The 121,896-nt window shown below is 41.3% G+C and overlaps 1 protein-coding gene across 1 annotated transcript; it reads left to right on the forward strand.

Annotated features, from left to right (window-relative positions):
* The first annotated feature begins 24,143 nt into the window (after window positions 1-24,143).
* On the forward strand, window positions 24,144-121,688 carry PAK5 (p21 (RAC1) activated kinase 5). The gene is made up of 8 exons (XM_022556452.2): window positions 24,144-24,724; window positions 76,267-77,052; window positions 97,342-97,833; window positions 99,038-99,171; window positions 103,670-103,796; window positions 115,951-116,076; window positions 118,609-118,743; window positions 120,839-121,688. Exons 1-8 carry the CDS (start codon window positions 24,455-24,457, stop codon window positions 120,992-120,994), a joined length of 2,226 nt encoding a protein of 741 aa, XP_022412160.2. The 5' UTR covers window positions 24,144-24,454; the 3' UTR covers window positions 120,995-121,688.
* The last annotated feature ends 208 nt before the right edge of the window (window positions 121,689-121,896 follow it).

The following is a 121,896-nucleotide window of genomic DNA, read 5'->3' on the forward strand; positions in this document are numbered from 1 at the left end:
AAACTATCCCCAAACTTAGTGATTAGAAAAAAAAAGACAGCTTTATATCTCATGATTTTGTGAGGCATGAATTTAGTCCACACTTGGCTAGGTGATACTTTTATCTCACATGGTATTGATGAAGATTTCTCAGTAGTATGCAACCAGCGGATGGACTAATCTGGAGAATCCAATACAGCTTCACCTCCATGTCTGGACCTTGGTAGGGCTGGCTGGAGGTTGGGCTCAGCTGGGGCTGTTGACTGGAGTACCTGCACATGGTCAACCCAGTATGATGGTCTCAGGGTAGTTGGACTTGGTACTCTAAGAGCAAGCCTTCCAGGAAAGAGTAGCATTTCAGGAAACAGGAAATGGAAGCTGCCAGACTCCTAAGGCCTGAGCCCAGAACTCCTGGTATAGCATAACTTGTGCAACAGTCCCTGTAAGCAGCCCAGATTTAAGGGGAGGGAAGTTATCCTCTACATCCCAATGGGAGGAGTGACACCAAATTTGCAGCCATGTTTAATCTGTCACACTCTGTGCCCTGGCTAACAGGGAGAGATACAGTATTGTGGTTAAGAATGTGGAAGAGTAGTTCTATAACTGATTAGATGTGAAGCTTTCACTTTCTCATGTTCTCATCTAAAAAAAAAGAATAGTGATAATACCTATCCATATCTCATGGTGTTGTACTATAAGTCTATGTGATAAGCAACATAGCCTACACAGATACACAGATACAAATATACATGCAAAATACTCAAGTTCTTGCTGTTATTTGTAGTTTTTTGTAGTTCATCTGAACTATAAAGGGGGTGGGGGAAGAGGACATTGTAGCGGAGTAAGCAGGCCTCTTGGAAAACAAGAAAAGGAAGGTATCACCAGTCAGGCAACATAATGCTGTAACTCAAAATTTACTATTTCCCACTTGGTTTTGCTTTTATTGAAGATGTTTTCTCAGAATGCCTGTCATATTGAAGAATGAAGCATGCCCTCTCATTCCTTCCTGTTACTCCTACTGGACTTCTGTTTGCCATTAGTTGCTTCCTGTGGACAGTAAGGATGTTGTATCATACTTGTTTCAATATAGTGGATGTCAAATTTCAGTGATGTAACTCAAATTATTCCCTCTAAAGGGGCACATGTGTAGAAATGTCTTTGTTAAAATTATATTGGATTCTTTCTCAGAAAGAAGCTAAGAAATAGTGCCAAGCTCTTTCTCTTCCTCCTTCCTGTCTTCTTTTTCAGCTCATTTACAAGTAAACACAAGGCACTTTCTTAAGTGCATTCTTTCTTAAGTAAGTCAAGGTAAAGGTTAAGATGCTGTAACAAAGAGTCTCAAACATACAAGGTGCCCCACAAGATAGATGTTTATTTCTCTCTCTTTCTTAATAGTCTGGGGTATGGAAGCAAGCTCTGCTCCACAACATAATTCAGGGATCCATTCTGAGAGGCTCTGCCATCCTCATGATGTGGTTTCCAATATTCTTCTTATTGCCATCATTTCCAAGCAGCAGGAAGGAAATAGGGACCAAGTCCAGGGCAAGCATTTCTACATCTTTAAGAAGATGACCTAGAAGTTGCACACATAATTTTCATTTATCTCGATGGCAAGAATTTAGTCACATGATCACAGGTAACAGTAAGGGACTCTGGGAATTGTAGTTTCTAGCCAGGCATTCATGTGGCCAGGTAGGAGGGATTTGAGGGTGGGTTGAGGCAGGGGCGGGGTGGGGTGGGGGTTGGTAGTGCACACAGTTAATTGTATGCCACATTTGCTGCTCTATAAAACAACTCAACTTTTGTATAACGGATACACAATGGCAACTATCTAATTGTTCCTCCACATCCCACAAGTTGTGCTGCCAAAATATGCCTCCCCATGCCCATTTTTTGAGAGGCTCTTCTTTAATAAAATAATTTGACATTTATGGGTCAGGGCTGTGTTTCTGAGAATAGTGTTCTGATTTTAAATGTCCTTTAGCTTTGTATTTATGAGGCTATGATACATAGCATGAAGCTTGCAGCTATGAGCCATTTATTTTTAAAACAATAACTATCATCCATGCATGACAATTGCCTTTGGCACTGCCAAGGATACAGGATAACTATAGAAGAAAGAGAGAGAAATCATGTCAAACAACAGCAGCAGCAAATACATTCTTGGTTCTTCAGAAAAATGAAATGATATTCCATGGGGTTTAAAGGATGTCGTAAAGTTCCATTGTCTAACCAAAATATTTGTGTCTGGATAAATTATACAGTAATATGCAATTTTTCAACCATTTAAACTATACATCTTGTTAACTTTCAAAGTCCCAATTCCTACAGCATCAAAGAATCATAGAATTTTAGAGCTGGATGGGGTCACTGGGGGGTCTGATTTACTGTAGGAAACCATTGGAGGTGGAAGAATCTCTTGTGATCACTTTGCTCTCAGACAAAAGAGGGTGTCAATCCATTGACCTGTTTGGAGAGATAAGGGGAAATCCTTCAGTTTGGATTAAACTTTGCAGGCTTGGTTAGGATCTACAGGTTCTCTCTTTCAAGCTTTGCTGAGATGAGATAATTGAGTCCCAGAGAATATACAGGTTAATTCAGAGTATTGAGTAATGTTCCCTGTGCTATACAGTAGGTCCTCGTTGATTATCTATTTTATTTATAGTAGTGTGTATATGTTAATCCCAAACTCCTAATTTATCCCTCCCCCCCACCTTTCCCCTTTGGTCACCTTAAGTTTGTTTTCTACATCTGTAACTCTATTTCTGTTTTGTAGATAAGTTCATTTGTATCATTTTTTTTTTTTTTAAGATTCCACATATAAGTGTTATCATGGATGGACCTAGAGATTATCATACTAAGTGAAGTAAGTCAGACAGAGAAAGATAGTTTGGGATTCTTGAGCAAGCAGACAATGAAAAGTAGAAAAGTAGACTTGGAAAACAATCATTTTAGATGCTCTTTTCATTCAAAAAGTTCTTCTCTTCTACTGAGGGGAAGTGGATTTTTAAACTGACCCTCTTAGTGGTAATGTAAGTTCCCTATATTTACCTGAGAGCTCAGAGAAAGCCTGCTGGTTGTGACCTCCAAGGTACAGCCTGGACTCACATGTTCAACAGGAGGGGCAGTCTTTGCTGAGTGTATATGTTTCACAATTCTGACATTATAGAGAGTAGAGACAGTAAGCCCATCTTCCCTTTTAAAAGAGCCAGAAATCCCCCTGTTCTCCAACAGACATACCCAAATTAAACCGTAGTAATAAGTTGGAGAGGAAAATGCATTTTGACATTTTTTCAAAGATTTGAATTTCAAAGGGTTATCATTATGCATAACAGGGAGAGCGAAATGACAATGCTATTTAAATAACCCTCTCTAGAAACTTCCATACATTTTAGACGCAGTTTCAAGATGCAGAAATGAGGAATTACTTTTCTGGCAGTATTTGCTTCCTCAAGCTTATCTTACTAGGCTGACCAGTCACCACATAGTGGGATAACTTCATAGGAACACACAACTTCTAGACTAAAACCAAGATTTGGTAAAAACAAAACACTGCCCCAAACCACTGCAGATTTTACCATTGCAATGTTTTTCGTTTATTAATTTATATATTTAAAGGAGCAAATCTTTATCTGCTACCGTACATCACAGTAGAATCCATCTTCCAAAGTATGCAATAATTTTGTCAACAACTTCATTAGCAGTCATCCTTAGGGTATAAATGCTGAAAATTGCAGAGTGGCTAATAATCACTGTTGCTGCTACTGCATATTTGTGTGTCATTCTTTGGCTCATTAAATATAATGTAAAACCTTTACATAAAAAGCCAGAAGAGTTTGACATGGGTCCTATGTCTGCCACCAGCTAGCCAAGTGACCTTAGGCAAATGATTTCATGCTAATATTCAGTTTTTTCCTCTTTGATATGAGGTTAAAGCTATTTGCTGACGGGATAGTGTCAACAGCAGAAAAAAGTGACATGCATATTAGGGTACTGTTCATGGTTATAAAAGCTAACCCCTGGAATTTCATTTGCTTACCCAGGAGAATTTGATTTCTCTCTTGCATGAAGTCCAATGCAGGCGCTCCTGGTCAGCAGGTGGGTCGCCTCCAGGCAACAGCTCAGGGACCCAGGCTCCTTCTGCCTTGAAATATTACCACCTCCATGCACATCGTCTTTCTCTGCATCCAGCCAACATGAAAGCTCTTATTTGGAATTGACTGACTTCACTTCTGCACACATTTTGTTGGCCAGGACAAATCACACGGCAATACTCGGATACAAAGGGAGCTGGGGGTGTATGTAGTCTGGTAGGTTGGGCACCCACCGCCTAGGGTGAGCTCCACATTACAGAAGGGGGAGCATGTGAAATCCATATACATTGTGAATCATTTTGATGTTGTTGCTATTGACATTTTAGGTACTCTTCTCTATAGCATCACCGTTCTGCTCCAGCATCCCATAGTCAAATGGAACATCATCATGTTATCTTAGAACAGATGACCAAGGAGTCATCACAGTAAGAAATACAGTTGCCGATAACACCCAATGCAGCGTGTACACCACTAACAGCATTTTGATGAGTTAACAAATGGATCCCCATCAGGTAGGGGATCCCCCAAATTAGGCTAAATCTTAAACCACCATATATAGAAAAATTTCTGTGTTGCAGGTATTTGAGAGTCACGGTGACAGAGACCTGCAGCTAAACCCAGGCTTCCTTTGCAGGGTGTTAGTATCACATGGGCATCCTTTCTTCTAGGACCAGCCACTGTCCAGAGAGGCTGAAGAGAGCCCCAAGGAGGCCATGCTAAGGAGGCGGACCCTACATAACCATCTCTCCATCATTTTACCCTGTGGTCTAGGAAAATGAATGTATATGGAATACATCCAACCAGATAATCACATCTTAACTGAAATCAGATATGGTTTCAAATCAAATCACCAAACATTCAAATCACCTCTTATTCCACTCAGATTAAAAAAAAGAAAGTCCTGCAGTGACAGATGATGCCCTAAATCTTGGCTTCTCAAACTACAGTGTGAATCAGAATCATCTGGAGAGCTTGGTAAAACACAGATTTCTGGGACCCAGCCCTAAGATTTGCTGATTCATTAGGTCTGGGGTGGAGCCTCCATGTTTGCATTTTTAACAAGCTGCCTAGTGATGCTGATGCTGCTGGTCTGGGGCCACACTTGAACTCTGTCCTCCTTCATCTCTGTCCTCACGTGTCTCTGTCCCCTGGCTCACCCTTCTCCAGCTTATGAGCCCCCTTTCCTGAGCTCGCTGGGCATGTCCACGTTTCCAGGGCTTTGCCTCGGACTAGAACCCTTTGCCCAAATGTTCTCATGGTTTACACTCCTACTGCCTTCAGTTCTTTGCCCAAATGTTACCTTCTTAGGAACATCTTCTCTTCCCTGACCCACAATTTAATATATCTCCTCCCCACCCAGACTCTGTCCCCCTCCCCTGCCTTTCCTGTGTGTGTGTGTGTGTCCTCCTAGGCCTTACCACCTTCTAATGTACTAAGTAATTTACTTATTAATTTGTTATTATTTTTCTCTCCTCCCTGAATATGAGTCCCACAGTGTTGCAGTGATCTTTGTCTATTTCTCTATTAAATCTTCAGCACCCAGAACAGTGCCTGCCATTTAGTATGTGCTCAATAAAATACTCGTTGAAGAAAAGGTACAGGGAGGATGAAGGAAGACAGACTGGAGAGGTAATTTAAAATAATCTTATTCAACCACAGATTTGGTCCACCTGGAATGCACATCACATCATATCTCCTGAGCACACAGCCAGTTTGCTTGCAGTGCCTCTGCTTCCTTGTGTGATCCTGAAAGCCTTTAGTGCACTGGTCACCTTTATCTTCCTGCTGCCAGCATCATCCTCAGGGTCTTCTGGGGTTTGAGGGCCTTGGGTGGGTGACAGGCATTCAATGAGCTGCTTTGGACAGTCTTACAGTGGGAGTGGGCACCTTAAGGTTTGGAAGGGAGTTATGGAATCAGAGGTGGGTTATTGTTGATGGTGGTGGCATTATTGGACCCCTCAGCTGATCTGACTTGGGCTGCATGAACTAACCCATCCTGATTCTTCCCCTTTCATGTTATGGAGGAGCAAGCATGAGGAGGAGAACCAGATGGTGAACATTATGTCCCAAGGCAGGAGTTTCTACACATGGAAACTTCAGTTTGAAGCTGACACATCAGCAGGAGTACAGCTTCTGTTTATTTAGGATGTTGGATGATTTGAAGACGTACAAAAAAAAAAAGAAAAAAAGAAAGAAACAAGACCCCCGACCCCCGCAAACCCAATGATTCTTTGTCTGAAATTGTACTCAGTTTGGAGTAACTACCAAGGAGGTTCCTTTCTTTACCCATAGAAGCTAAATCCATTCTTTATGTTTTGACCAATATTCTTCAACAGGGAAGAGTTCCTTACACCCAATGCTCTAAAACTACACATGGTCAGAGACTTTAGAAGTAGACAGTTTGCCAAGTTCTTCCAGTAGCCTCCAGCAAATACCCAATTCTGTGAGGTTTTTTTCAAACAGTTGGCAGCAAAGCTAATAACTTATTTTTGGAAATAAGACAGTTGCCGTTGCCCAGGTGAAGCCCATGTTCTCACTGGAGGTGGTGTTAGCATCTGACCTCAAATGAGTAAGAGCAATATTAGGCAAGTGTTTGTGCAACTCATCTGACGAATCTAAAACAAGCAAAATTAAGGTTACTTAAGGTTCTTTTGCTCCCTGTGAAATTCTGATGCGTCAGTTTTTATCTTCTTGACTGAAGGAAAGAAAGAAGTCTCTAATATTGTTAAACTTGACGGTGTTTCCAATTATGATTTATAGGAGATCTGTTTTGATTGCCAGCCACACATGCATTATCCTATCTTCAGTCACCTGGGAAGTTGGAGAATTAGATGATGACATATCTACCATATATTTCATAGTTTCTGTTGCAAAGACCTCTAAAATCTTTATAACTGATATGGGAATTTGGAGGCCTTTGTACCTATTGCTGGGGAATGTAGCTCCTCGCCATAGCCTTTTTAAGAGAGGGCAGGGGTCTTAGTGTGCTATCCTGAATAATGAATACCAAAAATTGGAGAATTCCACTGCCAATTTCCAGATTTAGAGGTCACTCTCAATGCTGTGCTGGAGCTGGCTCATGTGGGCTGTTGAGAGCCAATCACATGTATCCTTGTTCAGCAGTGTCACATGGTAGCTTGACATCAGCCATAGTGAGAATATTTGCACCACAGAAATTGAAAAACACTACAGTAAGGGCTGTTTGCTCCTTTCTAACCTCCTTGCCAGAGCAAATCATTAACCATTTACCAGTATACCACTGTGACTAACTGTGGTAGATTATAAACATGGTCCTAATTCACTACCTTTCCTGGTAGCCACACCCTTTGTAATGTGACTTTGCAGCTTCTTCCTTTAGGAGGTGGACTTTATCTCTCACACCTTGAACCTGGGCTGGACTTACGACTTGCATTGTTTATAGATTATAGCAGAACCAGAGGTGTGCCTGTTCCTAGCCTAGGTCTCAAGAGGCCTCACTTCTGTACTTTCTTGGAACCCTGATACCACCGTAACAAGCCTGTGCTATCCTGCTGAAAGAATAGAGTCCATGTGGCCATCCTAGACCAGTCAGTCTCCAGCCAACCCACAGCTGACCACAGACCACAGAAGCGAGCATGGGCAAGGCCAGAAGAAACACCTAACTGAGCTTAGCACAGTTTGCCAGCCCACAGTATTGTGAGCTAAATAAATGGTTGTCATTTTAAGTCACTAATTTTGGGGATTGTTTGTTATGTATCAAAAGCTAACTAATACACTAGTCTTATAATTTACAGTAAGTTTTAAACAAATGGCAGTATTGCCAGAATTAATACATCAGCCAATGTCTATTTGGGAATCTCTGCTCCACTTAAAGAATCACTTTGAAAGTACTTTCTGTATTAAGTTTTCCTACCCATTACCCTCAGAGAAAGTAGTTGAGGCTATTTTGGCAGTACTATCAATGGAGTAGAATAAAAAAGAAAACTAGAGAATCTGGAGCTATGTAGGTAATGTCTATCTCAAGATGGTGGGCCACACCATTCCCCCTTCAACCCATATTGCTTCTGACACACAGCCTTCTTCAGTTTCTTGAACAAGGCAAGTTCTTTTCTCTCTTGGGGCCATTATCCTCAGTGTTCCTTCTGCTTGGATTGTTCTGTCTCAACTTTTCAAGATCTACACCTTCTTATTCATAAAGGCTGAACTCTAAACATTATTCACCAATATCCATATCACAAGTAGCCACACAACTACTCTTCTCAAAAGTTATTCTATCACTGTGATAATTTAATAGAAATACATGAGGTACATATTTAATTTTAAATATTTTAGTAGCCATATTTTAAAATTTAAAAAGTGAAATTAATTTAAATGATATATTTTACTTAATTTAAAATATCCAGAATATTATCATTTTAATACATAATTAATATAAAAAATTAGTAAGTCTCATGACTGCAGAAGACCTGTACACTGTTGTTCATACCAGCTTTATTTATAGTAGTCAAAAATTGGAAACAACCAAACTATGTCTCAGTAGGTAAATGGTTAAACAGACTGTGGTACACCACGGAATACTACTCAGCAATAAAAAGGAGCAAGCTGTTGGTACACAAAACAACTTGGTGGATCTCAAGGGCATTATGCTTCATGCAAAAAGAGCCAATCTCAAATGGTCATACCCCATGTGATGCCATTTATATAACAGTCTCAAAATTACAAATTTATGGAAATAGAAAACAGATTAGAGGTTGCCAGAGCTGAGGAGATGGGAAGGGTAACAAGAGGGAGCTCTTTGTGGTGATGAAACAGTTTTGCATCTTGATTATGCTGGAGGTTACATGAATCTAAACATGTGATAGAATGGTGTAGTACCAAATGCACACACTCTACCAATGTCAAATTCCTGGTTTTGATATCATACTATGATCATGTAAGATGTAAGTATGGGGGAAAACTGGAGGAAGTGTACATGCAACCTCCTGTAAATCTATAATATCTCAAAGTAAAAAGTACACACACACACACACACACACACACATATGTATATGAAATATTTTACATTCTTCTTTATACCACATGTTCACAATTTGGGTTGTGATGTATACTTCACTCAGTTTAGACTAGCCCCATTTCTGTGGCTCTGTAGTCATACGTTACTGTATCAAATAGTGCAGCTGTATCACATGATCTTATTTTGTTAATTTCATAGAACTTTTTATACCCTATCATGTTTTATTTCTTTCCTTTGTAATCATAATACCTAACAATTATTGAATGCCCATTCTGTTCCAGGCAGTGTTTTATGTGCTTGACAGACATTAACTCATTAAATATCCACAACAACCCTTTGACATAGGTATTAATTACTAGGTGCATTTATTTTTATTTTTTATTTTTAACATCTTTATTAGAGTATAATTGCTTTACAATGGTGTGTTAGTTTCTGCTTTATAACAAAGTGAATCAGTTACACATATACATATGTCCCCATATCTCTTCTCTCTTGCATCTCCCTCCCTCGCACCCTCCCTCTTCCACCCCTCTAGGTGGTCACAAAGCACTGAGCTGATCTCCCTGTGCTATGCGGCTGCTTCCCACTAGCTATCTATTTTATGTTTGGTAGTGTATATATGTCCATGCCACTCTACTAGGTGCATTTATTGATGAGAATATTGAGGCACGAAGAGATTAAGTAATTTGCCCCAATAAGTGTCAGAGCTAGGATTCAGTCTCCAGATGTCACTATACCTGTGTCTTTCTCTCCCACTAGAAAATCTCTCACCTCTACTCCATAAGGTCTTGTCCTCCCCATTCCTGCTTTGTCTATAGTTAAATGATTAGAAATATTTTTGAAGGAGTGATAAAAACTTATGAGGAAAAAGTTTGAGAGACCTGGGTTCTCTTTCCCACTCTGCCAATGGCAGCTGAATGTTTAAGTTGGGTTCCTTAGAAGCTGAACCTGAGACAGGGATTCAGATGCATGCCTGTCACACACAGCAAGTCTCACCCTCTGGGCTGCCAGTGTGGTTAAACTACAAATTGTCTTTAGAGAGGTAAATATTTTTGTCCCAGTGACCACTCATTCAACAAATATTTATTGAGCGCCTACTATATCCCAGGCACAGATAAGATGGAAATCTGCTGTTATAGGCTGAATTGTCTGTATCCCCCATCCTCCCACATGCCAAATTCGTATGTTGAGGTTCTAACTGCCAATACCTGTGTAACTGTGTTTGAAGATGTAGTCTATATAAAGGTAATTAAGTTAAAATTAGATCATTAGTGTGGGACTTAATCCATATGACTGGCATCCTTATAAGAAGAGGAAATTAGGACACAGGTGGGTACAGAGGGGAGACCACATGAAGACACAGGGAGAAGACGGCTATCTACAAGCCAAGGAGAAAGGTCTCAGAAGAAACTAACCCTACAGATACCTTGATCTCAGATATCCACCCTTCAGAACTGTGAGAAAATAAATTCCTGTTGTTTAAGGCACCCAGTTTGTGGTACTTTATATGGCAGCCCTAGCAAACGGATACATATGCCTTTAGTCCCATCATTGCCATATCTGATGTTCTTTGCTGCAGAGCTGCTCATATTTATGCAGAATGACACATACACCAGGATTCTCACCAGAATGTTGTTTTTAAGAACCAAAAAAAAAATCCTCTTAAATATTAATCCATAAGGGAATCAATAGATGAACTATAATACATTCCACTTTATAAAATGCTATGATGTCTTAAGGACAAGTACTGATATGTGTACTACTATGGAAAGATAGCCAAGGTTTGCTTTTTTTTTTTTTAAACATAACAGCCAAATTATGTTAAATGACAAAAAAAGCAAATCCCACAACAGTGTGCATAGTGTGGTCATGTTTATGTATGAAAATTCAGGTTGTATGCAGGGATGGCAGAAACAAACAACAAAAGGTCCATGTTTGGGATTTTGTGGTGGGAAAGCGTATGCCAGTTGACTTTTAGCTTTTATTCCGTATGCTGCTTTATTGTTTGAATGGCCCACACCAAGTTGTGTATTACTCATGCATTACTTCTGTAATTTGGAATAAGCACAATAGTTATATAAGGAGCTATGGAGAACATAAGAAGAAAGGGATTCTGGGGTTCAAGAATGTCAGGAAAGAAGACTTAGAGTGATGTGGGGGGCTGGGGCAGGGGAAGGCAGATGTTGGAGGGTCGGGAGCCTTTAAGTTAATGGCAGTGACTAAGGATAATAAGGCTTAATGAAGGGGAGAGGGATGTAGGCAGTTAGAGAGCTATGCAAGGGATAGACCTAGGGAGGCTGGTGAGTTTTGTTTTGTTTTTAAGGCCAATGAGAAGTCATAGAAAAGGCTTAGGAAAGAGACAGCGTGAGGCGATCAGATTTAACATTTTAGAAACTTGGTCTGCCTGCAAGGTGGAGGGCTGCTTGGAAGGGGGCAAGTAAATAAATAGGGAGATTATTCAAAAGGGCCCAGTGCAATCACAATTGTGTCCTTAAAAGTGGAAGAGCAAGGCAGAAGAGAGAGTTGGGCAGAGCCATGTACGAGGAAGAACAGTCAGATAAAAACGTACTGTTGCTGGCTTTGAAGACGGAGGAAGGTTTTAAAAGTCAAGGAACACAGGTGGCCTCCAGAAGCTGGAAAAGGCAAGGAAATAGCTTCCCCCTTAGAGCCTCCAGAAAGGGACACAGCTCTGCTGACACCTTGATTTTCGCCTGGTGAGACCCTTTTCATACTTTTGACCTCCAGAATTCTAGGATAATGAATTGACCTAAGTTAGAGGTAATTGTTACAGCAGCGGTAGAAAACTAATATTGGGAATTCTGAGAGGTGTACAGATGTAGTGGACATTTGGGGAGTAGAATGGACAGGAACTGGTGGTGATTGGATGTGCAGGATGGGAGGGAAGGGAAGGTCAAAATGGATTCCCAGAATTGTCTTCAACAATTCCATACAACATGGTACTTCAATATATACTAGGATTGGGATATCTAGAGAAGGAACAGGTTGAACGAGTAGGAAGATTGTGACTTACGTTTTGGAGATGCTGAGTTTCAAGAGTGGGATGAATCCTAGAGTAGATTTGGTTGCATAAATCTGGAGCTTAGGAAAGGAGTCTGGGCTACATCTCTATATGTGTGGTTATTGGCATAAGGAAGAAGAAGCATGTGGTATAGGATGAGACCATAGTGAAATAATAGCTTTTGACTATAACATTTAACACATTTTTTTCTGCATTTTTTTGGAGTGTATACTCTGTTGATGCTATTCTACAAAGCATAATTTTCTTCTTGCTCCTATTTTAACATTATGTTATCACTCTGGACAGTGTGGAAAATGATTAGAATTTAAATGTTTTCCTCAAAGCATGCCTTTTGTCCATCCTGGGTGTTGGGTATCAGAAAATATGAGTTAGAAGAATTGAAGCGAGAATGGAGAGTTGAGTTAGATTAGAGTGATCTTGCAATGTGGATGGTCTAAACAATGTGGAGTTGGATAAATGGATATGATAAATCCAACTGCAGTCACAGATTCCAGAATGAGGACAGAATCAGAAAGCTTAGATGAGAAGAAGCCAGCAGATACATTAGATCCAAACAACTTTATCAGTGGGAGGTATACAAGAGATTCCCATAGTAGAGAAGGACAAAGAAGAAGCAAGGAGTCAGGTTTAGAAGCTGAGTTCAAATCCAAAGGATAAAAATTGGAAGCCAGAGTCAGATGCTTCCAAGGAGGTCGAGAAGGCAGGTGTAGTTGGACTAGGGAGCAAATCAGAAGAGCACACAGAGCAGGGTGCATCTGGATCACGAGTGTCTGTACAAATACAAATGGGGACCAAGTAAAGAATAATCCTTTTGTTGACCCAACATGCTTTGAAGCAGTTTTTCTGGAATGGCAAGCACCCGGTGGAACAGTGGCTGCCCACTCGTGGGTGATGTCCAGGAGACACACTGCAGTAAAAGAATCCGAGGAAAGGAAACCACATCACTTACACCGTTTTGGACATGATACAATAATTTTTCTTAGGAAACAACTTTATTTTTAGATGATATTATAGATCCATCCCAAGTTTTTAATATTTTCCTCTGAACCCCAAATTATATCCATGTTACATTTTACTTAAAAGCAACTTAACTAAAAGCCTGGTGAATCCTTTTTTTTTTTTTTTATTTTTTTTGCGGTACACGGGCTTCTCACTGTTGTGGCCTCTCCCGTTGCGGAGCACAGGCTCCGGACGCGTAGGCTCAGCAGCCATGGCTCACGGGCCCAGCCGCTCCACGGCATGTGGGATCCTCCCAGACCGGGGCACGAACCCGTGTCCCCTGCATCGGCAGGTAGACTCTCAACAACTGCGCCACCAGGGAAGCCCTGTGGTGAATCCTTTGTTCCCAAATCTGAGGCTGTGCCAAATGCGTATCTGAGCAATGGCATCTCGACAAGGGCATGGTGTGGCTGCTCTCATCCTCTCTGCAGAGGAGTTTCTCAAATAGCCATCTTTCTTCAACCAACAATAGGCAGGTCATTAACCCTAAATTATCTGAACACAGGTAGGTTTTTCAGAAGTACTTAAATATCCATTACTGCATGTACCAAGTTCCTCAAAAGGGATCTGAGGCTAAGAAAAGAAAAATCTTTTCATGAGGGGGTCAACGAGAAAAGAATCACCCCTGAGATGTATGTTAAAGGCGCCATCGTTTAGTTCCGTGGTCTTCCTCTAAGCAGCCAGCTGTCTGTCTAGCTGAAAACCTTAATAGTCTAGTAATTACACTGAGTCCTCACTTCAGCTGTAGGGCCTGCAAGCACAGACTAAGCAGTCGTCAGTGCCAAAGGTTAGACCAATACAGTTTTGATGGGGAGAGAGGATAAGAGCAAAAGAATTATCTAATAGATTGGCCCCAGCTCAGCTCACCTCTCTGCCACACCCCATCTTCAATGTGTTCCCTCTCTGCTAATTACTTTCCCCCGTACAGGCCAAAACTCCTGGGACATGTCCATACCATTAGTTATTATTATTATTGTAAAATATACATAACATAAAATTGACCATTTTAGCCATCCTTAAGTGCACAGTTCAGTGGCCTTCAGTCCGTGCACACTGCTGTGCAACCATCACCACCATCCATCTCCAGAACCTTTTCATCTTCCCAAACTGAAACTCTACACCCATTAAACAATAAGTCCTCATTCTCCCCTCCTTCCAGCCCCTGGCAATACCATTCTACTCCATGTCCCTATGAATTTGACTACTTTAGGTGCCTCGTATAAGTAGAATCAGGCCATATTTGTCCTTCTGAGTCTGGCTTATTTCACTTAGTGTAATATCTTTGAGGTTCATCCACACTGTTACCTGTGTCTCAAATATTTTTTAATAATTTTGAATACAATAGCAAAATAATACCTTGTGAATTTTTATACCCTGGCCCGAACTTCAAAGCCCTTTATGAGCATGCCAACATTTTGAAAACTAGAGGTATTCTATCAGTATAGCGCTATTCTTACTGATTATTCCAACTGTACATATTAATAAAGAATGGGAAAGTAGTAAAAAAAAATAAAATTACCAGGTATATATATATATATATATATATATATATATATATATATATATAACAAATTATACTTTGAGCAAGAAAGTTGAAAATAGAATTTGTAGTCCTGAAACAGACTTTTTAAAAACAGATTTATTTATTATTTATTTAATTACTTTTGGCTGCGCCGGGTCTTAGTTGCAGCACGCCTGATCTTTGTTGAGGCATGCGCGATATTTTGTCGTGGCGTGCGGGCTCTTTGTTGTGGTGCGCGGGCTTCTCTCTAGTTGTGGCATGTGGGTTTTCTCTCTCTAGTTGTGGCGCACGGGCTCCAGGGTGTGTGGGCTCTGTAATTGGCTGCACGTGGGCTCTCTAGTTGAGACGTGCAAGCTCAGTAGTTGTGGCACGTGGGCTTAGTTGCTCTGTGGCATGTGGGATCTTAGTTCCCTGACCAGGGATTGAACCTGCGTCCCCTGCATTGTAAGGCAGATTCTTTACCACTGGACCACTAGGGAAGTCCCCTGAAACAGACTTTTTGAGCCAAAAATATTCAGGAGAATAAAAAGTGTTAGTGGCCTGTAGTCATGTGTTTCCTAGGCCAGTAGGCATGCTTGCAGTCAAGTATAGTTTTAAAATCTACCTGCAATGTTACTTCATTTTCTGCATAAAAAGAAGAATGTTCTTATAAGCTCTCCCATACATGCTTGTGATGGTTAATATTATGTGTCAGTTTGACTGGGCCAAGGGATGTCCAGATAGTTGGTATATATTATTTCTGGGTATGTTTCTGGAAGAGATTAGCATTCAGATTGGTGAACTGAATAAGGCAGATGACCCTCCCCAATGTGGGCGAGCATCGTGCAATTTCTTGAGGGCCCAAATGAGCAAAAAGACAAAGGAAGGGTGAGTTTACTCTCTTCCTGCTTGAGCTGAGGCTTCCATCTTCTCCTGCCCTTGGACCTTGGCGCTCCTGTTTCTTGTGTTTTCAGACTCAGACTGGGACCAGCTCCTGATTCTCCAGGCCATGGACATGGACTGAATTACACTGATAGCTTTCATGGTTCACCAGCTTGCAGACAGCAGATCATGGGGCAACTTGGCCAACATAACCACATTAACCAATTCCTATAATAAATTCCCTCTTATATACATCTATAACATATAAATCCTATTGGTTCTGTTTCTCAGGAGAATTCTGACTAATACAATGCTTATTTCATAAGCTGGGGACCTATGAGCTAAGAGACATTTTAGAGAGGCTAGAAATGGGGGCATTAGATTATGTCTATCTGTTATATGTGGTTGCTTGAAATGTCTCTACCTGCTCATCCAGTTGTAAATGTGCAATTCAGCAATCAAAGGAAATATTTCTTTCCTAAGCTACATGCCACTTTCAGTGGATATGGCTACCAAAGAATTAGGTAGGTTTTGCCAATATTCAAAATCTTTAATGTAGAGCAATAGAAATAAGGGTAAAAGGGCCCAAGATTAGAAATCTACTCAGTATTCAGCACCTTACTGAACACTCATTCTGTGTGAACTGCCAGTTCTCAGGCAAGATGAGAATCTAAACTGGTTGGCACCATCGGGAAGATCAAGTTGTCATCTGATATGTTTCCCAAGAGTTAGCAGCTTCTTGAATCATTTGTGAATGGCTACTCTAGATATAATTTCAAAATGATGGTTGCTAGCCCCCTTTTTACTCTGCTATTCATGCAAATCAATCTTTTCTTCTGAATGTTAACCCAAAGGATGAATTTTTTAAGTTTTATTTCAGTATATTCTGATACATGCTAACTTTAACAAGTTTGTTATTTTTTTTAATCCACTTTTATTGTTGTTGGCCGCACTGCATGGCTTCTGGGATCTCAGTTCCCCAACCAGGGATTGAACCCAGGCCATGACAGTGAAAGCCCGAAATCCTAACCACTAGGCCACCAGGAAACTCGCCCTTAACAAGTGTTTCTTTTGAGTTGGTTTAAAAATATTTTAGAAAATAAATATACCACACATGGTTTACCAAAAAAATGTTTAAAAATCCAGTGGTTTCCTGATTCACCCTATGATAACTCCAAGTTCTGTTTCCCCAGAGGCCACCATGACATTCCTTCGGTTTTGGCAATTATTTTTTTCAGTTTTTTTACCTCTAACAACAAATATGTGTATGCAGTTTTATCAATACTAGGCATCTCCATCCTTTTATTTTCTGTTATGGTAGATAGAATTTAACTTTATCATACAATCTGCCCAGTGATTGAAAGCACGTACTTTGAGATTCTGAGTCTCCAGCTTTGCCAGTTTATTACCTCTGAGCTCCTGTTTTCCTTCTGTAAAAATGGAGGTATGATAATAACACCTCTTGTGCCAAAGGAGTTAACATAGCAGGCCTGAGGCTGCGTTTCTTAGAGAAACCTATTTGCAAGTTTAACCCTTGGCTGGCATCTGGGAACTTGGATTTTATGAGGTTCCCACTGTTCCCTGGTAAGAATGGCTCCCTGTGACTAAACTGTTTATTCAAACAATATGGTCTAAGCTGAACCCATGTTTCCTTCTGGAATCTGAAGTTTTGGCACAGACCAGACAGTGGTGTCTATGTGATAGGTACCGAATAAAATCCTCAGGCACTGAGACTTTCACAAGCTTCCGTGGTAGACAACATTTCACATATGTTGTCACAATTCAGTGCTAGAGGAATTAGTCACATCCTGTGTGAATCTGCTGGGAGAGGACCCCTGGGTCTCTCTAGACTTGGCCCTCATGCCTTTTCCCTTTGCTGATTTTGCTTTGTATCCTTTTACTATAATAAATCACAGCTGTGAGTATAACTCTATGCCGAGTCCTGTGAGTTCTCCTAACAAATCAAACCTAGGGGTGGTCTTGGGGACCCCCACCATTGGGTTATTGTGAGTTTTAAGTGAGATCAAGCACCTTGAGCATTTAGCACTTTGCCAGGTACAGACTAAGCGTGGGCTCATCAAAGAGAAGAAACCATTTACCAAGGCAGGTCTGGATTTGAGGAGGGTTCACTACCATGTGTCTTTCACCTGAGTGTGAGATTCCTCATTGCTGTCAGAGGAATGGCCATTACTCATGGAATATCACTATACATCATGGAGATTCCCTCTCTGTTTTCTGTCAAGTGTGAGCTTCACAGGAACATGACTTTAGGGTTTAGAACTTCTTCATTTTCTTTTTAAGTTGCTTCCTCTTTAACTCAAACTTATTAGACAGCTAGAACTGTATATATATTACCATTTAAATTACAGTTGTATAGTATCACACAATGAAATGTAGGCAAGTTAATTCAGCTGTGGGTTTCCTCTCCACAACTGTCTTATTTTAAAACAAGAATGGTATTAGTTCATTGATATTTTCTTTTTTTATATTCTCACTTGAATGGCATAGCAACCACTGAGAAATGCACAGTCAGGAAGGGAATAGGAAGACATTTCTATTCTGGTTCTAAAAATATTTGATCCAACATTCTCAGTGCTTGTTCAGGTATGAATACATGCAAAAGAACTCTTCTCAAATGATTTTTTTAAAAACAATTGCTCCCTTGTTTTAAAAAATTGATCATAAAGTTTATTAAAATGTCAAGTGGACTCAGCCAATGCATGACCAGATTATATTTTCAAAACAAATTTTTTTTGGCCGCTCTGCACTACATGTGGAATCTTAGTTCCCTGACCAGGGACTGAACCCACACCCCCTGCAATGGAAGCACAGAGTCTTAACCACTGGACCACCAGGGAAGTCCCTCAAATATTTTTTATTTTCACAAAATAATACTGAGATATGGTGTATAGAGTCACTTACTTATTTGGCATAATTGCCTGTCCACTGAAATCCTTCTAGGCCCTTGACAAACCAGATGACAAGATCACAATGAAGACTCCTCCTCCTCTGAGTGGACACAATTGTATAACATTTAATATAGTTAACCAGATTGAGCATGTTACTTGAGACTTTGAAGCAGCTAAATATAGAAAAATGATGGGCATCTGAAGATGCAAGGTATGGGATGATCATAGTTAGCTTTTTCTGTGCAACAATCTACTCCAAAAGGTAATGGCTTAAAGCCATTTTATTTGTGTCCTGATTCTATAGGTTGGCACTTTGGGTCCAGCTCAGCTGAGTTTTTTTTCTGCTGGCTTTGACTGGGCTCGCTAGTGGACAGCTGCTGGTCAGCTAGGCAGTTCCACTTCCAGGGCTGGTTGTTGCCTAGGCTGATGAGTGACTGGGCTGCATGGTCTGTCATTTCCTAACAAGATGGCCTGGCCTTGTTCTCATGCTGGCTGCCGGTTCCAAGAGCAGCATGGAGGCAAGCCCCAGTGGACAAGCACATTTCGTGCTTGTGTCAGGGTTTTTACTGTCCCTTGGAAGATTACATATCCTGGTCCAGAGTCAGTGTGGGAGACACCCACCCAAGGGCTGGACACTGAGAGTCATGAAACACCAGGGGCCATTCCTGTGGCAGTCTACTACGGCTGGGCTCCTTTACTTCTTTATACTCTGGCTGAGATGTTCTCAAATGTTTAAAATCAATTGACATTTTATTTATTTATTTATTTATTTATTTATTTTTGACATCTTTATTGGAGTATAATTGCTTTACAATGGTGCGTTAGTTTCTGCTTTATAACAAAGTGAATCAGTTATACATATACACATGTTCCCATATATCTTCCCTGTTGCGTCTCCCTCCCTCCCACCCTCCCTATCCCACTCCTCTAGGTGGTCACAAAGCACCGAGCTGATCTCCCTGTGCTATGCGGCTGCTTCCCACTAGCTATCTATTTTACGTTTGGTAGTGTATATATGTCCATGCCACTCTCTCACTTTATCACAGCTTACCCTTCCCCCTCCCCATATCCTTAAGTCCATACTCTAGTAGGTCTGTGTCTTTATTCCTGTCTTACCCCTAGGTTCTTCATGACCATTTTTTTTTCTTAAATTCCATATATATGTGTTAGCATACGGTATTTGTCTTTCTCTTTCTGACTTACTTCACTCTGTATGACAGACTCTAGGTCCATCCACCTCGCTACAAATAACTCAATTTTGTTTCTTTTTATGGCTGAGTAATATTCCATTGTATATATGTGCCACATCTTCTTTATCCATTCATCCGATGATGGACACTTAGGTTGCTTCCATCTCCTGGCTATTGTAAATAGAGTTGCAATGAATATTTTGGTACATGAGTCTTTTTGAATTATGGTTTTCTCAGGGTATATGCCCAGTACTGGGATTGCTGGGTCATATGGTAGTTCTATTTGTAGTTTTTTAAGGAACCTCCATACTGTTCTCCATAGTGGCTGTATCAATTTACATTCCCAGCAGTGCAAGAGTGTTCCCTTTTCTCCACACCCTCTCCAGCATTTATTGTTTCCAGATTTTTTGATGATGGCCATTCTGACTGGTGTGAGATGATAGCTCATTGTAGTGTTTTTTGTTTTTTGTTTTTTGCGGTACGTGGGCCTCTCACTGTTGTGGCATCTCCCGTTGCGGAGCACAGGCTCCGGACGTGCAGGCTCAGTGGCGATGGCTCACAGGCCCAGCCACTTCACGGCATGTGGGATCTTCCCGGACTGGGGCACAAACCTGTGTCCCCTGCATCGGCAGGCGTACTCTCAACCACTGCGCCACCAGGGAAGCCCCTCATTGTAGTTTTGATTTGCATTTCTCTAATGATTAGTGATGTTGAGCATCGTTTCATGTGTTTGTTGGCAATCTATATATCTTCTTTGGAGAAATGTCTATTTAGGTATTCTGCCCATTTTTGGATTGGATTGTTTGTTTTTTTGTTATTGAGCTGCATGAGCTGCTTGTAAATTTTGGAGATTAATCCTTTGTCAGTTGCTTCATTTGCAAATATTTTCTCCCATTCTGAGCATTGTCTTTTGGTCTTGTTTATGGTTTCCTTTGCTGTGCAAAAGCTTTGAAGTTTCGTTAGGTCCCATTTGTTTAGTTTTGTTTTTATTTCCATTTCTTTAGGAGGTGGGTCAAAAAGGATCTTGCTGTGATTTACGTCATAGAGTGTTGTGCCTATGTTTTCCTCTAAGAGTTTGATAGTTTCTGGCCTTACATTTAGGTCTTTAATCCATTTTGAGCTTATTTTTGTGTATGGTGTTAGGGAGTGTTCTAATCTCATACTTTTACATGTACCTTTCCAGTTTTCCCAGCGCCACTTATTGAAGAGGCTGTCTTTTCTCCACTGTATATTCTTGCCTCCTTTATCAAAGATAAGGTGACCATATGTGTATGGGTTTATCTCTGGGCTTTCTATCCTGTTCCATTGATCTATATTTCTGTTTTTGTGCCAGTACCATACTGTCTTGATTACTGTAGCTTTGTAGTATAGTCTGAAATCAGGGAGCCTGATTCCTACAGCTCCATTTTTTGTTCTCAAGACTGCTTTGGCTATTCTGGGTCTTTTGTGTTTCCATATGAATTGTGAAAAGTTTTGTTCTAGTTCTGTGAAAAATGCCATTGGTAGTTTGATAGGGATTGCATTGAATCTGTAGATTGCTTTGGATAGTACAGTCATTTTCACAGTGTTGATTCTTCCAATCCAAGAACATGGTATATCTCTCCATTTATTTGTATCATCTTTAATTTCTTTCATCAGTGTCTTATAATTTTATGCATACAGGTCTTTTGTCTCCTTAAGTAGGTTTATTCCTAGGTATTTGATTCTTTTTGTTGCAATGGTAAATGAGAGTGTTTTCTTAATTTCACTTTCAGATTTTTCATCATTAGTGTATAGGAATGCCAGAGATTTCTGTGCATTAATTTTTTATCCTGCTACTTTACCAAATTCATTGATTAGCTCTAGTAGTTTTCTGGTAGCATCTTTAGGATTCTCTATGTATAGTATCATGTCATCTGCAAACAGTGACAGCTTTACTTCTTCTTTTCTCATTTGTATTCCTTTTATTTCTTTTTCTTCTCTGATTGCTGTGGCTAAAACTTCCAAAACTATGTTGAATAATAGTGGTGAGAGTGGGCAACCTTGTCTTGTTCCTGATCTTACTGGAAATGCTTTCAGTTTTTCACCATTGAGGATGATGTTGGCTGTGGGTTTGTCATATATGGCCTTTATTATGTTGAGGAAAGTTCCCTCTATGCCTACTTTCTGCAGGGATTTTATTATAAATGGGTGTTGAATTTTGTCAAAAGCTTTCTCTGCATCTATTGAGAAGATCATATGGTTTTTCTCCTTCAATTTGTTAATATGGTGTATCACTTTGATTGATTTGCATATATTGAAGAATCCTTGCACTCCTGGAATAAACACCACTTGATCATGGTGTATTATCCTTTTAATATGCTGTTGGATTCTGTTTGCTAGTATTTTGTTGAGGATTTTTGCATCTATGTTCACCAGTGATATTGGCCTGTAGTTTTCTTTCTTTGTGACATCTTTGTCTGGTTTTGGTATCAGGGTGATGGTGGCCTCGTAGAATGAGTTTGGGAATGTTCCTCCCTCTGCTATATTTTGGAAGAGTTTGAGAAGGATAGGTGTTAGCTCTTCTCTAAATGTTTGATAGAATTCACCTGTGAAGCCATCTGGTCCTGGGTTTTTGTTTGTTGGAAGATTTTTAATCACAGTTTCAATTTCAGTGCTTGTGATTGGTTTGTTCATATTTTCTATTTCTTCCTGGTTCCGTCTTAGCAGGTTGTGCATTTCTAAGAATTTGTCCATTTCTTCCAGGTTGTCCATTTTATTGGCATAGAGTTTTTCCAAGAGAGATAACACACATCAAGGTATTTTTGAACCCTTATCATCCTTCATTAGTTTTTCATTATCACCCTATGTGAGTTTTCTAAATTAGTGTGAAATAACAACCAGGATGGATGGGAAAATGGGTTTTAATAAATTCTGGGAAGTTAATGCTGTGAAGAGTCTGATCCCTGTGAGGAGAATATATCTGCAGTGCTGTGGTCTGAATGTGTCCCTCCAAAATTCATATGTTGAAATACTAATCCCCAAGGTGATGGCAATAGAAAGTGGGGCCTTTGGGAGATGATCAGTTCATCCCATCCCGTGAATGGGATTAGTGCCCTTATAAGAAGAGACCAGAAAGGGCTCCCTTGTCCCTTCCAACCTGTAAAGTTACAGCAAAAAGGCAGCCACCCAGAAAGCAGGTTCTCAGCAGGCAGAGAATATGCCGGCACCTTGATCTTGGACTTCCAGCCTCCAGAAGTGTGAGAAATAAATTTATGTTGTTTATAAACCTCTTGGTCTCTGGTGTTTTGTTATAGCAGCCCAGACTTGCATCAGTAGAGGATGGACTAGGAGCTTTAGAAAACTAGAAGGAAAGGAGGAAGCCCCTGCTGGCCAAGCAGGGATAAATGGTTAAAAGAGAAAACAGAAGTTTTAACTGAGGATGAAGGGGAGGGAGGGAGAGAGGAAGGAGGGAAAGAGGAAAGGAAGCTATTAACATCTATGGAGTTCTGACCCCAGGTACTCTTCCCTGAATGTTTTGTTCTGGGTGATTTTAGTCTGTCAGCAAATATTTCTTGAGTCCTACCATATGCCAGGCATTGGCAAACTGTAATAAACAAGGAGGCAGCATCCCTACTCTCATGGATCTTATATTCTAGAAGGGAAGACAGACACTGGGCATACCGTTACACCCAATTAATTGATAGCAAGTGGATAATAACTGCAGTGAAAAATATGTACAGAGCTTTACAAGTATATATATAACCCACCTACTCAAGTCTGAGGGCTGAGATAAGGCTTTCCCAACAAAGCAACCTTGAAGCCAAGGCACCATCTTTTATAAAAACTGCAGCAGGGGTGTCAGGATTCCCCAAATGATCATGCTTGTCATGTTCACAGAAAATTCAGAACGAGAAAATCAGTTACCCAAGATCATGGTGAAGAGGTGGGATTCAAACCCAGGTTACCTTACATGTTTTCAATAAATGTAAAGCATAAAGTAACCATTTTACATTATTTTCTAGAGGTATCCCTGTCACAGGGTGTTTTAACTAGGTAAACTACATTGTTTCAAATAAGTAAAATACATTGTACAAAATTCTAAATATTCTGTGAAAAGTGGCTCTTCCTCCCTGCCTTGTCCCCCTGGCTCCCTTCTCTGCAGGCAAAGCCAGTCAAGTTTCTGGTGTATCCATCCAGAGGTATTTTCAATACTTGCAGCACTGACTTTGTGCCAGGTACTTTTCAAAGTGTTTTACAAATGTTTACTTGTTTAATCCCGATAATAATTTTATGTGGCAAATAGAATTATTAACTCCATTTTTCATGTTTACGCATATTTTTCCACACAAATGTTTTAGATTTTAAGTGCACACCACACTTTGAGATGCTTCTCCCTGTGTGCTAGTCAGCTTTTGCTTTGGTAATATCATGTAACAAACAAGTACAAAATCTTAGTGGCTTCATGACAAACATTTATATCATACTTGTAACTCAGCTGTGGCTCAGTTGCGCTTGGCTCCAAACTGGAGGTCAGACTTGTGTCTGCTTCATGCATCTCTCCTTCCAGAATCTTGGCTGAGGGTGTATTGCCCACTAGAGAGATCTTCATGCCAAGTAGCAGGAGCATAAGAGGGAAGTGGAAACATACAATACCTTCATAAACCTCCACCCTGAAGTGAAGGATGTTCTCCTCCATGCACAGTCCATTAGTCAAAGAGAATCACATGGCCAAATCCAAACTCTGTGGGTCAGGAAACTATATATGGCAAGTGCAAGGAGAGAACACAAACTTTTGAATGAAGTTATCTAATCTACACACCCTAAAAATACAAATTCTATCTTTTGCTACTGATATATAGAGGAAGAATTGAAAAGATAGAACTCTGAATGAATTACTAATTTTCCTATGGTCTTCTGCTGGCGACATATAAATAGCTCCCTGTTTCTGTTTGCATTTCTCAGGTTTTCCACCATGTTTGGAAAGAAAAAGAAAAAGATTGAAATATCTGGCCCATCCAACTTTGAACACAGGGTTCATACTGGGTTTGATCCACAAGAACAGAAATTTACCGGCCTTCCCCAGCAGTGGCACAGCCTGTTAGCAGACACGGCCAACAGGCCGAAGCCCATGGTAGACCCTTCGTGCATCACTCCCATCCAGCTGGCTCCCATGAAGGTATGGCGAGGATTCTGTCTTTAAGTTGCCTTGAGAAGCATGCTCTCTCATTTGATGCAGTGAGCCATCTTTACGGGCGAGCTATCAAATGTGTAAATCATGTATTTGTTTTTAAATATCCACAGATTATCCACAATCATCTTCAATGAGTATAATGTTCACCACTTAATTTTCATGTAAATTGCAACACATAAAAAGGAACCTCAGCTTTCAGATGTGAGGTTTTTTTCATCAGACTCATACAATACAGTCACAAAATAGGAAATTTTCATTTCTACTTTTAATGGTGTTTGTTCTTTATACTAAAGAATATTATCCACCCACTCTGGTAAATATTGGCAATAATCTCTGAGTAGACATTGTGTTAGGCAGCTTTGTGTTGTTTTACATTTGCCCTCAGAATGTCTAAACTTTTATATAAATAGTAATAACAGTTTTTAACAATAATAAATGATTTATATATGTGTACACACATACATGCATATGCGTATATGCTTTATATATAAAATCAAATATATATTTATAAGTATATATGTATAAATTATATGTATATAGTCTTCATAGTCTAAGAGCTATTTCAAATAAAAGATGAAGCATTTGAGTCCTAGAATAGGCTATAATTTACCTTAAAAAATAGCTAGTAGATTTTTAAAAGGAATGTTCATCAAAATAATTGCATTAAAGTCGAACTCAGACCCAATACATTTCAGATATGTCAAGAGACTACAAAGAAAGTCCAGCCTTTGCAGTTTCCTTCTGCACCTCAGAATGATAAGAATTCCCTGGGTCATTTCCCAAAAGCTCCCTATGGGAGTTAAACATCATTGAAGCTTATCATCATGTTATCCAATAGATTAGATTTATATTAGTAGGCATCTGAGCTACATAAACACCTTATTCTGTATTAACAGGCATATTGAATACACTGAGTTTAAATGATACATAAAACAACAGTGGATGCATTTTTAAAGGGAGTAAAGAAGGAACCTATCTGGTAAATTACAAGAAATTCTTATAAGAGACCACCTGAGTTGAGTAAGTTGGAATTGTGATTCCATCATTTATGCATGGTCTTGGCCATTCTATTCTAGTATTGAACATGTGGGTCTCTTCTGCCCAAAGATCTATACAGAGTGTTCTAATCCTGCATCTTGTGAATCTGATGTTCTGATAAGATTTTGAAAGTTTTCAAGCCAGCTAAAATGTAAAATACCAAGGAAATAGATATTTGAGAAGATAAAACTTTAGGGACAAAAAGGAACCTCTTATTCTAAGCAGGTATTGATTGATATTTAATAGAAACTGACCAATTAACCAACTCAACTGGTTAATATTAGGCAGTATCTTACTACTGAACATGATTTTCTTCCGAAATAAAGACTAATGCCTCACTAATGACTAAATAATAGGCTGGGCCTTAGCTAAAAAGAAGTTGAGATTGGAAAGAATTTGCTTTTTAGTTTCATTATTTTTCTCATATTCCAAGTTTTTATAAAACCCAGAAAACAGAAGACACAGTGTGCCCAGAAAAGTTATCTGCTATTGATCAACATGACAAAGGAAAACTGCCCAAATGAAACAAGGGCTATTTTTTTACCCTTGAGTATAATCATTTGATGAGGAACATTCTGGAAGAAAGTAGTTAAAGGCCCATGATGTGCTTTCATATCAGGGAGTGTGGTTATTACAGGGTCAGGATAGAGTACCATTTATTTCACCATGGTTTTTCACTTGTCCAGGTCCTAGAAGGTCCTGGCTGGCAGTGAAGTAGGAATCTCCCATCTCAGTGATAATCCACCATGGTCAGTGGATGTAGGACTTAAGAGAACCTTCTAGCTCATTTCTTCCATCTCCTGGATGGGCTGGCTCATTATCCTCTCAGACTTAATTTATGAGCCTCACTGATTGGAGCAAGATTTCCTAACTGCTTAGCTCCTGAGCCCAGTGATTCTCTTACTCACGTCATAAGCTTCCTAGCCCTGATGCCAAATGTGTGAGTATCCAGTCTGCATGAAACGTGAATGTTTGTTTTAGACACTTAAATGCTAACAGAAAGATGTCTGGAAAATACATCTCGAGTATGCATCCAGTCCTGGATTTCTGAAAATTTCAGGCACAGTTTTACCTGCAAGAAAAAAATAAAAACAGACAAGGAGTGACAAAACAAGAGTCAGCTAGGTTGAATTTTCCCCAGAAAGAGTGGAGCTAATTAAATACTTTCTAACTGAAGGACCCCCAAGAAATCCATATTTCATACTCTCACCAAACTCCTTTAGATAGAGCCTCTCTTTCTCCAAATCCCATGAATGCAGTTGGTGCTGTCAGCACATATTGAATCGGGGTCCAAGAGAATCCTACTGACTCTACCAGCCTCTTGGAATAAGGAAAATAAAAGGTTGCAGAGGCCAAAGTATGCCATGAGGTTTGGATGATCTCACTCGTTGGAAATGACTTCTCTGTAGAAATCTTGCAAGTGACTCGAGAAGGACAAATTATAAACCATGCAGTATATATTGCAGAAGTTGGAACAGTCTTTGAAATACGAAGCCATGAATGAATTGATAGAAAGGAATGAATACGTAGAGTGGTGCAGATTTAAAGCCATTTTGGCAAAGTTTTTTAAGTTAAGTAGAATTGACAATTCTAATTTGGTCAATTTGTCCTTTGAAGCAGACAAAGGAAAAGGAGAAAACAGATCATGACATAAAAGCAGTACTGGAAGAGGTGTACAGTGCCTTAGGTGGTGGCAAAGTGCTGGTCCTTTAGGGTTGGTCAGTAAGCTTCAGGCCAGCTGGTTCTGAATGGAAATTCACCATTGCAACCAATACTCTCTTCTCTGATTGGTTAAAGAGCTGTTCCTGTTCAAACCTTCTTTAAAGTACATGTCACAATCACCAGGACATACTCTTCTATGTAGATTCATTTAGGTCAGTGTCTCTCAAACTATAGTCCAATAGAATCACCTGGAAGGCTTGATAAACACAGATTGCTGGGCCCATTTCCAGAGTCTCTGATTGAACAGGGCTGGGATGGAGCCTAAGAATTTGCACTTCTAATAAGTTTCCAGGTGATGCTGTTGCTGCTGGTCTGGGGACCATGCTTTGAAAACCTTGATTTAGCTAATTACAAAAGAATTTACCCACATAATGTATCAATACACGTTTACACTGGCCAACATTTCCATAATCTCAGAAACCAGGAGCCACAGGTTAGCTCCGATTTGTGTCAAAAGTTAAACTTCAGGTACCCAAGCCAAAGGTGTGTAGGCAAGGTGAGGGTGGGGTGGGGAGTGCTTTTTAAAACATAAAACGTTTGGCAAATATCTTTGAGAAACTCCTTTCTATATGTAACATCATTTTGTCCACAAGAATGTCATAAGCAATAATACCAAAATTCCTGCTGAATTAGATACATTTACGTAAAGGACAGGATGAATGGTCATGTTTGTTCTTGCCCAGTGGTTCTCAAACTTGGGCTTGGGCTTTCAGCAGAATCTCCTGAGGAGCTTATTAAAACCAAGATTCCTGGGCCCCACCCTAGAGATTCTGCTTCAGTAGTTCTAGGTGTGCCCCATGGTTTACACCTCTAACATGCTCTCAGATGGTGCTGACGCTACTAATGGGTGGAGACAACTTTAAGAACCACTGTTTTAGGTGGACTGAAGCTTGAGCTTAGTGATCACCCTTTGTAACAGCCCAGAAATCATTTAAAAATGCTAAAAAGTTATAAAGAGGATAATGTTAAAAAGCCTTTATATCACAGCATTGTAAATCAACTATACTCCAATAAAAACTAAAATAAAAAGAATAAATGGGGACTTTCCTGGTGGCACAGTGGTTAAGAATCTGCCTGCCAATGCAGGGGACACGGGTTTGAGCCCTGGTCTGGGAAGATCCCACGTGCCGTAGAGCAACTAAGCCCATGTGCCACAACTACTGAGCCTGTGCTGTAGAGCCCGTGAGCCACAACTGCTAAGCCTGCACTCTAGAGCCTGCGAGCCACAGCTACTGAGCCTGTGTGCCACAACTACTGAAGCCCACAGGCCTAGAGCCTGTGCTCCGCAACAAGAAAAGCCACTGCAGTGAGAAGCCCATGCACCACAACGAAGAGTAGCCCCTGCCAAAAATAAATAAATTAATTAATTTAAAAAAATAAATTAAAAAAAAGAATAAATGGCCATTTAAAAAAGCCTTTATAGCTTCTCTTTAAAGTGAACAAATAGCATATCTTAATATTGCTTCAGATTTGTTTTTCATTTTCAAGTAAAACCATAGAAATAATAGTATTATTTGGCATATTTCAATTTTATTAAATGATGCCATAGTGTATATAATATGCTCTAACTTGCTTTTTACTTAACATTGTTTTAAGGTAAACTCATTTTCTGCAAATCAATATGAATTTATTTAAAAATTATAGCTGGTTACAGCTTCTCCGTTTCTCAGTGAAGGGATATTGCCAAATATGTGCTATTTATAAATAATGTTGTCATGAATATCTTTGTTCTTGTCCCCTTGGGCACATGGTGAAACATTTTTTTGCAGCAGTTCTCAAAGTTTGGTCCAGAACCCCTGAGGGTCCCTCAGACTATCTCAGGGAGTGGCAGATAAAAACGATTTTCATTATAATACTAAAGCATCATTTGCCATTTTCATTCTCATTCTCTCCCAGGTGTACAGTAGAGTTTCCTAAAATCTACATGGCATGTGTTAATGTCCTTGGTCTGGTACCTAATGGATCTTGTGCTTTGTATTCTTGTGTTTCTCAGTTTATTTCAAATGCAGTAAATATTGATAGATAAAACATAAACCAAAGTCTTTTGTGGTCCTCAATAATTATAAGAGGTTCTTGAGACCAGAAAGTTGGAGAACCATTGTCTTAGCGCTGACATCAAATTTGATTATCTGTGGCTTCTACAACTCGCTCCTCACATACTACCCAGGGTTTTTTGGTGTTTTCTTTTCTTCTTATTCTTTTTGTTGTCGTTGTTTTAATTGAAAATAGAGAGTAGTTTTCTCCAGTTGGCTAGTGATCTTCTGGGATAAACAGTCGTCTCACAGATTATTGAATGCAATATTTCATCCCTTTTAGTGTCATAGAACATAATTTCTCCAAGAACATGACTTCTCTGGTTTTGAAGTCATTTAAAATGCCTCCGTCCTAGAAAAAGGAACTGTCCTATACTGTTGGTGGGAATGTAAATTAATACAGCCAATATGTAGATTCCTTAAAAAATTAAAAATAGAGCTACCATAATAATCCTACTTCTGGGCATATATCCAGAGAAAACCATAATTCAAAAAGATACATGAACCCCAGTGTTCATTGCAGCACTATTTACAATAGCCAAGACATGGCAGCAACCTAAATGTTCATTGACAGATTAATGGGTAAAGAAGATATGGTACATAGATATAATGGAATACTACTCAGCCATAAAAAGAATGAAATAATGCCATTTTCAGCAACATAGATGGACCTAGAGATTATCATACTAAATGAAGTAAGTCATACAGAGAAAGGCAAATATCATATGACATCACTTATATATGGAATCTAAAAAAAATGATAGAAGTGAACTTATTTACAAAACAGAAATAGACCCATAGACCTAGAAAAGAAACTTGTGGTTACCAAAGGGGAAAGGGGGGTTAGGGATAAATTAGGAGTTTGGGATTAACATATACACACTACTGTTTATAAAATAAACAACAAGGACCTACTGTATAGCACAGGCAACTATACTCAATATTTTGTAATAACCTATAAAGGGAAAAGAATCTGAGAAAGAATATATATCTGTATGTGTAACTGAATCACTTTGCTGCACACTTGAAACTAACACAACATTGTAAAGCAACTATACTCCAATAAAGATGTTTAAAAAAAAGAACTCTTCCTAGAAATAGACATTCTGTATCTGTACCAAAGGTTTGGGAGCTGATTTAAAAATAACTTCAACCTATACTCCAATAAAAAAAAACCTAAGTGGATTCATTTAAAGGTCAGATCCAATTTTTAAAAACTCTTTGGATTAAAAATAATAGGTGAAGTTTTAAGATTTTTTATTGATAATTTATGGAGTTCAGATTTAATCTTGAAATATGTAAAAAATAAACTTTTTTGTTTACTAAGAAATAAATTAATTAAATAAATTATTTTAAAAATAATAAAGTAAAATGCCCCCATCCTTACCATCCCCTTTTCTAATGTAGCCTTCAAATCCTTTCTAACAATCTTCTTTTTATCCTTTCAAGTTTGAAGAGTCACAGAGTCTAGCAAAGCACACTGGCTCTGCCTGGGTCTGTGTCCTCTCCGTGGTCTCTGGTAGTTCATAATCTTCCAAAGCTGAGCTTCCCTCATCCTCATCTCCTCCTGACCATTGCATTAAAAACCACTCTACTCACACAAGCAAGTAAAATCAGGAGAGGTAAATCCTCAGGTCCAGCCTCCCCATTCTTGAAGACTTGTACCATTGTTTTGTTTTCTCCCATGTCATAGTTTATGTTGAAGTGTCTAATTACTCTGTAATTCTCTATCTTTTCTCCCTTTTTGTGATTCACAACTTTGCATTCAGGATTTAGGTTTCCAGAGCCACATCATCCTTCTTAGCCCTATCTCCATGGGATTCACACTCTCCTAGAATGTTTTTTGAAAATTGCCTTCCTAAAACACAGGACAACTCTCTGACATTTTCTGGCATGATCTCCCTTTGACCCAAGGTAACAATTTCTCACAAGGTTCCTTCTCATTTCCGCATCACTGATGTGCTTCTCCTCATTGGTCAGCATCCAGTCTAGAGGGACTATTTCTTTTAGGGCCACCTCCACCTTCTGAGAGTTGTCATCAAAGAGTTCAAACTGTGTATCAGATGGTTGTCAGGCTCTTAACTGAATGAAACTTCCAGCAATTCCGAGAGCTGCCTCATCTTGACTTTTCTGGCACCTGTCCCCGTTTCGTGACTTGTAACACGGGAGCCTCACATTGACCTTCAGCTGGGCTGAGTGGCTTCTGTCATTTTATTTTCTTCCTGATATTGTCCACTGGGTCCCCTCTTAAAGCTCATGGATCCCCCGTGATTTTCTTACCCTCTTAAGTCCATGTGGTTTGATCTACCCCTTCTTTTAGATCTGTTTCCACTAAAATATAATGTTGAGTGTGGAAACGTCTTATAGCACTAAATTCAATGCCCTGATGTTCACCCATCTAAGCATTTAGAAATGGGAAGAGGAGGCCCAAGGAGTCGGCACACTGGCATCTAAGTCCAAGATGCCAGTTACAAATTGTGTAGCTTTAGATGAGTCATCTACCTGCTACTTTGAACAGAAGTTTCCTTGTCTCTAAAATGAGGGTGCTGGTATTTCTCTTGCAAGCTTGAATGGCCAGATCCTAACTGTATAAGGAGGTTTGGTGTGTGGAGAATACATTCTACTATCTGTACTTAGTTTAATAACGTGATAAAATTATGGATCTATTAAGTAATATTTCAGAAAAATACCAGTACCTACTATTAAATTAATCCCATTGATCAAATTATCCATTTAAACATTAGTCAAAATCTCCTAAATATTTCAAGAACATCATAGGTGGAATATATCAAGTTTTCTTGGCTGCTTCAACCATAAATGCAAAAAAGTAAATGCATGCAAACAAAAACAGTAAAGACACATAAAATATTATAATCATCGTCATAATGGCTGTAAAATATGTTGTTATACCAACACTTAACCTCTTACAGAAATATTGGTATTGTGGTTTTGCTTCCTTTCCTCATTATTTTAATATATATTTTGTAATTTCTCAGGTTATACAGCAATACTTATTTTGAAACCTTCCTATGCTTACAAAAGTCTTACCAAACCTAAAAGATAAAAGATACCACCTCAGACAAGCTTTTAGGTACTCAGTAAGTAGAACGTAATGTTGTTTTTGTTGTCATTGTTGGGAATGATGGTAGTGGTGGTATTGTTACTGTTATTTTCTCAGAGTTTATGTCCTCCTATGTACCCAGGGTTGCCAAAACTTGTTAACTCAGAGCCACTTCTGAGATCTGTATCTTTAAAACTCCCAGGATGCAGAAATTTTTACATTAATTTCACTCATTCATTCAACTAATATTTATTGGAGGCTCACTCCATGCCAGGCATTGTGCTAGGTGAAGGGGTTGTCCATGTGAACAGGAAATGCCAGGTCTCTGTCCTGGGGAGCTGGAATTCTCATGGGAAGATGGACAGTGATCGTTTAAATAAGCAAACAACACAGCTACAGTAGCAATAAATGTGACGAAGAAAAGAAAATATCATCATAGTATAAAGTAACTAAGGGTGCAGCCATTTGTAGTCCTTGAGGATTGTCCTTCCATGAAGGGGATGAGGGAACCAAGAAGGAGAAGGCCCAGGAAGGGTAGAAATTCACAGGTGGAAGGAAGGAAGAACTAATTTAAAGACCTTAGGGTGGGAACAAGCGTGGCGAGTTAGCCTTTGTGGCTGTAGCAGAGTGGGCGGGGAGAGGAGGTGGGAGATGTGTTCAGACACAAGGGAAAGAGGGACTGGATGGTGTGGGGCTTTGTAAACCATGGTCAGGGGGTGCTATTGGTTAAACCCTCATCCGTGAAGGACACAGGTCTCAGATCAAGAAATTGTTCTATTACAAAATAAATCGATTCATTTAAAGGTCAGATCCAATTTTTAAGTGTGCCAGTGATATTGATTTGATATGCAATCCTGCAGGTTTTAGGGGCATATTAATTAAATGGGTATGAATAGTTGAGACTTCGGGAGTCCTTCCGACTGACTCTATGACTGTCAAAAGACATTTAAGAAAAACACAGACCTCTTACAGAAGAAATAACATGTGTTGTAAAGATTGTTAATTTTTTTAAAAAAGAAAAGGTAATTATGAAATGAAACTTTGGGGGCAGGTTACCTCTATTCTAAAACCTCTCAACAAAAACACCACTTGGAAACACCTACAGCAGTGTCTGTTAAGTTGACTGGAACCAAAGTGCTCACTGAGAGGACAGGTGATTAACCTTTGCTAAAGTTCTAATATTTCTGCACTATTAAACCAGTGAGGACAACAGACTTGGCCTCTCACACTCTCTTGGTGCCCATTACTTTCTGAAACCTCTTCTTCCGTTTTCAATATGCCTTCTCAACCTTCCCACTGCCACAGAGACTGTGGAAGAAAAACATTACACTGACCCCAAATTCTCTCACTTGCCTAAATTCAGAAGATTTGGGCAAGGTAAGCTTTGTCCCAAAGGAGTGGATAAGGCCAAACCCAAAGCTAGATTATCTATCTTCATTTCTATGATCCAACCAAATCTGGAAACTTCTGAAAACCATTTTCCATTGTATAAATGGGGTTAGTATTTGGTGTGCCCCATGCCCACCATGACCCCCACCTCCACTCCACCCTCCCACACACAGCCACCTCCAAAATTTAAAAAAAAAAAAAAAAAGTAAAAATTGACATCCATAACTTATACGTACCATCTTTCTTCTTTTGCTGCAGTGTTTCACTTAAGCTACTTCCTTTCAGTTGGAGCAGCCTTAAGCTCATATAGCCTAGTTGTTACTCCAAAAAACAAAGGCTGATGTTTTCAGGGCAGAAGGAATCATCACAGGAGATTGACCCCTGCAGGTACTCACCCCTTCTTCCATTTTGAAGAGAGCAGGATACTAACCACACACCTCATCTGGGCTCTCAGCTGGCTCATCCCGGCACCCATGTGACATTTCTATACTCACAAATGACTGTATCTCACACCTGCAGCTCATGGGACAAGTAGAAAACAGCTAGACTTTCATGTTCCATGATCCTACAATGTGGAGGATCCTAGGTTTTCAATGAAAAGTGGACCACTAAGGCCCCATGAACAAATGCTCTTAGCCACCTCCTCTCAAGAGTTTGGTATCTGCCTAGCCCTAAAGGTAAACATAAATAGAATGTACCGTTTTAAAGCAATTGTCAATCATCAGTTGTATTGGAAAGTAATTTATGACTAATTGACGGTTAGGTCTGTTTCCGAGTGCCTCCTCTCAGCCTAAAATCCCTGGCCCAGCATTCCTGCGGTGACTGTGGTCTCTGACTGTAGCTCCAGGGAGGAGATGGACAGATCCCACACAGCGACAGAATACAGGCACCAAGATGAAAACGAGTAAGCATTCACATGCCTGCTGCTCCCTTTCTGTCCATGGTGGCCTCGCTACTCCCTGAGCCGATCATATCTGAGGTCAAACACGAACCCTCAGATCACAGGCATTGCTCCAGACTCGTGTTGGTTTCCCGTTGAGTGGCCTGCTCTGAACTTCTGACAGCTGAACTCCTCCAGTGAGGATGGCTGTGCTTTGATAACTGGGAAATTCTATATACAGAGATGATGTTCTCAGGGATGCATTATTTGCCCCAGCTCTTCTCTCCTGGCAGGGGTGACCTAACTGAAAATAGTCCTTCTAAATCCAAAGGCAAAAGAATGTGGCTCCCTGTGGCTCCCATACATGCTTGAAACTTGAAAGATTTAATTTTATCTTTTATTTAGCATCTCAAAGAAATTGGGGCACTAAGATGGCAGCTGTAGGCTTCTTGGGGGGTACTGTCAAATCCTATAGTTTTTAATCGTTTTGTCATATAATTTTAAATATAAGAATTAAATCATCGACTCTAAGCTAGTAATAAAGAACTTCATCAATGCTTTGATCATTTCCAAGCTGCACATCACCATCCAACTGATTGGATGCTACTACTATTACCTATAAGGTGAAAATTGCAATGCAAAAGCTGTACCCAAGATGGCAGTAATCTAAGAGTTTGCTGTACTCACACAATCCATTGCCTGTTGAGAATCTTTGTATTTGTTTTCTATTGCTGCATAATAAATTACCACACACGTCATGGCTTACAGGAACACACATTTATTATCTCAGTTTCTGTGAGTGTGGAGTCTGGGTTCTCTGCTCAAGCTCTCGCAAGGCTGCGGTCAGGGGTCAGCTGGACTTCATTGCCATCCGGAGGCTTGACTGGGGAAGAATCCACTTCCAAGCTCATTTAGGATGTTGGCAGAACTCACCTCCTTGCTTTGGAGAACTGATGGCACTTTGCTTCTTCACAGCCAGCAGGAGAGCAAGAGCTACCTGCTTGGAGTTTTACTTATATGTCATAAAATAATCATGAAGTGATGTCCCATCACTGTTGTCATATCATGTAACATAACCATGGGGCAGGTGACATCCCATGACCTTTGCCATATAACATAGCCCACAAGTGTGGATGTGGCATCCTACCACATCTGCCATGTTCTATTGGTTAGAAGCAAGGCACAGGTCCTACCCAGGCTCATGGAGAGGGGATCACACAAAGACACGAGCACCAGGAGACCAGAATCATTGAGGAGCCACCCTAGGGCCTGTCTACTCTGGTTCTCACGTCCCTCCCACATGCAAAATGTATTTATGCCAGCCCAAGTTTCCCATCTCATCTTGTTAGAGCATCACCTCAAGTTCAGTGGGGGTCAGGTGTGGACAGAACTGCTGGGGCACCATTGCCCTCCATCTGTGGAAGTGTGAACCCCCAGCCCTGCCAACACACGATGGTGGGGCAGGCATCGGATAATCACTGTAGACATTCTGGTTCAAAACAGGAGAAACGGAAGGTAAAAAGGAGTCACCAGTCCAAAGCTGCTGTGAAATCCAGCCTGGGAAATGTTGGGAGTTCACTGGTTAGGTTTCAAACTTGGGGATAATCCTCTGTGGCTCAGGCCCTGCTCTCAGGGTACTGTTTCTGCCCTTCTTTCCCATGAAAAGTAGCCTGTGTTTGCAGCCAAGTAGTTTTATCAGCCTGCTTTCTATTGCCAGTGGAATTGGGGAAGGGGGGCTCTGAAAGCCTCCTGATGTAATATCTTGGTCCCTTGCTGTCCAAGTTGGCAGTACTTGTATTGAAACAATTTCTCAAGAACTTCGTAGACATTGTGTGGTTATCACTGTGGTCCCCTCCATGAGGCAACGGCTCAATATCCACAGATATTGTTAAGATGAACCCTTCTGAACCTCGGCCTCACCTGAGATGGCTGAGGGGCAGTGCCTTTAAGCTTCCTAGTTTTCTGGTTTGATTGAGAAGGCCTGTGGGGCACACCCTTAATTTCTTCAAAAGGCCTTTTATGTGACTGCATACCCTGACCTTGGGTCTTTCTTGGGTTTTTTGTTTTTGTTTTTTTGATGTGGACCATTTTGTAAGTCTTTATTGAATTTGTTGCAATATTGCTTCTGTTTTTTGGTTTTTTGGCCACGAGGCATGTGGGATCTTAGCTCCCCAACCAGGGATCGAAACTGCATCCCCTGCATTGGAAGATGAAGTCTTAACCACTGGACCGCCAGGGAAGTCCCTTTCTTGAATTTTTAACTGAGAGTTGGTTGTACTGTCACACCCTCAGCCTTTATTCTCAAGCAAGCTTTCCTGAGTGCATGTCTTCATTTTCTCACCTTTGCCATGTAGAGAGGCTCAGAATTTTTTAAGTCATGAGATTCTGGTTCCCTTTTTTTAAAAAAAGTTCTTCCTTCAATGAATCTCTTTCCTCTTACATTTTACTGCAAACAGAAAGAAGAAACCAGGAAGCAGTGACCACGCTTTTCTTGGAAACCTCTGTAGATATGTCACGAAATTTATCACTTACAGCATCTGCTTTCCACATAACTCCAGAAGGCAATTTTTCTAAACTTTCTGCTGGTACATAGCAAGGATCCCCCTTCCTCCGGTTTCCAGTAACATGTTCCTCATTTGTTTCTGTGCCCTCACCATCTGCATCCTCAAAGTCCAGATTGCTAGTAAGAGGCTGTTCATGGCAAGTTAGACTCTCTCTACCTGTTTCTCAACATCCTTCTAGCCTCCACCCACTTCTGGTTGCAGAACCCCTGTGTTGTTATGTATTGAATCCCCGCCAAAAGCCACATGTGATTTTACGTGGTAATAGGGTCTTTAAGGGAGGTAATTAAGGTTGAATGAGGTCATAAGGATGGGGCCCTAATCCAGTACAACTGGTGTCCTTATAAGAAGAGGGAAGAGGTGCCAGGGATGCACAGGAACACAGAGAAAAGGCTGTCTGCAAGCCAAGGAAAGCAGCCTTAGGAGAAGCATCCCTGTAGATACCTTGACCTCAGACTTCCAGCATCCAGAACTGTGGGAAATGAATTTCTGTTGGTTAAGAAATGTACCAGTACCAGTCTGTAGTACTTTGTTATGACAGCCCTAGCAAACTAAATACTCAGGTTTGTAGGTATTTGTTACAGCAGCACCCCACTTCCAGGCACCAAAATCTGTATTAGTTTTCTATTGCTACTACTGTATTGTACTTTCTATTGTAGTAAGTTATCATAAACTTAATAGCTTCCAACAGCACATATATATTACTATCCTCACTGTTGGTCAGGAGTTGGGCACAGCTTATTAGCTGGATCCTCTGCTCAGGATCTCACAAGGCAGAGATCAGGGTGTGCAGTGAGCAGCCCTCCCAACTGCTTTCCTATCCAGGGGCTCACATGATTAAGAATCACTTCAGAATCCATCTAGGCTGCTGGCAGAATCCATTGCCTTGTGGCTTTGAGGGAAGAGAGTACTGAGACCAGAAAGGAAGAGAAGCCAAGAGAAGGTGTGTTAGTGAGCAGGTAGCTGCTGTGCAACTGGGTCTCAGTCCCACTGAGAATGTGACTTTGCAGGACGCAGCTCAGAACTGTCCCTGCAGGAAGCGAGGAAACTGGGCCATATGTCCACCAACTCCAGTCTCTCCCTGGTTGTCGACTGTTCCTGGGAGCTAATTCCTGGCAAAATCCAGCCTCCCCATATTTGGCCAAGCATTCCCCAGCGCCAGAGGATGCCTTCAGGTACAGAGACTTGGGTAGCCCTCAGGGTGGAAAGGAAATGGCTGCAGGTGGCCTCCTAAGTGGGCTGAGGACTTAAAGGCACAGCACCGGTGCAGCTGCTAGCAGTATAACACCGGCTTTCACATCTTCAGCAAATGTGTTTTGTGGACCTACTGTGTTCTCAGCAGTGAAGCTCTGGAGGGAGACAATGCGTGGTCCCCCCTCTACAGGCACACAGTCTAGTGGGGGAGATAGATTTATCAATATAAGACAAAATAGACTAACACTTAATAGAGTATGTAACAATAGATTATATAAACACTTTGTTATGAAAACTTTGAGAGTGGAATGAATTCCTAGAAAATGCAGGGAAGGTGTGATCTTTGTATTTTGAAAGAGTGTAGTCTTCTATTCATTCCTAATGAAAGGATACCCCTTAGATAAGAATATAAATTTACAAAGAGGCAGTAACAATGTCTTGCTTAAGAGCCCTCTAGAGCCAGACTATCCAAGAGAAGGCCCAAATCTTGGTCCTGCTCATTCTAGATGTTTGACCTTGTGCAAGTTACTCGCCCCCTGTGTGCCTCAGTTTCCTCATCTGTTAAAAGCAGATATAGCGGTACTGCCTCATAGGGCTGGTGTAAGGGCTGAACAGTCAAATACATTTAAAATATTAGTGGTCAATACATTTAAAAAGGAAACAAACCCAAATATCTCAAGTACAAAGTATAATGAAAATTGCCTTTTTAAGAGAAAATTTTGTATTTTCTTTAATTTTTAACTTTTATTTTACATTGGACTATAGTTGATTTACAAAGTTGTGTTAGTTTCAGGTGTACAGCAAAGTGATTCAGGTATACAGATACATATATCCATTCTTTTTCAGATTCTTTTCCCATGTAGGTTATTACAGAATACTGAGTAGAGTTCCCTGTGCTATACAGTAGGTCCTTGTTGATGATCTGTTTTATATATAGTAGTGTGTATATGTTAACCCCAAACTCCTAATTTATCCCTCACCCCTACCTTTCCTCTTTGGTAACCATAAGTTTGTAGGAGAAAAATATTTTGACTTTGTCTCCTCTCACAATCAATAAATCAAGGACCACATGCATATGTCTCAGTGGTATAGATAACCCCATAGTTTTATAAAATGTGAGTTCTCAGGAGTTCATCAATTTTAACAGCAAAACACCCTAGACCTCTTTCACTCAGGAGTACTTTCACATGTGAATTTCCTCAGGGCAGACTCCCAGTGACATCTTCCACCTCAGACCTGCAGGATGCTGCAGGCCATTCCTTCCACCATGAAGCAGGAGCCAGAGAAATGACGGTCCCCACAGAGCATCTGTGACATCAGCAGGCCCCGCCTCCCTGACCTGTCAGTTGCAGCATCCCCTTAGATCTGCCAGCCGTTGGGGTGAGAAGCCCCATCCACGGGAAACTCCAAGCCATGTTCACTATCTGAGGGCTGCAGGGGTGGGAAATGGGTGTTTTGGTTTTTTTTTTAAACAAAAAAAAAAGCACAAAAGAAAAGGTACACATAGAAACAGGTTTCTTCAAAACCTGTGTCCTAAAGCCAGATGCCGCATTTTTGGAGCAGGAAGCTGGAGAAGTTAGCAGAGTGCAATAAAATCTTCTTCAAAAATGAAACTCTCTGTTATGTTTAGCAGCGATTTTTATTCAGAGAAGCAAATATGCTCCCATAGGGAGTCACTTTTAATAACCTTTCATTGTTTTTAGCATATAACACTTATTCATCACAAGCAGGTTAGTAAATATAGAAAACTATGGAGAAGAAAGACCTACCGCATCTCCACTGTTGAATTTTGATGTATTTTCTTCCATCGGTTGAAAAAACATACACACACACAGACACACACACACACACACTTGGGAAAAGCAAGATTGATTACAATGTTAATGCTGTTTTTATTTCATCTTTTTTACCTAATGCAGCAATTCCCAGACTTTCTCAGTTTACAGCGCCAGTGAATCTGGTATCTCAGTAATTTTGTCACAGCACCCCCTAGGCAAAAATAAATAGTTAATCATTTTATTTATTATTGATAAATACATAGTTCAATCCAAACAACTTAAGTATTTATGTCCTAACAAATAGTACACAAAATTAAGATATTTTATGTCATTCTGAAAGAAACACTGATGAAAACGTGCACATCTGCTGAGCACTGCACTTCTTCTTCAGCCTTGGAAGCAGGTTGGATCCCTCAATACCTCACACTCGTTTCCTGTTCCACTGATTTTCACAAAGCCTGCTTTTTTTATCGTGACAACTGCCAAACGCACATCTTTACATTCAGTGATGTCATCAACAGGCATGTAGTGCAATTGAGTGTAGAACCTTGAACTACCTTGAGCTGGTGATTTACAAGGTGTCATGTCATATATACAGTATTTAGATGAAGGGTGAAAATATATTTGTTGATAGAATCATGCACAAATAAGAAATGTTATAATAAAAATTCTTGTCAACTTCAGAATTGTTTTTTAAAAAGGCTAGACATTGCTGTCTCCTTCAAAAATTTAAAATATCCTACCACACTCATGAGAGTTCACAGTAGTCCTCTGGGGCACTTGGATATACAGTTTGGGAACCATGAACCTAACGTATTGTTATATTTTCTGCAATATTATTTTCAGTGGCCACATTAGGACAAATGTGTCAAGGTTTGAAAACCCTCGTATTGTTGGAAATTTATGTTGATTACTAGTTTATTTTTTATTGATAAGTTCATTATCTTCAAAAAGATAAGAAGTTCTGTTCTTTGATTAAAAAAGTGGAATATTTGAGGGCACAGTTACTACCTACTATAGTTATTTGGCTTGTTTACATTCTCACCTTGCAGTTTCAGAGCCCAGTTAGCCTAATTAGCTGGTAGCACCTGCAATCGTGAATGCTATGATTTTCTGTCTTCTAGATCCTATGATCCCGGGTAGTTTTGTCAATGATTTGGCTTTAGGAACAATAAGCCTAAAACAGGAAGCAATTTTGTAACCCATCGGCCATGCTTCACATTTCCAAGTTAATGACTAAAAATAAAGCCAAGGAGTTGACAAGACTTTGTAAATTAGCAACAGCTGGAGAGAAATTAACCTAGAACACAGAAAACAATGCAGGCAAGTTTAAAAAAAATGGTCAAATTCCCAAAACTCTGATTTTTGGTAGCTTCACACCAAAAACTTGGGCTCAGCACTATTCCTACCCCGTTGGTGAGCTTGGCTCAACAAGGAAAGACATCGATTTGCTACTCAGCTTTTCGCTTCTCTCCTTGGCACAGTTTTATAGACAACAGTTCAGGGTGGGAGTTATGTCTTCATTTAAGGATGGATCCCTGCCCTGTGCTCAGTTAACATTCCCTCAGCTCCAAACTACATCTTCCTGCCTTTTAAGGTTATTATGTGAGTCAAGTCAAAGAAGAAAGAAAGAAAAAGAATAAAGGTGGTGATGGTGGGCATAATAATAGAGGTGGTTGGTGGAGGTGGGGATGGGCATGGGGACAGTAGTAATAATACTTTTTTAAACCTTCATGAAAGTCTCCCTGTACATGGAAAAAGCCCACAGCTCTTTTGTGCCCAGTTATAAAGTTCAGTGTCTACAAACCAGTGTGAATATTGGGTACTTGTGTTTCTTGCTTCCAAATCTGCTGGTAACAGATTCTCAACGTGGTTTTCTCTGGGAGGGATGTGAACTCCCTCTGGGGAGCAGGGCTGGGGTTAATTGTACTAACACATTTGAATAGATAGATATGACCTCATCTGAGCCCTACTAAGTGAGGGTCGGTATGTCAACCTTATTTTACAGATGGGAAATCTGGGCTCAGAGCACACAGGCGCTTCTCACAGGCCACACAACCATCACATGGTAGAGCTGGAACTCGAAAACTGTGTTTAAGACAGATGGTAGTTGCTGAGGGTATAGTGGCATTAATAGCATATTACAAGGCAGGGCTGTGCAGAGAAACCAGAAACCTCAATTATCATGAGCACAGATGAGTTGGAAGAAACTGCTTGCATTATCTCTGTAAGTGGATAAGGGGAAGGAGGGGAAAAGATGAAAGTTTTCTACATGTCTTATGAGAGCACAGGGTAGGAAGGAAATATAGCATCTTTTGGGGGGACACAGTGCATCTCATTGGGGGAATTAGTTTTCAAAATATAGTAAGGAAGGAGAAATCTGATCCTAAGAGCAGAGAAAGGGGAGAGAGAATCCATTGTTGGAATGGAAAAGTGGGACCTCCAAGTTAATGAATGAATGAAAAGCAATGATGAAGGTTAGCCCAATCCTGGGCATTGCATGAAAAACCTTCCTGTAAGCACCTTCCAAGCATTCAAGATCTCTTGATTTCTGATTTGTTCACTGCATAGATACCTTTAGTAGGTTTTCAGCATTTCGTTTGTTCATCAAGCTGGTTATGGTGCAGTGCTTGCTGAGATGTGAGATAACTAGCAGAGGCTAAAATGTTTATAGAATCGGACCAGATTTGAATTTCCAGACACAATTCTCCTTTGCCTTATTTCTTTTTATAGCAAAATTCTCTATTTCTGCCAAATTCCGAGAGAGGTATATTTAAGTCTCTCTCTAGGATTGTGATTTTTAATATACTTTTCTTGTAACATTTTATTCTCTGATGCTAGACTTCAGATGCAGCGGTGAGTTAAACTTTTTCTTGACTACGGGGCATACTGTCACTCTGGAGTGGGATTGCTGGTCATGGGCATATGTACACTTAAATTTAGTGGTACCACCAGATGGCGATCCAGAACAGTGACACCACTGCACCCCAGCCAGTAAAGCACAGGCGTGCTCATCTCCTTACACCCTCATCATGCCTTAGCATGACAGTGATAAACCTTTCTAATATTTTCAGCTCTAAGGAAAGTGTCATTGTGGTTTTCATTTCCTCTCTCTAATTGCTAATATGTTTGATTATCTCTTCATATCACTGTTAACTGTTGGACCACTCGTTCTGTGAACTGCCTTTTTTCAGATCGTTTGCCAATTTTCCTACTGGTTTTCCAGTCTTCTCAGTTGTACTGCAAAACCTTTTTCATTAGTAAGTTTGTTCAGTGCATTTAATTTTAAATGCCCCCCTGTCTGATATGTACATTTCCAAACCTGATTTCTTTTTGTTTATGCTTATCTGATATATCCTTAACTAATACTGTATTTTTTTGTGTGTTAACATTTTTTTGCACATAGCATTTAGGTATTTGGTTTTATGACATTTTATCTTCACTCAGTCTGTCATTTATTAGAAGAATTCAGTACATTTATATTTCAGTATCATGACTCATATGCTTGATTTTCTTTCTGCCATATTAGTGTTTCATTTAATGTATATTATTATTTTATTCTTTTCCTTATTTTTTTGTTAATTTTCTTCGTTGCTTTTCATTCATTAACTTGGAGGCTTCACTTTTCCATTCCATCAATGGATATCTCTCCCCTTTCTCTGCTCTTGGGATCAGATTCCTCCTTCCTTACTATATTTTGTAAACAAAACCCCAACTAATTCCCTCAATGAGATGCACTGTGTCCCCTCAAAAGATACTATATTTCCTCCCTACCCTGCGTTCTCATAAGATGTTTAGAAAACTTTCTTCTGCTCCCCTCCTTCCCGTTATCCACTCCATACAGATGCTTTTATTTCTCAAACACCTCCCAAACTTTTAAATTTTGATGAAATTATTTTACATTTCTATCCAGCCCACCAGTTCCTCTGTTGAGACGTCCTCAGTACCCAGGCCTTGCTAATGTCCAGCTGCCCATTGGCCTCAGAAGCCATTTGGTGGAGAGAAGTAGACAGACTGGAATTGAACATGGAGAGGGAGGGAGCGATGTTTGGGTCATCGTGGTTCCAGAATCCTCCTCCTTTCTGCCTTCTGTGTTCCTTCCAAAGAGACCTGAATGCAAATTCCCATTCTTCCATTTCAGGTTACTTTGTTTCAGCAAATGCCTGCCCCATGCTGCATGCTGGGGATGCAGCAGTGGATAACTCAGGCAAGAGTCCTTCCAGGAAGAGTCCTCCAGAGGGGAAATAATTATAGATGTGGTCCAGAGCTAGAACTCCAGAGGGCTGTGATGGAACGGCAGTGTGTCCTTCTCACATTTCTGCTCTCCATGCCCACCTAGTTGTCACAACAAACCTCCTGCCCTGTTAGTTTCACTCTAAAGGTGTCCTATTCATTCCATTTCATCTTTGGACAGTGTTTAACCAGTGCATACAAGCAAAGGTGGCCAAGATGATGGGGATTCTAGGGCAGAGGCAGTTTCGCAGATGGTTGAGAACACTGTAATCCCTCGTCAAAGACTCTGGGGAGGAAGGTGCAGGATGGCTTTCTTCAATCACTGAGTGGCTGCCCCACAGGAGGGGAATTCAGGATCCTCTAGGAATCCCCTGGAAGGAAACACAGGCAGAGCAAAGTAGAGCGAGCACAGAGACACCTCAGAGCTGCACACTGAGTAGAGCAGGTTTTGGAAGCAGTGTGTGTTCTCTGGCAGTGGATGGGGCTACCTTGGAAAGTATTGGCCCAACTACACACATAGGAGGGAGCTGGACACAGCAGATGGGGCAGCAGTAAAGGCCAGGAAGGACTGGAATAGAGACATTTGTTGGGAAACTTGGTGTCCGAGAGGCTAAGGACATCCAGGAGGGGGAAGGGTATTGGGAGGAGTGGAAAGGGAGTGGGTAGGAGGTTTGAGAAGTGTGCCCTTTGTTCAAGGAGAAGTCAGGAAAGAATGGAATTGCTTTTCAAATATATCTTTACAAATCCTGGAGGACATCTAAGTTCCCTAAGATTGGATATAGCCATGCTTTTTTTTTTTCCAGTTTTTTTTCTTCTCTTTTCCTCTCTGGTCCACCAAGAGTAAAACAATTAAGAATAGAGTCTACCTTCCTTACCTCCTCTCAAAACCTTAGTCCTGAAACATATGCTATGTTATGAAATATTCATCTAGGCTTTCTTTAATTTGCTTGTACATTCTACTTATAGAACTGTGCCTGTCACCGGGCAGGTGCTCAATAAATATTTGATGATTGAATTAATACGTTCCAGCTCATAATAGTTTGTCATATGTATTAACATATGCCCCAGCAATAACACCTGGCGGGAGATCTTAACATAGAAAGTACTGCAGCCACATGGGGTAGAGCTGTTTCTTCAGATTATAATGTAGTAGGCTAATAAAATTTGGGAAGTTCCTGATGTTTTTTTATCCGTATACATAACGTAAATTTAAACTTTACACGTTAGACATTTAGCTCATCTGTTAAAAGTTGTATTTACTGTATTACATACAGCTTTACTGTAGATGGGCCCAAGCATTGTGCATTCCTAAGGGTATGCTGCCATCTACTGGTGCTGGGGCCACATTACAAGCCTACCCATTTTTGTATACTTAACAAAAGGCTTATTTTTCATTATATTAATATTAGCTCAATTGAAGGTTAAAAGTTGCATAATTTCTTTTGATAGCCCTTACCTTTTCTTCTATGGTGTATCTTCGATTTCGGGACACACTTTAGAGGTTTAACAATCCTTTGATGCTTTGACAATTAAACGTGTTTAAAATTCTCTCACTTTTTGTTTTCCGTGATTTGGTAGCAAAGCCGTTGAAACAAGCGGCGGGATTCCTGGCTCCTTGTCTGGTCCCTGCAAACTGAATAAATCTCAGCCTCAGTTTCCTTATTTTTCAGTAGTGGGTTTAATCGTTTGCTGTTTTTAATGCCAGCTCATGCCAGCACATCAATGGGCAGTGTAGAAAAATCATCTGGGAAGAGTTACTTAAAATACTAATTCCCAGGGTCCAGCCTCCAGAATTCGATTCAGTGCCTTTGAGAACCACTGAACTAACAGGTTTCTTTCGGTTGATTCCAGTTTTAAATTCTGGTTTTGTAAATAAAGATGCTGCAGCGCCGCCTAGAGGTCCTGAACAACTTGTACAGCCTCACGCTGAGAATTGGCTGAATGGATGTACCAGTGGCGGCACCTGCAATTTCATGTTGCTACATCCAATAAGGACATACTGAAGCTTTAATTTGTCAGCTTTTCCAGTTATAAATGCAATAGTATTTGCAGTTAATTAGTTAAGCCGAGGCTGTTGTGAGATAAGTCAGTGTTATCCCATTGAGTCACTTGGAATAATTGGTTTGCTTTCCCTTTAGATTTATGACTTAGTCTTTTTTCTGAACTCAGTTATGCCTCTCAGCCTTATTGTGCCAGAATCACACACAATTGCAGTGGTCCAGCTTTTTGCAATTATCTATATTTTTACACACAACTCCAGGAAGACCAAAGTGATGGAATGAAAGACTTGCAGAGGAAAATGGCAATTTCTCACTCCTCCCCATTCCTACTGGTGGGAAGCGGCAGACTGCCAAGGAATCCAACAGCTTTCCTCCACCCCCTGCCACCCACCCCAGACTTCTATCCTTAGGGTCTAACTGCCCACAGAGAGCTAAGTTTATCAGGCCCCTCGGGAAGGAGACATGCTTTTCTTGGGTCACGGGCCCTGTCTGGGCAACGAACCCCTTTTGTACCACAGAGCCTCGCTTCCCAAGGTGCAGGCCACAGGCCAGCTTCAGCAACCCCTGGGAGCTTCTTAGATGCAGAATCTCAGGCTCACCCCAGACCTGCTGAATCAGAATCTGCGTCTCAACCAGATGCCCAGGTGATGCACGTGCATGGTAAAGTTTAAGAAGCACCATCATAGAGAACACAGAGGTTTTAGCCAGAGAACTCTGATTTGCCTCCCAATGTGCTGCTTCCCTTTGCTGCGTCCCCAGGAGCATCAACTAGTCTAAAAGGATGCGTATCAGGCAGATCTGGCTTTGGCATCAGAATCTGCCCCTGACCACCGCTGTGGTCTGGGCAGCTCCTTCATCGCTCTCTGCCTCCAATTCCTGGCTGTAATACGGGGGCTGTGATACCTACTTCGGGGAGTTGCAGGCTAACGTATATAAAGCACCTGGCCTAATGCCTGCCTCATAGTCTGCCCTTTATGAGTATCTGTTCCTTCTCTACCCACCCACCCCCACTCCAGGTGAAAATGTAGTTGAGTATAGTTTCAACATGGTTTTGTTCTTTGATACTTTTCCTAGCAGAGGTGGTGTCTACTTCCCCTCCCCTTGATTCAGGCTGGGCTCTGACTCCCTGGTACCCAGGAGAATGTGTGGGAAGTGCTACCGCAGGACTCTCGGGGCTGGATGAGGATAGGCCCTGCAGCTTCCACCTGGTTCTCCCGTGATGCAAGCTCTGGGAGGAGCCCGGCACGGTGTAAGGAACTGCCACCCTGGAGAGGCATCATGTAGCTGCTCGGACAGCCTGTCTGAGCTCCCAGGAAGGAGTTGCCACCAGCTGCCATGTGAGTGAGCATCTTGGACGTCCAATCCCTGTGCCTGCCACCCCAGACAGCATCCGACTGCAGTTACAGACAACTGCCCAGCCGACGCCCTTCCCAAGTGCCTGACCCACACAATTATGAGCAAAATACCAGTTGTTTGGGGATCATTTATTATGTGGCTTTGGGATTCTTTCATTTATTTCTTCAACAAGAGACCTAAGTCAGGAGTCAACAAACTAAACCTACTGACCAAACCTAGCCTGCCATCTGATTTGGAGTTGTTGTTGTTAACAGACATTATTTTTTAGAGCAGTTTTAGGTTCACAGCACAACTGAGCAGAAAGTAGGGAGACTTCTCATACACCCCATTGCCCCACATATGCAGTCTCCCCCACTATCAACATCTCACATCAAAGTGGTACATCAGTTACAATGGATGAACCTGCACTGACACATCATTACCACCCAAAATCCATAGTTTATGTCACAGTTCACCCTTGGTGTTGTACATTCTATAGATTTTCACATGTATCCATTATTATTATATCCTACAGAATAGTTTCACTGCCCTAAAAATCCTCATGCTCTGCCTGTTCATTCCTCCCTCTTCCTAACCCCTTGGCAACCATTGATCCTTTTACTGTCTCCATAGTTTTGCTTTTTTCCAGAATGCCACATAGTTGGAATCGTATAGTGTGTAGCCTTTTCAGATTGGCTCTTTCACTTAGTAATGTGCATTTAAGGTTCCTCCATGTCTTTTCATGTCTTGATAGCTGACTTGTTTTTAGTGCTGAATAATATTCCACTGTCTGGATGGACCACAGTTTATTTATCCATTCACCTACTGAAGGACATCTTTGTTGTTTCCAAGTTTTGGCAATTATAAATAAAGCCACTATTAATATTTGTGTGCAGGTTTTTGTGTAGACACAAATTTTCAAATCATTTCCATAAATACCAAGGAGCACAATTGCTGGATCATGTAGTAGGAATCTGCATAGTTTTGTAAGAAACCACCAAACGGTCTTCCAAAGTGGCTGTACCATTTTGCATTCCTACCAGCAATGAATGAGTGTTCCTGTTTCTCCACATCCTCGCCAGCATTTGGTGTTGTCAGTGTTTTGACTTTAGGTCATTCTAAAGGTGTGTAGTAGTATCCCATTGTTTTATTTTGCAATTCTCTAGTGACGTATGTTGTTGAGCATCTTTTCATACAGTTAATTGCCATCTTTGGTGAAGTTTCTGTATATCTTTGGTGAAGTTTCTGTCAGGTCTTTTGCCCATTTTTAAATTAGATTGTTCATTTTCTTATTGTTGAGTTCAACAGTTTTTGGTATGTTTTGGATAACCATCTTTTGTCAGATGTATGTTTTGCAAACATTTTCTCCAAGTCTGTGTCTTGTCTTCTCTTGACAGTGTCTTTCACAGAGCAGAAGTTTTTAATTTTAATGAAGTCCAATTTATTGAGTCTTTCTTTAATGGATCACGCCTTTGGTGTTGTATCTAAAAAGTCATTGCCATGCCCAATGTCATCTATCTAAATTATCTTCTGGAATTTTATAGTTTTGCATTTTACAGTTAGGTCTATGATCCACTTTGAGTTAATTTTTGTGAAGGGTATAAAATCTGTGTCTAGATTATTTTTTTTTTTTACATGTGGATGTCCAGTTTTTCCATCACCATTTGTTAAGAGATTATCTTTGCTCCATTGTATTATATTTACTCTTTTGTCAAAGATCAGGTGACTGTATTTATACAGGTCTGTTTTTATACACTCTATTCTGTGCCATTGGTCTATTTCTCTGTTCTTTCACCAATATCACACTGTCTTGATTACTATAGCTTTATAATAAGTCATGAAGTCAGGTAGTGTCAGTCCTCTGACTTGGTTCTTCTCCTTCAATTTTGTGTTGGCTATTCTGGATCTTTGCCTCTCATATAAACTTGAGGATCATTTTGTCAGTATCCACAAAATAACTTGCTGGGATTTTGATTGGGATTGCATTGAATTTATAGATCAAGTTGGGAAGAACTGACATCTTGATAATATTGAGTCTTCCTATCCATGAACATAGACTATCTCTCCATGTGTTTGTTCATCTTTGGTTTCTTTCATCAGAGCTTTGTCATTTTCCTCATATAGATCTAGTACATATTTTGTTAGATTTCTACCTAAGTATTTCATTTTAAAGCACACAAATGTAAATGGTATTATGTTTTTAATATCAAATTTCTCTTGTTCATTACTGGTATATAGGAAAGTGATTGACTTTTTATATTAACCTTTTATCCTATAACCTGGCTATAATTGCTTTTTAGTTCCAGGAGGTTTTCTGTCAGTTCTTTCAGATTTTCTGCATAGATAGTCATGTCACCTGCAAACAAACAGTTTAATTCCTTCCTTACCAATCAGGATACCTTTTATTTCCTTTATTTATCTTATTGCATTAGCTGGAACATCCAGTACAATATTAAAAAGGAGTGGTAAGAAGGGACATCCTTGCATTGTTTCTGATCTTAGCAGTAAAGCTTCTGGTTTCTCACTGTTAAGTTTGGTGTTGGTTATAGCTTTCCTGTAGATGTTCTTCATCAAGTTGAGGAAGTTTCTCCTAACCCTAGTTTTCTGAGAGTTTTTAATCATGAGTTAGTGTTGGATTTTGTCAAATGCTTTTTCTGCATCTATTGATATGATCATGTGATTCTTCTTCTGTTGATGTGGTAGATTACATTAATTGATTTTTGAATGTTGAACCAGCCTTGCAGACCTGGGATAAATCTGTGGTCATGATGTATAATTCTTCTTATGCATTGCTGGATTCAATTTGTTAATGTTTTATTGAGGATTTTTGCATCTCTGTTCATGAGAGAGATTGATCTGTGGTTTTCTTTTCTTGTGATATCTTTGTCTAGTTTTGATATGAGAGTAATGCTGGCCTCAGAGAATGAGTTAGAAAATATCCCCTCTGCTTCTATTTTCTGGAAAAGATTATAGAGAATTGGTATAATTTCTTCCTTAATTATTAGGTTCTGGAAAATAAAAACCAGTACTTTAGCTCTGGGAAAATAGTTTCTCTTGAGGGCAGGCCTTGTTAAGAAGAACAGAATGCTCTGGCATTTTTCAAAATGGTTTCTTTTCTCCTCCCCCTGTGGGAATCGGGTGGATTTTTCTCTGATATTTACTGTGAGAAATTGGTTGAGCTCCTAGAGGTAAAACTCACAAAAGTGTGGGAACCCTCCCTCCCACACCATGACTGGATCCCCCTGAAGTTTTTAACTCTGAGACTTGTCCACACTGAGCCTCCAGCAATTTGTCAGTTAGAGTCCAAGATTTCCTATTGTGGCACTAGTTCCCATGGAGGTTTCTGCTCTGTGAAGTTGTGATTCTCTGTATTCACCCATCTCTCCAATTTGGGGAGGCAAAATTTGCCCTGTGACCTCACTGCTCTGATGGAGCTAAGAAGAACTATTGATTTTTTCAGTTTGTTCAGAATGTTACTTGTTGTTAGGATGGAGGGGCAACTTCTAAGCTCCTTACATGCTGGACCAGAAACCGGAAGTCTGGTTTTTGTAAATAAAGTTTTATTGGAACATAACCACACTCATTCATTTTCATGTTGTTTCTGGCTGCTTTAGTGCTACAGTGGCAGAGTTGAGTCGTTGCCATAGAGACCATTTGGCCCACAAAGCCAAAAAGACTTACTATTTGGGCATTTACAGAAAAATTGTGTTATTCCCTGTTCTAGGTGATAGGGGTCTAATGATATGTAAAATAAAGTTTCTGTTTTTTGTGGAGTTTATATTCTAATGAGGGAGAGATGAAGTAAAAGCTAATAAATATCAGGTGGTGATAAGTGCCAGGAGGAAAAATAAAGGGGACAAAACGCGAGAGGGAAGGGAATAGACAGGGTGGTATGGGAAGAGCTGGTGGTATTTCAGCAGCGGTGGGAATGGGGTGAGGGAGCAAGTCTGGGAAATGTGCTCTCCAGGCAGAGAAGACAGGATGACAACCAGTGTCAAGGTGAAGTAAGCTGGGAGGAACAGCAGCCTGGAGGGCAGGGGGGCCTCATGCCCCTGAGGTCAGACCTCAGTGAGAACTTTGGATTTGGACGTTCACCATCCATCCTGCTTCAGAGTTTGATTAACATGAACCACTGAGGTGTTTTCCATAATGGACCAGGCACCTTGGGTTTCCATAACGGAGCTGAATAACATTGTTCATACCTGTTTAAAATTTTTTTTAAGAAGAGAACAGAGCTGTCTCAGGATGGGTTCCCTGGAGGAGACCTTAAGGCAAAGATTCATGTGCAAAGGATTTATGAAGGTCGTGATCCCAGGAAAAACTGGTCAGAGAGCAAGGGAAACAGGCAGAGAGAAGGAAGAAAGAAGCTCAGCAGTAGGGCAGTTTCAGGCGAATTCCCAGTCTCAGCCTGAGCCCTGGGGAGCCCTGGAGCATAAATGACTCCTCTGAGTTTATTCCCTGTTGAGGCAAGGAGCTACTCTCACATTCCCACCACAGGCAGGCTGGCTGAGGGCCCCTCCAGGTCCGGGAAACCGTAGATTCCCAAGCACTACTGCTATCTGTCTATGCAGGCAGAGTGGCCCCAAGGGCAGTCCTTGGAAGATGAGTTATGAGAGCAAGTCATTAGAAGCAAAGCACACAGAGGCCAGGGGAGGGACACACAGGTACAGTAAGAGAGACCCAGCAGATCCAAGCAGGTTATCAGCAGTGTCTGCCACAAAGACTGGAGAATAAATTAGAAGAAGAAAGAGGAAATACCTTAGGATCTTGTAAATATGTCTGCACCTTATATTTGCCCATTTGTAATTCAAATATCAGGCACATCTCCTATATTCGATTCAGTTAACTCTACTAAGTATATGATTCTGGGTAAGGATGGGGCAAGCACACGGTGCAGGCTGGTTCTCCAGTTGGGGGATGCCAGCCCACTCCCAGCAATGCTGTTTCAGAAAGTCAGAAAGTCCAGCAGAGATAACTGATAGCACCGGCCCTGTGTGTGAAGCCACATTCAGACTCTACTTGGGGCAGCAAAATGGGAGGTGTTTAATGATAGTCTGGAGGACACGGCGCATACCTTTGACATCCTCCTTAGTGGCTAATCTGGTTTTGAATACATTCAATGTAAAAACTATCGTGGACTTTATTAGCCCACCGTACACCGTTGGGTTTGTGTATAGCAGGGTGATTTCAGCCTTATCCGCAAGGTACTTAGATGCCTTTTAAGCACCTTAAGTAGCCGCAGTTGCTTTTACCGTTTTCAACACCAGGGGGCAGACTTGAGTCTGAAATCCGATGTATGTCCTTAGAAAACAATAGCTGAGTGTAATTTTAAAAGAAAATAAAACAAAAAACAAAACCCACTACGCTTGGCTACCTCCAAGGAAATTACCATCCGACATTTTACTTCTTTTAGTTTCATGGGCTGGTTACAAGCCTTCTGTGGACTAGATTTAGAAGTGTTGCTATCCATCTGTCTTGTCTGTTTTTGCTACTCCATTTGGGACAATTTTTGAGAATCCTCTTGTTTTAAATGGGAGAGTATATTATCAGTGTGGAAGACCGACCAGCCACAATTTCCAAATTCCTAGACTAGAAAGTTTGCCAAAGTTAGTCATTTTTTAGTGTGTTCTTTCTTTGCTAGTGTAAAATCTTTCAGTAGAGCATGCCCAGTGGCCAAATGCAGACAGGCCCTGATGTCCGTGCCTCTGATGGCCTTGACGGCTGGTCGCAGAGGGTTGGCTTCCGAGCTCGAGGGCCATGGGCTCATTTGCCTGGTGTGATTCCCTCATCATAAATGTCAGCCTCGCAGAGGGAAAGGAAGGGTTGCATCTGTGCCTGCTTAGCCCCTTTTGGTGTCTTTGCCCTCAGCTGGGATATGTGGGCAACGGTGCAGGGTAAAACTGTGATGTGTCTGATTCTCGTCAGTCTGGAAGGTGGTGGCACTAGCTCGGTTGCTTAGGGCAGCACAAATGGGCTCCAACTGCAGGTGACCTCCTCGTGTGACTCATACTATGGCTCAGACTCTGCCTGATGACCACCTAATCAGCTGGCAAGTGAGAGCTGCTGGCCTGGGCCTGGGGAAAGGAAGGCAAGACTGTCTTTCTTGCTAAAGAGACCACATTGTATCTTCCTGCCAATGCAGGGGACACGGGTTTGAGCCCTGGTCTGGGAGGATCCCACATGCCGCAGAGCAACAGGCCCGTGAGCCACAACTACTGAGCCTGTGCGGGTGGAGCCTGTGCTCTGCAACAAGAGAGGCCGTGACAGTAAGAGGCCCGCGCACCGCAATGAAGAGTGGCCCCCGCTTGCCGCAACTAGATAAAGCCCTCGCACAGAAACGAAGACCCAACACAGCCCAAAATAAATAAATTTTAAAATAATAAATACTCCTGTTCTCTGTTTAAAAAAAAAAAAGAGACCACGTTGAGAATGCTCTACACACACACACACACACACACACACACACACACACACACACCAGCAGGTCATCAGTTCCCTGTTACCCAAAGCCCGGTGTCTGGCTATAAAGGGAAGCCCTTCTCTGGTCCTGGGAGGGGGGTTGAATTCATACCTTCCAGATAAAGACCATCACTTGGTGAAGAGGCATCATTAATTTGCTCATTTGGGAGATGCTTTGCTTTATTCTTCATCACAATGAATAGCCTCATTTCCCTTTCTCCTCTTTCAGTCTCATTTCTGTTGCCAGTGGCACCCGATGACGGAGCAGCAGCTGGACAGTTTAATTTATTAGGGTTGTCAAGGCCAATCTACCACTGATAATAGAACACGGTGGAAGTGGACCCGTCCAGAAAAGCAGATTTTATCTAAATGATTCAAATCGTGTTTCAGCAGCTTCCTATAAATTAATTCATTTTAAATTAATTCATTTTAGAGTCTTCCTATTAATTTTGTTTAAATATGAGAATATGTGCACATTACACAGGAATTTTTCTTTAAAAAAGAATATCCTGTCAGATTTTGCAGAGAAGTTATTTGATATTTAAAATATTTCCCTCTGGTTTTGAAAACAAGATTGAAAATCAAATAAGAAGACATTACATGTGATCAAGGGTGTCTGATCACCTTGTCCGGCATAGAAAGAGCTGAGGCTCGCTGATCACCTTAAATCCACTCCAGGAAGGAGCGCTTGCACCTCGTGTTCTTGGACTGCGTGGCTGTCCTCTGAGATCGGGAATCCTCTTGGCTAAAGCATTCATGGAAATTCCTTTACTTTTCACTTTCGTTTCAAATAGTCTCAAATTTATATAGAGGTCGTAAGCACCATGTAAAGAACTCTGTCCCGAATCTGTTGAGAGTAAGTTGTCAACCCAGTGCTCCGCCACCTCCAAATCCCACAGTGTGTTTTTCCTACTGAAAAAGAGCATCTTCTAAATAGCCACATGCCGCCATCTACATCAGGACATTAACACCGAGAATTTACAGCCATTTAATCCTCAGGCCCCAGTAAGGTTCTCCAGTGTCCCAGTAACAGCCTTTATAGCAAAAGGATCTAGTTGAAAATCACCTGTTGTGGGGAATTCCCTGGCCATCCAGTGGTTAGGACTTGACACTTTCACTGCTGAGGCCCAGGTTCAATCCCTGGTCAGGGAGCTAAGATTCACAAGCCCCACGGTGTGGCCAAACAAAAAAAAAAAAAAAGAAAAGAGAAAAGAGAAAATGACATGATGAAATGTTGCATTTAGTTGTCACATCTCTTTAGTCTCATTGAGTCTAGACTAGGTCCTCAACCTTACTTTATCTTTCTTGACCTTGGCACTTCTTCGTGACCTAGGCAACAAATTTTATAGAATGTCCCTTGATTTGGTTTTGTCTGCCACTTCCTCGTAATGGGATTCAGGTGATATACCTTTGCAACCCTATCAGAGAAGTGATCCTGGGTCTTCCTGTTGCATCTGGTCAATTTCAATGTGTCCCGTTGCTGGTGGGACTCACTAGACGAAGGTGGGGTGTGCCAGGGTTCTCCACTGTAAGGTTACTCTTTTCTCCTTTGTAATTAGTAGTAAGTATTGGAGGGAGAGGTCATTTGAGAAGATGAAATATGGTCCTTCATTTTTAAAACAGCCATCAGCAAAAGGTTTTTTGATCCTAAATGTTAGTTGCTTTTCTAAAAATGCTTGGCTTTCTTAAGTATTTTTTGCATTACACATAGAGGGAAATTAACTCTGGGTGTCTCTGTATTTCTCATTCGGTGAGGACACAAGCCCTAGAAATGCTTAAAAGCCAAGCCTACACTCGCACACTTCCACTTTTTTAAAAAAAGTCTTGATGTTTAACATTTATTCAGAAAAGTGCACAAATTATAAATGAACAGCCCAACACATTTTAACAAAGGGACACACTAGAATCACCATATTCTAGCACCTACCCCCTACCCCAACAGATGCCAACCCTGTGCCCCCTTCCATTCTCAGTCACACCCAAAGGTAGCCACTGTCCACCAAAGATTTTGCCAGTTTGGGGACTTGACTTTAATGGAATTGTACAGGATCTTCTCTCTTGTGCCTAATTTTTTTGGACTTATTTTTAAATTGAAGTATAGTGTTTCAGGTGTGCAGCAAAGTGATTCGGTTTTATATATAGGTGTGCGTATATATATATATTCTTTTTCAGGTTTTTTTCCATTATAGGTTATTACAAGATATAGAATATGGTTCCCTGTGCTATACAGTAGGCCCTTGTTATTTATCTGTTTTATATATAGTAGCGTGTATCTGTTAATCCCAAATTTCCAATTTATCCGCCCGCCCTCCGCCTTTCGCCTTTGGTAACCGTAAGTTTGTTTACTATGTGAGTCTATTCCTGTTTTGTAAATAAGTTCATTTGTATTCATATTGTATTTTTAGATTCCACATATAAATGATAGCATATGATCTTCATTTTTCTCTGTCTGATTTATTTCACTTAGTGTGATAATCTTAGGTCCATCCGTGTTGCTGTAAATGGCATTGTTTCATTCTTTTTATGGCTGAGTAGTATTCCGTTATATATATGTGTGTGTATGTGTATATATATACCACATCTTCTTTATCCATTCATCTGTCAATGGAAATATGCCCAGGCGTGGGATTGCTGGATCGTATGGTAGCTCTGTCTTTAGTTGTTTAAGGAACCTCCATACTGTTTTCCACAGTGGCTGCACCAGCTCACATTCCCACCAACAGTGTAGGAGGGTTCCCTCTTCTCCACACCCTCTCCAGCATTTATTATTTGTAGACATTTGATAACGTGCCTAACTTCCTTCACTCAACATTATGAGATTTACTCTCATCTGTGCCATCCTATACAGTTGTCATTACTGTCCCCCCCAGGTCACCATCCAGATTGGGGGTCTCTTATTCCTTCATTTGTCCCCCAAACACCTACAGAACATCCAGAACATTAGGTAGAGACTGGCCCTGGTAGACACACTTTGCTGTCCTGTCAATTAGGGGGATCATTCTGACATGCACTCTGCACGCATCCCTACAGGGGCCACTACAGGACGGAGCCCCAGTCACCCACAGTGGTAAGCAGCTCATTCATGCACCCATTTCGGATTTCTCTCATTTCCTTTGCCCTTTCCTCAGTCTCTCCATGGATTTCTGGAATCTTCTCCCATGTAAAGAACTGAAGACCTTTGTTAGGGTCTGCTTTCAGAAGAACCCAGATTAGGATACCTGTTCTCTCTGCAGTTCCCTGATGGGGTACCAAATACCTCTGAATAGGGTACCAAATACCTCTGAATAGGGTAACATCCCAGGTAACACCCATGGTTGCTTATACAAGCCCTGGGTTTTTCCCTCCCTCCCACAGGATGCTTGGTTTCAGCATTCAATGGCCCCTCTGAGGGAAGAAAATAGTGTCTAGACAATCAGGTATCTTTCTCTTCCCTCCAGAGTATAAGGAGAGAGGAGAAAGGCTGGTGTTGGTGTGTGGGTGACAAAGGGGCAGAGTTTCCCAAGTTTGGAGGCAACCATTTTGAATAGGGATTTAAAACTCTTTAAGAGCAAAAGCTTTTGGATCTAAAGCAACCTAGCTTCAAACCTTGATTCCTCCACTTAAACAGGCTGTGTGACCATGACTGAGTCAGCTAACCTCCATACCCCTCTTTTCTCATGTCATAGGATGATAATAATTCTGCCAATCTTACAGGGTTGTTGAGTGGATTAAATTTGAAAATGTATGTAAAGCCCTTAACATAAATCCCAAAAGATAATCATTTTTTTTTTAGCCATGTGGATGTGCTGGCTGGAAGGCCTGGGTTCATGTACACAGCTTTCCTACTTACTGCGTCAGGCCTCAGTTCTACATCTGTCAAGTGGCGATAATAGTAGTACAGACCTCATAGAGTTGTTATGAAGACTAAATAGGGAGAGAAACAGAGAGGGGTGGAGGGAGGGAGAGAGAGAGAACTTTAAACAGTGTGTAACACATTAAAAGCACTAGAAAATCTAGAAAAACTTGAATCCAGAAGCTGTTTAGAGACAGGGTCTTGGAGGATGGTCATGGCCTGTGGCTCCAGAGGGTGTGAGCCGACTAATATGCAGGAAGGACATTGGCTACTCACAGTGAACAATGTGGAAAGACACTCCTGAATTTTCCTCTGGGGCAGAAGCCCTGTGTGAATTGGAGACCAGCTAGGGGGAGACAGAAACCCTCAAGTACCAAGAGGTACTGATTCTCTGATTAAAGTAGGGCAGAAGTTGAAGCCTTTGGGGAATGAAGTGTCATAAGGGGAAGGGATTTGCAGAAACGGGAGGAAGAACAGAAGAGAAGGAGTGGATAGAAATGGAGAAATGGATGGCCGCCTCTCACCACCACGTAAAGCTGGCTGCTGCTTACCTGTCCTCCCTCCCCGCCTAGAGGCACTTCTGGGAGAGGCCAGAGGGCATCCCTCCCTAAGTGTTCCATCTACCCAGAAAGCCATTATGTCATTGGCCAGGTAGCTAGTAGGGATTTTGGCTATTTTTGTATCTAGAGGCAGCTGTGATCTTTCCTCTCCAGGCCACTATACCTACCAGCCTGCTATGTTTTGTGATGCTTCTATGTTGAAAGTGGTCCCATCCAGCTTCCTGGGTTCTGTGCCAAGACCAAATGGGTTAAAATAAATCAACTTGGCTTTCCCATTAAAGACTCCTCTGTCTCAACCATCTGTGATTTAGAGGAATAGGAACTAAAGTGCATGACTGATTGTACACGTTATTTTTCTTTTGTTCATTTGCTTGCTTGCTTTTTGTTTTTTATTTTGGTGTATTGTTTTCTGGTTAAAGACTAGATTAAGTACATGGCTATTTTTGCCTGCAAAAGCTGTATTACATATCAATTCATGCAAGGTGAGGAATTCCTTGGATTAAGTTCAAATTATTCCCTGAGAGGAAAGCAAACTTTGGTGGATAAAGTGGGTCCTTTCGGCATTTTGCTCAGATGCTGTGGTCATGTTTGATTTGGAGCAGCTCTGAAATCTCAGCTCTGTCAAATGTTGCGTGTAAACCAAGCTTTTTACTAGCTTACAGTGTAGCATGGAAAAGTCCTGCAGTGCAAAATGATTAAAGAAGTGCAAAAGAAATCTTTAGATTCTGAGGAACTGACTGACAAATCAGCCTGAAGCTTTATCTATAAGGATGATTAATCCATGGCATGTGAGCATCTGTACTAAGCACATCCCAGACACCAAGGGGCTCTGCTCCACCTGCATATAATGGGGCTAGCCATGGGCAATGTGATTCTCTAGGTTATATATTAGGGAGGTTCGGAGCAAAGGCTTTGAATTCAGACAGTCCTGGAATTTAATCGTGACTTCACCACTGTATTAGTCAACTATGGTTTCAAAAATGCTGCCTAACAAACAACCCCCAAAATGTAATGGCTTATAAGTACAGACACTTATTTTTCTTACTCTTGGGTCTGCAGGTTGGTAGGTCACTCTGCTTCAAGCTTCAGGACAGCTGAAGTTGGCTTCAGGGTTTAGGTCAGGTTCAAGTCTGTTTTGGATGTCTCTTGGTATATTCTTGGATGAGCAAGTGCCCAAGTCAGGTTCTTTTCAGGGAAGATGGCAAGAACTCAAGGAACCAAGCCAAACCATGCAAAGCACATGAAAGCCTCTGCTTGTGTCTATTCACTAATACTTCAATGGCCAAAGCAAGACCCATGGCTAAGCTCAAAGTCAATGGGTCGGGGATATATATATTCCACATACTCTGCTGAGAGGCACTAAAAAGTCATGTACAAAGGGTTGAATTTATAATCATTATGGGGAGGGGGGGTGAAGAATTAAAACACCTATTACAACCATTAACAAGCTTCAAACCTTGATAACTTCTCTTTGGTCATTGGTAACATGAGGCATAGTAGTACTTGCCTCCTAGAGCTGCTGGGAAGGTTAAAAACAATAGATGGAGGATAGCACATAGTGAGTGATTAATAAAGGGTACCTTGACTGTAACAGATCTGCCCTTTCCCTTTGGACTCTTTTTCTCTCCTGATCTCTTCTCTCCACCATCCCACCAGCAGCACTTTCCTCCTTCAATTCCTGAATTCTCCTGCATGGCCTCTTCTCATTTCCAGGACCAATTCAAATAATTATAATTGCACATGAGGTTAGGGCAATGGGGACATCTTGGTGTTTATGCTGTGGGAAAGAGATCGAAATCCAGATATCAGCTTTATGATTGTGAAGCCCCACTTACTAATGAGCCTCATATAAAACACACCTCCACCACACCCTCCAGTTTAAGTATAAGAAAGCGTTCTGCAAAGCTGATATTGACCCAGGGGAGGGAGGATCACTTCAACATACACTCATCACCTACCATTATGGCGTCAGAATGGGATTGCTGACCTCTGGACAAGAAGTTCTGGGTCCTTGACACATGGAAGTAGAAGAATACCCAAGCCATGCAGACAGGAAGACTGTCCAGAAAAATAAAGAGAAGGGTCCTCAAGCCATGCACATGCCCTAACCCTTCTCCTTTCCCCTCCATCAGATAAGCCACACTCCCTGTCACATGCAAACAAGTGAGTAGCGGAGGCAAGAGAATAAAAGCATTATTTCAGTGGAAGACCCATCATGGAAACATGAGGACAGGGGATATGCAGTTTCCCAGACAACCTGTTTTACAAATGAGTAAGGCTAATCTCTTGCTGGGAGCTTTCTCAATAAAGTCACCTATTATCACAAATAAGGTTGTGTAACAAAGCACTCCAAAACCAAAGAGCTTAAAACACGCTGAAAACTACAAAGTATTCCTGAAAGAAATTAAAGAAGACATAAATAAATGGAAAGACATCCTGTGTTAATGGATTAGAAGACTTAATATTGTTAAGGTGACAGTACTACACAAAGTGATCTACAGACCAATGCAATCCCTATATAAATCTCAGCAGCGTTTCTTGCAGAAATAGAAAAACCCATCCTGAAACTCATATGGAATCTCAAGGGACCCCCAAATAACCAAACATTCTTAAAGAACAAAGTTGGGGAACTCACACTTAGTGATTTCAAAACTTACAAAACAATAAGAAAACTATTACAATAATAAAAACCAAAGTATGGTGCTGGCATGAGAATACACATCTAAACCAATGGAAGAGAATATAGAACCCAGAAACAACCCTCACATTTTTGGTCAAATGATTTCTGATAAGGGTGTCAAGACCATTGGATGGGGAAAGAGCAATCTTTTTGACAAATGGTACTGAGAAAACTGGATATCCACATGCAAAAGGATGAAGTTGGAGGCTTACCTTATACCATATACAGAAATTAACTCAAAATGAATCAATGATATAAACATAAGAGCTAAAACTATAAAACACTTAGGAGAAAGCAAAATGGAAAAGCTTTATGACTTTGTGTTTGGCAGTGATTTCTTGGATATGACACCAAAAGCACAGGCAACAAAAGCAAAAAGTCAATAAACTGGATTTCATCAAAACCTGGTACAGCAGAAGACACTATCAAGAGAGTGAAGACACAAGCCACAAATGTGAGAAAATATTTGCAAAGCATTTGCCTACTAAGGAATTAATATCCAGGATATATAAAGAACTCCAACTCAACAACAACAAGACAGTTTAAAAATGGGCAAAGGACTTGAATAGGCATTCTACAAAGAAGATATACAAATGGTACATGAAAAAATGTTCAACATCACCGGTCATCACTGGGGAAAATGCAAATCAAAACCGCAATGAAATACCACTTCACATTCATTAGGACAGTTATTATAATTTTTTTTCTAATAAATAAAAATGGAAGGTAAAAAGTTCCAAGGATGTGGAGAAATTGGAACCCTCATGCATTGCTAGTGAGAATGTAAAATGATGTAGCTGCTGTGGAAAACAGTTTGGTGGTTCCCCAAAAGTTAAACATAGACTTACCATATGAAACAGCAATTCTTATTGTTACACAGCCCCAAAGAATTCAAAGTAGGGGCTCAGATATTTGTACACTGATGTTCATAACAGCATTAGTCAAAAGCCAAAAATTGATCCATCAATAGATAGATGGATAAACAAAATGTGGTATATACATATAATAGGATATTATTCAGCCTTAAAAAGGAAAGAAATTCAAATACATGCTACAGCATGAGCCTTGAAATCATTATGCTAAGTGAAATAAGCCAGACACAAATACTGTATGATTCCACTCATGTGAGACACAAGGAATAGGCAAAATTTGTGGAGAAAGAAAGTAGATTTGAGGTTACCAGAGCCTCAGGGGAGGCAGATGGGGAGTTATTTTTTTAATGGGCACAGTTTCTATTTGGGATGATGAAAAAGTTCTGGAAATGCATAGTGGTGGTGGTTGCCCAACAACGTGAATGTAACTAATGCCACTGAATTATACACTGAAATATGGTTAAAATGGTAAACTTTATATTTTACTATGATTTTTTTTAAGAGCTGAGAACAATAAGCATTTGTTGTTCTTCACAATCCTGCAAGTTGGCAGTCTGAGGTCTGCTCAGCTGGCAGGTCTTCTGGTCTCATCTGGGCTCAATCAGGCATCTAGAGTCAGCTGCTGAGTGGGTTGGAGGCTGGCTGGTCTAGGATGGCCTCAGCTGGGCTCACCCATCTTTGCTCTATGAGTCCCTCATTGTTCATCAGGCTAACTTAGGCTTGTTCTTATGGCAAGTGGGCAGGGTCCAAAGCTACACAGCCTCTAGAGATGTAGTCTTGGATAGGTATGACATCACTTTGACTGCATTCTATTGACCAGAGAAAGTCATGTGGCCAAAGGGGAAGAGAAACAGATGCCATCTTCTGATAGGAGGAGCTGCAGAGTCACATTGGAATGGACCTGGATACAGACAGGAGAGGAAAATTGGCACCATTTTTGCATCAACCTACCACAGTTTGACATTGTTAATACAGAACATGTCAAGACACCAAATGGTTTGAGGCAGGATGGGCTCATGTATCTAAACTAGGAGTTGTTTACAATAGAAGGTCAGTGTCTGTTCTAGGAATTTAAAAGTGTAGGAAAGTATATACAAACTCCAGTTAGCGCACATAATTTTCTCTCCCAGGCATTAAGCACCTGTCAGGTTATTTTTCAGTCAAGCCAGCTCCTTTGCAAACTTGGCACTTTGTAGGAGCTGTAACTCCTTGGAGCAGCTGGAATGTGGAGAGTCTTCAAAACAACAGAATTTTGGAGCTGGAAGGGAGCCAGGCAGATCTCAGCACAAACGGGAACCATAGACCCAGCAAGTTAAAGCAGCTTGACAAAGGCTTCACAGTTACCAAAGACCAAACTTGGACTAGAACCCAGACTGCTGAACTCATAATCCTGGGCTCTCTCTAGGACACAGTGGCGATCTCATTGTCCTTAGACTATACAGACCCCAGCTCAGTTACTCAAGGAACTTGATCTGTTCTTTAGGACTTTGCAACTTAAAGTTGTCCTTCAGACCATCAGCCTCACCCAAGAGCTTGTTAGAAACTCAGAAATTCATGCCCCACATCAGACCTGCTGAACTAGAGCCTGCAAACTTACAGGATGCCCTGGGCATTTGTGTATAGGGTAGAGCTTGAGATGTATTGCATTTGGACACTGGTTTTCAACCTTGGCTACTCACTGGAATCACTGGGAGAAGTTTAGAAATACTAATGCCAGGGCTCTACCCCAGAGATCCTTATGTCTTTGTTCTTGGGTGCAATCTGGGAATAAGGATTTTTAGAAGCTTGTCAAGCCACCACTTCTCTGTTATTGAGTCCAACCTTATACTGCTGTACTGCACACAGGCTAATCGAGAGACAAGTGGTCGGAGCAAGGAATAGTGACTTTATTCGGAAAGGCAGTAGACTGAGAAGATAGTGGACTAGCGTCCCAAAGCACCATTTTATCCAAGTTAGAATTCAGGCTTCTTTTATATTAAAGCAGAAGGGGGTGTGGTTGGTTGGTGCAAACTTCTTGGTGTCTGAATCCTTTGTTCTTGCAGCTGTCCAGGTAGGTCAGGTCATAATATTCCTGTAAACCCCCAAGACAAATGATATTCTCTGTTCCGCAACATTTTTATCTCTATGTGACTGGAAAAGTGTTATATCTTTAAAGGTCAGAGCCTTGAGAATGGGCTATCCTGTGTATTTCAGACTATTGACAACATTCTTAATTTGTAGCAAAAGAGACAGGATACAAAGGTTAAAGTAAAAGAAACAGATCCAATATGAAGTCAGATTTGTTCTTCCCTATTACATCTGTAGTCTGTCTCTAATGTGCTAAAGATGTTAGCAGTTTTTGATTAGGTTTTCCCTCCATGCAATGAGCTAGTATTTTCTTAATAAGTACACCCAACCTTCAAAAGACCCTAACTGATGACCTTACTCCAGTGTCCTGTGTTGGATGTAGGATTAAGGGATTTATAAATTGCTGAGAATTATTTAAATGTCCTTACAAGGGAAGAAGTTTAAATACTGGAACTGGTATTGAAGGGAATTTTTTAAACCTATTTTGTTCCTCAAAAGGATTGGCACTTGTACAATGAAATCCCCCATAAGACAAGTTTGTCAAATTATAAATACAAGATTGAGGACTGAAAAATATAAATCATGGAAGAGAAAAAAGAATAATAAAAGACACAAATGTGAAAACCTCACACATGAACATAATCAATAGTGTATAAATTTGATTTTTTTCCCAAGCTTCCTGGGAGTCTAGTTAAAAGAGTTGCAAAATTGTTTTTTTTCAACAGAGACAGGAAATGAGAGAAACAGTCTTTCCTACAGGAAAGCAAAGCTTGCTAACTCCAATTTGTAAATAAGTGTTTCATGAGGTCTTTCAGTGAGGACACAATGATATTATGAACCATGTCTTAGAGAAAGTTCCTAAGGCAAAAGCAGAACTGGATTTCATCTGTTTCTTGTAGTGTCTTTTTGTTAAATCTGTTGTCATCACATGAAACACAATTGATGGAATATGGCTTTGGAAAAAGGAAAGATAATATTGTTTGAGTCTCTTCTGGGGTTCATGTGTGGGTGTTGTGTGTATCCCAGCTTAATCTAAGATATAACTTAGGGAAGGGGAGTTGTAAAATCACCCCCTCTTTAAATTTGGCCAGGTAGCTGCCATCTGCCTAAAGGGAGAGTAGTGGGTTTTCTCTCTGTGCTGATGCAAGGGCTCTTGCTGTTCTGTTAGTATCCCTGAGTGCATGAACAAGATTATCCAGTAAACTCTTTTTAGACTCCTTCATTCCAGCCATAAACTTGCCCTCTGGGATGTCTGAACACAGTCATAATAGGATAAATGTGCTCCAGCATTAAGTCACAGAACATGTTCTAGGAACATAATACCCCAGAGCTTCCCTTTGTGTTATGAATCAATCATTTTCCCTTTTCTGCTTTGGATGGCTCTTTTTTTTTCGGGGGCTCCGGACGCGCAGGCTCAGTGGCCATGGCTCACGGGCCCAGCCGCTCCGCGGCATGTGGGATCTTCCCGGACCGGGGCATGAACCCGTGTCCCCTGCATCGGCAGGCGGACTCTCAACCACTGCACCACCAGGGAAGCCCCCATTCCAATATATTTTAACAAAATAATTTACATATAATAAAAGGCAAATCATAAATGTACAGCTTGCTGAATTTTTACATATACATATTCGTGTGACCACAACCCAGATCAAAATATAGAAACTTTTCATCACCCAGAAAGTTCCCTTGTTCCCTTGGGCTTCTTGCCAATGAACATCATTCCCCTGGAGGTAATGATTATTCTGACTTTGCTCACCAAAAAGAAATGGATTAGTAACTATTAATAACAATATTATTATTTAATAAATAATTAATAATTATTCCTAATAACTAGGAATACTTTGTATATTTCTGAAATATTTGGAAAACGTGGAGCCCAGCTTTCTCTACTTTTTCCCCACAGGGGCATATTTTTTGTTTGGCATCTAAGACCAGTCCATTTCTGAAATATTAAGTACATTGTTTTAATACTAACTTTATACTTTAAATGTCATTTAACCACCTAGAAGTTTTATTTACAGATTAACAAGTTTCTTAACATTTATTATGCCTTGAAGAAATCATTTTTATGTTTGTTAAGATTGCTGAAAATGTCAGGTTAAAAAAATAACAAAGTTTTGGACACTCAAAGGTAAAATTCTGTTGACCGAGTTTAAAATAAGCATAGCTTGTGCTTCCTTGTATAGCCTATCAGAGAAAGCAAAAAATGTTGACATTTAGCATTGCATATTTCAAGACTCAGTTGGTTGGTCTTTACAGGGGGAGAGTGGTAATCAATGCATACACTACACATTTTGTTAGTTATTAAATTTTTAAATGTCAGAATCTTGAGCAAATGGGATGTAACAAGATACTTCTTTTGTTACAGTGACAGAATTTTGAAGTTGCTGCAAGGGCTAATTATTCCAAAGAGCAATCAACTTGTTTTTCCCCAGTTCCCATAATTCTGAGTTTTAAACATCCTTCCTTAGGAAAGTTTTGTTTCTGGAAATATTTTATTTTTGCTTGCCATGGTGTTTGCTTACATTCCCTTCATTGTATCACAAAGTGATACAGCTTGTCCTGATGCTTTTACTGTCTTTTCTACCCCTTCAGAGGGTAGGTAGGGTTGTGTGTGCTGACAGAGGTGCTGTGATTTCCATATATATTGAGAAGCAGTATTTGTAATAGATAAGAGTGGGCCTTGCTTTCAAACCCTGCACCTACCAGCTGAGTGACATCAGGCAAGTGACTTGGCCTCTCTGAGTCTTATTTCCTTCCTTTGTACAAAGGGGTAATAAAGCCCCTGTCTCAGAGTCTTGTTGTAAGGATTAAATATGGGAAAAACACTTCTAATTGTCTTGGCACACAGTAACTGTTTAAGTCAATGTTAGTGACTGGAAGCTCTTTTAAACAAGTGCATGGGATGATGGCAGCCATTTCAATCATCTCACAAATTATTTAAAGCTCACATCCTATATGGGGGAGGGAAGTGCTCAACTCTTGCGTACGCCCATCTCATCTGTGATGCCTAAGGTTGAGCTCAACACCCAGCAAAACTCAGCCAACTTGCTTCTCTACTGTCACTTGAAAATTCCTTCGAGAACAGGGTGTGGTTTCTTATTCTAGTGGATTGACTTGGCCCACAAACTGAATTGCTTCAGGAGTGGGGAGACCTGTGCTTCATGTCCCTTCTGCCACAGAACCACAGATTGTCCATAAGCCAAGAGTGGTCCTTTGGTGCCAAGTGACCACATCCCTCTGAAACCACACACCCAACTTACTGGGAGTCTTTCTTCTTTTTTGGAGAACAGTTTCCCCCCCAAAATGTGCCTGTCCAACTAGTGATACTGTAGATTTTATGTAAACGTTTTATGTAAAGGGCTTGTTAGTAAATATTTTACATTTTGAGGGCCATGTGGTCTCTGTTGCAACTACTTAACTCTGCCAGTTGTGGTGCAAAAATAGCCACATACTGTAGCTACACAAATGGATGTGGCTGTGTGCCAGTAAGATGTTGTTTACAAAGACAGGCTAGATTTAGCCCATGGGTCATTGTTTGCCAACCCCCGTTCTACCTCAATGCTGTCCAATCAAAATATAATGCAAAACACATATTTAATTTTACATTTCCCAGTCACCACATTTGAAAATTTCTTGATATATTTAAACATCTCAATCTTTCAGGACTTTTAAAATATGGAATAAAAAAAAAATCTTAGAGTAGAAAGGGATAGATGCCTTACCTCACAAGTACCCTAAATTTGTTGAAGCAACCTGATATATAATGACTTCCTTAAGAAATCTTAAGTGATACTAGGAAACTCTGCATAAATATTAAAATGCCCATTTTGACTGTTTTTTTAGAGTCCATATAAATGGAACCAAAATTATAGCCATAAGGCTATGTCAATTTCAAATAATTTTGCCATGAAAAAATCCTAAAACCCGCTCAAAGATAAGCTTTGACCACACCCCTGTTTGGACTCCATGCCAACTCATCCTTTGTGGACAAAAGCAGACGATGGGGGCTCCAGCAACATTTAAGAGAAACCAGTTTTCCCAGACTCATCTCTAGTGAGTTTCCGCTCATATAAATGTCCCTTTCTGTAGCCACATCAAGGGTTAGCATTCCCTACCCACAGGCACACAGGCCTTTCCCCCTTCTGCAGTCTGGTCCACCTGCCCTAGCATAAATGGGCCAGCTCCCAGCTTTTGTGCCTCCTTTCTTCTGCATCTCCCTACTCTGGCCAGTGTGGAGGAAAGGGGCACATAGATGAATTGGGGCTGGCTGGTCTAGGATGGCCTCAGCAGGGATGGCTCATCTCTGATACTCCAGACGGCCAGTCCACGCTGGTTCACCTGGGAAAGGCAGGGAACAGAGAGAGCAGGGCTTCCTGTAGCTCAGACTAAGAATTAGTATCATGTCACTTCTGCCACCCTCTTTTGTCTCAGCAAGCCATATGGCCAAATTCAAGGTTGGGGACGTAGACTTCACCACCTCCCAATGTGAAGAACTACAATGTCACATCGCATCGGGAGGGGATTAGTGGTGCCCATTTTGCAAGCAATCTATCACAGGGACTAATATCAAACTACAGGATTGACCCTTGTGTGATACACTCTAATGAAGATGCCTTCTTTCGCTATCCGTGTGAGTTTTTATCTCACCCTGAAATACTGAAAAATGAAACACTTCTTCATGTGTGGTCAGCTCTTCTTGGTACCCAAGCATCAAGCTAAGATAAGTAGTTCCAGTCACAGCTCTCAGTGCTCCATCTTAGGCTCCAGGTGCTGCAGTTCATTATCAGTTCATGTCTGGTTCATAACTCAGAGTTGGCATCCCTGGAGCTGGTGTGGGTGACCTTGGCTCCATGGCCATTGATGGAGGATTAGCCTGGACACATTTTTTTTTTTTGAAGTATAGTTGATTTGCAGTGTTGTGTTAATTTCTGCTGTACAGCAAAGTGATTCAGTTATACATAAATATACATTCTTTTTTATATTCTTTTCCATTATGGTTTATCACAGGACGTTGAATATAGTTCCCTGTGCCATGCAGTAGGACCTTGTTGTTTATCTATTCTATATATAATAAGTTACATCTGTTAACCCCAAACTCCCAATACATCCTTCCCTCCACCTCCCCACCCCGCCTGCCTGGCATCCCCAAGTCTATTCTCTATGTAGCCTGGACACACTTATAGAGAAACCAGTGAAATTCTGTCTCTCCGTACTCTCTTTTATTCCAGGAATGCTTTATAATTCCAGACTCACTATAGTCATCAGTATGATTTGTGAGTTAATGTAATTCCTTCCAGCTGCTATAACGTATTAACCCATGCACCTCAGTAAATAAGCTCAACAAAATAGGAGTTTATTTCTTACTCAGTATCCAATGTGGATGTTCCTGTCCAGAGCATGGCATTGCACATGGTCATTGAGCAATGCAGATTCCATCACATGGCTCCAGCATCTCCTAGCAATTTCTGAGAGTATCCTGCTAGATCTTCTCCATCCAGCTGGTAGACAAGAGAATAAAGAGAAGAAAAGACATTTCTTTGTAACTGGCCTGGAAGGACACACATCACAACCTACTCATGGTCCTTGGGTGAGAGTTGGTCTGATGGTCCATTTAGATGCAAAGGGTGCTGGGAAATATGGTCCCTGGCTGGGAACAGCTTGACAGCAATAAGGTTGCCCTATGGAAAGGGAGCGCACATCTTTGGTGCATATCTACCACATTAACTGAGAATACCGATATTCACACCCATTGGTTTGTGAGCAGGGGACCCTGCCTTACTTCATTTTAAATTTTTTATTGTGAAATATATGTCTAAAACAGATGTACTGGATACTTCTTGTGTCCCATTGCACATCTTTTAGGTCAACCTTTTTTCCTCCAGCCGTTGCTGAGGCAGCCTGCTGTCACCTCGGTCGCACCACTCTGCTTTTGGACCTGGTGATTTTTTTTACTGCCACCTGGTGGCATGCATGGGGGGTCCTCTCAGCCACTCTGACAGAGGAGATGGGAAGATGAATATTTGCATCTTCATTCCCTTGAATCTTCAGTTCTGAGACTGAGAATTGACCCCTAATTGTCCACAGACAACCAGCTTGATAATGTGCCCCTGAACTTCCTTCCCCCCTTCCCTGTTTCCCGCTGTTCCTTGACCTCACTTTCCAAAATAAACTATTCACATGCAAGCCATTGTCTCAGCTCTGCTTTTGAGGAAGCCAGGCTAAGATACGAATATAGCACATGGAGAGCGGGATATTGTCTCATTCATCTCAGAGTGCTCCCTGCACCTAGAAACGATTTTTGGTTTAATTAAATGGATAAATTACTGAGCAGAGATACCTCCATAAACTTCATTGCTACCTAGACACCAGAAGCAAAAAACGGCAAGTAGGTAACAGTTAAATTCCCAATTATGGTACTCATAGTCTCAGATTGACTTTAAATACAAACATAAAGCCCTTCTGACTATTAACTCTGGGCAAACTGACTTCAGTTGACTACAGCCCAGCTGCCCCGCATCGCAAGCAGCAAGAACCAGGGCTATAAACTACACATTTGCTTATCCAAGTTAACAATAAATAGTCACCTTCAGGGGTTATCCTTGTATGGAACTGATGAGCAAATGTGTCAGATTCATTGTGCTTTCAAAGGCAGAGAAAATGGCCAACAATAGAACATTTTCCAATTACCTTAATGAGGAAATCTTGATCTCCACAAAATTCACAGAACCTTCCTTAGATGCATTCTACTTTTTTTAATAATTTGTGCAGAACATAATATTTTTAGCAAAGGAATTGGCTTATTTGGATTCCATACGTGATTAAGATTATTGCATAATTTATTTTAAAGGGTTTTCATGGTTAGAAACCCTCACCACCCCCTCTGCTCTGAGATACCCTGCCCATAATTCTCATGTTTTGCAGGAATATGTGATTCTCAACTACTCACTCAATTAGCCCCACCCCCTGTGGTTACCAAAGGAGCAATTATACTCCAATAAAGATGTTAAAAAAATTTTTAAGAGATTTAAAAAAATGAAAAAAAAAAGACAACAACAACAAAAATGTGTATGTAGAAAACTGAAAGAAAATAGAAGGTCTGAGTTCTTTTGATGTTAAAAAAACCAACATTTCTTTCCATATAAATCCAAGTGTATCAGGTCTTTTTGTTGTGATTATGTACTCAGGTGTTTCTAGCCACATTCCTTAATAAAAACAGGGAATTGGTTCTCTGCAAAGAGGGTAAGAATTTAGATGGAGTGCTTAAAAGTCGATTATTTTCTGAGAGGTCCTGGCTTATTCTTGAGTCAGGGGACTATTTGGCTTATTGACCTCCAGAGAAGTGTTTACCAGAAAGACAAAATGAAACACATTCTTGAGGAGGATAGAAGACATTGTTTTGGAAAAGAAATGCAAGGTTTTATTAGGGCAAAGCTGTTAATTACACACTTTATTATTGTCAAGGTTAATACAGTTTGTGAGAGCAGAGGCACTTTTTCATCTCTTCCAGGGAACAAGGGGAGACAGCTGTTCTTAGGCACATATCCATTATAGCTTATCACCGGCCAGCAGCCTGAGGAAGGAGCACCATGAAATATGGCCTCTGTCACCAGGAGCCAGGGCCAGTGCTGAGCTGGTCGAGGCACAGAGCAGAGACAATGAGAACCACAGCACTAAACTCAAGTAGATTGGGTTGCATTGATTTTTAATGCCCGGCTGTTCTTCTGTGTGAAATTTACTGGTACTCTTGCAATTATTGTATTATTGATCTCTACAAAACTGCACAATCTTGCTTTAATAAACACATCCTGACAGTAATAAATAGCGGTTCTTACCTTTTGAAGCCTGATTAAACCGTGTTTTAGAATTCTGTATGTTTGGATTTCATTATCATCACTTTGCCTCTTAGGATTCCTTAAAGTGAAAACTGTGTCACGGAAACACGTTGCCTCGGTTCTAGTTTAACTGTTTTTTCTGATTACATAAGGTTATTATACCCTTCTTTTTAAAAAATTTTTGGAGGGTGGGTCAACAATTTATTTTTAAGGTTGACATTTTGTAAGCCCCTTCTTGTTAACACTGATTTAATAGTTTTCATTGAAAGAGAGAAAAGTTTCCTTTAAGAGGGATTCATATACACCTTCAGTAAACATTTTCAAATGCATTTTTTGGAGCTCCTTTTTAGCATTTGAAAATGCTAAAAGACTGTGCTTTCGGTTCTTGGAGTTTTGTTTGTTTGTTTTCACTATAGATGCGATTTTCTTCTTTTCAAATGTCTGCAACCATACCTTAATTTCCGTGGTACTCAGCTTTTATTCATCAATAACTCCAAGGCTTGGAGCTTCATGGTAAGATCCCGATGCTATAGAAGATGTTACAAAATGGTGAGATCTGTTAAAGTCTTCACCACACTTCAGAATGTGTGGCTCTGTTCACGTGATATCCTGGAAAAGGCAAAACTGTAAGGATGAAAAACAGGGTTTGGGGAGGGGTAGTGTCTGACTAGGGGAAGGTCAGGAGATTTGAGGAGAGAGAGGGTAGAACTAGTCTGTGTGGCACTGCCAGTGGTGAATACATGATGCTTTGCATTTGTCAATTCCCATTGAACTTTCCAGCACCAAAAGTGAACTAATATATGCAATTAAAAAAAAATGTCAACCAGGAGATCAGAGCATCCCAAGATGGAATGCAGAGTGTGACAAAAGAATCTATTATTACACGTGTATGACATAACCTCCTTGAAGGGGGTGTGAGGAAAAAAGACACCAACCTAAGTAACTTTTAAAAACAGTGATTTGAATGGAAACTGTAAGACTAAAGTAAAAAAAAAAAAAACCCTGCACATAAACACTATACTCTAGTTGGCAAAGTTGTTTCCCATAGTGGTGTGGGTTCATAATTCTGAAACTGCTATGCATATCTATGGGGATTGAATAGGTAAATGAACAGCAGGTGATGGAATCCAGGTTTTTCACTGTTGGGAGAGTGGGGATTACAGACAAGTAAGGGGGAAAGCTAGAATGAACCATGTGGTACTAGATTAGATTCAGAGATATCCGTCTGAATTCAGGTTTAGTTTAATATAGATAGAGCTGGATTTATAGAATTATAGATGTGTGTGTACATGGGTGACTTTACATATGCATATTTCATAGCTCTGTTTACTGAGAGAGGCTTGGAAACAATGACACCCCAGTAGCAATGTGCATACCCAGCACCCAGATATTGGTTTCTAATGTCATTCTCCAGTAAATGGAACCAAGGCTCCTTGGAGAAATGGCCGATTTTAGGGCAAGGACAGTGAAAATACAAGATGAGCCTGGAGCACCTTATAGTGCCAGAAAGTAAGCAAATGCTCAAAAAATAAAAGAGTGGAGTCTTGTCATAGGGACACAGCAACCAATCTGAAAGAACTCTTAATAACCAAAGCTGGAACGATTTGAGCAACAAAACAACATAGTACAGGCAAACCTCAGATATATTGCGAGTTCAGCTTCAGATCACTGCAGTAAAGCAAATACCCCAATAAATTGAGACACACACACATTTGTTGGTTTCCCAGTACATATAAAAGTTATGTTTATGCTATACTGTAGTCTGTTAAGTGTACAGTAGCATTACGTCTAAAAAAATGTGCATACCTTAATTTTACAACACTTTATTGCTGAAAAACGCTAGCCATCGTCTGAGGCTTCAGCGAGTTGTAAACTTTTTTACTGGTGGAGGGTTTGAAATATTTTGAGAATTACCAGGACGTTACACAAAGGCAAGAAATGAGCAAATGCTGTTAGAAAAACGGTGCCAATAGATTTTCTTGAGGCAGGGTTGTCACAGACCTTCAATTTGTTAAAAAAAAAAAAAGCAAAAGACAAAAGATTATCTTTAAAGAGCAATAAAGTGAAGCACAATAAAGTGAAGTATGCCTGTATTGAATTACAACCCAGAGTATGAAACAAGTAAATATCCATGATTCCATCCCTACTGATTCAAATAAATGATTGAATAAATAAATAGGGAGACTTGCCTAGTCTCCTGTGGAGAAGAATTCCAAGTACTTTATGTAGATATACCCTCTCAGAAAGGTAGATATTGACTTGACACCCCTTGAGTATGGGCTGCACTTAGTGACTTGTTTCCAAAGAGTGAAATGTGGAAAGCGGGAGGGAAGGGAGGGGAATATAACTTTACAGTGTGGAAACCAGGCAACCATTACCTTGGCCAGGTGATCAAGGGCAACATCATCAGTGATGAGCCATGTGTACCCTGAATATGATGTAATGAAATTGGTATATTACTCTGTGATCTTCCTCCCCACAAACCAATAACCCCAGTTTAACCATAAGAAAAACTTCAGACACACCCAATTGAGGGACATTCTGCAGAATGCCTGACCAGTAAAATTGTCAAGGTCATCAAAAACAAGGAAAGTCTGAGAAACTGTCTCAGGTCTAAGGAGACATGACAAATAAAGGTAATGAGGTATCCTGGATGGGACCCTGGAACACCAGGAAAAAACTAATGAAATCTACATAAACTGTGGAGTTTAGTTAATAGTAACAATCAGGGAACTAGGTGAGGGATATATAAAAACTCTCTTTGCAGTTTCTCTGTTAATCTGAAAGTACTCCAGACTTAAACTATTTAAAAGAAAAGGGTAGAGACCAAAGGCTTTAGTCCAGGACTGATTGGGGGAAAAAAGACCAAACCTTGTCTTTCACTATGGATTGTTGGAGAAGCACTGATCTGTAAAAACATATGCTCTAGGACAACTTTGACTTTTTCTTCCAGTTTGAAATCTATTGTTCTAACTGAGATAGCTTTGAACTCCTTGCTACTTTCTCAAAGGTGTTTTTCTCTTGAAATCCCAAAGTCTGCAGTCACACTTTGTTCTTTGTTCTTTTATCCACCCCCCCCACCCCCACCCCCACCCCCACCCCCACCCCCCGTCATTTTATTGCAAACCTTGTTATTGTCAAGGCGCAGCTGACTGGTTTTGTAAGTAGTTTCTGATTCCTTTCTGTTCCTGTTATTCATTCCAGTGTTATTTAGGCTCATTAAAGGGAACATTTGCGCTTGGCAATTTGTCACTAAGATTCGGGTACAAGCACATCATTACCAAGCTATCCAAAATTCAGCAGTGATGATACTGATGATACGCAGAAGTGTGGCCAAGAAAGCATTACAGTTATATACTTAATAAGAACATCACATTTGATCACAAATTAAATCATGCAAGTAATCTTCATGCGGTTCCCTATTTACAGCTCAGAAAGTTTCTTCCTCTTCTATAAAATCTGATAACTTCAATTACTATGTGTCTTCCATAAAAAGGTATAAAAATGTGCACCTCTTTCTGAGTATGTTACTATTCGAGTACCAATGTTTTTGATTTTGCAAATAATCTGGAAGACGAATGTAAAATATAAATAAAAAATAAATATACCTTTTATAACAAAAGAGTCATAGACTTAGAATTATAGTCATCAGTTTATTGTTGGATAGCTAGGGTTTATTATTAAGTGGAAGAACAATGAACTGGCAAATAAGACAATGATATCCTATATATAGTCTTCTAAATGGTTTTTTGATGTTTGATCTCTCTATTGAGATAGGTAAGGAAGAATTTGCAGTTTGAGATTATGGTTTATATTTGATTTATTTCACCAGTCAAATCAACCAACAGACTTTTTTTTCTTTTATCTTTTTTAATGAAATGTTCCTGGGGCCTATTTTCCTCTGTGGTTTAAATTGGATGGATTCGGGGTGGGATTCTTCCATCAATTTGAAAGCATTAAATGTTTTCTTTAAACAGTGTTCCCTTTCTTATTCCCAGACAATCGTTAGAGGAAACAAACCCTGCAAGGAAACCTCCATCAATGGCCTTCTGGAGGATTTCGACAACATCTCTGTGACCCGCTCCAACTCCCTAAGGAAGGAAAGCCCGCCCACCCCAGACCAGGGAGCCTCCAGCCATGGTCAAGGCCATCGGGAAGAAAATGGATTCCTCACCTTCTCACAGTATTCCAGCGAATCTGATACCACTGCTGACTATGCGATGGAAAAGTACAAAGAAAAGAGTCTCTATGGAGATGATTTGGACCCGTTTTATAAAGGCAGCCACTCGGCCAAGCAAAATGGGCACGTAATGAAAATGCAACATGGGGAAGCCTACTACTCTGAGATGAAGCCTTTGCAATCCAACAGAGCCAGGTTTCCTGTTGATTATCACACACACTTGGACTCACTGAGCAAACCCAGTGAGTACAGTGACCTCAAATGGGGGTACCAGCGAGCCTCAAGCAGCTCCCCTCTGGATTATCCATTCCAATTCACGCCTTCTAGAACTGCAGGGACCAGTGGGTGCTCCAAGGAGAGCCTGGCGTACAGCGAAAGTGAGTGGGGACCCAGCCTGGATGACTATGACAGGAGGCCAAAGTCATCATACCTGAGTCAGACAAGCCCTCAGCCCGCCATGCGGCAGAGGTCACGGTCAGGCTCCGGGCTCCAGGAACCCATGATGCCCTTCGGAGCAAGTGCATTTAAAACCCACCCTCAAGGACACTCCTACAGCTCCTACACCTACCCTCGCTTGTCCGAGCCCACAATGTGCATTCCAAAGGTAACGTCCACCACCTCCCTCCTTCTGGTGTGTGGGGTCTCCACAAAGGTGTGCTCCCATGACCTTCTTATATAGATTCTAGAGTGCTGATTTGTCTATAACTGAGAATCTCTATCAAAATTCTACCTGATTTCCACCCACGAGCCCCAAGGGCAGAGAATTTAGGGCAAGGCACATTTATTCATTAAAATCAAAGCCTTTTAGGAGCTCCTACAAGGTTTCTGGTTAAAAGCCAAAAAAATTATGTATTTGAAAGATATTCTGATATACTAATGATAAATGCTATGTGCTCACATGGCACTAAGTCCTGTGTTAAGGAGTATACAGTTGTAGACCATTAGGTAGAATAACAGTGGTTCGTGCATTCCGGTAATGTTTACGTGGAACTGTGGACAGGGGGAAAAAAGTCAGGATAACGTGGTAAGTTTTTAATAAAGTTAATTGTGTTCAACTCAAGAGATGGTCCTGCATTTTGAGAGTATGTTCTTTCTACTAGTTTAGTATTCAAATGTCATTGTTTTTTCGTATGAAACTTTGGGATAATAGATGGAATCTGGTTGCTGGGCCTTCTTTGGTGTGCTTTTTATTGTTTTTTTGTCTTATTGTAATTCCTCTCTTGATAATTTTTCTTTCTAATGTTAGCTGCAGCAAATTTGCTTTGAAATGTGGCTGGTCCATGATATCCCAGAGTTTGGGAACGGCTGTTGGAGGAGTTACTGACTTTGCAAAAATGCCTTGGAAACTGTGCCAGGGGTTTATTTTCCCGGAGTAACTTAGAAACGTTTTTGCTGCCTCTCCTCTACAGCAAATTGAAAATGGGACGTCTGGCAGTGGGCTCTAGATTTCAGAGGTCTCAGACCAGTTGAGGGAGACTTGACTTCTTGAAGCGTGATCGTGGACCTTTCACCGAATACTGTCCCTTCAACTGCTTGATGGGCTGCATAGCAAACCCTGGAAGGCAAGCCTGCCTGAATCATCTGTTTGATTGATTGTCAACACCCAGTATTTTTCCTTTGCTCATTATTTCTCATAAACCCAATCTAAGATGTTGAAGTCTTTTAGGGACATGCTGGGAGTGACTAAGCCATACTTAGTCATACTAAGCCATACTTTAGAGAAAGCAAAAAGTTATCACTTTAGTTCCCAATATATAAACTTAAAAATAAATCTTGAGGAAATAAAGACCTGAAATATGCACTGCCAGTTAAAATTTAAATATTGAGAATGTTTTCCATCTCACTGTGTTATTTATTTGAATCCCCATGATCAGGGTATCATGGCTGCCTTTTCTTCCTATGTTCTTGCCGGGGCAATGGTTGGAAATAAGTCTGTCTGACTAACCAAAAGACAAAGTTATAAGAAGCCATCTGCATGTGTCATGATGCATGAGATCATTTATTCGATTTACTGTGCACATCACTCAACCAAAGGAACCTCTTAATAGTTCTAGAGTGAGCTAAGCGAACGAGTACATTCTGTAGCTGAATCTAGTTACACTCTCTGGTTTTTGAACATCAGTGGTTACTTTAGGAATAAAGAATGTGATTCTTTTCAGCTTAACTGAGGTATAATTGACAAAATTATAAGATATTTAAAGTGTACAAGATGATGAACTGATATACATTGTGAAAGGATTTCCCTCACTGAGTTAAGACATTCATCACCTCACATGTTTACCTTTTTGTTTATGTGTGAGAACATTTAGGTTCTACTTGCTCAGCAGATTTCTACAATGTAGTGTTATCAACTATAGTCACCATGTTATACATTCGATCCTCAGACCTTATAGCTGAAAGTTTGTAACCTTTAACCAACTTCTTCCTTTTCCCCATCTCCTAGACCCTGGCAACCACTTTTCTACTCTCTGTTTCTATGAGTTTGACTTCTTCCTTTGTTTTTTTAAGATTCCACATACAAATGATGCCATTTATAGTATTTGTCATTCTCTATCTAGCTTATTTCACTTAGCATGAAGCCCTTCAGCTCCTTCCATGTTATTGCAAATGACAGGATTTCATTCTCTTTTAAGGCTGAGTAATATTCCTTTGTGTGTATATATATATATTTTTTTTCTTTTCTTTGATTCACATTTTCTTATCCATTCATTCATTGATGGACACATAGGCTGTTTCCATACCATATCTATGCTAATAATGGTGCAATGGGCATGGGAGTACAGATATCTCTTTCAGATAATGATTTTGTTTCCTTTGGATATATACCCAGAAGTGGGATTGCCGGATCATGTAGTAATTCTATTTTTAATTTCTTGAGAAGCTTCCTTACTGTTTTCCATTGTGGCTGTACCAGTGTACATTCCCATCAACAGTGTACAAGGGTTCTCTTTTCTCCACATCTTTGCCAGAATTTGTTATCTCTTACCTATTTAATAATAGCTATCCTAACAGATGTGAGGTGGTATCTCACTGTGGTTTTTGTTTGCATTTTCCTGATGATTAGTGATGTTGAGCACTTTTTTATATACCTGTTGGCCATTGGTATGTTTTCTTCAGAAAAATGTCTATTCAGGTCCTTTGCTCGTTTTTAAATTAGATAATATGGTGTTTTTTTTTACTACTGAATTCCTCACTATTATTTCCCAGTATACTTTGGATATTAACTCCTTGTCAAATATGTGATTTGCAAGTATTTTCTCCTGTTCTGTAAGTTGCCTTTTCATTTTGTTGGTGGTTTTCTTTGCTGAGCAGAAGTTTTTTTAGTTTAATTTAATCCTACTTGTTTATTTTTGCTTTTGTTGCCTTTGCTTTTAATGCCAAGTCTAAAAAACAGACCATTGCCAAGAGCAATGTCAAACAGCTTACTCCTATGTTTTCTACTAGGAACTTTATGGTTTCAGGTCTTATATTCAAGTCTTTAATCCATTTGAGTTGATTTTTGTGTATGGTTTAAGATAGGGGTCCAGTTTCATTCTTTTACACATGACTATTCAGTTTTCCCAGAACTATTTATTGAAGAGACTATCCTTTCCCCATTGTATATTCTTGTCTCCTCTGTCAAATATTATTTGACCATATATGTGTGGTTTATTTCTGGGCTCTCTATTCTGTTCCACTGATCTAAGTGTGTTTTTGTGCCAAAACTATACTGTTTTGATTACTATAACTTTGTAATATAGTTTGCAATCAGGAAATGAGATGCGTCCAGTTTTGTTCTTTTTTTCTCAGGATTGCTTTGGCTGTTCAGGGTCAAATATGATTTTGTGTGTATTGCATATTTGAATGCTTATTGTTGGGAGCTGTTTTAGGTCATGGTCATCGAGAAAATTGTGTCCAGAGGCCTTAACCTTTCAGTCATGGAGCTGTATTTGGCCCATTGACATGTTTAGTCACCCAATAGTCATTTTCAACATCTGAAAAATCAAGATATTTCACTTAGAATTCTCAGCTTTTGGGTCTCAGATTTCTCTTACGAAAAATGGGACAACCTGTTATCCCTGGGCCCACATTTTCACATAGCATTGGAAATAGAATTGGCTAGAGGTAAAAGCTGCCCCATTACAAGGGACAGGCTCTGCCCAGCCCACTTCATTAATTTTTCCCATTAGCCTAATCCCTAGAGGCATTTGAGATTTAATATAACCACCAGCATCCCTTGCCTACTCATTTCACAGAAGGCGAAAGTGAGGTCCAGAAAGTCACATGTCACACTTAAGGTTTCACAGTTGGTTGGTTGCAAAAGAAGAACAAGAATCTAGGTCTGCAGTTTCTCCCAGTTCAGTATTTTTCCCATTATATTGGCATATGTAGTTTTAGGGGTTCAACTGCATTTGCCAATAAAACCCATGAGAGGTCCCAGTGGCCACCAAAACTTTAGGTTAAGTGGAGGAATAGGAAGAGGATGGGAGGAATGAGGGAGGGAGGGGATAGATTGCTTAATTCTTCACTGATTCCCTCTTCTTTCAGACTTCCAAATATAAGACAAAGCAGACCTGCTTTATATTTGGCTATTTGGCTACTATTGTGGCTCAGAAAAAAAAAAAAATATATATATATATATAACAGTTCCTACCAAGTGTTTTTCAGTCCTTATAATCAGAACTCCAAAGGAGTAAGCTGCTACTCCATGTTTCATAGGAGACCCGTGAGAAATTCCTGAGCAGGTCTTGTGGGAGCGTAGGAGGTAGGAGGCCTGTTAGTAATTAAAACATTTACTTGATTAGAAATATAACATCTCTCTAAAAAGACTTAGGTGCCCGTGTCCTTAGAACTAGACTCTTAAAAATCTACCAATCACATTTGGATTTCCTGCTGAGAGAAGAAATAGCAATCATGACTCAGATAATTGGGCTTTGGCTCATGGAAAATTCTAGAAACTGGTGGGTAATGTTCACATCTACAATAATAAGAGAAAGCATGAAACTTGAGTAAGTTTCCAGATAGAGCAAAAATGAGGAGGGTGTGTGTGTGTGTGTGTGTGTGTGTGTGTGTGTATGTGTGTGTGTGTGTGTGTGTGACACCAGCTTTACATTTTGGCTTAAATTAAAAAAAATTCACAAATGTTAACCCACAGTAAAAAACTCCTCCAATGTTATCTACCTACCTTTCCCATTAGTGTGACAGGAATAAAGGATGTTATGAAATCTGTAGATATTGGCATCCATCTCTTTACTTTTAAATGTTTTTTTGCTGGGGCTGAGCAGATGAAACCTTGGGGGAAAGATAAAGCCCAAACCATATCCATATAGCACCATTCAGATCACAGAACTACCAAAACGGATATGGAGAGAGACTGCTTCCACTCTCCCCTGCAGACAAGGCTGCCTTATAGGGAGGGAAACTGGCTGGAGACCCTGTTCCAGTGCATTTGCTTTTGCTCATGCCAATGCTTTCCAGGGATGAGGCGGCTGTTGGCTTGGGTGTCTGGTGCTGGCCTGGCACATCCATCCCTTGCTCTGGCTCCAGCTGCCAAGAAGCCCCCAGCGTCATCCCAGATCTGCCAGTTCACTAAACGCTGGCTGGTTGCCAGATCCGTGTTGCCTTGTTGAGCCTCACAGTCCTGTAAATTCCTGCCCCCTTTGAACAGATGAGGACACCAGAGCTTTGAGAGGCTCAGGAAACAGCCCAGTCAGTCTGCTCAGAGCAGAGCTGGGACCCAGCTTTCTGGGCTCAACCCCTTCAGCCGGACATTGGCTACATCCCCAATGGCACAGGAATAGCTTCTGCGGTGCCACGCCTTAACCTGGCTCCTTACAAGCCCCTTCTAACACCTGCAGCAATAAAGTCCCCTTGGTTTGTGTCACCCTGTTCCATTCTAGAGCTGGATTTCTCAACCTTGACACTATTGACATTTTGGGCCTGGTAATTGTTGTGGGGCATCCCATGCACTGTAGGATATTTAACAGCATCCCTGACCTCTACTCACCAAATGCCAGTAGCACCCCTCCCTCACTTGTAACAAACAAAATATCTCTAGACACCGCCCAATGTCATATGGGACAGGGGGAGCAGAAGCAACTCCAGCTGAGAAGCACTGTTCTCTAGCTGTCATTTCCCAAATGCTTTCTGGCAGTCAAGGCTATAGGTTCTGGAGATAAACTCCCTGGGTTTGAGTCTTGATATTGCCACTTACAGTTGGGTGAATAAACTGCTTAACTGTGCCCTTACTTCTTTATGAAATGGGAATAAAGACTGCCCCTGCCTTATGATGTTGAGTGAGGTTAAATAAGTTGATAATTACAGTAGCCTAATTATTAATATGCATCCTCTGTATACATCAGTCTGTGTGTGTAGTGTGTAGATGGATGACAGCTGTGATGTGACTCTGGAGGTTACTGTGTGCCAGGCACTGTGCTAGGCATTTTACAAGCATGACCCAATTTTGTCCTCGCAACAACTCTGGAAGAATTCAAGATCATCTCCCTTTTACAGTGAAGAAGCTGAGACTCAAAGAGACTATATCTTTCCGGACGTCCCGAGGATGTGAAGACAAACAGCTGAGCCAGGATCCAAAATTAGGTCCGTCTCACTCTAAAGCCTACCTATTCCAGAACATTCCCATTTCCACCAAGAAAACCAAGGAGCAGAGAGATAGATATGAGGCCTTGGGGCCCAGATGCACACACCGCAGGCAGCCCTCACCTTGCTGACAAAGAATGGGTGCTGATTCACAGGTGGATTTGAGGTGCATGGGAATGCACTTTATTCTCTGTTCTTGGTAGGCTGGAATCTGCTAAGAAGCTCCTTAGCATCAGCAGACTGTGATTTGTGGGTAAAGCTGGGACCATGGGCTGCAAAGGAAGTATTAAGAGTAGCGATCCCTGAGTCTCTCCTATGCACTCACTGTACCTTGAGTGATGGTCTTATTTGATTTTATAAAAGACAGACCAGATTTTCTCACCCATTACAGAAGGCATTGAAGAGCACAAGTTCTAGAGTCAGATCCCCAAGATTCCAGCACTTTCTATCTGTGTGATCTTGTCTGTGCCTCAGTTCATTCATCTGTAAATAGGGTGTCTCAATACCTACTTCGAACTTGTCCTGAGGATAAAAAAAGGTTAATAAATGTAAAGGAGTTAGCACATGGCAAGCCCTCAGTGTCAGCCCTTAGTCTCAGGAATATTTCTGGTTGGAAAACATGTCACCATATCTGCTCTCACCAGTCACAGGAGCATCCTGTCGGTACAATCTTTTACATATTTTCAAAATATGGGGACAGGTTCTATCTGGCTCTGCCCTCATGGCCGCTCTATGCAGCCTTATAATTACTACTGTCATCTCTTTAGAGATATGGGTCACGGAAGGCCAGAGTAGCCGTGTGACTTCCTCAAGGTCATGCAGAGCCTTAGTGACTGAACTGGCCTGAGGACCCCAATCCTGCCACCCCAGTGCTTTCTCTACTCTCCAGAATGGAAATGACATTCTCAGACTTCTTATGGAAGACAGCTGCTAAGAGAGAACAGAAATTTAGCAGCATTAAGGGAAGAGCCATCATCTCTATAGATGCATAGTTGTGATGGTTCCTGCCAACCAATCCCTCTACCTTACCCTCTTCATCCCCACTGCACAGAGCAGCAAAGTGACCAAAGCTGGGCCCAGGTCATCCCAAATAGCTAGCATATTAAGGGGTTCTGAGTGAAGAGAGAGAATGCAAGAAAAACAGTGGCATGGTTCCCTAGACTTTCCTTCTGGAGTCACCAGTGCAATGATATTTTCACTGCTCGGCTTCACTTTGTTTTCCCTAGAAGGAAAAAGCAATTGAACCAGTGTGCTCAGCCTTCCTGAATCAATAGTTTAATGTCTCACCATTCTTTGTGGTACTTGTCACACCCAGATTCAACCAAGGCTCCAGGAACAAAACTGTAGCTCCTAATCTACTAAGGATCCCAGCAGAACACTTTTCAGAGACACTTTAGGGCCTGATGGGTAGTGAAATGACAAGGCTGTTGAAATCTGATGGGCTGCGTCCAAAATCTGAGAGGGGGGGTAGGGGGAGAGAGAAAAGTGCTTAATATAACAATGGATAGTATCGCCTATAGATTTTTCTTCCTTTACACATGGGCTCCTGCAAGATGTTCATTAAGGCTCATAAAACATCAAAGAGGTGATTCAGAGCAACATCTCTAACATCTGTCCCTTCTCATGGAGACTTTAGGCATCATTTGCCTATGAATGAACTCCTCTTCCCATGAACGTTCTTGTGGTTCAAAGTAAATTGTATTTTGGTCATTATAAGTGGGTTTTCCCGTTACCAAATTAAAAACGAAATGAATCTATCCTGGCATTGTCTGTCCCAGTGCTCTTAGAGGCCCTGACACATTTGAACCATATTCTACAGCAGTGAACTAATCCCTAAAGGTGCAGCCCCCTTCCCCCCACCATGTCCCTGCAGGCGGTGACAGATCACGGGTCAGAGTAATCTGCTCTTTTTTTTTTTTATTGTGGTAAAATATACATAAATCATATTTATTTTAACCATTTATAAATATGCAGTTCAGTGGCATTAAATACAGTCACATTGTTGTGTAACCATCATCACTGTCGATAACCAAAACTTTTTCATCATCCTCAACAAAAACTCTGTAACCGTCAAACAGTAACAACCCCATTTCCCCTCCCACCAGCCCTTAGTAACCTCTATTCTGTTCTGTGTCTCTATGAATTTGCCTATTCTAGGTACCTCGTGTACGTGGAATCTACAATATTTATCCATGTCTGGCTTATTTCACTAAACCTAGTGTTTTCAAGGTTCATCCATGTTATAGCATGTAACAAAATGCCATTCCTTTTTTGACTTAATAAATCCCACTGTGTGTATATACCATATTTTGTGATTCATCGGTTAATTGACACTTGGGTTGTTTCCACCTTGTAGCTATTGTGAATCATGCTGCTATGATCATTGGTGTACAAATATTTGCTCAAATCCCTGCTTTCAGTTCGTTTAGATGTGCAGTATAGGTAGTAGCAGAGTTGTTGGATCATACGGTAGCTCTACGCTTAACCTTTGAGAAACTGCCAAACCGTTTTCTACAGTGTCGTCTTGTCTTTAAACAATTATCACAAATTTTAAACATATACAAAAGTATACAAAATACTGTGAGTGTTCCTTGTATACCCATGAACTCATCCAGCTTTAACATTTACCAACTGATGGCTGTCGTGTTTTATCTATACCCCCACCTGTTTCACTCCATTCCATATTACCTTTTTTTTTTTTAACATCTTTATTGGAGTGTAATTGCTTTACAATGGTGTGTTAGTTTCTGCTTTATAACAAAGGGAATCAGTTATACATATACATATGTTCCCATATCTCTTCCCTCTTGCGTTTCCCTCCCTCCCACCCTCCCTGTCCCACCTCTCTAGGTGGTCACAAAGCGGCATGGACATATATACACTACCAAATGTAAAATAGATAGCTAGTGGGAAGCAGCCACATAGCACAGGGAGATCAGCTTGGTGTAGAGTAATCTGCTCTTGAATAGAGGATGCATCCTTAGTTTGGAGTAGCAATGGTGGGGGGTTAATTGGATATACTGATTCGGAGGTGGAGGGAGAGCCCGAAATACCCTGTCCCCTTGAGCCTGCTGATGGGAGATTGATTCATTTCTTCAAATAACTAGGGTTTGCCTCTTTGTAGGGCTCATGAGCCACTTGTCAGAACTCTCCGTGTGCGTTTGCCATCCATTATGTAAGGCAGGGAAGTACAGGACTCTTCAAACTTTGTGTCATAAGGTGTAAATTCCTACATGCCTAAATAAGAATCCAGCCTCACGGTGTGGGAGATTTTCCTGCAAAAATGCTAAATATGGTGAATGGCTTTCTGCTACATGCAGTTTGGAAACCCAGCAAGTGTCTGATCATCCAGAACTGAACCTCCTTCCCAAGTTCCTTGCACCAGCACCTTAAGGAGACACCTTGATCCCTGAGGTTCTACTGGGCCCTGCTCTTGACCACTGCTGCCTGCTGTGATATGTGTGCCTCTTTCACTGAAATTGAGTGCCAGCTCAAAGTGTGTGCTGTGTCTCTTTGTCATCCGGCCAATATAATAGGCTCTGAAACAGGGCCACTCCATTTTGTAAATGAACATAAGTAATTCGGAGGAAAATGAGCATGGTTTTGCCTCAAGCGGGGACAGTAGCTATTGTTTATTAAGATGCCATTGGAGGTGGAACAACTCCCTACCATCCTGTAATCGGAGCTCTTGTGTCAGCAGTCACTTCAGCGGAAGTGGAGGCTGGAAAGTCATGGATGGAGACACAGGAGCCCATCCACCACAGGCCAGGCCGGTGGGGACTGGCCGCCATCAGTGGTGGTCCTGCTGTGGGATTGCAGAGCATAACAGGAGGGATGCAGGTCACAGGGTTTAATGAATCCCCTTCCCCTAATTATCAATCTCTAAAATGTCCCTACAGAGAAAGCTAGGTACTGATTCTCTCCCGAGTCCTTACAAGCAGACGTTTTTCTTTCCCCAAGCCAAGCCTAGTCCTGTTACCTTACCCTCTGAGTCAAGTAAGGACAATTTAAGATGTCCTTTTCTTGCTCAGAGCCTTATGATTCACTTTTATCCTGCATTTGATTTGTGGAGAACAAGCATCACGCAGTCTGGCTTCTTTTCATTTTGGGGATGAGCAGTGTCTGCTTTATTGTGCTTTGAAAGGTGTATTGGAGCATCACACTCAGGCACTGGAACCAGCTGCCTTCCCATCCCCTATAACTGCAAGGAGTGGATAGAGAGACACCATCCTTCATGGAAACTTCCGCAGTCCCCATTCTGTGGACGCAGACTTACAACACGCCTGCCCGTGCACACACACACATCCAGCACAATCCAGCCGCAGCCTCCCTGTCACCAGCATGGAAGGCCACAGTGACAAACAGATGCTGCCGCAGGGTTTTTTTCCTTCTTTTCTTTCTCTCTCCCTCCCCCCACCAAGCCTTTTTTTCTAGCCTTGGCATAAAATGGTCAAATGATGTTCTACTGCAGAATTCAATTTCACAGTTCAGTTAGGTCCTTGATTACACTGCCAAATTCAGACTACTGTGCATTTAACTAACATGGATCAGGGGAATTCTGGCTGACAGCCAGCTATAATCAGAGTAATTGATAGCTGTGTGGAGTTTTATGCCCTGTCCACCCCAGCACACCACTGGTGAAATTGATTGATTAAATGAATTCATTGCTATAATTATTTATAATTTTGATACATCACAAGCCTGTGACTGGCCCTATCCTTGGAGATGTGCTCATTGTGGAAGGGGAATCTGGCTGAGTTGTTAACTGAGGATTATTTATTCCCATATAGTACTGCTTGTTTTTTTTTTTTGGTCCTTCTTATTTTTTGATTGGGTTTGAATAGAGACATGAAAAAGCACATTTCTTTAAGATTTAATTTATATTGAATTCTAAAAGGCATTGGGAAACTAAAAAACAAATATATGTTATTAACCATTTTAGAGGAAGGAAACTAAGACTGTTTCTATGTCTTTTCAGTATTTTTAAAGATTCCTGTAGCGAGAATTCCTTCTGAGAATGTATCTGATTTCCAATGACAATTAGTGGTCCTGTGACATCAACTAAGCAGTTTGGCAGTCTGGTGATATCAGCCTGGGTAATAATTTACAAATAAATCTGTTCTGCTCTTATTACATCTTGCCATATGGAGATCACCCTTAAAAGTATGCAGGCCATGGTCTCACTTGTATGAAACTATTGATACTTTTCCACAAAATCACAGGACTGTTCTCTTTAGAGGAGTGGGGGAAGGCTTTCTGGTGTCTCTTTATTGTTTTCTCTCCTGCCTTGTGGCTTTTCACCCCTGCTCCCTCTGCCCTTGCAATAAGGTCTTAGAAGGTAAACTATATGCATAGATCTTTTCGAAATGGTTTGGGGCACGGATGGTGGGAGGCACATTGGACTCGCTTATTAAATATCTATACCTTTCCCTGGTCCAATTTCACCACATTGTGGTTTCACTAGATTATAAAATCCTACATCCCTCTTGAGATGCTACAGTCCTGCCCACGTGGACTCCAAATGTACTCCTTTTGTTCTAGAATATATTTGTAAATCAGGTTGTAGAAAAGGTAGCCCAGTTCAAGCTTCACTCTTCTGCAAGTCTCTCCTACAGACACAAACATGTATATATGTACAAAACCGTATGTATGGACAAATTCATCATTTTTGTTTCACCCATTTATAATTATAAGATATCATGGGAAAGATGATTTAGAATAGAATAATTAAATAATTATAACAGTTTAAGAGCCATGGAAAAGGGCCAGGAGTCCATGTTATAGAAGAAAGCTTGGGCTTTCTTTCTTGAAGAAACACACAGAAGAAAGTTTGGACATTGCAGCCGAACACAAAATTCTGCTCTGGCCAAAGTAAAAATGAAAGCAGTGAATTATGTATATATGAGCAACTCATTTTGCTGTGATGATTATTCTTTTTTTTTGTATATTTTGAGCTGATTTCTATAAGCCAAGCCAAGCCCCGCCGCCCCCCCCCCACACACACTTAATTTTTCTTTTCACCCCCCTCCCCCAGGCATTATCATCCATCATTTTCTGGCCCAGTTCTTGCATTTGGCCTCAGGCTGCTCAGACATCTGGGCCCCCAGTGAAACACCCTAATCAGGCTTTAGCTCCGTAGCAGTCACTCTACACTGTGCCCACCTCTGTCCTGACCCTGTCTACCTTTGCATCATTGAAAATAGCTCTGAGAAGGTATCATGGACCCATGTTCTAAAGTGACACTGTCTGGATTTGAACCCCAGCTCGACTTCTTAGGAGCTTCGAGACCTTTGCACGACTACTTAAACCTGTGGTGCCTCAGTTTCCTTTTCTGTAAAATGGAACAATTACAGGACTTTATCTCACTGTGTAACTTGGGATTTAAATGTAGCCATGTACATGAAATGCTTGGAACAGTCCCTGGCACGTGGGAAGCACTCAGCAAATGTCAAGTATCATTATTAACATCAGTATGAGTTACTCCTGTGAGACAAGCTTCTAACAGAGCACTTGGTTAATGGAAGGGGCCCCGACTTTGCTCCCAGTAAAACACCCCTACTTTTTATCAGAGAGAATGTCCACCCTTGATTATGTAGGCCAGGGAGGTGACAACTAGTGGAAGAAATGCCAAGGCAGGCAAGAAAGAAGGCCTGTGGTGCCACTGTGTCCAGCACCTGGGATATGGATACCCTCCCACTGGAGGTGAAGGCCTGACCGGAGCCAAAGAATCGGGTTGTGTAATCTTCTTGGAGGTTTGGGGCAGTTGGCCTTGGATTGCTTGGGAAGAGTTTCACCTCCCAGAGCCTCAGCTTTATCAATACAGTGGGATTAACTGCCTTCTGCTTGACTCTTAGAGTGAAAAATCATGAGGCCAGCCACCAACGTGTGGGCCAGCGATAGTCACCATCATGGAATCCTTGGGTCATCAAAACCCAACTGAGAGCCATGGTTCTGCAAGATGGTGGCCAGAACAAAGTCACCTATGAATTTCTCCTTCCCAAAGCCAGCTGTTTGTCCACCATCATCTCTTTGAGGGGATGGAGTCTAGAAGGAGGACCATGCATTCTCTCACTGGAGCCAAAAGTCCATTGTCTTTTGACTGGTATCCCTTGAGTCTGGTTCCAAAAACTGTCCCCTGTGATAGTGTTTGCTTCTCACCCATTGCTTTTTTAAGAGTCTGCACCTCTTCCCAGCAGCCATGAAAGACAATGGCACCGTTTTATCTCCAAGACCTAGTATCAAAGACGTTTAGCTAGCACTGAACATCTCTGCATTCTGTCTGACTGGAAATTGTCCCATTTGTGCAGACAAGCGTCCTTTGCTTTCTTTTTCTTTTTTTTTAATTAATTATATTTTAATTTAATTTTAATTTTATTTTATATTGGAGTATGGTTGATTTACAAGACAAAGGAGGCAAAAGAATAGACAATGGAGAAAAGACAGTCTCTTCAATAAGTGGTGCTGGGAAAACTGGACAGCTACATGTAAAAGAGTGAAATTAGAACATTCTCTAACACCATACACAAAAATAAACTCCAAATGGATTAAAGACCTAAATGTAAGGCCGGGTACAAGCATCCTTTTCTTTTTTTATTTTTTTTGCGGTACACGGGCCTCTCACTGTTGTGGCCTCTCCCGTTGCGGAGCACAGGCTCCGGACGCACAGGCTCAGCAGCCATGGCTCACGGGCCCAGCCCCTCCATGGCATGTGGGATCTTTCCAGACCAGGGCACGAACCCGCGTCCCCTGCATCAGCAGGCGGACTCTCAACCACTGCGCCACCAGGGAAACCCCAGCATCCTTTTCTTGATGCATCATGCCAGCCGTGAAGAGTAGACTCTGATAAGGAAGAGCAGTGTCCGGATGTGATTCCTACAGGAAACAGCCTTTTATTTCTGACGTTTTTTCAGAGACCAGTTATACATGCTTGCGGGGAATGAATTCAGTTTCACTTAAACTACAGGAGGAGATCCTCCCAGGAGGACACCAGGAGATGATGGCATGTGGCGGCTCCCAGGACACACTTTCAAAAGTAAAAGTCACAGACCCTGCTTGCCCTCACACACTGGCCTTGTGACTAGACTGGGCTTGGCTAACCTGGCTTAATTTAAAGGAAGAATTGAATTATTTAATTTACACTGACATTCGTCTCCCCACCAGCCCAGCACATACACATGCCAGTTTTCCTTGTGTATGGCACAAATCCAGGGCCTTAGACAAAAATCAGCTTGATGTCAAATGTAGCATTTTAATTATAATACAGTGCTGAATGTATTATAATTAGGGACACTTTGATTGTGTTAGAAGGTTAATGTATGGGAGTATATATGCTCCCAGTATATCGTACATATTCAGTAAATGCTCACTAGTCTTATCACCACTGTAGTTACTATTTATTATTTTATTTTATATTCCTGCTACTGTGCTAAGCACTTTATATAATAACACCACCCAGAATGAGTTAGCAGACTGTATGGGACAGTCACTGTTCAAACCCTTTGATCTGTATTCAGTTCCTTAGAGTTCACAGTGACCTAAGGAGATAGGTATTATTATCATCATTTGGTAGGTATTATTATTATTGCTCTCATTTTACCAGTGAGAAAACTGAAGCACAGGAGTTGAAATAACTTGCCCAATGTCGTACAACTTGTAAATGGCAGAAGAAGTTTTCGAGTCCAAAGTCTTTTCTTAAACACCAGGCTGCTCTAGGATTCCCCCAGGTAAGCCTCATAAAAACCCCATGAGGGAGGTGTGATGACCCTCATTTTACAGATGAGGAAACTGAGGTTGAGAGAGGCTAAATGATTTGACTCAAGTCTTTAGAATCAATATTCCGCCCTCAATATGTCCTTCAAATATGTTCTCTCTGCTCTGCAATCAGGCCAGGGCCCTGGCTTAGCAGGACACGGGCCCCTGCTGGCTGATGCTAGACTGTCTGAGCGCAGCAGTACAGGAGGCCAGCAGTGTGATCTGGGAGCCAATGGACAGTGCACAACTGAGAATGGTACCATGGCAATTTTCAGGAGGCTGCTGTGTGCAGATCTTGCTCCCTGACTTGTTGAAGAGGCATCTGTCCATGCTGTGCAAGGGACCAGAGGTTCAGACACCTTCCTTCTGCCAGATGACCACCATGTTGCCAGATGCAACGAGCAACATGCTGCATCCAACTTCACTTCTCCGTGGCATTTGATGTGGTTCATCACTCCTTCCTTCTTGAAATACTTTCCTTCCTGGGCTCCAGGACATCCTAATCCCTTAGTTTCTTTCCTACATCACAGGCCACTCCTTCTCTGCTCCTTTTTGCAAGCTCCTTCTCCTCTTTTTAGTCTCTAGATGTTGTAGTCCTTGGATTTTCTCTTACACATTCAACACCATGGCTTTTAACACCAGCTAAATACTGATGACTCTCAGATTCATGTCTTTAATGTCAACTTTCCTGTGGACTGGAGTCATGTCTAAGTCACCTAAGCGGCATCTCTGCTTGGATGCTTAATAGCTCTCTCAAACTTAATGTGGCCATGATGGAACTCTGGGTTTCACCCTATGTTTTAGTTATCTATTGCTGTGTAACAAATCATCCCCAAACTTAATGGCTTAAAACAACAATGAACATTTATTACCTCACACAGTTTCTGTGGGTTTCCATGGCTAGCTTAACTAGGTGATTCTGACCTTGAGTCTGTCATGAGGTTGCAGTCAAGAGGTCAGCAGGGCTGCAATCATCTGAAGGCTTGACTGGGGCCAGAGGATCACCTCCAAGATGGCGCACATGGCTGTTAGTGGCAGACTTCAGTTTCTAGCTGGCTCTTGGCAGGAGGACCTCTCTATAGGGTTTGGTGTGTCCTCACGACATGGCAGCTGGAGAAAGCCAGAGCAAGCAATCCAAGAGAGAAGGCAGAGAAGCCACAATGTCTTTTTTTGGCCTCAGAGGACACTTACTATTACTTCCACCATATTCTTTTGCTCACAGATCAACCTGATACAATGGGGGAGGAGACTACACATTCATGTCAGGAGGCAGGAATCACTGGGAACCATCTTGGAGGCTGATTCACAGCTGAGAAGCCTGCTCCTGCCCCTATGCTCCTCATATTATTAAGTGGCTTGCTCCTCAGCATAATATCCTGGGAGTCACCTTTGATTCTTCTCCTTCATATTCAATCCATCAGAAAATTGGATCAGCTCCATCTTCAGACTCTACTCTGGATCCCATTTCTCACCCCATCTAGAGCACCCACCCTCATCTCTGCCCATATTGACTGCAGTAAGCTAACTGGCAACCTTGTTTCCACCCTTGCCACCAAAGCCTCTTCTCCAGCATCCAGAGAGTCAAGTTCATATCACTGTCCTCTGCTTAGCAACCTCCAGTGGCTCCCACTTCCCTCAGCAACAGCCAGCATCCTTGCCGTGGTCTGTATGATCTGCCCCCTCACCACTTCTCTCTCTGTCTTTCCAAACTGCCTCCTCTCTGCACCAGGAGAGCCTCCAAGCTGTTCCTCAAGCCTGTGTGTGCCTCAGAATCCTGCGTGTGCTGGGCCCTCTGCCTGGACTACCCCTGCCCCCCACAGTCACAGGGTTTGCTCCCGCACTTCAGCCAGGTTTCTGCTCATGTTACACCTCTCAGAAAGGCCTTCCTTGGCCATCCCATGCAAGATGGCACCTTGTTATTCTCAATCCCCTTGTTCTGCTTTATTTTTCTTCATATCACCTATTACTACTGGACCACATACTGTATATTTATTGATTTTCTTGTTTATCATCCGTCTCCTTCTCTAGAATGTCAACTCCAGGACAACAGAAATACCATCCATTATGATTATTGCTGGACCTTCCCACAGCACCTGAAATGGTGCCTAGCACATAATGGTTGCTTAAATATTAATCTGTGCACTAAACAAATGAATGAATGGACCACGTGGGAGCAATGACTTCAACTAGAACAGTGCCACCCGATAGAACATTCTGCGATGGTGGAAATATTCTATATGTTCTATAAATATTTTATATCTTGTCCAACGTGGTAACTCTTAAATACCTAACATGTGACTAATATGAGTGAGGAAAGGATTTTTTTTATTTTAACTTTTAATTTCTATTGATTTTAATTAAATAGTCATGTGTAGCCAGCAACCATCATTTTAGAGCAAATCTGGATCCTTGGAGTGGGCGTGTAAATGTCATTCCATGTACATCCTGGTAGAGTGGAAGAGACTTCCTGGGACTCTGTGTTAAGAAGGAGCTGGAGGTCCAATCAATGAATCTTTTTCAAACACCTTCTATGTATCCAACACTCTCGTTATCATCAGGATCTTACACAAAAGAGTGTATTCATCTATTAGCACTTTCTGCTTTGGGCAAGGAGGCGAGCGTGGTATGATGTGGTATATTCACCATCCCTGACCTCAGTCATTCCACGGGTGACCAGAGCTCCTTCCTGACTTTTCCAGAGAGTGATTGCTGGAACTTACACCTAGTGTCATGGCAGCCCCTCACTGGCTTCCCCCACCCCTGCCCTGTGTGTCCTCCCCATCCTCTCCACTAAGTTCCCTCAATCCACTCTTCACAATCAGAGTAGAATGTTCTTGCCTTGAATCCTTTTAAGGGCTGAGCAGATTTCTCTTTCACACACACAGCCCTGCAGATTTTGGATTTTCTCAAACATTATACATTTATACTGATTTGTATGTGTTTATCTTATTGTCCGAAAAGCTGCTTTGCACAGGGAGTTAGGTTGCCCCTTTTACGTATTTGGTGAGTCCCCTACATACGAACCTTCAAGTTGTGAGCTTTCAAAGATGTGAACGTGCATTCGTATGTCCAGTCACGTAAGTTAGTTCACATGTCTGGTGCACATTGTCACATGCATACATCCTCTACAAGTGGTTGTGCTTTTGTGTACTGTACTGTACAGTATCTTTATTTCAAGCCCAGGATGTCCAGAAGCAAGTGTAAAAGCAGCAGTGATGTAGCTGGTACTGCTAAGAAGCGCCAAGCGATAACGATGGAAACAAAAGTGAAAATAATTGAGTGAAGCGAGGCAAAATAAGATGGTAGACACCGCTAGTTCTTATAACATGAATTGTTTAACCATTGGCATGATTCTGAAGAACAAGGACAAGATCATGGGACACGTGAAGTCTGCTGTGCTGCTGATGTCGCCAGTAATATCGAAGGAGCGTCGAAAAGTGGCGGAGGAGATGGAGAAACTTCTCAGTGTGCGGATGCAGGATCGCATCAGTGTCGAGTCCTGCTCAGCTTAATGGTGATTCAAGAGAAAGCCAAAAGCCTTTATGAAGACTTGAAGAAGAAACACAGTGAAGAATCAGAGGGCGCATCTTTTAATGCCAGCCACGTCTGGTTTCATTGGTTCAAGGCTAGAGCCAACCTTCACAACGTAAAGGTAAGTGGCGAGGCAGCAAGTGCAGATGTGGTAGCTGCCTGGGAATTTCCTAAAACACTTTGAGAAATTATTGATGAAGGAGCATATTTCCCCTAGCAGATTCTTAATGTGGATGAGACAGTACTGTACTGGAGAAGGACGCCAGACCAAAGTTACATCAATAAGAAAGAAAAGTTGATGCCAGGTTATAAAGCAGCAAAGGACTGGCTAACTCTGTTGTTTGGTGGCAATGCTTTCGGCAATATGAAGCTGAAGGCTGTCTTAGTTTATCATTCAGAGAACCCAAGAGCCCTTAAAAACATAGCCCAGGGCTCCCTTCCTGTTGTGTGGAAGAGTAACCCCAAACCCTGGGTTACACACGCCATTTTCCAGGACTGATTTTTCCACCACTTTATCCCGGAGGTAGAGAAATCTTGCTTGGAGCAAGATGTCCCATTCAACATTCTTTTGCTTCTCAACAGTGCTCCAGGCCGCCCCCCATTCATGGACGACTTTCACCCCAACATCAAAGTAGTGCATCTGCCACCAAATTCTATGTCGCTCATCCAACCCATGGACCAGGGAGTTATTGTGATTTTCAAGAAATATGTACGTCACACTTTTTGTCAGGCAGTTAAGGCGAGTGATGAATCAGGAACAACCCTGCAACAATTTTGGAAGGACTTTAACATCTACAAGGCCATAAAAAACATTAACTTTGCTTGGCGTGAGGTTACAGCTGTCACCATGAATGGGGTTTGGAAGAGCCTTTGCCCACAGTTTGTTCACGATTTTCATGGATTTGAGAATGTGGATGAGGAGCCCAAAGAGGTTTTCAGCAACTTAGTGACCCTCAGTGAGAAGCTGGAGCTAGATCTGCAAGAGGACAACTTCATTGAACTTCTTGCTGTGCAACATGAGGGGCTTACTAATGAAGACCTTATGGAATTGGAGGCCCAGAGAAATGACAAAGAGAGACAAGAGGAAGAAGTAACTGAAGAACTGAAGAGTTTCATGATGCAGGAAATGGCAAGGGGATTTTCTTAATCTGAGGAGGCACTGTTAGTTTTTGAGACACAGGACCCGAACATAGAATGGTACACCAAAGTTGCAGCAGCCGCTCAGAATGCAATCCAGTGCTACCGCGTCATCTAAGATGAGAAAAAAGAGCTACTACCCAGACATCACTGGATCGTTTATTTTTCAAGACGGTAGGTAGAATTGAATCCAGCAAGGAACCAGAACCCGTGTCATCCACATCAGGCGTGAGTGAAATTGCAGCTTGCCCTCCATCTCCTATTGCTGACGATCCTTCAGCTCTACCATCTCCCACCTCCTCTCCCTCCTCCAGTCAGTAACCCTTCTTTCCTGTTCACTCGATGCCAGCCCCTGTGTGCCAGCTGTTGTACTGTAACTACTGTACTTTTCAAGGTACTGTACTGTAAGATGAAAAATGTTTATTTTTTGTTTGTTTTTATGTATTATTTGTGTAAAAAGTATTATAAACCTATTACAGTACAGTACTATATAGCCGATTGTGTTAGTTGGGTACCTAGGCTAACTCTGTTGGACTTACAAACAAATTGGACTTATGAACACGATCTCGGAATGGAACTCATTCGTATGTAGGGGACTTACTGTATTGGCGTTTTCCCCTTCATAACTCCTGGGATCACCTCCTACTACTTGCATTCTAATCCAGGTCTCAGAGTCTACTTCTGGGGATTTTATTAGGGAAGGAGGAAGAAATAGGCAGGATGGGGAGGTCGGAGGGCAGATAAAGGGTGGAAGCGATGCATCCTGGGACCCCACGAGGTAAGTCTCACCCACGAGTGGGTTGTGCAGTGGTGCTCATCATTTGGACCAGCTGTGTGATGGCTATGGTATTCAGATGTAGCGTGTGAATTTCTCCATCTGTGTCTGTCTTCCCAGGTGGATTATGATCGAGCACAGGTGGTCCTCAGCCCTCCACTGTCAGGGTCCGACACCTACCCCAGGGGCCCTGCCAAACTACCTCAAAGTCAAAGCAAAGCAGGCTATTCCTCAAGCAGCCACCAGTACCCATCTGGGTACCACACAGCCACCCTGTACCACCACCCCTCCCTCCAGACCAGTTCGCAGTACATCTCCACAGCTTCTTACCTGAGCTCTCTCAGCATCTCATCTAGCACCTACCCCCCACCCAGCTGGGGCTCCTCCTCAGACCAGCAGCCCTCCAGGGTGTCCCACGAACAGTTCCGGGCAGCCCTGCAGCTGGTGGTCAGCCCAGGAGACCCCAGAGAATATTTGGACAACTTTATCAAAATCGGGGAAGGGTCAACCGGCATTGTGTGCATCGCCACTGAGAAACACACGGGGAAGCAAGTCGCCGTGAAGAAAATGGACCTCCGAAAACAACAGAGACGAGAGCTGCTTTTTAATGAGGTAGATGGTGTGTTCGGATCATCCTTTCTGTCCTATGTAACATTTCTTTCCCATTTCAGAAATAACACATATACATTTTAGGACATTAGAAAACACAGAAAATATAAATACAAAAATAGCATCCCTTTTTCTATGCCTGTATGGCTGCCTCTTTATGAAGTACTTCCTGTGGATCAGCCACTGTGCTAAGCATTGGTCTGGTTTGATTCTCACAATAGCCATAGACAGAAAAATGTTATCTCCATTTAGCAATAAGGAAACCTAGCATCAGGTTATGTTACTAAACCGGGGTCAGTAGGTTCATACAGCTGTAACAATGCAATCAGCTGTGACTTTGGACCCTCTTCCGTGATGGCTTATGTGAAGGCTCCACCCAGCTCCAACTCCCATAGGTGTTCATTTCTTTTCCATGCTCCAAACCTCACAGAGAGCATGGGGTGAGTGGGATTCAGTTTCTTCCCAGTCCACAGCTCCTGATTTCTGGAACTTATTTCCAAACCACAATGCCAGAACAGACAGGGAAAATATAACTTAAACAACTGTATAATTTATTATTTAGCACTCATTCTGAAAATATCACCAGAAGCGGCCACAGGATGGCAATTCCTGGATGCTCTCTCCAGCAAGCAGACACAAGTTGGCCTTTTAATGCCTAAGTCATAATGTTTTTACCTTCAAGACTTATCCTTTGTATTCAGCACAAACTCTTTCAGACTCAGCCTAGACCTCCCAAGAAGTTAGATTGGTGTCATGTGGCCCCAGCCCTAATAACTGTTTACTTCAGTCACTTCTGAGACTCACTTACCTTGAGTTGGTGACACTTTTGCCCAATAGCAGAGTGTGGACAATGTGTTTTAAAAGTAACCTATGGGATATCTGATCACATCCCCCCAAACATTCAACTAAACTCACTCTTGTGAATGCAAACTCTGCCATGGTTCTGCCTGTTTTTACCCCGTATTCTCCCCCAACCCAGTGTCCTGTTGACCTGCCATTTTCTCTGAATTTGCTAACTTGATCCCCTCTATTCCTGCCAGCTGCTCTCAGTGCTGTCCCTTTGTCTGTAATAGACTTCTGAATACCCCCCCACACACACAATCAGTACTTCCCATCAGTTGAACTCACAGCCCAAATGTAGTCATGAGAAAACAAAAAGTCAAATTTCACGGTCCGAAGTGAAACAGTGTCTTTCTATTTTGCCCAGGTTGTGATAATGCGGGATTATCACCATGACAATGTGGTTGACATGTACAGCAGCTACCTTGTCAATGATGAGCTCTGGGTTGTCATGGAATTTCTAGAAGGTGGTGCCTTGACAGACATCGTTACTCATACCAGGTAAGTTTCTTTACTATCCAGGCAAGTAGTTCAAGGTGCTTATTATTCTTTTCCAGGGTAAGGCCTCAGTAACTATATTTATGAACTCTTCATAAGTAGTTAAGCACTTTGAAGGTAGAGAAACGACTGCCCTTTTTCTCTGTATTCCCAGGTGCCTATCACAATATCATGTATGTATAGTTCATTCACTCAATTCACATTCTCCCTGCCCTCCAGAAGTTCATTGGTACTCACTGATTTTAAATCAGCAAGCTGCTGAGAATGGAGTTTCGGTGACAAATAATAGAATTTCCCATCCCTACGTAGATTTCTAAAACTGAGTTTCATTCTCCTAAGTTGCTATACCATTGCTATGTGTTGATACCACCAAGGGTACCTGGGGAAGGCAGGGGCAGGTGAAAGATCAAAATTTTATGTCATAATAACAAACTACATAAGAGAGAGAGAGATTCTTCAAATCTGTTTTTAAATCGTCTTGCAAGTAACAATGGTTGCTTGCCACTGTTGCCTCAGCTACTTGCTTCTCTGATGTGTCAGTTGTGGTCATTTCATCAAGTATTTATTAATCACTTTTTATGTGCCAGGCTCTTTCCTAAGTGCTGGGGCTACAAAAGATACAAATGAATAAGGCTCAGATACACCCTTCCAAGGAAGTCTCAGATTAGAAATAAATACATTATAACACCTGTGCAGAATTAGAATTATATAAGTAGCATAGAAGAATACCTGAATATCTCTATAAGAGAGTCAAGAAGCATTTCCAATATACGGTGGTGTCCAGGATGGGTTTTGAGAGATGCATCAGAGTTTACTAAGAAGGCAAGTGGGAAGAAAAGGGCATTGAAGGCAAATGAAAAGAGTATGTGCTAAGACAGTGCTTCTAAAATTTTAATATGCATACAAATTACCTATGGCTCTTATTAAAATGCAGATCCTGATTCAATGGGGGGGAGGCATAATACTCTGCATTCTAAGGAACCCCCAGGCGATGTTAATGCTGTTAGTTCATGGACTGCGCTGGAAAAGCAAGGTTCAAAGGAACAGATGTGTAAAAAAAATCATGTTACATTTGGGAAACTTTAAGTTTGCTCTGCTGGTAAATAAAATACCAAAGATTTGAGAAGATTGTCATGAAGGAGCTACATTGGGTATTAGCTGATGTCACTGAAATGGCATCCAAATCATAAGTGAATCCAGTTGAGCGACAATAGGTGGAAAGCAAGGTAGCAAGAAAGTGTTCAGAAACCCATAAGGGATCGAAGGTGCTGCTTTTTCTCTGCTAAAATGAGGCAGTGTTTCAATCATGACTCCCTATAGCTCTGAGTCTGCGGTAGACCATCTAAAAACAAAAGGACATGAGGGAAGACACCAAATGTTTATCACCAACATTTCGGCTGGCAGATTCCTATTGGTATAGCCATACAACCACCATACCTATCTATCTATCTATCTATCTAATCATCTTAAATTGTAGCAACAAGTATACTGAAGAGACCTACGAATAAGACAAATGTGACCTACATATAAAACAATTAATAAAAATATGTCTAAGGGAGGGGCTTTTTTCTTGCCTCAGAGAGCATCAGAAAACTACAGCTCTCACTTTGTCAAGTTCTTATTTTGTATCCGTGGGATTCACTGAAGAGCCAGCCTCTCTAGAATCCATTGTGTTTTCTAATTCTCTCCATCTAGTTTTGTCGATGGATTTCCCCTTGAAGGCAGAGTAGTTCCAGAGAGCAAGAAGCAATTGTGTGTCAAGGAATACCATGGATATTTAGAATTTGAAATCCTTAAGCTGGTAGTTCAGAGAGTTTCCTATAGTAGATATTCAATAAGTACTTCATTGAATGATTGATTGATTGGTTGATAAAACATTTAACTGCTTGCCACTCAAAGTGTGGTCTGGGGACCAGCAGCATCAACATCCCCTAAGAGCTTGTTAGAAATACAGCATCTCAGGCTCTACCCAGATGGACTAAAAGAATCCATGATCTAGCCAGATGCTCAGGAGTTTCTTTTTTTTTAATTTATTTATTTTATTTATTTATTTTTTTGCTGTGTTGAGTTTTTGTTGCTGCGCACGGGCTTTCTCTAGTTGCAGCGAGCAGGGGCTACTCTTCGTTGCGGTGCCCGTGCTTCTCATTGTGGTGGCTTCCCTTGTTGCAGAGCATGGGCTCTAGGCACACGGGCTTCAGTACTTGTGGCGGGTAGCCTCAGTAGTTGTGGCACATGGGCTCTAGAGCACAGGCTCAGTAGTTGTGGTGCATGGGCTTAGTTGCTCCACGGCATGTGGGATCTTCCCGGACCAGGGAGCGAACATGTGTCCCCTGCATTGGCAGGTGGATTCTTAACCACTGCACTACCAGGGAAGTCCCCTCAGGAGTTTCTTATACATACTAATGTTTTAGCCCTATCTAGCATCTTGTTAAATCATATCCTACTTATTTCAAGGAAACAGTTCTAGAAGGGAGAGGAAAGTACCAAGCTCTGTCAGGTTCTTACATTAACTCATGTAACCTTCACACATCTCTATAAGGTAGGTGTTGATGTTAGAGGATGAAGCTATGACTCATAGAGGCAAAAAGTATCTTTCTCAAGATCACGTATTTAATAATTGGCAGAGCCAGGATTTGAATTTGGAGTTGACTCCAAAACTGAGGTGTTTTTATCCCCACCTGACTTCCTCCCTGCTGAAGTAGGAAAGCACCAGGCTTTCTACAGTGGGCCATGTCCTTTTCAAAGTCATTGAATTAAGAGTCAGAGGCATTTGTTATAAATTCCAGGAGATCTTTCAGTTTGTGATTGGGGGCTCAGAGTCAATTAATTTTTGTTACCTTTGACCTGTGAAAAATCTTTATGCCTGCTCCAAATAACTGAAATCTCATTGAATCCAAGAAAAATGGATTTTATTTTATTAAAGATGATAATTCTTGGTCCTCAATTAATTTTAAGATGTAGTTGGACTTGTCCCTGTGGCTGATGCTCTAAACCTCTCAGGAGTGTGGTTTGGGCAGATGTGAAAATTGTCATCTGAAAACAATCCAGCATAATGACCAGCCCACTTACCACAAAACCAAGAACACAGAAGTTGTAGGTTTCTACTCTGTTTCAGACACCTGCCTTCCTATGAGGCCAATTCATTGTGGTGGTAGGGATCCTCTTCAAAGAGAAGGGCATGTTTCTTCATACTCATCCACTTTGTACCTTTGACATTCTCCTGATTGGTTATCTCCTTGGATTTTTTTTGAACCCTAGTTTTACTCAGCTGGGGTTTGTTGGCATCAACAAGACTGAAACGCAGATTCAAGGCCATCTATTTACTTGTCCTGCTGAGCTAAAAGTTACCTGGGATCATTTCCCAAGTCAATTCTTAAATTTGGGCTCTGGTCAGTTATGAAGTGTGTCTCCTGATAGCCTCCTCTGTTTGCCTGATAGTTTGTTTTAGGAGGTCTTTCACATTTGCTACCTAATTTGGGCCTCTCAATATCTCCGTGAGAGGGAGGAAGTTTTATGCCTAGATGAGTTAGGCAGATGCCTAAATGGGTCATTTTGAGTGCACTGAGGGACTCCATTCTCCACATCATTCTTCCCACCTGGGTTCTTCAGTGGCTGAAAATCCATTCTTTTGAGTTACAATTGCTGCATGATACAGTGGGGAAAGTGGAAAAGCATGGGTTTTGAATTCATAGAAGGTGGGGTTTGAATCATGATCTGGTTACCCTCTGAGCTATATAACCTTGGGCAGGTCACCTGACCTCAGTCTCTTCTGAAACCAGAAATACCTTCTTCGGAGGGTGCAGCCATGAAATGGGGGAGCATATCCAGTGTTGTGCTTGCCTTTCTCATTCCCATGGTCTATTTATTAGGGTATCACGCATTCACACTTGGTTATTAGTAACTAACTAGGCCCAATTTCCTTCTTGACAGAGGGACCTGGAGTAACAGAAGCTTCCAGCTCCTGGAGGAGGGAGAGGAAGGGCTGGTGAGAGGCAGGGCAAGTCCCAGAGGGGGATCTTAGAGATCTAAAGACCACCTTGCCTGAGTCCAACCTTGAAGAGAACCATGGCCTTGCCCCCTTCCAAGATGAGGAAAAAGAAACCCGAGGAAGTTAAAGGACTTCCTCAAGGTCATCTAGCAGCCCCTCCTGGAACTTTGGCGTCATTCAGTGTGCCCTCTCTGTAGGACCCTGGAGGTTTGTCAGTACCTGGGGAATTACCTATAAGAGTCCAAGGAAGTGCATTTGCACTGATGACCCAAAAGCCAGCCAATGGGCGTCTCTTTACTTTAGCTTATACTGAGCCCCTATCATCCTCAATGCCAGGCCTTAGGTTCTGGGAATCAGGTCCCAAAGACTTCCTTTTCCTTTCCCATAGATTTTCGAGACATGGGCTGGGGAGCATGGACTGGTTCTCTAGAACACAAGGGAGCCACCTCTCTTGATCATTTCAAAGATGGTCTTAAGGCTGACCTTTCTCCTTCAATGTGATTTCCTTTCTAGAATGAATGAAGAACAAATAGCTACTGTCTGTCTGTCAGTTCTAAGGGCTCTTTCCTACCTGCACAACCAAGGAGTGATTCACAGGGACATAAAGAGTGACTCCATCCTGCTGACAAGTGATGGCCGGGTAAGATTTTCATGTTGGGTCCCTCCCTGGTTTACCTTGCCATTTCACCTGTTACAGGTATTATATTCCTAAGAACACTTTCTCATAATTCTAATTTTCCTTAGTCGCAAGTCACCCACTCCCCTTCCCAGGAGGCTTTTGAAAAAGAAATTACCATCCTCTGTGTCATCCTGTCATTTAGAACTATCTGTGAGCTGAATTTGACAGATAATTTTCTGCCTTAACAGTAAGTGCAGGAAGTAATAGAAACAATAGAAATTTCTTTTATTTTTCTGCCACATTCTTATTTTCATTGGAGAGAAAATGACTTTTCTAGGACTGTGTCCACTCTGTTCGTGTGACTATGCATGTCTGCAGTATCTCTCAGAGTCACTGCAGGAAACAGATGACAAATTCCAGTGCTTTGAGGAGAGTTTAATAAAGGTGTGGGCAGATGAGATGTAGAAAAGCCAAAAGGAACTGTCATGAGGACCAGCATAGGTCTCTAGAATGGAACACCACTCTTATGACCCCATGACCGAAGAGGTGAGGTGCAGAACTAGTTACTGGAATCTTGAAATAGAGATTGTTGTGTGGAGAGGGCTGCCTGGCAGGAGCTCTGATCTTCAGTGGAAACCAGACCATAGTGAACCTGTTGGATGGGAGCTGGGCCAATAAGTACCCGAACCTCACTCTGCTCCTTCCTTCCAGTCTCCTACTGGTGCTCCCCATTGACTGAGTCCAATCAGAAGCCATCAATGGTCAATACAGATTGGCCTCCCAGGGCTCAGGGCTCCCAGATCTGAAAGGACAAACAGAAGATATCCATCACACTAGTGTATCCCCAGGCCCAGATATCTGCATTTCCCATCATTGCAGCCTGCTCAGGGGATTCACTTGAAACTCATCAGACACACCAGATAGAATACAACAGCCAAGGAATGCATGAGTTGACATTGCCAGGAAGGCTTAGTTAGATGGAAGAGTTTTGAAGCATAGATTTTTTCCCCCCTATTTAGACCCTTTTAATCTTCCTGACTCTCCCAGCAGATGTAATAGCCTTGTGATGAGTGGAGCCAGCTGTCCCTTTAATGCACCTGTCTTTTACCACCTAGCATCCTCAGTCACGTGGAAAACGTTCATGTCACATCAGAATTTGCCCAGGAATGATCAGAGGGCAACCAGAAGAAACTACCCAAGAACTTTGGCTTTTCTTCTTTTATTTTAAAAAGATTGTCAATTTTATTGTGGAAAATTCAGCAAATTCAGAAAAGTATAAAGAATAAAATAAAAATCACCCATGGGGCTTCCCTGGCGGCACAGTGGTTGAGAGTCTGCCTGCTAATGCAGGGGACACAGGTTCGAGCCCTGGTCTGGGAGGATCCCACATGGTGCGGAGCAACTAGGCCCGTGAGCCACAACTACTAAGCATGCGCGTCTGGAGCCTGTGCTCCGCAACAAGAGAGGCTGCGAGAGTGAGAGGCCCGCGCACCGCGATGAAGAGTGGTCCCCGCTCGCCACAACTAGAGAAAGCCCTCGCACAGAAATGAAGACCGAACACGGCCATAAATAAATAAATAAGCCAAGCATTTGAAGCCCTTAAAAGAAAAAATCACCCATAATCCCATTTCCTAAATATATATATATATATATATATATATATATATATATATATAAACATACACACACACATAATTTACCAACTTAGTATTATGTTTAATGGGCAGTTTTAAGTCCTGCTTTCTGCATTACTCTGGCTGAACTTTTTTTTAAGAGCGTACAGGAGTATGTATCAGTCAGTTTTTGCTACACAACAAACCACTCAATACTTAGTGGCTTAAACCCAGAACCATTTATTTGCTCACAATTCTGTGAGTCGACTTTTGCACTGACCTCAGCTGGGAGAGCTCACCTCTGCTCCACGTGACATCAGCTGAGCTCACTCTTGCATTTGTGGTCGGTTTGGGGTTGACAGCCTCACTAATGAGCCTGGTGGTTGGCTGGATCTCAGCAGTGGTAGTAGAGGTAACTGGGCCTAGATGCAAGGGGTGGGGAAATAACACCATAAACACCATTGCCTCTTGATGGGAGAAGATGCAAAGTTGCATCCAAAGGCATGTGGATACAGAGAGGGGAAGACCATGTGGCCATTTTGCAGCATCTCCCATAGAGCAGGGGAGCTATAGGAAAAGGGCTAGAACTCTCTCCTGGCCTGACTCAGAAAAGCACCAGGGCAAGGTCCCATGGCCTCAGAACTGAGCATTGCTGAGCATTGAACTGGTCCACACATTGGCTCTGGGGACTGGAGCTTACAGGAAAAAAAATTCAGGACAGTTTCTGCCAGGCTTTCTTTCCTTGCTTTTAGAGATTGAGGGTGTAGGCTCACCCTTGTTGTGAGCACCTGTCAGATGTCAAAATCAGATGTGAGACAAAGACAGTTTATTATTTAATTAGCTTACTTAAAGATCTCCCCTCCCCACAATATATGAAAGGCTAGATCATTCAGTGTCACTCTTGAGGGCAGAATCTCCATTTCAAACATTTCTTTAGTTTCCACGCACCCAGCAGAGCTCACAGGGACTGGCACATCCTCAGTGCTTTCAGTCTGAATGGTTTGTTCACTCACTCATCCAATAAATATGAGCTAAACGTCATTCTGTGCCAGGTCAGTGCTAGGTCCTAAGGATGAATAAAGCAAAATCACTAATTTCATTCAGTTTATCTGGAGAATGGGAGTGTGATAATCAACAAATTGATAAACATACAAATAAAATCACCACCAGATTGCAGGGTGATACATTCTAAGTTTTCTATGATTAATTAACTTAAGTAGACTAAAGAAGGTGGAGGGTGGAGAGTAGAGGGTCTGTAGAGGCCGGTCAGAGAAGGCCCCTCCGCAGTGGGGTGGTGACAGCAGAGACACGTGAGGGGCGGGGCCTGTGGCCTTCAGGGATGAGAGTGTTCCAGGAAGAAGGAACACAGCATGTGGAGAGGAGCCTGACTCTCAGCCACGTTGGCCAGGGTGAGCTCATCCAGATTTAAGAACAAGGTGCCATATTGACTCCAGTTTCTATAGAGAAAGGAAACTTTTTTCCTTAAAAAACAGAACAGAGATGGAGTGTGACTACAAGAAAAGGCTGAGAGTACAATTTATACTAATCTATTGGAGCTTCTATAGCATTCTATAGTGCAGAAGACATATTCATTTATTATCATAACAAATCACCTTAGGTCTTAAGTCAAAAGTTATTTTCACATTCTCACATGACTGAGAGTTGGCTGGGCTCAGCCAGCCAGTACTGCTCTGACTTGTTAGATGGTGCATCTAGAAATCTTCCTCAGACATATGTCAGGAATGTAGTGCTGACTGTTGGCTGGATGCTGAGCTGGAACTTTCCACCAGAACACCTACCATGTGGCCTTCCTTACTGCATGGAGGCTGGATTCCATGAGTGAGTGTCTCAAGAAAACAGGGTAGAAGTATGGCATTTTTATGACCTCAAAGTCACATAGTGTCACTTTTACCATGATCACAGCCCTTCCAGATTCAGCGGGAAGGAACATGAAACTCTCCTGAGTGGGAGGAGAATTGAATCATATGTCAAGAAGATCTCAGGGGCTGGACAGTATTGTTGTTGGCATTTTTGGAAATATTGTCTGTCACACAAGGTGTGCTGTTGGGAGATGTTCAACGTCATCAGCCCTTAGAGAAATGCAAATTGAAACTATGAGATATCGTTACACACCTATACGAATGGCTAAAATGAAAAATAGTAATAACACCACTAATTCATACAATGCTGGTGCGAATGTAAAATGTAGAGCCACTCTTGAAAAATGGTTAGGTAGTTCCGTTCAAAACTGAAAATGGACTTACCATGTGACAAGCATTCTCACTCTTAGGCATATATTCCAGAGCAATGGAAACATTTCCACACATAAACTTGCACACAAATGTTTATGGCAGTTTTATTCATCATAGCCCCAAACTAGAAAATACCTAAATGTCCTCCAGAGGGTAAATGATTAAATAAACTATGGTGTATATATACCAAGGAATACTACCTAGACAAAAAAAAAAAAAATGAATGAGTGACACATGCAAGAACTTGGATGAACCTCAAGGAAATTATGCTGAGTGAAAAAAAAAGTCAACCTCAAAAGGATACACACTGCATAATTCCATTTATGTAACATTTATGAAATAACGTAATTATAGAGATGTACAGCATATTAGTGGTTGCCAGGGGTTAGGGTTTGGAATTGTGTGGCTATAAAGGGGTAGCACCATCACCTTATGGTGATGGTACAGTCGCATATCTTTATTTGTGACAGTGGTTGTGCAAGACTACAATGTGATAAAATTGTAGAGTACACACACATATACACACATACACACTACATACACAAATGAGTTCATGTATAACTGATGAAATCTGAGTGAGCTCTATGGACTGTACCAACATCAATTTCTTGGTGTTGATATTGAGCTACAGTGAATAAGATGCTAATGTATCGGGAGGACTGGGTGCACATTTCTTTGTAACCTCCTATGAGCCTATATATAGTATTTCAAAATAAAATATATATATTTTTAAACAGTGAATTGCTCAGGTTTAAAAGGATAAGTCCTTTCTGGCCTCTTCAAAGACTACAAAGGAAATTTTTTGTTATCAACTGAAAAATTGTTCACTCTTTGTCCATGATAGAAATAATATCTAGTGAGTCACTAATTTGTATTAAGCAGAGGTGTTTAAGGAGTGGTGTTTGGGGTTTGAAAGGGAAAATAAATAACATGTCATAGAGTGGTTTCAAGAATTACATGAAGTAATTAGTATAAAACCATAAGAGGTAAACCAGGTGCACGGTAGATGCTCAGAATGAAGGCAATCCCCCTGCCCTTGCAATTAAGGGTTGAGTAAATTCCTCCACGATTTTTCCTTTGCCTGGGGCTTGCACTTAAGAGATGACACTTAGGGGCCACTAGGCAGTGCGTGACTAACTTTTATCAAATTCATTGGCTGAAATGGAATTCAAACCCATGACCTCTTAAGCCCAATGCATCTATTAAAAAGAGGCATTTACAAGTAATCTTTATGGTTTTTCTTTTTACTATAAATTGGTTGCCACACTTTACGAATTAGGAGATTTCACATAAAATTTCAGATTCCTGTCTCCCTTGAAAAAAATCAAAGTGTCTGGCAACACTGTGCCTGACTTCACACATGGCAGTAATGGAGGTGGTGTGATGAGGGTACAAATCTTGCTGGTGCCCCACCCTTATCTTCCCATTTCAGTGCTCACTAACTCCACCTCCAAATGCCACCACCTGCATCTCTTTGCCTGGGGACTTCTCTGGCTACTGTAGTCTGCTTTTGCAGAACAAAGCAGCCTAGAAATTCCAGGAAATTAACATTCATGCTTCCCAGGAGCAGCCCTGAAAAAGTGATGGGAGTTGGTATATAAATACCCCAGCTCTCTCGCCTTTGGATGGAATAGCTCTGAGGCCCATGTTCTACACAGTCTCCCAGATGTCCTCAGCAGGATTAAGCTCTAGTTCCCATGGTGGTAACTTCCTTGCTGATTAACCCTTGACTGACTGCCTTCCCTTCCCTGTTATACTTCCCCATTTCACTGCTAGTGTTTCCTGTATCTCCCCAATAAATGACTTACACTGAATCCTTGTCTCAGCATTTTCTCTGGGAGAGGGGGGCCCAAACTAACATAGCACCCAGAAATAAGAAATATGTTTGTGCCCTTTCTCCCACAGGATTTGAAGGGAGGGTTAAAGGACAAATAAGGGGCCATAGACGGGCAACCAGAGCCTATGAGTGTTCCACATCTTCTCTACTGGGCCCCTGACAATCAGCTGGAAGTTAGTGTCTCCTTACCAGGGGCATGTGTCCCTAGTTTTCCATTGTCTCCACTGGCTCATTTAATTCATTGGTATTATTGGATTGGCCAAAAAGTTCATTCGGGTTTTTCCATTAGATGTTACGGGAAAACCTGAGCAGAATTTTGGCCAACCCAATATTTTCCTGGCTCCTTTAGCCATTTGAATTTTGTTGTCTCTCAAATTGCTAGAATTCTACAATTAGAGGAAGACCTGAAGATTATCTCCCAGAAGCTCTTCTTAAATAGAGACTTGGGCATATTAAATACCTTGCTTAAATTCATTCCCTTCCAGTAGTCTCTGAGATACACCCAAACACTCCCTCCACAGAAGTTATTTTCTAATGCAGGGAACACAGCATGAAAAGTCAGGAGACCCCAGGGTTGAGTTTACTGCTAAAACTGTCACATAGTCTTGGGCAAGTTCCTACCGCTCTCTGTGCTGTGCCAAGTGGCAGAGGGGCTGGCTGAGGCCTCTAAGCCATTCCAGCTCAGCCACTATGATGCCTTCCCTCTCCTCTCGGGTTTGGCTGCTGAAGAAGTGGGTCTTCAGCTGGAGGCACCATCATCAGTCTGACCCCTTCTATTACCTCGGTTCCTTTGTCCCTGGGTCATCGCTCTTCTTAAAACAAGTTCTCAGATTTTAGTGAGCATCACAACCCCTGGAGACCTTGGCAAAAAACAGATTCCTGGGCCCTTCTCTCAGAGATTCTGGTTCAGTCAGGCTGGATGTATCTCTGAGCAATTTCCAGCTGATGATACACACTTGAGTACCATTGCCTTATAGGAAGAACCCAGGAACCAGGCACAAAAGCAGCCATATTTCTGCCTTAGCAAAAATCTGGAGCAGATGCAAGAATTCTTTACAGCATACGCAATTTACAAAATGAGGGTTTTATATTTTATTTTAAACCTGTAGCTATCTTGTGGGTAGATTCTCTTTTGCTCCTCCTCTTGCAAATTTTTGTGGGGCCCCTTACTCCTAGCCGGGATGCATTGAGATGGGTAAGATCTCAGGTTTAAGTAGCAGCTTTGTCTGACCTCTGAGCTCTAGTTCCTTGTCTGGCCCCTGTGGAACCAGCTACATCTCCTCTTAGGGGGCGGGCAACATGCTTGCTTCAGTTCTCTTAGCCTAACTGCATTAGTGAGACAAAGGTGTTTCCTAAGTACCCACGTTGTACAATCCTATCTAAAATAAGGCTCAGCTTAAAGTCTATGTGATTTGCTTTTGTGTGTGTGTGTGTGTGTGTGTGTGTGTGTGTGTGATTTGCTTTTAATAACTGCCTACAATGCTTTATTATACTCATTACCTGAGTTCTTATTATCTACTTGCAGATTTATTTGGACGAATGTTGTGTGCAATTATGTTCTTTTAGAAAATTGTCTCTTTTATGTACTTGGATGAGTAAAAAAAAATCATGCAAAAGCACTTATACTCCTACAACAGAAGAACAGGCCTGGCTTCCAAGCGTTGAGTTTCAATTTCTCATCTTATATTTTGTCAGGGAGATAATTATTAGTCTGTCAGGTTTGGTATCTTTTTTTTAATGTCTGGAAAAAGAGAGCCACACTAGAGGCTTTAAAATCAAAGCCAGTTGAAATTAAAATTGCCAATACCAAAATGCTGATACATTCACCTCCTGAATCATTCAGGTTCCTTCATTTTACAGGTAAACAAAATATATTGGCAAAATTGTTCCTCCTTTACTATCTGTGTCATAGGGTTGCAAACTTACTCAGGCTTGAACTTTGGAAATAACCACACACACACACACACACACACACACATAACCTCGACTTCTTCACAAAACCCCACTGACTAGAATTCTTTTAAAACTCTATTTTAATTCAGTCTATTAAATTTAGTCTGCTTAAATAATTTAAACATTGTCTATCAGAATTCAGTCACATTATTGTAAGGTTAAACTGATACCTTTAAACCCTCAGTCTTTCAGGTTTGGCCGCCACCTGCTCCTTCTTTCCACCTCCCACCCCCATCTTCCTCAGGATGGAGACAAATGTGGGTTATGGGACCTCCGGGTGAAGGAGATACGATCCATCTTCTTGTTCCTCGCTGGTCCCTGCCTTGGCGTGACAGCCTCTTCTGCTACCTGGACTCGTGACCAGTGAGCATTAGCTGGTCCCATCAGCTGCTGGTCTTTTCAGGAAAAGGCTTCTCTGCAGTAGTTTACTCCAGCCTCTTTCCTCAAGTCTTGAAAGCTATCCTTGAGACTGCCTCTCATGTCAGCCATAGGCTTGTGCCTGGCACTTCCCTGTTCCTTCACTGAGATTTGGAGGAGCTTCGGGAGCCCTGCATACCACACAAAGGCCATGGAAGCCAGTAGCATTGCCTCAAGTTCATTTCCACCCACTCTGTTGTGCCATCTCTCCATGGAGGCCATGTTGGGCATAGCTGGAGCTGCTGTGCAGCTGGTATTCACCAGTGTATCTATACCCATTGTTAAAATGTTGCAATATTCTCATGCTTGTTGGTTAATAGCCACTGTTTCCAGTCATTGGAGTATTATCCCCCATGACCCCAGCCCTTTACCAGGACGCCTCTTGCCTCATTAAGGATGATAATGCCCACAGGATAACTCCAGAACAAAGCTCAACTTTATGTCTAGATTCTGACTGGTCTAGATGAATCTGGTTATTAAATATTTTTAATATTACCTCTGAAAACAGATGCATGTGGCTCCTCTCCCTTGTTTGTGTGGGGGTGTATGCTACTTAGATATTTCTGAAGCACACCACAATCTGCTCGGGTTGGTAGGAAATGGTGTATAATAAAGAGTTGGGGCCTGACGTAAGTTACTGCTCTTTGTCCTCTTCTGCAAATAATCCTTGGCTAAAAGTGATGGACTGTAGGGCTTTCACTTCTCAGAATTGTAGACGCCTTTTACAATAGGGCAGCAAGGATTATGGACCAGCTACCATGGCCATAGGGCACTCTTCTTTCTTTTTTAATGGATTATTCTTTTCTTTTTTGGCTGCGTCTTGCAGCTTGTGGGATCTTAGTTCCCCAACCAGGGATTGAACCCGGGCCCCAGCAGTGAAGGAGCCAAATCCTAACCACTGGACTGCCAGGGAATTCCCAGGGCAGTCTTCTTTATACCACATGGAAATTCTGTGATCTGACACATCTGGGCTTGATTCTTGATATCAAAGCAATTGAGAAAAATCATATCTCTGTTAAACCATCTTTCTCTAGCATTCCATCTGGTGCAATCCAAATTGAAGGAGTCCCATCCCAAACCACACCCCACTAGTCTTGGCCTGATTAGAGAGCAGATCATGAACAAGGAAATGGAAAAAGAAAAAATAATAATTTCCAAAACATTACCTCCATTTCATCTGTGTTACAACTTTGATTCTAGAAACAGTTGTCTTCAGTAAGTCAATGATGGCTTCAGAAGGAGCACCAATGTGTTTTCTATCACGTGATCTGTTGTCCCATGTATGTATGTATGTATGTATATATATGTCAATATCAGGTAATATCAATCTAGTAGCATGAGGTTTTTGATTATCTACTGTTTTCTCAGCTCTTAAGGAGAACAGCAAGGCTTCATAATTAAAAGGCAGAGCTATTGCCCCTGAGCAATGTCATTTCTAGCTGCGGGAAAAACTCAGCATCAGAAAACAGTTCAAGATTAGATGAATGCTAAATTCTCTCAAATTTGGTGAGGGGAGAGATCAATATAGCCTCCTGAGAAAAATTCTGGAGGAAGTGAGAAGTGATCAGGGCCTTGAGCTATCCTTAAGAATTGAATATGCTTCCCAACTAAGATTAGGAAAAAGGCAAAGATATCCCCTCTTACCACTCCTTTGCAACATCATACTAGAAGTACTAGCTAATGCAATAAAACAAGAGAAGGAATAAAAGGTATACATACTGGGAAATAAGAAATAAAACTATCTTGGTTACAGGTGACATGATCATCTATTCAGAAAATCTGAAAGAATGAACAAGAAAATCTAGAGCTAATAAGTGATTATAACATGGTTGTAGGATATCTAGTTAATATACAAAAGTCAATCACTTTTCTATGTACCAGCAATACAAGTGGAATTTGAAATTAAAAACACAATGCCATTTACATTATCACCCTCCAAAACTAGATACTTAGGTATAAATCAAGCAAAATATGTACTACATCTATATGAGAAAAACTACGAAACTCAGATGAATAAAATTTAAAAAAACCTAAATAAATGGAGAGGTATTACATTGGATAGGAAGAACTCAGTATTGTCAAGATGTTACTTCTTCCCAACTTGATCTATAGATTTAATGCAATCTCAGTCAAAATCTCAGTGAGTTATTTTGTAGATATCGACAAATTGATTCTAAAGTTTATATGGAGAGGCAAAAGACCAACATAATCGTCAACACATATTGAAGAAGAAGAAGAACAAAGTGCAAGACTGACACTACCTAACCTTGGGACTTTTTGAGACAGTGTGGTATTAGCAAAGAATTGACAAATAGACCAATGAAACAGAATAGAGAGCCCAGAAGTAGACCCACATAAATAGAGTCAACCTATCTTTGACAAGGGAGAAAAGGCAGTAAAATGGAGCAAAGATGGTCTTTTCAACAAGTGGTATTGGAATAACTGGACATCCACATGCCAAAAAAATGAGTCTAGACACAGACTGTATACCCTTCACAAAAATTAACTCCATGTGGAGTTAAAAAGAGTATCTAGCAAGAGCACCTAAAAAGAGAAGAGGTGAGAGTTGGGACCCAAACTCCTGGAAGCCCCAGTATTTAAGTTGTGGGCAGCAGAGATAGAGCCAGAAAAAAAGGTTGAAAAAAGTTCAGAGAGGTATCAAGAGAATCAAGGGAGAATTTGTGCCTTAGAGACTATACCTTTGATCTATGGAAATTTTAACTTCAAATGGCCATTCTGAACCATTGCCAAACAATGCCTGAATCATTGATTTTGTTTTGTTTTGTTTTGTTTTGTTTTCATTTAATGTATTCTGTCATCACCAATAATCCTAAGTGGCAATCCTTTCCAGTGAGGCTATCTGAAGTTCAGACCAGGTCACCATGAACGGAATCAAGCCTCCCAGAAATAAACTGAATCCTGGTCACCTAGAATATATAAATTGGCAGGGTGCCTGAGGGTGCAGTATGTTCTTAAGAGTATTCTTAAAGGCTTCAGGCAAGAAATTTCAGGGTGTTTTTCTTTTTGATGACCTCTAACGTAAATAACATATATGTATATTGGGTAATTAAGATGACCACCTTGTACCCCTGGTAACTAATTGTTCACATCCAGTTTCTATGCCCACGTTTCCACTTGCATTGATATTCACATTGGCAACTTCAATTGTCCTGAGAAAAGGAGGAAAACCAAAAGAAAAGGGGAGCCAGTACTTAAAGTGATATCTCAGCATCCTTTATAAATGGGGTCTTGCAATAATTCAAACATAGAAATGAGGTTTGTTATTTGAATCATCTCATGGTACTTAGAAATCTAAATGTCTTCGGTGCAAAAAAACCCCCTAAAGTGCAGCAGTTTGTACAAAACTCGTGTTGAGAATAGCAGTTTACTTACACTAAAGCATCATCTCTTACATTAAATGAAAGTAGTAGGTTTGAATTTTAATGAATTTGTTTCAGGTGTATTGTAAGTTTTGGGGTTTCATAATTTTATAAAAGATAGCAGCAGCAGGAGTTAAACATTTGCAAATCAATCCTGCTGGAGCCATAAGAGGTTTTTTCACTAAAATGGATTGTACCTTTCCAATAAAAGGGTCTGATAGCCCGTTCTCTGGTATTTTCAAGGCCTGTTAACAAGAGATGGTGGTTTTGTTTTGAATTTGAAACTCTTTCTATATTTCTATATCTCGAAGCCAGTATTTTTTTTAATTTATTGAAGCATAGTTGATTTGCAATGTTGTGTTAGTTTCTGGTGTACAGCAAAGTGATTCGGTTATACATATATATAAGAGTTTGCATCTGCTAATCCCAAACTCCCAGTCCATCCCTCTCCCACCCCCCGTCCACTCCCACTTGGCAACCACCAGTCTGTTCCCTATGTCTGTGAGTCTGTTTCCTATGTCTGTGAGTCTGTTTCTGTTTCTAAGATAAGTTCATTTGTGTCATAGTTTAGATTCCACACATAAGTGATATTGTATGGTATCTGTCCTTCTCTTTCTGACTTTCTTCACTTAGTATGATAATCTGTAGGTCCATCCATGTTGCTGCAAACGTCAGAGCCAGTATTTTTATATTGTTAGTTTGTTGCATTCCTTTCCTTTTCAGATAAAGTTGTCTGACTTTGGTTTCTGTGCTCAAGTTTCCAAAGAGGTGCCAAAGAGGAAATCACTGGTTGGCACACCCTACTGGATGGCACCTGAGGTGATTTCTAGGCTGCCTTATGGGACAGAGGTAAGGGAGTGATGGTCATTGTTGGGGAGTGGCAGGGTCTGGTTAGGCTCTGGGATGCAGGGGTTCTGAGATCGTTAATGACCACAGGAGATCAGGGTAATGACTTTTAACTCCACATTTGATCCCCATTCACTAGGCTTGTCACAGAGTAGGTTGTGGAAGAAGGGAGACTGGCCATCCCTGGGATATTGCCACAACATTGATCCAGGAGCGTACTTAGGTCCCAAGGTGACAGTGGGAGAGAGTCACTCAAACTAATATCTTACCCTCAGGGCCAAGCGTGCACAAAGCGAGAAAATGCAACCTGAAAAGTGGCTGGAGACACACAGATGAGTAGGTGTGATGATTCAAAGGATAGAACATCAGAGAAAGCTCCACAGGATTGGGGTTAATATTTGGATGAGAAATAATGTTTTGCTATAGGAAAAATCATATACGAATATTGCAACATATTTTAAAATATGGCAAAATGATTGTTTCCTCTGAAAAGGAAATAATCACTCATAATCTATCTTTTAATTGGTTTTTGTTTTTTTAATCAAAAAATTTTTGATCTTTTTTTATTGAATGAAAGATTCTTTAAATTCTACAGTGCTTTATAATTTTTTAAAGTTTCACACACATGGGCTTCCCTGGTGGCGCAGTGGTTGAGAGTCCGCCTGCCGATGCAGGGGACACGGGTTCGTGCCCTGGTCCGGGAAGATCCCACATGCTGCGTAGCGGCTGGGCCTGTGAGCCATGGCCGCTGAGCCTGTGTGTCCAGAGCCTGTGCTCCACAATGGGAGAGGCCACAACAGTGAGAGGTCCGTGTACCGCAAAAAAAAAAAAAAAAAAGTTTCACACACATGATTTCATATAATTCTATAATAAACTTCCCTTTAAAAAAAAAATTATCTATCCCTGTATTGCCCTTCCTCCTTTCCCTCTCCCCACTGGTAACCACTAGTTTGTTCTCTGTGTCCATGAGTCTGCTTCTTTTTTGCTTTATTCACTAGTTTGTTGTAGTTTTTAGATTCCACAGATAAGTGATATCATACAGTATTTGTCTTTCTCTGTCTGACTTGTTTCCCTTAGCATAATGCCCTCCAAGTCCATCCATGTTGCTGCAAATGGCAAAATTTCATTCTTTTTTATGGCTGAGTAGTATTCCATTGTATATATACCACATCTTCTTTATCCATTTGTCTGTTGATGGACACTTAGATTGCTTCCATACCTGCTCATAATCTATTAAGGAACAAGGTTTGGATACATAAAACGAGGGACCAGAAGTGGAGGAGGGCCTTCTAGGGGGATAATAGTGTGAGGAGAAGCTCTGAGACACACACACACTACACACACATACACACAGAGGCAAGGAGCTCGTTTCGCCTGGGCACACAGTGTTTCCACACATCATGGTGCAGACGGTGATCCTAAGAGAGGAGAAGACTGCAGGTGGTGGCACAGACCAGTGAGCAAAGGGGAGTGGCAGAAGCTCAGGCGGACTCTGCTCTCTTCCCCCAGTTTACTTGCCCTTGGATGAATAGCTGTGGTCCCAAGAGCATCAATTCTCAGTGAAGGGCACTGTGCAGGTGAGAGCAGGAGTGTGAATAACTTATAAGAGGTGTAATGAGGCTGGGAGGGGGAGGCGACAGTGCCTGGGAATTTATAGCACGGCTGTGGCTCCTCCTTATCCTGACTTCCCATTCTTTACCCAGAAAGGATTGCTTGTTGTCTCTCCCTTTCTTTCCCTCCATTCCCTGAACATGGTTTTATAGATCATGGTTTTGTGCACACTGCTTCAAAGTGATAAAACACAAAGGAATGGGCTTCCCTGGTGGCACAGTGGTTGAGAGTTCGCCTGCTGATGCAGGGGACATGGGTTCATGCCCCGGTCCGGGAAGATCCCACATGCCGCGGAGTGACTGGGCCCGTGAGCCATGGCCACTGAGCCTGTGCGTCCGGAGCCTGTGCTCCGCAGCGGGAGAGGCCACAGCAGTGAGAGGCCTGCGTACTGCTAAAAAAATAAAAATTAAAAAGAAAACAAAGAAAAATAATACGGGGGCAAAGCACTATTTTTAAAAATCAAATTAATAGAAGAATCAGGATATATTGTCCTGTGCAATGTAGCTCTTTGGAGTTTGTTATGAATATGCCAAAAACTTTTCTGATTTTCTTATGGTTTAAATGCAACTTTCCTCTCTGTTCATAACATAAAACTTTGGATGGTTTTCACATCTGCCCTGTAGACCATGAACCACCCAAGTTAAAAGGATTAGAAGAAAGTTCTAAACTTCAGTGTTAAGACATTCACGTGTATCTAATTGTCAGAATCATCATTGAAGTTGTATTTTAAAAGCAGACAAAGACCATTAGCAAACACTTGGTCACTCAACAATTCAGCCTATATATATATGAATTGTATATTTTGAGAGGTTACAAATCCCACATTAATTTATGAATGAGTATGAACCTATTGGGGTCCCTGACACATCCAACCTTTCAGAAGGTTCTCTTTGCCTGAGATAATCAGTGTGGTGTGCCTAACAGGTGGACATCTGGTCTCTCGGGATCATGGTGATAGAGATGATTGATGGCGAGCCCCCCTACTTCAATGAGCCTCCCCTCCAGGCCATGCGGCGGATCCGAGACAGTTTACCTCCAAGAGTGAAGGACCTGCACAAGGTGAGAAGCAGCAACCGTTGCTGAAGTTCAACATCATTCTTCGATTTTTCCGTCTCTCTGTAGTTTTAAAGACTGGCATATCGCATCCAGGAGTAGATCCTGGTTTATGGGCATGGACTTTGGAATTCGAGTTGCTTGCATTCAGAGCTCTGCTATTCTTGTTCATTCGCTTGGGCAAGTGAGTCAGCCCCTCCATCTCTGAAGCTCATCTGTAAAATGGGGTACAGCTGCTCCTCTTTCATGGGGTTGGCTCTACTCCGCACTCCCTCCTTGAGAATCTATTGCATGCTGGGGACTGTTCTAATGGCCAGGATATAGCAGCTCAAAACCCCACATTTCCTGACTCTCACAGAGGTTGCATTCTATTTGGGGAAGCAGTTAAACCACACACAGATGGATGAATAAAATAATTTCAGAGAGTGGTACCTGCTGTGAAGCAAATAGAACACTGTGATGTGATGGAAGGGGCCGGAGAGGGGTGTGGAAGCTAGTTCTGGCTGAGGGGTGAAAGAGGCCCTTTCAGGGGACTGGAGCCTGATTGGAAAGAAGGAGTAAGTTATACAAAAAGATCTGGGAGAAAAATGTCCCAGGCAGAGGGAGGAGCAGTGTGAAGACCCTCAGCCAGAGCAAAGTGGGCACAGGGAAAGGGTGAGGCATGTCAGAGGGTAGGCAGCGGCTAGATTGTGCAGGGCAAAGAGCAACATGTTTAAGGGACCAAGTAGGGCCTTTCCTGTTTTCCAAAGATTGTCAAGTAGGGCCAAGCTCAGAACATATGATACTAAGTCAAAGAAATGCCACTGTGGGGGCCACCAGTGGGGGCAGAGCTTGCTGAGAGGTGCTGTCTCCACAGATCAACTCTATAAATGCTCACCCCTCCCATCCGCCTCCTGACAATAAGAGAGGGAGTGAGGCTGCCTTAGGTGAGGGGATAGTTTGTAATGGTTGCCTCTCCTCTTCCCTCACCTCTAAACCTTAGGGAAGAGCCCCAATAGAATCACTCCTAGAGGTTGTGTGGATCTGCCAAAAAGATGGGAGACTGCTTGAACTGAACAGGAGATTGAAATTTGTACTGCATTGGACTGGGTTTAAATAATAAAAAGTGGCTAAAATAGTATGGTATCAAATAATCCCACAACCAGTACAAAGGAGTGTGATGTTCTTCAAAGTCACAGACAAGGGCAGCTTTCATCCTAATGGTCAAAAACTGGAAACCTTCCAAGGTTGTTTCCCAAAGGGATAAGTGATATGTGGGATGATTCAGCAGTGAATACTACACAGCAATGCAAAGGATACAGCTTTTGCCACCCACATCACGGATACATCTCACAGACACGATGTCGAGTGAAAGCAGCTAGAGAGAGAAGGGTTGACAGCCAATGACTCAATTTCTATAAAGGACAAAATCAGGTAAAAATTTATCTTATCAGAAGTCAAGATAGTGGTGACCCTTTGCAGGGAGACAGGTATTGATTGGAAGGGGGCTGGAGGGAGAGATGTTCTATATTTTGATAGGAGTGGGGAATATATAGGTGTAAATATGTGTTTTAAAAAAACTACTGTAGAACATAAACTTTTTATACGCTCGAATGTACGTAAGCTATACCTCAAAAAGTAAATTACACGAAATTAAAGGAAAAATGCTGTCTGTGTCAGATATCCTTAACAGAAGTTTGCTTTTCTTCAAGAAAGGGATTCCACAAAGCCTAGATGGTTTCAGTGGTTACACAGAAAACTCATTCCATGTTTACACCACTGTTCACCAAACATGTGTGGCCAGCACCTGTACACAGTAGGCACTTCATAATAGCTGCTCCTGTCACTATTATACCACTATTATTTTATTTATTAAATATTCTTTGTCATACCATCATTTACTCCTATTATTTCAGACTTGAAGAAGGTAAGGAAAACAGCATATGTTAAGAAAGGCAATTCCTGCTTTTGCTTCCATAACCTCTTTCTCCTCAACCTGACATTCTGGAATTTGAAGTTGTTGATAGAATGACTTTCCTGGGAATTCTCTGGGAACCCATTTTAGGGGAACTGGGTTGGGTGTCTGTGTTAGTCCTCAAGATGGTATCTTGCGTTTTCACAGGTTTCTTCAGTGCTCCGGGGATTCCTAGACCTGATGTTGGTGAGGGAACCCTCTCAAAGAGCCACAGCCCAGGAACTCCTCGGACATCCATTCTTGAAATTGGCAGGTCCGCCATCTTGCATTGTTCCCCTCATGAGACAATACAGGCATCACTGAGCAGAGGATTCATAGAGGTGACAAAGCTAGATGAGAACATGAGAATAATTCAGGAGATCACAAGGAAACCAGAGAACGTGTAACAGACCTGTATATTCCAGACCAGCTGATTGATGGGACGGTGTGTTGACCGGCAGGGTTTGGCAGACCAGGGCATCTTCTTGTGTCTTAAACAGGCATCTCTCCACTAACAGCTGGTGTGGTCATTTGGAACACGGCTTTAATAAGTCATTATTATATTTTTCAGCCTTTCATCCAGCAAATCAGAATGACTCAGTACAAACTCCGTTATGATATATCCTAGCCACTTGCAGGGTAATGCACAGGATTTTCTATATTGAAAGAATACTTTTCTGGCAAAAAATAGAAAGGATAACAAAAAGCACTTTTTCTTAATGGTAGCAGTGTAATGTATTTTGCAATGAATTTGTAATTTTTCTGTACAATAGTTTTGATAATTTATAGTACTTTGCTGTCACGTAGCCATTGTATCGGTTGAAGTAATACCTGTTTACTAGCAAGAGTTCGAACAAAGTCTTTCCTACTTTTTTATCCCTTTCGGAGAACCAACAATTCTTTAGGAACTTTGAATACTGAATGACTCTCAATCACCGTCAGCTTTAGTAGAATATCTTTCTTATCTTAACAAGTGTCTTATGTAATGGAAGAAGACTTAAGAGTGATGGTGATGGGGGTGCACATTCCATTTATCCAGCCCAAAATAATACAGTACAATAAAATGTGAGACACAGTATACCACCAAAAGCACTCCTTGGGAGAAAGCTAAATATTCTGAAAACTCACATTTTCCTTCAAGCCTGTTAGTAGCAAACCATCTTTTGCACAGCAGGATGTTTCCCCTAGTACCCTCTCTTAAAGGGGTACGATGTCCCCTTGGGGCA

The sequence above is a fragment of the Delphinapterus leucas genome, chromosome 15 (assembly GCF_059928025.1).
Source record: "Delphinapterus leucas isolate spDelLeu-1000000601 "Yukka" chromosome 15, BTC_Dleu_Yukka2, whole genome shotgun sequence".
NCBI classification, from domain to species: Eukaryota; Metazoa; Chordata; class Mammalia; order Artiodactyla; family Monodontidae; genus Delphinapterus; species Delphinapterus leucas.

Bases quoted from the DNA above. Each gene is read 5' to 3' on its own strand.
- PAK5 (XM_022556452.2), top strand. From the start codon at position 24,455: ATGGTCTTCTGCTGGCGACATATAAATAGCTCCCTGTTTCTGTTTGCA. The intron at 97,834-99,037 runs GTAGATGGTGTG...TATTTTGCCCAG, and splicing joins GAGAGCTGCTTTTTAATGAG to GTTGTGATAATGCGGGATTA. The intron at 118,744-120,838 runs GTGAGAAGCAGC...GCGTTTTCACAG, and splicing joins GAGTGAAGGACCTGCACAAG to GTTTCTTCAGTGCTCCGGGG.